The 143,790-nt window shown below is 44.4% G+C and overlaps 1 protein-coding gene and 1 long non-coding RNA gene across 4 annotated transcripts; one reads left to right on the top strand and one right to left on the bottom strand.

Moving 5' to 3' along the window:
• Positions 1-39,011: 39,011 nt before the first annotated feature.
• Positions 39,012-51,875, bottom strand: LOC137446425 (uncharacterized). Of its 2 annotated transcripts, XR_010988646.1 has the most exons (4): positions 51,789-51,875; positions 50,067-50,109; positions 41,544-41,646; positions 39,012-40,280 (listed from the first exon to the last, which is right to left on the bottom strand). It is a non-coding gene; the product is annotated as an uncharacterized lncRNA (long non-coding RNA). The 2 variants fall into 2 exon arrangements; XR_010988647.1 differs by lacking the exon at positions 41,544-41,646 and having other exon boundaries at positions 39,012-40,261.
• TMEM260 (transmembrane protein 260) lies at positions 51,576-92,085 on the top strand. Of its 2 annotated transcripts, XM_068149017.1 has the most exons (16): positions 51,576-51,701; positions 57,636-57,667; positions 58,472-58,626; positions 72,660-72,837; positions 75,424-75,537; positions 77,687-77,866; positions 80,439-80,479; positions 80,830-80,913; positions 81,781-81,898; positions 82,066-82,238; positions 84,049-84,220; positions 85,247-85,395; positions 86,282-86,458; positions 87,039-87,092; positions 87,511-87,601; positions 88,672-92,085. In XM_068149017.1, the coding sequence occupies exons 1-16, from the start codon at positions 51,584-51,586 to the stop codon at positions 88,933-88,935; spliced, it is 2,100 nt and encodes a 699-aa protein (XP_068005118.1). In that variant the 5' UTR covers positions 51,576-51,583; the 3' UTR covers positions 88,936-92,085. The 2 variants fall into 2 exon arrangements, with proteins under 2 accessions (XP_068005118.1, XP_068005119.1); XM_068149018.1 differs by lacking the exon at positions 88,672-92,085 and having other exon boundaries at positions 85,247-85,384; positions 86,305-86,458; positions 87,511-87,598.
• The last annotated feature ends 51,705 nt before the right edge of the window (positions 92,086-143,790 follow it).

The following is a 143,790-nucleotide window of genomic DNA, read 5'->3' as shown; positions in this document are numbered from 1 at the left end:
TCTTTTGGAGGGCTTTATGACCCAGCTCCCAGAGAGTTGCTGGAAGAGCCCCCTCCCCTACCCAAATAGCTGGTTTTTCAAACCATATTCTTCCTCATCACTCCAGAGATTAGATGTTTTAATCATTTAATAACTGAAGCAACCTCTGTGGCTCACGTAATTTGTGGATAAGTTGTCTGCTGAGAGAGGAACTTTCCTTTTTCCCACCATGTATGGGGTACCCCATTCTTTGGGGTGCATTTAGCCTGGAGAAGAGGAGGCTCAGGGGAGACCTTATTGCTGTCTACAACTACCTGAAGGGCTGGTCTCTTCTCTCAAGCAACCAGCACCAGAACAAGAGGACACAATCTCAAGCTGCACCAGGGGAAGTTTAGGCTTGAGATGAGGAGAAAGTTCTTCACTGAGAGAGTTGTTAGCCATTGGAATGTGCTGCCCAGGGAGGTGGTGGAGTCACCATCCCTGGAGGTGTTCAAGAGGGGATTGGATGTGGCACTTGGTGCCATGGTTTAGTCATGAGGTCTGTGGTGACAGGTTGGACTTAATGATCTTTGAGGTCTCTTCCAACCTTGGTGATTCTGTGATGAGGGCTCCATCCAGGAGCTCCATGGGGTGCAGAGGTGGGAATATTCAGGCTGAGAAACTTGACTGTCTCTCTTGCATCTCTATCCTCTCTGGGTTGGTCCAGCGTGGAATAATCCCATGAGCAGAATTTGTGCAAGAAATCCTTTTCCTCCCCATACTTTAAAAGCTGGTGAAGGGTTTGATTGAACAGTGGAGCCTTTATATGGGTTTTCTTGGACAAGCAAGTCCTTCCTACACTGTCCATTTGACCTGGGGCATGCTGGATCCATGGGAAATTATGTATTTTCAGCTTCCTGAGAGAGAGAGAGAAAATAAGTCTTTATCCCCACATAGCTCCTAACAATGAGCCCGGAGCAGGTTACTAGAGTCGTAGAATTATTTTGTCTAGAAGTCACCTGTAAGATCATCAACTGTTAGCACAGCCAAGTCACCACTAAACCATGTCCTTCAGCAAACCTATTGGTTTGCCTTGGCCACATAAGGGAATTTTTCTCCTGCCTCAGACCCACTGATGAATGTCCTCCAGACAAGGCCCCAAGCAGAGGGAGCTGTGGGGACCTGGTGAAAATCTGTGACCAGCCCTGTCCATGGTGTCCCCTGAAATATCTGTCTGTGGCCTCTGCCAGGCTCTTGGCACCCAGCACCTCTCAGACTTTCTTTTCATGAAACCCTTTTTCAGATGGCTTAGCCTTTGCTGAGCTGCCTGGAGCAAACCCCACGCTCAAAAATCCTTTCTCCCTGAAAAGTGTCTTTTTGCTGAGCAACTCTGACCTAATGCCTTTGGGGCTTTGCAGAAACCAAACTCTGCTAGTAAACACACATATAAATCTGGTGGATTTGGGGAAGGTTGCTCCAAGTTTATTTGCAGACCCCCTGTGTTTTTATTCAGCCAGTCCTAAAGCAGCATCCCTTGCCCCTGTAAACTGCTCCTTGCTCCCACGTTTCCTGTTGGGAACACCTGGGAAATATTACCTGTTTCCAGCTGCTCAGCTGAATCCCTGGGGAAACCCTCTTTTGCTTCTGGGGATATTTAAGAGATTTATGGTGGTGTTCAAGTAACTGATCCCTGATGTGCCAGCAATTTTGCTTCTCCATCCAATCTCTGCTTTGATTTCCAGCCTAGTTAAGGGCTTGGCTCTTTGAAGGATAGATGGGTGCTTATTCAGTATCTTGGCTTGGAAACATGGCTTAGCTTCCTCTTTTATTCCACACACACACACACACACACACCCTTCCCTGAAAAATAGACATTGTCCTTTTTTTCTTCCTTTTTTTTTTTTCTTTCTCCCTTTGTATGATGAATTTTAGATGCTGACAAGGGACCTGCAGGATCAGAGCCAGCCGGTCTGTGTCACATTATTGGCACTATAGACAAGTCCTTGCTGCTTTTATAAATGTAAGTACCTTTCCAAATCAATAAATCATCATTAACATTGCTTTTAAATTGGTACAGCATGTTGAGGGAATTTGCTGGGTAATTCTTTTTCTTCCTGATTAATTCACTTTGTCCATGTGAAATTCAGATGCTTCAGGAGCAGATCCTCATTTGGATGTCCTGGATTTCCACCAACACCACCGCTGAACCCTCGCTTGGATGGAGCCCAGCTTCAGCTGGGCACTGAGAGACTCACATGCACACAAAAGTGATCTTGTGGTTTTGTTTTCTTTCAGAAAGGAAAACACCCAGTGCCACAAACAGGGATAAAACTCTCCCCCAAACCCTGTGGGAGCAATAATTTGGGAGGTGCTATTCTCTTCCCCAGAGTCACACATGCTCACTTTCTAAGAGTGCCCAAATCTGCATTGAAATGGAAGAAAGGAGCTCAGTGTTTCAGCTGGGACTGGAAATAATACACATTTTGAATGGTCTGGGGAGCCTGATGCACCCCACCTGCTTCTTCCCCACAATGAGAACTGTTGAGCTAAAGCCACTTGCTTGAAAAAGCCCTAAAGCCCTGTTTGTTTGCACATTGACACAGTCCATTACCCTATCACCACTGATTTTATTGTTACTATTTATTAAAGTCTCTAGAGATGGGCCAAGCTGCCCCTTTCTGCATGGAAGGGGCCTGCTACAGGGTTGGGGAGACAAAAGGTCCAGGCATCTCATGAAAACTCCTCACTCTGAGGGCTAAAGTGTCCAAGATCTGTTTGTGTGGGCACCTGGACCTGATTTACGCCCTGGGTAGAAAACACCGAATCCTAGAATCACAGGATAGTTTGGGTTAGGAGGAATATTTAAAGGTCATCTAGCCCAACCATCTTGCAGTGATCAGGGACATCTTCAACTCGATCAGGTAGCTCAGAGCTCTGTCCAACCTGGTCTTGAACTGCTTCCAGAAATGGGGCTTGTACCCCCCAACTTTGTTTTGTTTCCAAAATGGTTAGTTAAAAAAAGAAGCTGGGGAAGGTGGATAGCACAAGAAAAGTGTGGACCTGTAGAAGAGGGGCCAGAGTAGGCCACAAAAAAAAATTATCTAAGGGCTGGAACTGCTCTGCTGTAAGGATAGGCTGAGAGAGTTGGGGGTCTTCAGTGTGGGGAAGAGAAGGCTCTGAGGAAATCTTGTGGCCTTTCAGTACTTAAAGGGGCTGATCAGAAAGCTGGGCACACACATTTTAGCAAGGCCAGTTGTAACAGGACAAGAGGTGATGGTTTGAAACTCAGAGGGGAGAATCAGACTAGAGAGAAGGAAGAAATGTTTTATGCTGATGGTGGTGAGACACTGTCCGAGGTTGCCCAGAGAGCTAGTAGATACCTCATCCCTGGAATCATTCCAGGTCAGGTTGTAGATGCTCTGATTGTAGATGTCCCTGCTGACTGCAGAGGAGTGGGACTAGATGATCTTTAGAGTTGCTTTCCTACCCAAAACATTCTGTGATTCTATGATTTGACTGGAAATGGGTTACATGTTGTGTCGGCTCCCCCCCTCCCTCCCCCCCGCTGCCTCCCTTTGTTTAGTTTTGGGTGTTGTTGTTTTGGTTTAATGCTTGCTCGCAACACTCTAACAGCTGCTTGTACAAATTTTTTTAGCTAGATGTTGATGTGGTGGCTTGGACTGCCCTCTCTCGGCACTGCTGCATGTTGCAGTGAGCAAAATACCCAGCTGAGAAAAAAATGCCACTGTTTTAAGACAGCTTCTTCCATGCTACTGCTGTCTCCTTCGCGATGGTTGATGAGAAGGGCTGGTTTAAAGCTCTTCCATCCTCCACTTTCATTACACGGTGGTCAGGTTTCTTGTTTTAAGGTCAGGGACCATATTGCAATGCTGTGATTGGGGCACATCTGTGCCAACTACCTTAATGAGCCTTTTCAATCTCGCTTTTGGCTCTATGGTAGCGCTGAAACAGCCCTTGGGAGAGTAATTAAGGAAAATTTTTTTCACAACATTTGTGAATGTGACCTCCTGCTTTCCCTGCTGATGGTGGAAATCACTGCAGTGCACATGTGATAAGGCACAAAATCCCCCTGAGCTGGGAGGGCACACTGCTCGATAGCATTTGGCAAGTCCTGCGACTCCTTCTTGGCAGGCAGGCTGCTGAATCTCATCAAGGAGACAGCCAAAGGTTACAGCTGAAGGTCGTGGGCAATTTTTCCTCTTTTTTTCCCCCTCTCTTTTTTTTTTTTTTTTTTTAAACTATAAATTTGGATAATATTGACCCATTAACTTGTTTATCTGTAGCTTGCTGGTTTTTTGCTCTGCAGTGTTGGGTGTGGGTGTGTGAAGGTAAACCTCAACCTGCTCTGAAACCTCCAGGCTGTTTGTTTCCCAGGTTTGGAAACCGTGGTCAACCTATCTGCGGCTTTCTCTGCAGTATTTCCAGTTTGTGGTGGTTTAGGTTGGGGTTTTTTTTTGCTTAGAGAGAGAGAAGAGATCTGGGAAGATGCTGCTCACAGGACACATCTGTGTTGCTCCACTGACTGAGGCCAATGGTATAAGGTCCAATAAGGCCAAGTGCCAGGTGCTGAACTTGGGTTACAAAAACCCATGAATGCTCCAGGCTTGTGCAGAGTGGCTGGAAAGCTTCCTGGCAGAGAAAGACCTGGGGGTATTGGTCAACAGCTGACTTAATATGAGCCAGTGTGTGTCCAAGAAGGCCAACAGCATCCTGGCCCGCATCAGCAATAGTGTGGCCAGCAGGACTAGGACAGTGATTGTCCCTCTGTTTTAGGCACTGGTGAGGCCATACCTCAAATAGTGGGACTCTAATCAGGATGGCAGATAAGACAAAGTGGGACTGAGCAAGTGGACGTGTCAGATAATGCAAACAAACACTGTGCCTTGCAAGTCCCCTTGTGCATCCATGGACCTGATGCAACAAGAGCCAGGGAACCTTTTCTCCTTCTCCTTTTTTAATTTTTTTAAATGATGTAATAATCTGCTCCTGATGGGAACAAACCCAGAAAACTGGGGCTAGAAACGTCACTTATGAAGGTATCCATTAAATAGCTGCTGAGTTCTTCCCAGCAGGGCTCAAGGTATCTGCTGAAGGACTGGCTGCATTGCAGTTGAAAGCCACCTCCCAGCAGCTGGGCCGTGCTCTTGTGCTTCAGATGGAGCAGCTGCTGCAGCACGTCACACTGGTGCCACCCCAAGCTGGTGGCCATGTCTGATGCAAGCTACACAGTCTCAGGCTGCGCCAGGGGAGGTTCAGGTTAGATATTAGGAAGAAGTTCTATACAGAAAGAGTGATTGCGCTATGGAATGGGCTGCCCGGGGAGGTGGTGGAGTCGCCGTCATTGAAGGTGTTCAGAAGGAGACTTGATGGGGTGCTTGGTGCCATGGGTTAGCTGTTTGGGTGGGTTGGATTGGTTGATGGGTTGGACACGATGATCTTGAAGGTCTCTTCCAACCTGGTTTGGTTTATTCTAATAAAGGTTTATTCTACACACCCAGTCCCTGGGAAGATGACCCCCAGTATCTCCTGAACACCATTCATGGAGCCAAAAATTGATGGGGGTTTCTTAACTGACCCCTGAGATTTGGCAGAACATCCCTCCTTGGCCAGCTGGTTTCAATTTCCAAATTGGCAGTTACCCAGTATGCTGCCATTGCATCTTGGGGAATGAGGGTGGGGTCTCAGTGCCCTAATGTGTGCTACAAAAAGCTACAAAACCCCAATGTTTTTCCCATGTGTTTTTTTTTTTCCCCAGCAGATGACTTCTCTGGGGATCTCTCATCTCTTTATAGAGTGCTAGAGCCCAAACCTGTGGGAACTGTGCCTAGATCTCTCTTCCCACCACCTGTGTACTTCAGCACCATCCAGTGCTCTTAGGTAGCTCTTTCTCTTCCATGCTCAGCCTGGGATGCAGTAGAGATGCTTTGGGAGTGATCACAAAGATGCTTTGGAGGCCGTGGTCAGCAATGCATCCAGGATAGTACTGACAACCTAAAGCTGCTTTCTGAAATAACACAATCATAGAATCATAGACTGGGTTGTGGTGGGAGAGACCTCTAAAAGTCAGCTCATTGGATAGCCCTGCAGCCAGCAGGGACATCTGCAACTAGAGCAGGTTGCTCAGAGCCCCAAACAACCTGAGCTGAAATGGTTCCAGGGATGGAACCTCTCTGGGCAATCTGGGACAGTGTATCACCACCCTCGGTGTGAAAAATTTCCTCCTATCTAATCTGACTCTCCCTCTTTTAGTTTCAAACCATCACCCTTTGCCCTGTCAACAGGCCCTGCTATAAAGTCCATCCCTGTCTTTCTTATGACTCCTTGAAGTACTGAAAGGGACCAGAAGGTCTCCCTAGAGCCTTGTCTTCTCCAGGCTGAACAACCCCAACTGTCTCAGCCTGTCCTCACAGCAGAGGGGTTCCAGCCCTTGGGTCATTTTTTGTGGTCTCCTCTGAATGTGCTCCAACAAGTGCATGAAACATCTTCATATTGTGTGTGCATGTCCGGTGTCTGCTGCCACTCTGGTCTATCCTATCCTATCCTGTCCTATCCTATCCTATCCTATCCTATCCTATCCTATCCTATCCTATCCTATCCTATCCTATCCTATCCTATCCTATCCTATCCTATCCTATCCTATCCCGCAGCATATAAGCAAACCCTCTGGTCTGCAGAAACGACCTGAAGCCGGTAGTGAAGTCCTTGGTTGATGCAGGTGAAGGCGGAGGGAAGGGGACGGGACGGGACTGCGGCTGCCTGGACACCTCCATCCCTGAGCGCTGCTGCCATCTAATGCCCAAGTCCGGATGGCGCAGGGAGGCTCGGGCACGGTGTGGCCAGTTCGAGAGACAGCATCACCCAGAGAGAAAAACAACATGAAACACCTTTTGGGTGCTAAGAGAGAAAAATAAAAAGCTTCTTTATTTTAGTGATGTTGTTTCTGCAATGAAATGATGCTCCTTTCCCAGGTGCCATCTCGAAGAACCTTGCATAGGTCATAGGATCACAGAACCTTGCATGGGTCATAGGATCACAGACTGGTGGGGGATGGAAGGGATCTCTGGAGATCATCTAGTCCAACCCCTCTGCTAAAGCAGGTGACCCACAGCAGGTTACCCACGATTGCAGTGTCCTGGCAGGTTTGGAATCTCTCCAGAGAAGAACTCCACAGCCTCTCTGGTCAGGCTGCTCCTGTGCTCTGGCACCCTCACAGGAAAGAAGTTATTCCCCATGATAACTGTGAGTAGTGGGAGCAGGGTACGCTGGGATGCATTTTACTCACAGGGTGTTGGTAGTTTTGGCTGAGTACACCCAAAACTTGCAGGAAACCACCCCCAGCTCACCATGGCCAGGCCTCTGATCCTTTTGTTTACCCTTGGCCTTTTTCTGCCATGGAGGTAAAGGAGTTGATTTCTTGAATAGCTGGGATGGCAAGTTGGTCAGGAGGTCTGCAGAAGAACAGGGAAGTTTCTTCAAGCTAAATCTTCAGGGTTCCTTAATCTCTGTATTTAAGTGGTGTTGGTATATGTAATTACTTTTTATTAATTTAGTAGCCTTCAAAGGACTCTGGGCTGTTTAGTCTGGAGAAGACCAAGAGGGGATCTTATTAGTGCTGATCAATATCTAAAGGGTGAAGGTCATGGCAATGGGGCCAGACTCTTTGCAGTGGTGTCCAGTGATAGGACAAGGGACAATGGGCACAAACACTGGAAGTTACATCTGAACATGAGGAGAAACTTCTTTTGTTCTTCCAATGGATTGTGATGATTTCACCAGTGGGTTGTGCATGGTTTTTAGAAAGGTGCTCTTCGGAGCCAGGTTGGGAATCCTGGAAGGTGAGGGGGGCAGGGATGAAGGGTACTGGTGCATCTGAGGTTGATGGCCCATGTGCTCATGGGACCCAACCAAAGGGTTTCATAATTACTATGCTAAAAATCAAGGTTTTGATTTACTTAGTTACCACAAAGAATTTTAACTCTGTGCGGGTCAATGACATTCCCAGTGGGAGCTCCTGGGCCTCCTGCCAGCCAGCATGACTCAAGTTTGACTGCAAAGCTCATGCAATTGGGCATGGAACCAATGTGTGGCCTCCAGGCTTTGTCAGGTAGAAAAAAAGCTTTTTTTCTTTTACCACTGTAAAGTCTTCATCTGCACACATGTGGTGGTGGCAAGACTACCACTGTCTGTGGCACATCTTCTGTAGCAGTTACCTCCTGCCAGGAAACTGTTTCTTGCTGGATTTTAGCCTTGCTCTCTGCTTTGCATCAGCCCAACGTTAGAGCTTTTCTCCAAGGTCTGAAGAGCAGATGCTTATGATTTGAGGATGAAGGAGCATTTCAAAGGGTTGGTCAAATGCAGACCATGTCCTTTGCAAAAACATGCCCATGCCATGGTCTTCAGCAAAGCAGACCTTTCAGAGTGGACAGCTGTGTTTGCAAAGAGCAGTAAGGATCAAACAGGGAAACTTTTTGCCCTGGTGCTCAACATGGTCTGGCCAAAGCTCCCTGGTACTTTGTCCTGTCCCGCCATGCTGGCAGGTGTCTGGCCAAAGCCATTGCTATGTGCAAAGAGATTAGGTAATCCTGGCTGTGTGTTTGGGTCTGAGTGCTTCTTTCAATTTGGCTTAACTCGCTGAGGAATTGACTTAAACTAGATTGATATAAGCCACTCTTAAAAGATTTAAGCCCCATCGTAAGAGGATGTGCTCATGGTTTTACACTGTATTAACCCAGGCATTTGAATAACAGCTCCGGGCTAGGTCTATACTGGGGGTTTAAACCAAATTATTGCAGTTCAGGCCTGCCTGGGCTTTTAATTAAATCAGTGAAAGATGTTACTGTGGAGTCACTTCACAGCAATGGGAAATGATCTTGCAGTGGGTTAATGTTGGGAGTCATCTAGCTTTCCCAGGAGTGAGGATGAGGAGGGCTGCATGCTCAAAGGGAAGAAGTTTGTAAACTCAGGTAGAGCTTAATGTGTTTTAATCAGTGGGCAGGAGAGAAAAACCAAAATTTCAATTAAAAAAAAAAAAACAAGAACCCCTTTCACTTCATCCTGTGGCCAGCAACCTCCAAAAACATTTGACATTCGACATTCAACATCAAACTTCATGGGGTCCTGAGCAACCTGATCTAGTTGGAGATGTCCCTGCTCACTGCACGGGGGCTGGACAGGATGCCCTTTAGAGGTCCTTTCCAGCCTGATCCATTCTGTGATTCTGTGAAAAGAAAGGAGGGAGGACAGAGATGAGCCAGGGCACTTGGCTGAGGCAGTAAATCCTGGGGTGGTGGTTTCCCACTCTAAACACAGTGATTTTGGCTAGCATGCTGTTTTTTATGATGTGCAAGGTGTTGTGCCAGCACCCTGCCTTACCCACAGCTCCAGCTGACAGAAGATGTCAGTCCCACACTGGGCAGGACACCCGTGACAGCAGCTCTCAGCTCCAAATCAGCAACTTTTGGCTAATCCTTCTCCTAGCACAGTATCTCCCTCACATGTATATGCTGCTGCTCTCTAATGGTATTAATAATTCTCCCTTTATTTCTCACTCAAACCCTCTTGGAAAGATCATCCAATTTAAATCACAGCTTCTCTAGTTAGTGTGTGTCACCACGAGAGGGCAATAAATCATCTAATTACAATGATGGAGCCGGTGTCCTTTCACAAAGCCACCCATGATGAACTTAAATGGATTTTAAACATTAATATAATAGGCATTTAGTAAAGAATGGGAAGGAAAAAGAACATTTTAAACAAGCCAGCAGGTTCCCCTGAATGTATTTGGGATGCAGGGCTTGGATTGGCCACCAAAACCATCCTGATGTGCAGCACGATGCTGGAATTAAAACCAGGGAAGGCAGTCCTGCCTCTTTGAGATGCTAATTCAGGTAAAAGCTCATTTTGAGGAGTGCAGATGTACTGACCCTAATGATTCAGAGCTATTTGGAGAGCTAATGGAGGGTTACTAATTTCAAAGCATATCAGTCTCGTAAAAAGTGAAAGAAGATGGCTCCTTACTCAAATGTCCTGAGGGATGCCTAGGGGCTAACTGACCCCTTCCCAAGCCAGCCAGGGAAGTTTACTGCTGCTATCACTGGGACTTAGCCCTACAAAAGCAAAAGCAAAGGAAAAGCCCTCAGGAATGAGGATGGAAAGTCTTCTGCTCTAACCCATGGCCACTCTTATCCAGGGGTTATTTTTGCTGTAAAATGGTTCCACTCTTTCCTCATTGTCTCTGGGTGATGCAGCAGGGTGTTGGTGGGCATTTTGTGGCTCATGTTGGCAATGATGGTGGTGCCTCTGCTCATGCAGATGGTTCCCACTTCTTGTGGGATGTGTGCTTGGGGTAACCTTGGATGGTTGCTGGTTGTGAGCTGCTGGAGAAATGAGAATGGAAGATGTCTCTGAGTTACTCAGCTTCAGCAAAAGTCTTATTTCTGCATTCATTGGTCTTGGATGGGAGTCACACATCCTCAACATCCTCATGTTCCCAGTCTTCTCAGCAGCTAAAAGGTGTCTGCTTGGTGACAGAGTCTGGTTACAACTCATTACTTAAATGGCACCCCAGCAGGTAGACAAGTCTCCCTTTTGCTCCCACTCAAGGGGAGGTCCCAAATCTGTCTTGGTATGGTCTCAGCCATGCCCTGAGGCAACAGGGCATCTACACATGGCGCAGGATTGTCTGTTCAAGAGGTTTGAGGGGTTTTAAGGGCTGCAACATAAGATTACCCTGGCATAGCTGAGTTATCTAATCTCTTCCATTTAATATTTGTATCAATGATATAGACAATGGGATCAAATACATCATCAGTAAGTTTGAGAGGACACCAAGCTGAGTGGTGCTGTCAATATGCTAGAGGGATGGGATTGTCATCCAGAAGGACTTGGACATGCTGGATGGGTGGGCCCAGGTGAACTTCATGAGGTTCAACAAGACCAAGTGCAGGGTCCTGCACCTGGGTCAGAACAATCCTCATTATTAATGCAGGCTGGGAGATGAGTTGATAAAAAGCAGCCCTGTGGAAAAGGACTTGGGAGTTCTGGTGGATGAGAAGCTTTACACGAGCAGATAGTGTGTGCTTGCAGCCCAGAAGGCCAACAGCATCCTAGGCTGCATGAAATGATGCCTGGCCAGCAGATGGTGGGAGGTGATTCTGCCACTTTACTCTGCTCTGGGAAGACCTGTCCTGGAGGAGGTCTGTGGTCACAGGACAAGGGGCAATGGCTTCAAACTAGAGAAGAGTACATTTAGATTAAATGTTAGGAGGAAGTTTTTTACCATGAGGGTGTTGGAATACTGGTACAGGTTGCTGAGTGAGGTAGTTGAGGCCCCGTCCTTGAAGATGTTCAAGGCTGGGCTTGACAAGGCTCTGGGCAACTTGATCTAGTGAAGGATGTCCCTACTCACTGCAGGGAAGTTGGACTAGATGACCTTTGGAGGTCCTTTCCAAACCAAACCATTCTATGACTTGCCTTCCCATGTTTGGTCAGATGAGACACTGAGCTGGTACACCTGCCCACTGTGAAGCTGGGAGACAGGGGAGACCAGAGCTCTTGTACAGGAATCAAGAAGTAAGGTCAGAAATGAACAGATACAAGTCCTCAAGGCCCAGGGCTTCTGGATACAGTTAGGAGCAAAAAATTAGACATAAAAGTGTAAGATGGAGAAGAAAGAGACGTGGAAGCAGTGGCATTTTGGCTGGGTTGTGAAATTAAACTGTAGCTCAAGGCCAATATGGCACTAAAGAAAAACTTAATTTGGGGTTTTATTACAAAGAGAGTCACCTGTGAGTCCTGGCAGGGAGTGGTCCTGCCTCTCTGCTCCTACCAGGCATGAGGAGAAGCACTGTGTCCAGAGTGGGGCTTCAAAACATTGTAAGCAACTTGGAGTGAGTCTAGAAGGGAGGAACAGACATGATTCTGGTCCATGGCTGAGGAGGGGAGATGGTCTACAAGCCTCCTGGTGCAGGAGTCAGCCCTTGTGTTCTTTGGAGAAAGGTCAAAAGCAGCAGGCACCTGATTTGAAGCAAAACTGGTTTCAGTTAGAAGAGCAATGACATGATGAGGGACCATGTGCAGCCTTTGTCTTTGAGCTTTCCAGAGCAGGGAGGTCTTGCAGAGTGGCTTGATCATTCAGACCTTCCCCAGCACTGACTTTCTGGCCACCAGGAGCAAAGTGGACTTGTCAGTGCTGGGGTAACAGTTGGACTTGATGATCTTAAAGGTCTTTTCCAACCTAAATGATTGTATGAAAGCAAGGCTGATGGGAGCATTCTTAGTTTCATCTTGGTTCTGGGGAGGATGGGAAATGCCGCTTCCTGTCAACCTCTGTAGGTCCCCTGCAGCCCTGCATGTGTCTGAGCTCTGTTGCTTTGTATCCCTTAAAGAACAAAGCTGGTGATTAGCCTTAAACCACAAGAAAAAGTGAGGAAGCCAATGTTAATCTGCCAGTGAGACCTACAGCACAGCTGATGCTTCAATGCTATCAAGAAGTGCTGCAGGCAGGAGAAGGCTTTGGCACAGGACAAATATGCTGTAAGTAGTTAAGAGAGAGCAGAGGAAGCCCGTGCTGCAGGTTCTTTTGCAAAATAAGAAGCTGCTAAGATCTGAGATCACATAATTTCATAGCAAGTCCTAGTGTAAAGTTTAATGAGATGGACATTATGGGTTCATGTACAGAATTATAGAAGAGTTTGGGCTGGAAAGGACCTTAAAGATCATTTAGATTTATCTTCCATGCAGCATTGTGCATGTCTGGATCATCAAGAGGGATGTTTCACTCCTCTTGGTAGCAGTTTTCATCACCTTCCACTTCTATGAGCAGTAAGATGACAGAATGGATCAAGTTGGAAAGGACATTAAGGATCATCTAGTTCCAACCCCCCTACCATAGGCAGGGACATTCCTACAAGATGAGGTTGCTCAAAGCCTCATCCAGACTGGTCTTAAACACTTCCAGGAAGGAGATGTCCACAACTTCTCTGGGCAACCCATTCCAGTGTCTCCCCAACCTCATAGTAAAGAACTTCCTAATGTTTCATCTAAATCTACACTGCTTCTGTCTCAAACCATGGATGGAGCAGGACAGTACAGTGGTGTGGGTGCTGGACACCTTGATAATTGAGTTGCAGTGATCCTGGACTAATATCTCCCAGGCTTTTCCCCAGGTTGGCACTGGGAAGGCTGTAAGGGTAAGCAAGTTCAGTCCCAAAGAGAACAGGAAACAAAGGAGGAGGACATGGAGCCACAGAGCCCAGCCAGGTTCTGCACTGGTTTTCATAACTAATAAAGATCTGCTATGAATATGAGATTGAAAGACCTCAAAGCTAATTAAATCTGTTTGATATCTAAGGGTTTCCTCCCCCTTCCTCCCCTTAGTTAAGAGACGGTCTCCTCTTTCAAAATGAGTGAGGGTCTAAAGTCGTAATGTTGATTATTGCTGAGATTCTCCCATCGATGTGGCGGGGAGAAAGGAGAAGAGTGAGGAGGGGGGAGAAATAAAAATCCCTGTAGGGTAGTTTAAAGTCGGCGTGAGTAGTGTGTAATCTACCCAACAGGATTGATCCAGGTCAGGCATTAAAGGCTAAAATGGATTAAACAAAAGACATTCCCCTTGTAACAAGAAGGAAAAACTTCAAAGGTGGGATTTGTTCTTGTTATGACAAAGGAAGTGGATTTACCAAGTGCCTGGGGGCACACCCCTCCGCGGCTTTCAATTTGCTCGAGTTGCTATGAAGAAGCAGGACAAAACGCGTGGGGGTTTTCGCCGCGCGCTTCGGCACTGCCGGAGCCCTCCCCGGGGTAAGAACGCTGGGTTAAGAGGATCGGCTTGGCACTGCTTTTTCTTGTTTGGTTTTGTTCACTCTTTAAGGGGAGAGAAAAAAAAAAAAGAAAAAGGAAAAAAGAAAAGCTGAGGGAAAAAGGCAACAAAAGGCGAGCAGAAAGGGAGGGTTGATGGCACGTCAGAGGGAAGTGTGATGGTTGAGGGAGGTACAAATGGGTGGGACAAGTGTTAGCAGAGATAAGATGGGATGAGGAATGGGCCTTTCAAAGCAAAGAACCATAGAATCATAGAATAGTAGGAGTTGGAAGAGACTTCCAGAGATCTTGAAGTCCAATCCCCCTGCCAAAGTAGGATTACTTAGGGCAGGCCACACAGGAATGAATCCAGGTGGATTTTGAAAGTCGCCAGAGAAGGAGAGTCTACAACCTCTCTGGGCAGCCTATTCCAGTGCTCTGATGCCCTCACAATAAAGAAGTTTTCCTTTGAGGTGGAACTTCTTGTGTTCCGGTTTGTGTCTGTTGCCCCTTGTCCTATCACAGGGCACCACTGAAAAGAAACTGGACCCTTCTTCTTGACACCCACCCTTCAGGTAAACATTAATAAGATCTCCTCTCAGTCTTCTCCAGACTAAACAGACCCAGCTCTCTCAGCCTTTCCTCATAAGAGAGATGTCCCAGCCCCTTACTTTTCCTTCCAGTCTTCTGTTGGACTCTCTCTAATATTTCCCTGTCTCTCTTGAACTGGGGATCCCAGAACCGGACACAGTAGTCCAGATGCGGTCTTACAAGGGCAGAGTAGAGGGGTGCCAGTAGAAAGACCAGATGATAATGGGATGGTTGAAAAGGAGGTCAGTTATGCCTTAAACACCAACAATTGTCCACATGCAGATAGCTATTTCCTTCTCCTCCTCACTGGTCACACTTCAGCCAACACTGGTTCAGCCAGTGGAAATGCAGCTGTGGGCTGCTACGTGCTCAGTTCTGGGCCTACAGGGTGGAAAGCGGACCTTCAGACAAATCTTGCCAGGTCTCAAGGTGAGCATTACAGTCACTCGTTTTCATAAGACTTGCACCCTGATGTGAGGGGATTATTGATTTCTTCATGTTCTTGAACCCGCTCCAGAGAAAAGCTTATTCTCCTCTCTGGCTGACAGAAAGCCATGGTGGCAACAGGTCACGGCAGCAGTGAGCCCTGCTGCCTACACCAACTCCTTCCATCTTCCCCAGGTCCTGCTACTACTGCAGAGGACCTCCTGTGACTCTGGCAGGAAACACCCACATGTCTCACCAAGGAAGCCCATAACACTTCAAGCTTTTCCCAGCACTGTGCTTCCACAAACCCCAAAATGCACCTTTGCGTCTGGTGTGTCCAGGTCTGGAGCATCTCAGACTGGACTGAGCTCCTGGGTGATCCTGTAAAGGTGTGGTATGGTGGGAGTGTGGTGGCTCCCATGGTCTCCAGTACCTCTAGTTGCTGGGATCCAAACTGCAGCACCAAGGAGGTTCTGTGGAACCAAACCTGGATAGTTTTAAACCATTTCTTTAAGGAGACAAATCCCTGGGTCTAATCTGTGTGATTACAGCCAGGTTCAGTTGTATGTCTCTGTGTGCCTGTGAGTGTGTACAAGTTTTCCACACTAAAGCCAGGCTAATTCTGTTAGGAGGTGGATCCTCACTATCATGCAGCACAGGGCTACTATATGTCTATCTAATTACCTACCCAGGTAATGCAATTAGGTGGTCAGGTCTAAGCTGACATCAAGAGGAGAGGTTCCCTGGTTTGCAGAGTGCCAGGCCTGTGGCAATCAAATGTGACATACTCAATTATTGGAATGTGAAAATGTCTTTGGGAAACTCTATCCCCATTCATACACATTCTCTATATGAACCCACAGATCTGAGCCACAACTCATTTATTTGTGCACAGAGAAGAAGGACTTCTTATCTTTGAATTACCAATGCCCATAATTAGGCTCATTATCATACTTAGGCCTTCAAAGTAAAGCTGTCTCTCAACATGAGCTGCTTTTCACTATGGGCTTGGAGTCAGCTAATTCATCTCTGCATGTCCTTCTGCTTGGGCTCAACATCCTCCTTATGAGACCTCCCTGGGCAAAGAGTGGGAGGAAGCATCTCACCTTTAGCTGGGAAGAACACTGTAGGATTGATTAGGACTAATATGTGGCAAATAATGTTGTTCACAGTTACCACAGAGCATCTTACCCTTTCTTTCTTTTCCTTCTTTATTTTTTTTCCTTTTTTTTTTCCCCTTCCCATTACATGAGCATGCTCCAGTTCCTGTAAACACAAGTGCAAGTGGCTCCTGTTGAGATTCTGGTCCAGCAAGAGCCCCATCAGAGAATCATCAGCAGAAGAGGGAGGTAGCAGAGCTCTGCAGAGCCTCAAGCAGTGAGCATGGCAGAGAATGGTACAGCATTTTGCTTTGTCTCATAGAGCCAAGATTGCCAGGCTACAGGAAGCCCTTCATCACAGAACACACAGTGGAAGTGTGGACCTCTTCACCATAGGAACACATGCAGACCCACAGGACCACTGCTGGCTTGAAGCAGTTGTGTGCCAGACCAGTAGAGGTGAGGAGAGCATATGAACGTACTATTCCATGCTTAACTTCTTCTGAGCCAGTCAGCAGTGACTGCCAGTACTGGAGAAGATACATGGGGTGAGGTGGGTTTTGAGGCTGGATGGGATGGCTGGTCCTGTCCTTCTCCAACACTGTTGCCTGGATGGTTTTGGCTTGTTGCACTTGTAGTTAATGCTGTCTGTTCAAAGCTTTAAAGATAGTCCTATTAAGGTATAAATAACTTATTTTTATTTGAATGAGTTTTTTCAGCAATTCCTGCTACAGTTCATCCAGCTCTGTCACTGTCATTCCTCTTTTATCACTTCCTGAGTGCATTTCGACATGTCCTTACATCCCTAAGCTTTGCCGGGGATGTCGGCTTGGGCAGGGGTGTCAAGCATTGGTACAGGCTGCCCAAGGGAGTAGTGCAGTCACCATCCAGGGAGGTATGTAAGGCACATGTAGACATGATGCTGAGGGACAGGGTTTAGTGGTGATTTGGCAGTGCTGGGTTAATAGTTGGACTCAATCTTAAAAGTCTCTTCCAATCAAATTGATTCTATGAGTCTATGACAGAGAGGCACATGGAGTGGGTGCCCTTGCTGAGGCCATGACCACAAGTTTCCTGATATAAAGACCCAGGCTGATATCCACAGATGGGCTGATATCCACAGATGGGCTGATCCAGGATGCTCTATGCTTCAGTTTCCCCTCTCTAAAGCAGGGATGCTGCTACACAGTCCTCCTCCCCATCTTCTCCAAGCAGACTGGCAAAGACTGACATCTTTCCATGCCTCTCCTTGGCAATACTTTATGTTCTGGAGTACTTTAAGGGATGTCAGTTTTATGCTAAGTTCCTGGAATTGTTTTGCATTTCATGGCAGGGCAGTGGGCATGTGGTCAACCACATCATCACCAAATATCTCAGGTGGTATCTCCTCATTCCCATCTCAATTGGTGCATCAAAAATCTTCTCCACCTAAACCACAGACAGCACAACTTCTTTCCTTGCTTTACCTCAGCACCTATTAACACACCTGGGCCACAGAACAGCACCCCAGTGGATGTCCCCAAGGGCAGGAAATTTCTCCACCTTCCATGTTTCTCTGAATTCTTGTTCCTTCTAAAGTGACTTCAAAATCCCACTATGTTTTGTTTAGGTTTTAGCAAACACAAGGGCAGGAAACTTCTCCACCCTCCATGTCTCTCCCAGTTCTTGTTCCTTCTTGGGTTCCTTGAAAATCCCACTAGATTTTGTTTAGGTTTTAGCTGGCACTCTCTTACCCTGATTTGTTTCTTGTTCTCCTTCCTATTTTCTGCTCCCTTGAAATGGGCTTACGCACCCAGCAAACTTGGCACGCTTTGAAAAAGCTAAGCATGAGTTTGCCAGCTCCACAGGTGAGCTTTCTGCCATGGGTTCAACAAGGAGCCCTTGCATGCAGAGAAATCATTTGCCTGATTATGTTCTACCACCACTGAAGCTCTTGTTTGCACCAGGTATTCAGTGCAGTCAGCTTTAAAAAGGGGGGGGGGGAAACCATAAATTGAGCAAAGTGAAGGAGACATGGAGTTCATATGGCATGGGCCGGTGGGGGAAGCACGGTGGTGGTGCTAAAAGAGCAATAGAACAGGGATGGTGGGCACCACGGGGCAGAAAGTGGGGAGATAATTCCTCATGGCAGGAATACACCATCTGTAGAAACCCATTTGGGCTGCTTTTATAGGAACCGAGGTGGTAAAACTCCATTTGCTAGCAAATAATTTAAATATTGCCAGTCACGTCACATTGTGGTTGTTTGGAAATAATTATATCCATATCACAGACAGTAAATAATAGATGTGCTTTCACTAACATTTTATTCATGTTCTGTTTTAATATGGCAAACTTAGAAGTAATTTAATCTCCCAGTAAATTGAACTGGTAGGGGGTTCTTCACACAGAAGATTGCAAGTTATTAATTCCAGGCAGTCTTCATCTTGTACAATTAGTCACTGTTTGCAGCTGGAAATGTTTTATTAATTTTCCATAGCAGTTGATTTTCCACAGTTTTCTCAGTTTAAATTAAGCAGTAAGAGCCGCTGTTTCTTCTTAAATAAATTTCCTTTCCACAAAAATACATGCCTCTGGCTATGTCAATTTTCCCGTTTGATTAAAGTGCCAGCAGGCAATTAATAACTTAATGCATTTTAAAGTACTTTTGGAAAAGTAATTTGAATAGCCAAACTTGTATATTTGAATTGATTGTTGCAGAAGATTTAACACACGTTCTTAAATCACAGAACCTTGTAAAGGACAAATGAAGAGTTGCAGATGAAGCAGGCACCTTCCGACACTCTCCCCTAAACACAGAGTCCTCTACTGGAGTTGTCACCGGGGTCCTGGGAGAGAGGTTCAGCCTCAGTTTATCCAGAGTCCAGGCACAGGGTTGAAAGAGGAGAGGGAACTTGCTGCATTGGCTGAACTATCTGAGATGAGGTCATAGAATCATAGAATGGCTTAGGTTGGAAGGGACCTTAGAGACCACCCAACCTCCCTGCCATGGGCAGGGACACCTCTCAGATAGACTTGGTTGCTCAAGGCCTCATCCAACCTGGTTTGAACACCTCCAGGGAGGGAGCATCCACAACCTCTCTGGGCAACCTCTTCGGTGTCTCACCACTCTCATACTGAAGAACTTCTTCCCAAGAGCTAGTCTAAGGTCTAGGTCCTTGAGAAGCCCTGTGGAAAAGGGCTATCTATGGTCAATGCAGCACAGAGGCAGGGCTCAGCAGGACCAGCTCAGCATGGCCACTTACTCCAAATCCTATCTTTCCCTTGCACAGAAACCAAAACTAAGTCTAGCAGAGTCCTCTAAAGGCCACTTAATGCATGCCTGGTCCTCAGGTGAGATCAGCAATCTCTAAACCAAGCAGATGTCTGTCTAACTGGCTTATAAAGATCCTAAAGGTTGCCTCCAACTGAAATGATTCTATCATCCCATGAGTCTTACAAGATCCCACCACCTCCCTCAGCCATCTCATCATGCTTTGCTTCCTTTATAATTCTCTGTCTCATGACCAGAACATCCTTTGGGTGCACCTCCTTGTGAAGAGCTCACACCAGAATGGTTGTGTGTGCTGAGGTCATTGCAGGTGGGTAAGCAGGGTGTTTCCCTTCTCACACTTGACTCCATGATCCAGCAAAGCACTTAAGCACCCTCATAAATACCATCAGATAATCAACCCCTTTGAGATGATGGCATTATTCCTCTGCTTGCCTTAAAGCATGTGCTTAAGGACTTTGTTGGATTGGATTTGAAATGCTTTAGCCCTCATCTTTATCTGCCTTAAAATCAGTGTTGGAATAGGGATGTCTTATATTAATTTGTTATTTCTTGTAAGACATAAACAGTTCTGTCACATTTCTTCCTTTTGCAGAAGTGAACAAATGTCCTTACGTTGCCCAGCTGTGAGGAGCTGTTGGCACCACAAAAGATAACCATGAATTTCATCTGATGCATCCATGATCTGGGAAGAGATTACTGTTCTCAGTGCTGACTTTTCTGACCATATCAGTGTTGACTTGGAGGCAAGCGTGGGGTCTCAGGAAGGAAAAGGAGGTGTGATTCATGTGGCTATCAGCATTTCACACATCTCAGAGTGTGGTGTGCCCCAGCTGAGATCTTCAATTCACTTAGTGTAAGATGAAATGGCAGCTGTGTTGGATTGATTAAAAAATAATAATCATGATGAAATAATAGGATTAATGCCAGCTATTGCTGGCTAACCAAAAGGTCATTTTGACAGATATAACTTTTATCAGGAAGCATCAAAACACCAGATTCAGCTTTGATTTTTTGAGGAAGGACACTAAGAAGACAAAATGGGGATGCTGAGTATGCCACGACATTTTTGGGCTCTGGCATTTGGCTGGAAGCTGCTCCTGTTCTGCAAACAATTATGGTTGGACTAGATGATCTGCAGTCTACAACTACCTGAAGGGTGATTGTAGACAGGAGAGGGTTGGTCTCTTCTCCCAGACAACCAGCACCAGAACAAGAGGACACAGTCTCAAGCTGCACCAGGGGAAGTTTAGGCTTGAGGTGAGGAGAAAGTTCTTCACTGAGAGAGTTGTTAGGCATTGGAATGGGCTGCACAGGGAGGTGGTGGAGTCACCATCCCTGGAGGTGGTCAAGAGGGGATTGGATGTGGCACTTGGTGCCATGGTGTAGTCATGAGGTCTGTGGTGACGGGTTGGACTTGATGATCTTTGAGGTCTCTTCCAACCTTGGTGATTTTCTGATTCTGTAAAAGTCTTTCCCAACCTTAACGATTGTATGATTCTGTGAAATGGCAGGTCATAGAATTGTTTTGTTTGGAAAAGACCTCAAGATCATCATGTGCAACTGTCAACCTAAGATGATCATGACCATTAAACCATGTCCCAAAGTGTCACATCCACATGTTTCTTGAACACCTCCAGGGATGGGGACTCCACCCCCTCCCTGGGCAGCCTGTTCCAATGCCTGACCACTCATTCAGTGAAGAAATTTTTCCTAATATCAGTTCTGAGGACACTGTGGCCACAGCTCCACTGTGACCAGAACCACGCTCAGAAACTATCAGGCCCAGCCAGCATGGATTTAGGAAGGGCAGGTCCTGCCTCACCAACCTGATCTCCTTCTATGATCAGGTGACTGCCTGATGAATGTGGGGAAGGCTGTGGATGTGGTCTACCTGGACTTCAGCAAGGCCTTTGACACTGTCTGCCCCAACAAACTCCTGGCAAAGCTGGCAGCTCGTGGCTTGGACAGATTCACTCAGAAATGGGTCAAGAACTGGCTGGATGGCTGTGCCCAGAGAGTTGTGGTGAATGGTGCCACATCCAGCTGGCAGCCAGTCACCAGTGGTGTCCTCCAGGGATCAGTGCTGGGCCCCATCCTGTTCAATATCTTTATTGATGATCTGGATGAGGGGATTGAGTCCAGTAAGTCTGCAGACGACACCAAGCGGGGGGCAGGTGTTGATCTGTTAGAGGGTAGGAAAGCTCTGCAGAGGGACCTTGACAGGACAGATGGACAGATGGGCAGAGTCCAACAGCATGAGATTTAACACATCTAAGTGCCAGGTTCTACACATCGGGCACAACAACCCCATGCAGTGCTACAGGCTGGGATCAGAGTGGCTGGAGAGCAGCCAGGCACAAAGGGACCTGGGGGTACTGATTGATAATAGGCTGAACATGAGCCAGCAGTGTGCCCAGGCAGCCAGGAAGGCCAACGGCATTCTGGCCTGTATCAGGAATAGTGTAGCCAGCAGGACAAGGGAGGTTATTCTGCCCCTGTACTCAGTACTCCTCAGTTTAGGAAAGATGTTGACTTGCTGGAACGTGTCCAGAGAAGGGCAACAAAGCTGGTGAGGGGTTTGGAACACAAGCCCTATGAGGAGAGGCTGAGGGAGCTGGGGTTGCTTAGCCTAGAGGAGAGGAGACTCAGAGGAGTCCTCATTGCTGTCTACAACTACCTGAAGTGAGGTTGTAGCCAAGTGGGGGTCAGTCTGTTCTCCCAGACAAGCAGCACCAGAACAAGAGGGCACAGTCTCAAGCTGTGCCAGGGGAGGTTCAGGCTGGATATTAGGAAGACGTTCTTCACAGAGAGAGTGATTGCCCATTGGAATGGGCTGCCCAGGGAGGCGGTGAAGTCACCATCCCTGGAGATCTTCAAGAAAAGGCTAGTTGAGGCACTTAGTGCCATGGTCTAGTTCATTAGGCAGGGTTGGGTGATAGGTTGGACTGGATGATCTTGGAGGTCTCTTCCAGCCTGTTGATTCTGTTCTGTTCTGTTCTGTTCTGTTCTATCCCACAAACCAATTCCCTTTGGCTGAGTTCTCTCATCTGCTCAATCTGTGGGCAGGTTTCTGATTCCTGTACCAGAAAACAGCTTCCTGCTTTGTCTTGAACACCCAATGCAACATTGCTTTGGTTCCCACCTGCCCTTGATGGCCTCTGGACCCTGTATGTAGTCTCAGCTCTCAAGGGACTGTACAAGATATGCCAACACTACTGACTTCTCTGCCTTTTCTCCCTGGAACAGCTCAGTGCCCATTCTAAGGATGATGAGGCTAAACTATATATACATGAGAAAATGCTTGTGCAGCTCTGCTCCTCACCTGGGGCTGTGTCAGAAGGAGAAAAGCTGATTGGGAAGACTGAGTCGTCTGTTGTGTCTCACTTCTGCCAATGGCCTTGCTGGATCTCTGTCTCTTTGCTTTCCCACCAGAGCCTGTCCTTGGCCTTCACTGCAAATCTGGATTCACCCAGCAGGTCCCATGTCCCTCTCAAAGGAGGGACTCTACTTTGTTCCACTGCTAGGGTACTCTGTCTGGGTTCTCCATCCTTCCTCACTGTCCTATGGGCTCAGCTTTTACCCTCCTCTGAGGGTCAGAGTGGAGTCCTTCAACCTGCTGTCCACATGTAACCTCATCACCATGGGTACCATGCCCAGGGATGTCACTGTTTGCATTCCCAACAACAGCTTGCACTCAGACACATTCTGTCATCCTTGGGCTCCATAGTTTGGGTGTGCCCAGGGTCCCTTGGCATCCTGTGGTCAGAACTGGGGGTCTCCCTTCTCCTGCCCACTCAGGCTGCAACTTCCCAGCTGCTCCATGTGGTTTCTAGTCTGATGGGTCTGAATCTGCAAGCAAAACCCAGTTAAACCCAGAGCACTGCAGATCAGCATTTCCAGAGCAATGGAATTGCTCTATTTGTTTGTTTGTTTGTTTGTTTTGCAATTGAAAGGCACTTTCCAGAAAAATCCTAAAGTGGGTCTTCTTTCAGCATTGGTGACTGAAATGTGGGACTGAGCTATTTGCAGCTGAGAAGCTGCCCTCCCACTGCTCCTGGATCAAACACAAACAGGAGCCATGGGAGGCCAGCCTGTCTCTAACTGCGTGAAGCAATCTAAAGGGAGGAGACAAAATCCCCAAATCTCAAAATAATGAAAACAGAGCTATCCAGGTAATAAAATCTGCAAGGAGCACAAAGACAACATAACTCAGATCTCAGCTGACTCAAAGACGGTGTCCACTAACAAGGGATTTGAAAGAAGGAAGTGTACACCCAGTCAATGGGAAGCGAACACACAGTCACCCAGTATCCCAGCCCATCACAGGGTTAGGATGAAGGGGTTGTTTTGGGTAAGTCAGGATAACAGCTTCTCCAAAAATCCATCAGATAAAAATCTCAGGCTCTGCAAAGCCTGCCTTTACTGTGGCACCTGATTTTAAAGGAACCTTGAAGACTTCACAGAATGGAATGGTGAGAAGGGAGCTCTGAAGACTATTAGGTCCAACCCCCCTGCCAGAGCAGGACCACCTAAAGCAGATCACATAGGAACACCTCCAGGTGGGTCTTGAAAGTCTCCAGACACAGAGACTTCACCACCTCTCTGCTCAACCTGCTCCAGTGCTCTGCCACCCTCAAAGTTAAGAAGTTCTTTGTCATGTTTAGATAGAATTTCCTATGTTCAAGTTTGTGCCCATTACCTGTCACTGGGGACTACTGAGAAGAGCCTAGCTCCATCTTCCTGATGCCCACCCATTAGATATTTGTAAGCACTGATAAGATCCCCCCTCAGCCTCCTCTTCTCCAAGCAAAACAGACGCAGCTTTCTCAGCCTTTTCTCCTATGACAGATGTTTCAATCATCTTAGTGGCTCTGCACTGGACTCACTCCAGTAGTTCTTTTTTCTTCTTGAGCTGGGCTACTCCTTGCTACACTTGATTGGTACATCTCAGAAACTGAGATTTATAGTTTTTTTTCTTCTCTTGGGGATTTTGTCTGTCCTTGCACAACCAGATCTGGTCTGGACTTTGACACTCTGGGCTGCTCTGATAACACCAATAGAAATAAAGAACAAATGAGATTTGTTATGTATTCCTCACTGCTTCTTTCCAGCTAGCCTGAACAGGTCCAAAACTCTCCTTTCCCTAAATTTCATTGAAATCAGTTGTTCTGTAACAGGCACTGATGGATTGTGGAGCAGTTCTGTAAAAGCAGGGCAGGAGAAAGCGCTGTGTAATTAACTATGCAGCCAGCGTAGCCCGTGTGGGTGATACATTCATTTGGAGTAATGCAGACGCTTGCGCTTCCATCGTTATTTAGAGATTAAACCGGCACAGCTCCTTAGTGCTCACGTCTGCCTGGAACCCCTGTGGACTTCAGCACACCTTGGGGTCCCTCCTGAAGCCACCAAGCATTAAACCACCACCCCTCCCCAAAGCCACGTGTGGCTCTATTCTTAAATGAGACTTCACAAGACAGGCCTTATTTTAGCAACTCAGTGTTTTAACTTGTCTGTGTTAGGAGGATGAGGGGGGTGGGGGGTTGGGGTGGGGAGAGGCTGGGTGGTACCCAACATCCGGCCATGCTGATTTACAGCCCCTTCAGTGGGGGGAAGGTTAGCCCAGATGCATTGGAAACAGGGCCAGGTTCTAAATAGAGGCTTAATCTGAGTTAAAATTAAATGAGCTTAATCTGGGCTTAATCTGAAATAATACCTCCGGTGTTTGGGATGTAGCATGGCTGTTTCAAAGGGTTGGCAGTACTGGCCACTGTCCTTCACAAGCCCTGGGTAGTGCTCCTGGGAAAGCCAGTGGTGCAGGCAGCATTCACAGACTCACAGATTGCATGGAGTTGGAAGGGACCCTCAAAATCCATCTTGTCCAACTGCCCTGCAGTCAGCAGGCATACCTCCAACTCAGGCTGCCCAGGGCCACATAAAGTCTGATCTTGAATGACTCCAGCCTGTCCTCGCAAGAGAGGTGCTCCAGCCCTCTGATCAGCTTTGTGGCCTTCCTCTGGACCCATTCCAGCAGGTCTATGTCACTCTTGTGTTGGAGATCCTGCTGCATCTCTGGGTCTCTATGACTAAAACATGTCCGTAAAGGCTGTGGTCTAGTTAGACCATCATGCTGGATACAGGTGAAACCCTCTGCCCAAACGTGAAAGAAAAATGTGATAGGTACAACAAGGAGAATAGAAAGGATGTCTGACAGACGTCCGTGTCAGGGTCTCATCAGTGACTCAAGCTAGAGGGCCCTCGTGATGCTCAGCCTGCACTTGAAATATGAGTGGTAAAAGCAGCAAAAGGATGTTTCAGGAGTAGATGAAGGGCTTTCCCATTACCAAAGCCCACATTAAGCCCTGGTCAGCACTTCCTTTGGCAAGCACAAAGGGAAATCTTCACCAAGGAGTAAGCAAAGGAGTGGGAAAGGGACAGGCAGGATATGGCAGCTTCCTGTGGATCACACTCCTTCTTCCATGTCTCTGGAGACCAGCTGAGGCAGATGACAAGACATGGAAAGTGAGCAGATAAGAGCTCAGACTGCTTTTTGCACCTATCCAGAGCACAGGAGCTGAACTCTCAGATATCCATTTACACTGAGAGAGAGGAGCTCCGCTTACTTTATCTAATAGATCACTGCCTGAGCCTATCCTCAGCATGTATCACTTCACAATTCACCGCCAGGCCAATGGCCCAAACCCCCTACAACCAAAAGGAAAGCTTTCAGCTGACCTACAGCTGCTTTTGGGTGCAGCCATGGGGAGAAAGCCATGTAGGATTGAGCCCTTTCTCACTGTAATACCATCTCAGCACCCATCAAAGGAACCAGTAGGTCCTGCTAGAGACATTTTCACAAGGGTGGTGAAACACTGGCCTGGGTTGCCCATCCCTGAAAACATCCAGGCTCAGGAGGGTTGGGGCTCTGAGCAACCTGGTCTAGTTGAAGGTGCCTGTGTTAACTGCTGCAGGGATGGACTAGATGACCTTCAAAGGTCCCTTTCAACCCACACCAGTCTACAATTCACTTCCAGCTCTTCAAACATCCACCAGCGAGGTTAGGTTGGTGCCCATTGTCAGAAGATCAGGGCATCACCAGCTCTCAGGGAAGTTGTTGTTTTGGTTGTTTTTCAATTCTAGCTAGGCTTGCATTTAAAACAGATGTGGTTTGCAGGATGTGTGCCCTAAATCCTGCTCTAGCCTGACAGATTTGAGTAAGTATGGGTCCAAGCAGCATCATACTTCTCTGACAACACCTCCTGGCTTGGGAGAGAAGTCAGACAGCTTTGCTTTCCTTTTTGCCTGGCAACTGGCACGGAAGCACCTACTCCCTGGAAAATAATGTATATTGTCTAGAGGATTTATGTATTGCCAGCTGCAATTTGTGAGATTCTGCAAGCTCTGCTGGTAGCTTTGTGTACCGGAGGTTTCATTTCAGTGTCATCAGCCACAGATTATGACTGCAAGGGGTGCCTGTCTTTAATCTCATTTTTGAAAGAATTAATGTTATTAGTTTTGATGAATTAATGGTATTTAGGTGTGCAAGGTTAGCATGAATTAATGTCCACCTATTTCTGTTGTGTGGCTGCCTATTGTAAAAGGACTCTGGTAAGCAATCTTTACACAGTCTCTTTTTTTCTTCCTCCTCATTCTTTTGTAATGCTCTTTTAGGAGCTTAAAAATAACGTTTGGGTCTTTTTTCCTCCTTTTTCTTTTTTTTTTTTTTTTTTTCTCTTTCTTTTTAAGTTAAGAAAGAAATATTGAAGGTTTTCCCCTGGGCAGAGCTGACATTAACTTAGCCACTGCTGAGTCACTGAAGGCTAACAAGCATTTGGGAGCCAAACCAAAAGGCTCTGCTTTATGGATGCTGCAGGTGTAGGAGTAATTCACAGCACAGCTCAGCTTTCTGAGGGGGTCTCACATTGCTGAGAATTGCACTAAATGGCTGGTGGAAAAGCACCAAGCAAGGGAGGCACTGCAGGACACCTGCCACCTCCAAGTGAGTTACAGGGACTTGTAGGACCTGCTGCCACATGGAGCCCGGGACCATAATCCCCTTTACTAGCTGTTCACCTTCTGCTTAGACCCCCTTGTTTCCTTCACTGCTCTGATCATAATCAGTCAACCCTGGCAATTACACAGCTTAATTTCTCCAGGATGATGCACAGTCAGCTGAATGTGGTGTGTTTGGGGTGATGTTGTCCATCAGATCAAGGACACCTGATGTTTACCTGGGCTTAGATGCAGTCATAGATCCTGATGGTTGGGTTTTGGTTGTTTTGGTTTTTTTTCTTTGTCTGTTTAGATGTAATTGTAGATTTCTGATGTATTTTCCCCACCCCTGGTCTGTGTAAGACAAGCTCCCTTCTCATGAGAAAGATCTCCAAACCTGATGCTGCTCCCTGTGTACTCTTGGAGTGAGTTATGCACACAGTTGAGGTCTTCTTCATGAGAAAGTGTGCTCCAGGAGGATGTGTGCAGTCTACAAGGGAAGAACACATATCTTACAGGGCCACTACCATCATTCACCTCAACACCCATCTCTGCACCCAGTGAAGAGCACCCATACGATGTGTGGATAAGAAAACCAAGGATGTTGTGTTTGCTGTAGGATGAGGCTGAGCATGGACAGATGGTCCTACTGAAGTGTGTGATGCATTCATCTTGGTCAGCTCAACATGGCCTGGCTTCTCCATGATGCTGGTGAGGAAAGATGAGCTCTTCAAGGAGATGCTCTCTATTACCTGAAAGCCACCTGACTGTGAGGCTTTTCTCCTTAATAACAAGTGCCAGGATGAGAGGAAATGGCCTCAGGTTGCACTTCGGGAGGTTTAGGTTGGATATTAGAACAGGCCTCCCAGGAAAGTGGTTGAATCCCCATCTTTGGTGGTGTTTAAAAGATGCAGAGATGTGGTGCTGAGGGACATGGTTTAGTTCCAGACTTGGTACAGTTATATAATGGTTGGACCTGATGATCTTTTGTTGCTCTTTCCCAACAAAAAATATGCTATCATTCTATGACATGTTCCAGCTACCTTAAGCTCTGCCTAGGACAGCAGGAGATGCCTTCCAGATGTGTTTCTCTCTTTCCAGCAGAGGAAATCTGTGCTTTAAACCAAAAAAAAAAAAAAAAAAAAAAGGGCCCTTACTCCTCATATAGCTCAAAGCAAGTGACATCTACCCTGTATGTCTGCCTGGGTGGAGACAGCAAAGAGCCTGGCAAAGGCAAAACTGCTTTGACACTTATGAACGGCTCCCTGCACAGCTAGTGTGCTTCCATTTGTCTGAGGTGGTTCTCTGGATTAACATCACTCTTTGAGGTGGGGAAAAAACATTCAGTAGAAATACTGCACACTTGATGTCTAAATGGTTGTGACAGGTCATGTTTTTCATTTCTGTGCATAGGCTTAACTTTGAAATGAGTGAACAATCTGTTGACGGTCTTCTTTGCCACTCCAGCCCCAGCAGCCAACAAAAGGAAGGACAGATGGATATGCCTGGCCATCCTGCAAGACAGCTTGGCATGGGCACTTTACAAGTTTGCTGGGGAAGATTAGACTGGTCTAATAAATCCAACCTCTTATAAAGTGGATCAGCACCAAGGTTCTGGTATCAGCTTTGTGCTTGTGAGTCAATACACTCTTCTCTGAGAACAGGCACCAATACTCACTTCCCATTCTTGAGGAACAATTCTACCAGCAAAATAGTTTTCTAGAATAAAATAAGCACAATAGAGTTCTGAGTAGATGTGCCATGAACTCTGAGTAGATGTGCCATGAACTCCAAGACTAGATACTTCACATTATTTTAAACATGACATTGATATATACAAAAATACTCCTGAGTGCTCTAGTCCTCTAGAGTGCTCTAGTGCATGTGTCCTAAGTTACACAAGATAAAGCAGGTATCTAGTGTAGTTCTCAATGAAAATATGTTGACTAACTGGTTTAGGTCTTGTGGCCATGAGCAATGTTCCTGTGACAGGACCAAGGACAGCTTGTGGAGCATGCCAAAAGTCTGTGCTTGTAGCTGCTGTTAAGTATTGATGTGCCAAGGGAGGCAAAGATGCTGCACCCAGTGAAGAGGGAAGCAGGTGGGCTGATAGATGGTAGCAGCAGTTGGTCAGGTCTCATGGGGATATTCTTGTTGAGCACTAAGCCCACCAGGTTTTAATTGCAGTGTCTCCAACCCTCCAAGTTTTTTTAAAAAAACATAGCTCTTGAACCAGATTCCACCACTCTTCAAACATCAGATTAGCTTCAGAGTTCCATTCTGGTTTTTCAAACCATCTTCACTTGTCTCAGGTTTTGGAGTACATTTATGTCAAGCTTGGAAGCTACTGTCAACAAACTGGGAATTAAGAACATTAATTGTTAAAACCCCTGAGACTCCTCTGCCTTCCCTTGGTCCTAGTGACCTGGGAATTGCTCTGTTGCAAGATACTTGGTAAGATCTAAGATCTGGCAGCTTTATCTGGGCGGAGGAAGCTTTTTATTGAGGATTTTGTTTCTTTCCTAATGAGGACTCTCCAGGAAAAGACAGAGATTGTCTGTACTGCTGGAGGATCCAGGGTTAATTGTGTTAGGAAATGGCATGTTTTCTGGTGACAGCCACAGAGCCTTATTCCAAATTTGGTTTGCTACTGTGTTCTGGCCTAAAATAAATAAATTTAAAAGACCCAAACCAACAAACAACCAAAACAAAAATACCAAACCCACAAAGTATCTGAATGCCTTTACATGGGAAGCACCGGTATTCCTTGACAAGCTCCTTTCACCCATATAGGTACATTTAGGAGTAACTAAAAGTCTGTGTAAAACTGCCTCGAGCTGTTCTTTAAGTTAATTATCACTTCTTTTGGAGCCATGAATGGCTGTTCAATGACACTGTCAGCAAGTGGAATGAACCAAATTACTTTAATTATGGAGTAATTGCACAGAGTGATGGTAATTAAATCTTGATCAGTTTAAGTGAGTGAATTAATTGCTCCAACTTGGAACGCATGCTGCAGCAAGTGGAGTTGTTTTGTAGTTTAATTAACACCAACTACTAAATTCTTTATCATATCTAAAATGCAGACAATTAATGAGTTTGATTCTGCTCTCACCTTAATAAGGAACTAGGACAGAATGCATGCTGAGAAAGGTAGCTGTGGTAGCAGAACCACAGAAAACTTAATATTCCTGTCAGTTGTGGAGATGTATTAGTTATACTCTCTGCTTTGCCTTCCAGTGAAATGTGCAAATAGAAATATTTCCATATAATTAGCTTCTGGCCCCATTTTGTTTCAATACTCACTGATCTGCTAAATGGGAGACACTGCCAAATTTGTTCATGTTTTAAACTGAAGCTCCCTGTGTTTTCAGGTGGGTTTTAGCTGCTGCTTCTCATCTTGTCCAGAGTGCTGCTTGGGATGCTTGATAAATGAGCTGCCTCTTTCCCTGTGCCATGTGCAAATGCCTTGCCATGACTTAGTTGTGCAGTAGCCACACAGATCACTCCTTAATGAAATGTCCACCTTCTGCCCCACCTGACAACCTTCCAAAATTGCCTCTACTCATGCAAAGTGTCTTTGCCTCTCTCCTTAATTCCTACCACGGTAGGGACAGATGGAAAAGACCTCCCAAGCAGGAAAGATAAGTTTGGGAGTTGGGTCATGAAAACTGGTAGGATCCAGGCACCTGCTGCAGGTCATGGAAGGATAACAACAAGGACCAACTTGAAGGACCACAAGCAAAAGGTGAATTGGCCCTGAGGACAATGAAGTAGTTGGGGTCACTGTCACACTCCTGGGAGGTACAATGCAGCCATAGGGCTGCCTGTGTGGTAGGTCCCAGTGGTGACACCTCAGAGACCTCCAGCTGGAGAATGTACTGGCCAGAAAGCTCAATGCAAGTCTCGCCTTCTGAATACTAGTCATAGGTGTGGTGGGATGGCAGACACATAGCCAGCCTCCCCGTTTACAGAACCTGGTCATGACATACCACGGGACAAGATGTTAACACATCTGTTTCTGCACAAGGACACATAGACTCTGCTGGGTCAGTGCAAGGCTTACACAATTCCTGACTCTCCTTTATATGGAGGTCAAAATAACAACATATTATCTTGCACCCACCTCATTGCACAGGGCATGAGGTCACTCTGTCCTCAGCAGAAGCACCTCTCTTCCTCCTCTTGGTTATTCATGGAGCAGTTTGTCCTGTGCCACCTCCTTGGCCTCCTATAGGTCCTGAAGGACATAGGTCTGTTTGAGACAGTCCAGAGGAGGGCCACAAAGAAGATTCAAGGAGGACAGGCTGAGCGAGTTGGGTGTGTTCAGCCTGCAGAAGAAAAGGCTCCAAGAAGACCTTACACCAGCCCTCCAGTACTTGAAGGGGCCTACAGGAAGGTTGGAGAGGAGTTTTTATAAAGGCAGGTGTTGATAGGACAAGGGGCAATGTTTTTAAACAAGAGCAGGGTAGATTTGGATGGGACCATTTAGATTGGTGAGACACTGGAGTGGGTTGCTCAGAGAAGTTGTGGATACCTCATCCCTGGAAGTGTTTAAGAACAGGATGAGGCTTTGAGCAACCTGATCTAGTGGAAGATGTCCCTGCCCATGGCAGGGGGCTTGGAGCCAGATGATCTTTAAGGTCCCTTCCAACTCAAGCCATTCTATGATTCTGTGATTCATTTATTATCATGGTTTCCATCAGGCTACTCTGAGCAATGCTTTACTCAAGCCTTTACAGGATTATACATACTTATCAATGCAACAGCCAGGGAGCCAAACCAAACCAAAGGCAAGCAAAAAAAAAAAAGGCTAAACACAAACGAAATGAGGAATTGAAGCACTGGTCCTTGAGTAAGAGGGTGATCTTTCAATGCACTTACCTACACTGCAATGAGAACACCAATTCCTCTCTATAGCATGTGAATTCAAGTGGTGTGGACTCAAGGGCTCAAAACCATGGCCAAGCTGTTTCTGGTCCTCCCAGAAGGGACAAGTGCTGAGTTCTCCCTTCTGCACACCCACTCTTGTGCCCTTGACTACCCAGAAGCCAAGCATGCTTTAATTTAACCCCTTACATTCCCTTCAAATATTCAATACATTCCCTCAGGGCATCTCCCTCCAGGGAGACCTTACTGCTTCAGTTTAGTACTTAAAGAGGTAGATAAGGCCTATAAGAATGATGGTGACAGCCTATTTAGCAGGGCCTGTTGTGGCAGGACAAGGGGGATGGTTTTAAAATAAAAGAGGAAAGAGTCAGAATAGATAGAAATAAGACTTTTTTTTACAACAGTGGTGGTGAAACACTGGCCCAGGTTGCCCAGAGATGTCCCTTAGAAACATTCCCAGTTTAGGTTGTTTGGAGCTCTGAGCAACCAGCTCTAGTTGAAGACAACCCTGCTCACTGCAGGGAATTTGAACTAAGTGACCTTTAAAATTCTCTGCCAACCCAAAACATCCTATAATTCTATGATCTCACCACCAGCCTAGCCCTACTCTGCCTGGGATGCTCTATTGTGAGGATGACAAGTCCTACCATGCCCCCACTTCATTTCTTTGCTGTGAAGCCCTTGCTGAAACAAATAAAAGACACAAAGCTGTTGTCTGTCTTTATCCTGTTTTCCTAAGGGAAATTTTACTTCATTTGGGCTGTGTGGGAACAGGGGAGATCTTACTGAAGGATTAGGGGGACTTAGGGGTTGTGATGTTGTATCTAGTGCTGGGAATCCCAGAAGACAGGCAAACTAAAAATAAAACCCACAGCTGCTTGCCACACTGGTGACACTTAAAGAGACACTTAAATGTAAAGAAGGGAGTTTCCAGCAGATGATGCAACTAAAGGTTCAGAGCAGCAAATTTTAGCTTATGTTATGCAGGAGATGAGGAGGAAGAGTCTCTGGAATGGTACCAAATGAGACACTTGGCTTAAAGATGCTTTTGAATATCTGTCATGTACACCTGCCTGAGCTGCATACACAGCTACATCTTTCCTTATCACAGTGAGGAACTGCTAATTGACTCTGCAGAGAAGCTGGTAGAGGTGTGACCCTGAGCTGGAGCTGCCATCTCTGAGTTCGTATCCATCAGCATCTCACCAGAGGACTGCTGATGGTTACCAACCAATTTCTTGAAGAGCAACAGCCACTGCAGGAATGCCCTTGCTTCAGCGGTGTTCAAGGTTCAAGAGGGTTTCAAGTATTTAATTGGAAATTGCACCCGTGAAGCTCCTGTGCAAATTCTCCACATCTCATTCTGACCTTGGTTGTGTTCCCCCATTCCTTCCACATTCCCATCTGGCTGCATGTCTTGGACACAGGCACAGCCAGAAGAGCTAATTCCCTGCTGAGTGATATCTCCTCTGATAGGAATTGCCATCAGCTCGCGGCACCATGCCATCTTTTGGAAATGAACAAAAGAACCTGCTGAATGAGAGGTATTTCTCCATCCATTTGTAAGATTTCATGGAGTTAATTAAAATTCATTGCTCCCATGGCTGCTATGACAAAATCACAGCCTTATAGATGGCCAAGGAATTCCCATTTGCAGGGATTTTTGATCCCTCAGGGTGTGCTTAGCTTCTGTTAAGGACACAAGCCACATAAAATGTTTAGATGGCAGCTCCCTCCTGCCTGGTGCCACCATCAGACTCACAGACCAATTTCCATTGGTTTCAAAGCACTGTATCACTGTTTTACCAAAGTAACATGGCCACACGATGGCTTGGACTCACCACCCAACATGCTAGCTTTTACTTTGTTTTTTTTCTCTGCTTCTTTAGTGACCTTGCTCATGAACTGGTGCATGATATTTAACCGGGTTAACAGTCATGTCCTGAGGGTATCCAAAGGTAACAGGTTTTTTCTGGACGCTGAACCTCTTGAGTGAAAGGTCCTGCTGCTTGGTCTTGATAGCACTAGACTAATTGGCCAATGGACTTGTAGCAGCCTAAGGCTACTGAGTTGAAAGCAACCCAGCAATTTATTTCCCTAGAGGCAAGTGTTGCCTGTAGAGAAGTAAGGTGGGAAATGCCCAATCACTTTCGTCCATCTTTCCCCAGAACTGAAGGAAAGCCAAACTTTTGACACTTATTCTTGTCTGTCTCTTCCTCCAATACTCTGCATTGCCACTTCTTCTCTAGGCTTTATGGAGTATATTTAAGGCCTGAATGAAGCAGGCTGTACTGTACTGGTGGACCTTCATCCACTTTGCTGCAGCCATGCAGCTTCTGGCACATCCATGTGCATGGAGAACCACCTTCCTGTGCTTCTCCATGATGATGTGTAAAGATGGGACTGTGGGATTCTTAGAAAGGCTGAGCCAGGGAGATGTTCCAAATCTCCTGAGAAGCAGCACATCTTGCAGGCACATGAGAAACCACTTTGCCTTTCCTCACAAGGCTGCACCTTCATTGTGGCCACACAACCACTCATGTAGCCACACACAGCCCCCATGCTGTCAGTGTCCCTGTGCTACCTCTGGTACCTGCATGAAAGACCAGTTACAACATGTGCCACTGCAATGACAGAGGAGGAGGATTGCTTGTCTCCATTATAGGGAGAGTCTGGATCCACTTGGACCTGAATTCCCACCAGGTCTCCATTTCTATTACTTTTCTATGGGTGGCCTCAATGTTGCAAAACCCTCCTTATGCCTTCTCCCTGGGTCTTGGAAGGTATCAGCCCCCTCCAATGCCACTGAGATAACTATGATCCCGAGTGACTTCATAGAATCATTTTGGTTGGAAAAGACCTCCAAGACCATCCAGTCCAACCATCAACCCAACACCTCCATGGCCATTAAACCATGTCCTCAATTGCCATGGCCGCACCTTTATTGAACACCTCCAGGGATGAGGACTCCACCACCTCCCCAGGCAGCCTCCCCCAATACCTGACCACTCCTGCAGAAAAGAACTCTTTCCTAATCTCCAACCCAAACCTCCCCTGGAACAACTCCAGGCCATTTCCTCTTATTTTATTATCTGATACTAGAGAGAAGAGACAAACCCCCACCTCACTCCAACCTCCCTTCAGGGAGCTGCAGGGAACAATGAGGTCTCCCCCCAACCTCCCTCTCCCCAGGCCTAACAACCCCAGTTCCCTCAGCTGCTCCTCATCAGCCCTGCCCTTCAGACCCTTCACCAGCTTTGCTGCCTTTCTCTGGACACACTCAAGCAACACAATATCCTTCCTGAATATTGAGGGGCCCCAAACCGAACCAAATATTCAAGGTGCAACCTTGAATTGTGCTTTATTTTAGGAAGTATTGATGGGTTGGTTCTTTTTGCATGAAGGCAAAGCAAACCATGAACTGCAGTTGTGCATGATGAAAGATTTATGGAAAATGAAGTTATTTTTAAATCTCCTCCTTTCACCACCACCTCCCCTTTCCCACCATATCTGCCCCTTTTCCACTCCACCTCATTTCCCCTCAAATCCCACAGCACCTGGGCTCTGTTGGAGTCTCCTCCCACCCCAGGTGTGGCCACTTTGCCCTCCCCACCCACTCCCCTTTTTAATCCCCCCCAGGGAAGGCAGAAGCCCCAAGCTGAGCCCACCTGGGCTGAGGATCTTCCTCTCATCACTGGTGAGTACCCATGGTGCACACTGGGTGATGGTGGTGGTGACAACAAAGGCCGGGGGGCCTGGTGGCCCCCCGGTTAGGTAGGGCTATGATTGATAACTACTCCAATATCATCCATGGGTACTGGCTGAGCCTCCTCACTGGGGCTGAGCTCATCTGTGTGGTATCTTGGCTGGTTGAGGGTCTTACTCCTGGTTCTGGGATGGGTGCAAAAATGGTGGTGCTTCTCTTTCTAGTTTTACAGGAAAAAAAATGATGCTAAGAAGCTGCAGCCACTCTTGAGTTTCTGAAGGCTGCATTTCACAGGAGAGGAAATGGCCATTGTTTTTCAAGGCATGTGAACATCATCTGTACCTTGGTACCCTCTTCTGAAACTGGGAGAAAGGCTGCCTCTGTGTGGCATAACTGGTATAGCAAAAATCAGCACTGAGAGCAGCCCACACTAGCTGGTGTTAGGATTTTGGGTATTGTCACAGCCATCTAGGAAGCCTTCACTCCAAATATGTCTTGGGCACTGGACAGAAAGATCACAAAATTACCTTCTTAACTTTAGCAGGACTTCTGAAGGGTCTGGAGGTAAGACTTTTATTTCTGGACAGAGATACAAACAAAGTATAGGACCTTGAGTCACTGATCAGTTCTGAAACCAACAAAAAACTTCTCTTGTTTGTGTAAGGGGATATCTAGTGTTTTAACACTGAGCTTCTGGATGTTGCAGTGAGCTTTTCAATCACAAAGCAGGTGAAACAAGTGGCCTGGATCATTCATTAAAGCACTGTCTGGGAAATAAAGAGTGAGTGGGATACACGTGTTGTCTGAACAAATAACTTCCAGTTCCTGATGGTGGGAATGCTTTACCTACCTTGCTCAGCTGTGGAAAAATAGAGACAAGATAACATTATTAAAGCATAGTCAATCTAAGAAAATGTTCTTTTCTCCTGAGCTTTGGAAAAGAAAAAAACACAGCACAATTTGAGTATGCTACAATGTCAGTCTTCCTCATGCCTCCTTCCCCTCAGAAGATCGTTGAAGTGACATTGGCATGAGTATGATCACAGAATTAACCAGGTTGGAAGAGACCTCTGAGATCATCCAGTCCAACCTATCACTCAATGCTATCTAATCAACTAAACCATGACACTAAATGCCTCATCCAGTCTCTCTTTTTAAACACTCCCAGGGATGGTGACTCCACCACCTCCCTGGGCAGCCCATTCCAATGGCAAATCTCTTTCTGTGACAACTTCCTCCTAACATCCAACCTAAACCTCCTCTGGTGCAGCTTGAGACTGTGTCCTCTTGCTCTGTCACAGATTGCCTAGGAGAAGAGACCAACCCCCACCTGGCTACAACCTCCCTTCAGGTAGTTGTAGACAGCAATGAGGTCTCCTCTGAGCCTCCTCTTCTCCAGGCTAAGCAACCCCTGTTCCCTCAGCTTCTCCCCATAGGGTTTGTGCTCCAAACCCCACACCCACTTTGTTGCCCTTCTCTGGACTCATTCCAGCAAGTCAACATCTTTCCTAAACTGAGGGGCCCAGAACTGGACACAGGACTCAAGGTGTGGCTGAACCAGTGCTGAGTCCAGGGGCAGAATGACCTACCTGCTCCTGCTGTCCACACTGTTCCTGATACAGGCCAGGATGCCATTGGCCTTCCTGGCTGCCTGGGCACACTGCTGGCTCATGTTCAGCCTATTATCAACCATTCCCCCCTGGTCCCTCTCTGCCTGGCCACTCTGCAGCCTCTCTTGGTGTCATATGCAAATTTAAAGATGATGGACTCAATCCCCTTGTACAGAGCATTAATAAAGATATTGAACAGGATGAGGCCCAACACTGATCCCTGGGGGACACCACTAGTGACCGGCTGCGAGCTGGATGTTGCACCATTCACCACCAATCTCTGGGCATGGCCCTCCAGCCAATTCCTAACCCAGCAGGGAGTGCTGCTGTCCAAGCCATGGGCTGTCAGCTTGGCCAGGAGTTTGCTATAGGGGATGGTGTCAAAGGCCTTGCTGAAGTCCAGGTAGACTACTTGTAGTGATGGTGCAAAGATTCAAGCAGATGCCCTTGCTGGCATGAGCAGCCCTCCTCTAGGACTCTTCCTATAAGGAACAGCACAACAATTCTGCTAATCGCATGCAGCCATGAGAGCTTTTCTTTCATTTGCTGAATGTATGAAATCCATATATCATCAATTTTTTTCTGGTGGCTGGAGCCTGTTCATGAAGCTTAAATCTCTGGTATGTGGCTGGGAGCATGGGGACTAAGTCCTGATGCCTGCCAGCACAAGCTTCCACCTCCTGCTTCTTCCATTGCCCTCTTGTCTCCCTCCCTTGGCAGCCAGCACCCATGCAGTCACTCTCAGTTCAATTGTAGGGAAACCAAATGATTCCTCTTTTAAACAGGATGGTGGTGGAGCAGCCCTGAAAATGAGCTGTTGGAGCAATGGTGAGGCAGACCTGGGCAGCTGGCTCCCTCAGGGAGGACCATCACCCTAGCTCTGTGCTCCAAAGCATGTTTTCTGGATATTCTGCCTGCCACATCAACCCCCCAGGTAAGCAATTAAAGGAGCTGCAGTAGGGTCAGCTGCCTGGTCTCTATCAATGTTGGAGAGCTGAAGCTGCTTTAAAATGACAATTTTGCCAAATTTGCAGGTCTTGTGCAAAAATCGGCCCTTTGTAGATATTGTCTTTGCTTCAGCACCCTGTTTGGGTTTTCCAAATTGTTCTGCAGAGTCTGGGCAAAGGAAATGAGTAAAGGGGGTTACCTTTGGAAACAACCCAGCCTGCCACAGTGGGAACGTGTGGCTGAGGAGGTCCTGCTGTTGGCAAGGAGGTGGTTGGCAGAGGCTGAGTGTGATGGAGAGGTGACAGACCTACTAGTGAGGACAAAGGTGCCAAGAACACTCCCTAACCACTGCCAAACCATCCTCGAGCCCTGGAGCTGACTGCTCATGAAGCAGATGTGTAGGGGAGCCCAGAGGGAGAGGAGGAATGCCACCATGGAGAGATGTACAAGAGGGAATGGGAATGAAGCCCAGGAACAGCATGTGGATGGGATGGGGGGAGAACTCACATCGGGTCAGAGCCCTTCTCCCTTTATCTTTGGGAGATTTGGGTAGCTTACTTTTATTTTAGTCCCTTACAACACATTTAGATAAAGCTGCTTTGGGCTGAGTGCTTCTTAGTGCTGGTCTCTGTTCTATTTAAACATAAATGTTTTAAAGTGCACAGATAGGTTTTTAACAGAGGAAAAATTGCATGTGAATTACATTTATTTCTTGTTGACCCACACAGCTCCAGCCGACACTTATCAACAGATTAACTTTCACTAAACTTTCCATGTAATATGTTTTAAAAACCCCCTTGAAGTACAGATTCTATTAGTTCCTGGCCTTATGTTTTAAGAGGAAGAAAGTGGCTTTACACTCCATGAAATGTGTTAATGCATGGATAGAAGCCCTCTTATCCTCCTGCTTACATTAGGTCCAATCAGGAGGACGGATTACATTTTTAATAATCTGACATTAGTATTAAAAGTAATATTTAAGGCATTAGTCTCCATAACTAGTGCAGTGTGTTCAGAGCTTTCTCTTTGTGTGTGTGTGTGTGTGTGGGCCTGGGTTAAAACATATGTTTATGAAACAATGCATTAGCCCAAACTGCCCAAATATATGGGGATAAATTGGGGCAGCAGATTACTGCTGACATCACTTTTTCAATTAGAGGCTAAGGGAAGATTTGATGGCCATTTTAAAACTGATTATGGAGGGCAGGGATTAGAGGCTGTTATAAACAGGTCTTACTCTCCTCCCAGCCTTGGCCTCCATGGAATTCAGGAGTGGATGTTGCTTTATGGGGGTGGAACAAGGCCAGTGTTGCTGGTGGCCACTGGCCATATATATGGATCACCTGTTACAGAATCATAGAATGGTTTGGGTTGGAAAGGTCATCTAGTTCCAACCCTTCTGCAATAGGCAGTGACACCTTCCACTTGAACCAGTTTGCTCAAGGTCCCGTCCACCCTGGCCTTGAACACCTCCAGTGATGGGGCATCCACAACCTTCCTGGGCAACCTGTTCCAGTGTCTCACCACCATCACTGTCAAGAATTTCTTCCTCATATCCAGTCTAAATTTACTCTCTCCCTACTTAAATCCATAGAATTAAAAATTAAATCATAGAATTGTTTAAGTTGGAAAATATCTCCACTATCATCAAGTCTAACTGTCAACACTATGGACACTAAGCTATGTTCCAAAGCACCACTCTCCCTGTCTTAGTCCTTCAGAAACATTGCATAGGAGAGCAGAAGAAACCTGAAGTCTTTGTCCCTAAAGTAAATGCTTTATTGGAAAGTCAAGTCTTCACAGCTGGTCTGGGAATTGGGTTATCTCTGTGAGTAAACACTGAATCTTGCTGATGTGGACCTTCTGTTGGGTTCTTCGTTATTGTCTCTGTCTCCATGTGTGATTCAAGGGATGTTTATGTCATCTCAAGCTCTACTGTCCCCTGCATCCCCTGGAAAAACAAAAAGAAGCTAGAAAAGAAACACGTAACATCAACAGGAGAAAATGGTATGTGTGGCCATCACCATGCCAAGAGTGAACTAGGATCTGCCACCCCAGGCAAATTCCTCCAGTGCTTAATTCCCTTCACTCAGGACTACTCACCTTACTTCTAGGTGTAGTTTATCTAATTACAGCTTTTAGCACTTCAGGCTCACTTCATCTTTGTCCGCTCAATTAATCGGCCTTCCACTGTCAGAAATCTTCTCCTCATGGGGTACTTACAGACCACGGTCAAGTTACCGCCTACCCTCTTCTCTGCTAAGCTGTAGATTGCTAAATGGAACTGCAAAGGGATATTTTTTGCACCCCTACTGGTGCTTACAGCAATTTTTAGACCTCTCCTATGTTTTAACATGTCTCCTTGGGAAGCCTAACTTGAGCCTAACTCTCCAGAACTGCTCCAATCAGTGCTGGACACAGATGTAACTCCACACCTGCTGTCTCTGGGGCAGATGCAATCCCTGTTTGCAAGAAGCCAAGGCCAAAATACTCCAGCTTTTCTTCCCTGGCTGCTGAGAGAGCATCCTCCCTTATTTTCACACACACCTTTCGCTCTCTTGAACAGCAAGACTCCCAGATTGCAGCAAGCCCCTGGCTTTTCCTCTGCCGATAGCAAACAATGCTTATCTTTGCAACATATGTGCAGTAACTGTCATTCTGTGGCAGAAGGGAACTCCACAAGCTATCCAGCCACTGCACCTGCCTGCTTGGACCGAATTCCCCTACTCATGTTTAGTTACTGGAGTTAAGCAGGTCCCGGGCTGGGAAACCAGCTGGGAAACCCAGTTATTACAGGCACAAACAAATGAGCGAGGGGCGGAGATGGGAGCCGCTCCTATGTGACCACAACTGAGGGAATTTGGCAGCGCGTGGTCCGGGCTCTTTATTTTCATTCCAGCCAGCCCATGATGGGAGAAATTCAAGTGAGCCAAAGGAGGTGGGATGCAGGATATCACCCACCCTCCAATCTGGACTTCTGACACATCTTGTCTGGAGTGCAGGATGAAGGCGGCGGTTCAAGGCAGCCATCCTGGACTCTGCAGATTGTCCTGCCTGTCTCCACCTCTGTTATGGTTTTTTTAACACCAAGGAGCCGTCTGAACAGTCTCTTTGTCTCCAGCCCCTAGGCAGAACGGCTGTTTCACAGGACCCTACTAACAGCCTCTCAGAGGTGTGATTTTGGCCAGGGCAGAGGAAGGGTCAGGTAAAGGGATGGGTAATGCAATGCTTACAGCATTTAATAGGCAGCTTCCTTTCCCAGAAGTGTTGTGGGTCCTCTCTGGGAAGAAGAAAGATGAGACCCCACAGATGCCTCCATCTTGCCCTTTGTATTGCCTAGAAAATAACAGGAACAACTGCCTGAACTCAGAACCTGAAGGGTTTTATCCACATGTAGAAAAATTAAATGGATTTAAAATGTTTTTACTTCTGGTGTTCTTTCCAGTTGGCTAGCTGCAGTGGACAAAAAAACCAGCCTAGATAAGCCAATAGCTATATGCATGAACAACCCATGGATATTACACTGCTTTCTGCAAAAGCTTTGTTTGGGAAGGTCAAGTCATATGGCATTATCTCCTATTTATGAGTGAAAAAATCCACCTAAAAATCAGTGGAAATAAGGGTGTAATTATCTGCTATATTGCAGAAGAATTATCTGTGCTGATTAAGCTGTCACTCGTTAGCTCATCATGCTTATCAAGTCACCAAACAGCAATGCCTCTGACCCCAGCAGTAATGATAGTGTGGAACATTTGGACCACCTTGGGTCAGGATTGCACCCATTTTGTCTTTTTTCCTGCTAATATCATGTGTAAATATATGCACAGCTGACCCTGCTAGAGAGTCCCCTTGTCCCCTGCCAGCAGCTTCAGTTCCTCCATGTTTCCTTTTGCAGTGTAAGTTCAGACAGATTTGTGGAAAGAGGGAGATTTTGTTTGCACCTAAATCTTTTTGTAGGATTTTCTTTAATGGCTTTAATGCCATCAGAAAACAGCAAAAGGCAAATTCTGCTTTTGGTTACACCAAACGGGGAGTAAATCGGCTGGAGGCAGTGAGGGATTCTGGATTTATCCCAAGTAAGGCAGATGCAGAGCTCAGTCCCCAGCACTTAGCTATTTTCTGCACCAGCAGTTCTGGCCTTTAAAAAATGAGATGCTTTTTTCTCATCTTGACTGTGAGGAGTCTGAGAATACCAGGTCACAGAAAGCAGAGGAGAAGTCTGAAGCTTCTAGAAAAGCCAACCATATCCTGGGTTGTATCAAGAGAAGTGTGGCCAGAAGGTTGAGACAGGTGATTCTCCCCCCCTACACCACTCTCATGAGACCCCACCTGGAGTACTGTGTCCAGTCCTGGAGCCCCTATGGCGAGAAAGATATGCTTGTGCTGGAGCGTGTCTGGAGAAAGGCCATGAGGACGATCAGAGGGCTGGAGCACATCTCCTATGAGGACAGGCTGAGAAAGTTGGGGTTGTTCAGTCTGGAGAACAGAAGGCTCCAAGGAGATCTTATTGTGGCCTTCTAGTACCTGAAGGGGACCTACAAGAAAGCTGGTGAGGGACTTTTTAGGGTGTTGGATAGTGATAGGACTAGGGGGAATGGATCAAAGCTAGAGAAGGGTAGCTTTTAATTAGACATTAGGAAGAAGTTCTTCACCATAAGGGTGGTGAGATGCTCACCAGCACAAGATGACTCTACCTCAAATCCAGGATAAGGCAGTGCCAAACTGAAAGTTTGCTGTTTCAATAGGGCCAGTCCGATGGACCCAATTCCCTCCCTGGAAGGCCTTATGATGATGCACTGGGACTCTGCCTTTGGTCCTCCTTTCATTTGTACAGCCTGCAGCTACTTATCACAGCTACCTTAGAGCCCCCAGCATCTTCATCAGCAAGTTTTTATTATAAAAATGTTCTGTAATTTATTTCCAGATCACCATCCACTCTAGGCATCAAGTGATACCTACAAAACCCAGCCATATGCATTTGGGTGAAGGCTCCTTTAATGCTCATGCCCTAGAGGGACATTTTGAAGTTCTGTGCTGGTGTTTTCTAGCTCTTGAGAGTCTGACATACAGAAACTGGTGCATACATCTGCTGCAGCCTCAGCAGAAAAAGCTCTGACAGCACCTGTGGCCTAGGTTTTATTTGAACCTGGACCCATACCTCAGGTTAGGTCATCCATCCTACAAGGTTACCAGATGATTTTCAGATACAAGCTTGAATCAAGGTTTGGGGCATACCAGGAGAGACCTGGGCTGTGTTTTAACATTTGCTCAGTTGTGCTTGAACAGAGTGTGCTTCCCTCATCTGTTTTTCTTTCACTCTTGGGCCCTGGATTCTTGTGGTGACATGCTACAGCTGTGGTCCAGCAGATAAATTGAATTTGAGGAATTTCCTACATCATCTTCCACATGGCAAGTAGCTTGAACATGGATTGCTTGTGCAGTACTCTGGCCACATGGGCACTGAGCAACTGGCAATGTGAATGGGCAAGTCATGTCTGGGTATACGCCAGCATTTAATCTGGATTTAATGTAATCCATTTAATCTGTTTCCTAGCCTGGCCTTCTACAGGAAATAGAGAGGAAGCCAAAATATCTTGCTTCTGTTTTTGTGCTTCCTGACCTCCAAGGAGACCAACTGCAGGACCTGTATAGACCTTGAAGCAAGTGGATGGAGTGTGTTCAGGAGCTTTTCTTGGAAGAGCATGTACAGAGGGCAGAGGCCTGCCTGAGCTCTGGGGATGCTGCTGTCACCCACAGATAGGAGTATGTTGGAGTTCAGCAGGTACCTCCCAGCCACCAGCATGCTGAAGGGAACACGGGTGAGGATTGGCAAAAGCTTGTTTTTTGATGCTATGGAGAATCTCACTCTCCCAGACTGAACTTTCTAGGACACTTATACTTAAGTGGTTCAGCCATTACTAAGAATATAAGATAAAAATGACTGTTTAGTTGCTTTGTAATAAAAACACTATCTCTAGGACTGCCACGCACTGGAGCATGAAGTACTAGGGCTAAGCCAGAGACCTGCCCCTTGTCAGCCAGGAAAAGCAAACCAGTGCACTCAACCAAACTAACTCAAAATTGTGCCGTTAGTCCCCTCCAAAACTTGGATTTATTTAATTAGAGCTCTCCAGGTTACATGAACTACCCCAGAAATGGCATGTTCTGCACACTGACACACCTCTAACAGACCTCACATCAGCAGGGCTATTTGTGTATGGGGAAAATGGGAGCTCCTTCCAAGTCTCCTGAAGGTTTAGTGGTATTGTCTCCCCAGAGTTCAAAGCTGCAGCATCTGTAAACTGCAATGCTAGGAGCAGGCAGCACTGCACAAACCAGCTGTAAGCACCTAGAAGGTACATGCCTGGTGATGGGGCATGAACCTCTTCTTTGTGGAGCAGTCTATGAAAGAAGAAAGTCCTTGGCTGAAGTATATCTTATACCAACTTCTGTCCTGCTGTTGTTAAGCATCCTCACGAGTTAATTCTGGTCACATATCAACACATCACAGTCATGGCCACTAACCTCATCTCTGCAGAATATCTTGGAAGAGGGAAAGTTCTTACTATAATCTTACCACAACAGGAGTAACACAATGACCTTATGGGAGAACACAAATTTTTGAACTGTGTCACTCCAGCAGTTTCCGACTAGGTTGAAAGACAACTTGTGGTAGCTGAACCGTTAGTAGCAGCACTCAGGGATTCATTCAATGCAAGACCACAAGGAAGATATGGAAGGGCCAGGTAAGAAGGCACTGGTAAAGCCAGGAAAGGAGACTGATTTTGGAGGGTGTAGTTCCTGTCCTGCTTGACACTCATTCTTTGCTCAAATTCCCCGAGTATGACCCTCACCTGATGTAATCTGACCACAGATTAATAAATGGGAATGAAACAAAGAGAGATGGATGTAATGTGAAAATTTTTCACCTAAATGAGTCATTGGATAAGCTTTACCAGAACTAAGAACACAGGTGAAGAAAGAAGAGTTTAAACCATTGGAGATCCCTGCAATACCATCTGCTGTTGCATGTCTTCAGCTACATACTGTGTTTGGATAATTCTTGGGCCAGGCCGTGAGTTTGGTCACCAAGGTTCAAGACAGCAATTGATTCATAGAATGGTTTAGGTTGGAAGAGAACTTAAAGATCATCTAGTTCCAACCCCCCTGCCATGGACAGGAACAGTTCCATTGGACTGCATTGCTCAGAGCCTAATATCCTACATCTGTAATTAAGAGAAAGATGAAAATCTTTGAAATGTGCTCTGTGGTCGTAAGATGTGTTCCCTTCTCGCAAATACTAATCACAGAGTAATTAAGCAGTTGGGGGATGAGGGCAATGGAGCCCTCATGTGGTGTATCAGCTGTATTCACGAGAAGATGGTCTCCAACAAAACTGTGGAGTCACTGTGCAGATCAGACACCAGACCTGACTCTGACAGCAAAGCATGTGGATAAATAAATAATATTAGTTTAAGGAAATCAGGTGTGAAAACACAGAGCTGACTGTCAGATTTCTGGGAACACCAGCTGAGACAAATGGGATCTGTGACTGCTCGGTGTGTCAGAAAATCAGCTGGAAGGCTAAGACTGCTGGAGGCAGGGACTGGAGGTCTTCTGCAAGACAAGAAAGCCTGTCTCGCAAAGTTGCAAAATCATGGGAAACAAGATCTACACAGGGACATCAGTTCAGCCTGTTTTCTTATTTGGGGGAGAAAAAGAAAGTGGTTTTTAAAACACTGAACAAGCTGTCCTGTGAGTGGTGGAACTGAGGCTGGTTTTCCAAGGATCTGAATCGACAAATTCTCCTAGCCCTCTGACCACAACCACCCTCAGTGTTCCCTTCCCCACACCAGATGACAGCCAACATAGTGCTAGCAGCTAGGCTGAGTAGACAGCCTGACCATCAGTCCTGGTGACAGCCACATTTCTCCTTTCTCCTCTCAGCTTTGCATAAAAGAGTTGTGACTGTAACAGCCATCTGTGACAGCCTCACCTTTCTTTTGAGTTTTGATGGGTTCACAAGGTACTAGGGATATCACAGCTGATGTACATGAAGCTGAGTCCCTTAAGTGGCCAGTGAGCATACACAGAGCCACCTTTGCGACATATGCAGGTCCCCATGTGTTTTCAGTGACCAGCCACATCCCAGCATGGCCTTGGTGGCCCATGCTGGGCCAAGCCCACAGCCTGGCTGGGTACAGCTGGAGGCAGCTCACTCCAGCAATACTGAGTTCAATCACAGACTGGGGCAGTAAGAGTCTGTGGTTTGGATCTTTCACTATTAAAAGGGGTCTGTAAGAAAGATGGGGACAGACTTTTTACCAGGGCCTGTTGTGGCAGGACAAATTTGGGATGGTTTAAACTAAAAGAGGGGAGGGTCAGCCTAGATGACAGGAAGATATATTTTACAGTGAGGGTGGTGAGATAATGGCCCAAGTTGCCCAGAGAGGTGGTAGATGCCCCCATCCCATGAAACATTCCAGGTCTGTTCGGATGGGGCTCTGAGCCACCTGATCTACCTGAAGGTGTCCCTGCTCACTGCAAGGGGGGGTTAGACCTTTAAAGGTCCCTTTAAAGCATTCTATGATCCTCACTGGACCAAATGTGTTTTTATTCTGCCTTATTCCACTAGTAATTCCCTCTGCACCATGTGAAATGGCCTCAAGTTGCCAGGGGAGGTTTAGGTGGGATATTAGGAAAAAATTCTTCACATAAAGGGTTGTCAAGACCTGTAATAGGCTGCCTAGGGAAGGGGTTGAATCATCATCCCTGGAGGTCATTAAAAGATGTGTAGATGTGTTGCTGAGGGACATGGTTTAGGAGTGGACTTGGTGGTGTTATGTTAATGGTTGGATTTGACAATCTGGAAGGTATACTCCAACCAAAGCCATTCTATGCCTAGCTACCTCAGCCATGTTACTGTAAATGTGGGATATGAGTCTAATCTTCCCTGCCCTGCAAAAAAACAAAACCCAAGAAGTCATAAAATGCAGCTTATTCAAGCCACTTAAGAAGAAATAAAAGTAGCATAATCTTCCTTTCTGTGCTTTGCAGGCAGGCATGTATCGCCAGTGGAAATACTGCCAAACTTCTTGTTTAAATATAGAAGCAGTGCTTATTTGTATTGTTAATGGTCCCCATGAGGACCTGCTTCCTTTACTCGAGGATGTTGTTTATGCAGAAGACCAGGCTGGCTACTTTGCCATTAAAATTCTGCACCAGCCCAGTGCTGACAATACTGAGGCTTTGCTAAATGTGTATACACGTAAGTTCATTAAATGGCTTCTGACTGTTGTTACACAAGTACAGCAGTTGAGTGCTTTCTGTATTAACCTTATCACCTGATGGGCAAAAGAAAAGGTTTAACTAAAGCTTAGGACTAATTGAACAGTATTTCAGTATTTTCTTATGTAAAACTGGTTCTGGTCTATTGTTTTTATTTATTTGCAATAACTGTGCTCATTCAAGTTTGTAATGACACTGCCATGGGTGAACAGAATTTGCTTTAAGTATTATTCTCCCTTTTCCTATCTCCTGCCTCCTCTAAACTGTGTCTCTCAGGAGAAAATCTGCAACAGAGCCTGGCAAAAGACAACTCTCTAAGTACACAGCCATTCTGGGGAGATATGTTCCCAATCTGTGTTTTTAAAATTACTTTAGAGGTTCCTGTTTATTTTCTCTGCATGCCTTGGGTATTTCCTGTCAGGCTGAGCACTGAGCATAGAGCCCACGGAGATAGGGGAGAATAAGCCTCTAGCTGAAAGGTGGGAGCATCTCACCATCAAGACACTGCACAAACCACGAGCAGTTTCTTTGCTTGGTTGCCACTAGAGTATGCTCTCGTGCTACAAGTTCCAGGGATATTTTTTTTTTTCATAAATCAATACATGCAGCACAAGACCATTTTCCAAATGCTTTCCACTTCCCCTAATGTGTGTGGTTTTTCCTAGGAAATATTTTTTGTTGTTGTTGCTCCTCAGCCCATCCTCAAGACGTTGAGAAAGCCCAGGGGATTGCTGTGTTTTGTTCTGCAACAAGGTGAATCGAGCTAGGGTTTAGACAACTCTTAACTTCCAGAGCATGAATGAAAACAGTCAAAAACTATCTGCTTGGCTCTGATAAAACCAAAAGAAGAAGGTCCACACATCCTTTTTGTCTTGGTCAGCCCCCTGGGTCATGCCTGGTGAAGGAGGGGGACTCAAATCTCATGAATTAAATAGATTTAAATAGATTTCTGCTCCCAAAAGAAAAATGTAAATCCACTCTCCAAAGCGTTTGCGCTGACATAAAGTGTGTCTGTAATCCTGGCCTTTGAAACGGTGGTAGTTATTCACTAAGATAAAGGCTGTTGTGAGCCTGCCCTAGCATATTACAGCAAAGCACTTTGTCACTGGCACCCTAAAAGTTCCCTGCATGACAAAGATATAAAACAACTTGCAGGACAATTAAAGAATAGTTTGTCCTTACCATATTATTACCAGCCATTCTTCTGCATTTTGATTAGTTGCCTTTAAATTGCTACCTCCCCCATCAATATAATTGTAATCAGTCACGGTTTAACATTTGTCTTTGGATGCCTTTTCCAAGTTACATACAAAGAAAGAAAAATACTGCAAAGAAAAAAGCCACACTTCGGATAAAAAGCCTCGCCACCAGCCCACTTTCACACACAGACTGCGCACTTTGCTGCTAAAATTACGTTTCAGCAGCCCCGACGGGTAGGGGAACAATGACCCCTCTCATTACCATAGTGACAATGGCTGGCGGAGGATTGCAACATATCTTTTTCTTCTCCCCGATGAACCTCAGCCAATAACAGCAGAAACCTGCCAACAAGTTGAGTATATTGAAGCTCACTTGGTCACCGCAGAGCCAAGCCGTTGCCTTCTGGATGGAAGGCAGCCACGTGGGCCCAGCTGTTATTCAGCCACCGTTTATACCCTCAAATACCAGTTCCTTCAAGCAACCCCATTAACTTCTGAGCTGGTTGCAACTTCAGCTTCTCTTGCCATGTCTCTGCTGGAGAGAACACACTCTTTTTACACATTCTCTGGCTGGAGAGTTCCCTTAATACCTTTCCCTGAATTCCTTCAATACCTTTCCCATTTTTGTCTTGTGCCCTTCAGAGGTTTTGTGCTGGCTCTTTCATAAGGGTCCTTCAGCACCATCTTCTCCAGTCCCCAGAACATGATGCGTGGTTTTTCAGTCATGTGAACCCTCAATCCTGCTCTATTTTTCTTTTTTTTTTCTTTTTTTTTTTTTTTTAATATATATGCAAACCTAATTTTTTAACATCTCCACTTAGATCTAATCCATGAGGCTGTTTATTATCCTAGTTACCCTCTTTTATATCTTTTTCATTTGTATTCAAAAGCCTCTCTTTAATCTGTCTCAATTCTCCAGGTATGGCCTCGCCGCTCTTTTGTACAATCCCATAATGATTTCCATGGATGTGTTTTAGTCTTCTATCGATAGGTCTCAGGATGCTATTTGCCTTCCTTAACTACTCCCACAGCGGGAATCACTGCTTTTAATATTCTGTATGCTGACACCTTCAATCCTTTTCTCCACCAGCATCTTGTGTAACCCCCATTCAGGGCATAGATCTTTATTACCTCTGTACTGATACACTTGTTCGTGGAGCTGAGAGGCAGTTAAAGTGCGGTGAGGAGGGCTGGGCTGGTGCCCTAGGGCTGAGCCTTGCACCCCACCCACCTCCCATCCTGCTGGCACCAGCTCTGGGAGCCACTCACCTGGTTCTGTAGTAGCTGAGTGGGCAGAAGGTGCTGAACCAGGCTGTCAAAGGAAGAAAGAAATGAATGATCATCAAAAGATCCTAGGTCTAATGAAAAAAAAAATAAATAATTGCTGAAAGACCACAGGTCTAGCAAAACATGGGGATAAGAAAAGCCTTGAAAGAAGATGAGTATGTCTTGCTAAACAGACCATATAAATGTGGCAAAATAAGCAGGTTTAGTGGTTATAGACCACTAAATATAAATGAATATGTATTAAATGGGAATTAGCCTGAGATGTGTAAATGGTGACAAATTTATATGATGCTCACTGAGGTAAACCTAGCATGCCCATAGTATGGAAATAATTGTCCTCCTGGGCTCGGCACTGGTGAGGCTGGGTGAAGCTGCACCTTATTTGGTTCAGTTTTGGACCCCTCACTACAAGAAAGACATTGAGGTGCTGGAGGATGCTCAGAAAAGAGCAATAAAGCTCGTGAAAGGTCTGGAGACCATGTCTTGCAAGGAGTGGCTGAGGGAACTGGAGTTGTTTAGCCTGGAGGAGGCTGAGGGTCTCCATCGTTGCTCTCTACAACTACCTGAAAGGAGGTTGTAAAGTGGGGAAGGTGCTCTTTTGTTCCATGTAACAATACAATGATTGAAAGTAGCCGCAAGTTGCACCAGGGGAGGTTTAGGCTGGGTATCAGGAACATTTTCTGTACTGAAAGAGTGATCAGGCATTGGAGCAGGCGGCTCAGGGAGGTGCTGAAGTCACCATCTCCGGTGACGTTCAAGAAACGTGTAGACATGGCACTTCGGCACATGGTTTAGGGTGCATGTGGTGCTGGGTTGAGGGTGGACTTGATAATCATAGAAGCCTGTTCCAACTTTAAAGATTCTGTATTTTCCATTTGCTTAAAAAATCGGAATACGGCAGCTGTGTATACCGGTGCACACCGGCCCAGCGACCCCATCTGAGGAAGCAGGCAGGGGTAGCCAGAACGCATTTTAAAACGGTGTTTCAGGACGCCTCGGGCTTGGCCCAAGCCAAGCCCACGGGCACAGAGACATCGTCGCCTCCCTTCGTGACAAACTCCCGTGTTCCTTCTCTGCCCACCCGGCCTGGGAGCCACGAACCTCCCATGACACCCAGAAACGTCAGGCCAAAACCTCCTGCACCTGCAGCACTGAAAAAATCCCGAAATCAACTCTCCCCACTCTTGCCGAGGGCCTCGCTTCGCTCCCCTCCCTCTCCGTCTGTACCACTTCCTCCCGGCAGGGGGTTATAGGTGCGAGTGAACAGGAGGCCACATTGGCTTTCCTCACCGGGGCCACAGCCCTCTCTGTTCCATGTCTGAGAACCTTTAATAACGGGCGGTCCCGGGAGCTAGCCCCGAGGGCAGCAGGGAAGGCGAGTGGGTTGGGGGTGGGCCAGGACTGTTTCCCCCTGCGGGGGCAGCGGAGTGGTACGACCCACCCGCCCCTCGCCGCCCAACCCGGAAGTGGTGGCGGCGGCGGCGGCGGTGGCGGCGCACATGGGCGCTGGATCTGGGAGTAGGGTGGGTGGTGCTGCCGCCGCCGGGGCGCTTGGCGCTGCCGTGGCGGCTCTCTACACGGCCACGCTGCCACCCGCTCTGCCCGGCGGGGATGCCGGTAACGTACCCAGCGCCGCCAGCCCGCCCGCGAACAGGGGAGGGGCGGCGGGGCGTCCTATGGGGCCGGGATATGGGGTCAACTCACCGGCGAGGTGGCACCAGAGGGAGCCCCTCCTCGTTGAGACTGGTGCATCGCGGACACCTTTCGGGAAAGAGGGGTGGGCACTTAGGCGCTGGCGCATCAGAGTCACCGTATAGGGATGCTCCTCCTATAGGGCTGATGCGTCGTTGTCACCCCATAGGACTTCTTGTCAATAGAGGCTGGTGCGTTGTTGTCATTGCTGGCATCCTATAGGGTTTCTTCACCACAGAGGCTCATGCATTGCTGTCTTCCCACAGGGCTGCTGTAAATCCTGCAAGGTTTCTTCTCCATAGGGGTGTGTTCATTACTGTCACCCCATTGGGTTTCTACTGCTGCTTAGGGGCTGGTGTATTGCTGTTATGCCATGGGGTTGCTGTCATGCCATTGGGTTTCTTCCCCATAGGGGCTGGTGCATTGCTGTCTTCCCATGGGGTTGCTGACTCCATGGGGGGTGGTGTGTTGTCACCCCATATCACTGGTAATTCCAAAGGGGCTAATGTGTTGTCACCCAGTGGGGGTTTTGTCATCCTGTGGGGTTGCAAACTATAGAACTTGGTGCATTGCTGTCATCTCATAGGGTTGCTCATCTGGTAAGGTTGCACCCCACCATAGGCACTGGTGCATGACAGTCGTTCTATGGGGTGCTCACCCCGTTAGGGTTGGTGCATTTGAACCTCACCATAGTTTCAGTGTGCCCTATAGGATCTGGTGCATCATGGACATCCTTTATTGGAACACATATCCCTTGGGGCTGGGGCATTGCTGTCCCTCCATGGGATCTTGCACCTCTGGAGCTTATCCCCTTGGGGTCAGGGCCATCTGACCTGATCCTCTCCCTATGTCTGTTGGTTTTGCAGTGGATAGTTTGCCTCTATCTGAACCTTTCAGCAAAGGATTTAGTCAGGGGCCCTGGGGACAGCTGGTGGCATCAGAAGGCAGATGTGCCATCCTTCCAGATGTGGGATCATCGTAAGGTCTTTTACAACCTAAATGGTTCTATGATTGAGGTTTGGGCCTTTGCTTTCTCTGGCCTGGGCAGCTGCAGCAACGGGATCTCTGGATCCGCCTGTCTGAAGGTGCAACTTGCCAACAGTGACAGACTGTTTGATGTTTTGTGTTTTGTGCTGCTGATCCCACCAAGCAGGACAAAATTCTCCCTTTTGGTCCTTCTGCAGTTTTCTTGGTTTAATCTGTTCTTGCTTTAGAAATACCTTCTGCAGTAATCTTGGATTCAGGAATAGGAGGGCTTGGATTCTCTAGTGGGTGTTTTGATTGTTTTATTATTTTTTAATGAAGTAAATGCTCATCATGCTTTCTTCTTTTTGTATCCCAGAAGAGCATTGAGTGAGTCTTTTAAACTCTGTCTCTTAGGCATCACTGGTTTTCAATATGAGCAGTGCATAAAATTCCTTATAAATAAATGGGTTTTTAATGGATCCATGTATTTTAAAGCTTCAGTACACATGGAGGCAGACACACACATGTTTTAATTACAACTCTTTAAAATCTGCCGTTAGTTTTTGTTTGGGTTAAGTGAAAGACAGTGCTGCTTGTTAAAAGAAGGATGGATTTTGTCTAGCTAGGTTTAAAGCAGTGTGTGTTTGGCACAGCTCTTCACTCGAGTGAAAAGTTGAGCATCAACTCAAGTAAGGGTTGTTTGAGTTAAAGATAACAGTAGAGAGCTGAGTTTTCGTTTCACCAAGCTCACCCTGGTTAGCTGCTTCTCAAACATGCAACCTGTGGTGCCCCTTTTCATCATTCCTACATTTGGATCAGAGCTGTGTTAAAATAATTTGGTTTTAAATCCCTTCTCCACAGAGCTCTCATGCTGTGCTCCAGACAAGGTGTGTGAACACATCCTTGCTGGGCTGGCGCATGTATACCCAAATGCCTTTGGCTTCTGCTCCCAAGTTTGTAAGGCAGCTGGCTTTGCTACTGCTTGTATCAGCTAATAAGTGGTAATCAATATATCTACAGGTATTACTATTTAGTCTTTTAAGTACTCCCCGATGGGAAACGTGTGTCTATTAATGCACAGGGTGCCTGCGCTCCGAGCTGTTCATGCTGTATGAAACCCTGAGTCAGGTTTTTCTGATGAGATATAATCATAGAGTGGTTTTGGTTGGAAGGGAGCTTTAAAGATCATCTATTCTAATCCTTTTGCAGTAAGCAGGGACATCTTCAACTAGATCAGGTTGCTTAGATTTCCCATCCATCCTGACCTGGAAGATTTTCAGGGATGATGAATTGATGATAGGGATTTCTTCCTTGCTTGATGTGAATTATCCTGGTAGATACAGTGAACAGCACAGGCATGAATTCACCACACTTCCCCTGGGTTATTGTGGTTATTTTATGCCATTTTAGAATCATACAATCATTTTTGTTGGAAAAGACCTTTAATATCATTGAGTCCTACCATTATCTAACTCGGCCAAGTCTGGAGCTAAACCATGTACCTCATCACCACATCTCTGTGTCCTTTTATTTTGGAGACAGAAAGCTGATTGCTCATTCCTTATTTCCTGGTTCCTTCAGGTATAGAAATGAATGTACGTATGTGCAGCATGCATCACTCCTCTGCTAATAAACTTTATCAGAGGTGTAAAGGACACTAACTAGGTGAGTGATGGAAACAGGAGTGCAACAGAGAGATGCCCCAGGACTGGACAGACTGGGGAAATGGAAGCTTTAACCGGCTTTCAGCAACCCATGTTAGAGGGAGTTTTGTTAGAGAAGATCTCTCGGTATAGTGTCCTCAGTTAAGCCTGTGACCTCACTCCCCATTTCTCCTTATTTATTTACTTTATGATGTTGTCTTCTAAATCTACTGCCAGAGTTGAGTGTGTTTGCTGGAGCTGGAGACAGACTCATCCACACTGACTTCTGATACCTGTCACAGCCAACAGCGACCTCATTGCATCATGTTAACATTTTTGGGGTTATTGGCCTGGTTTCTTATGGGCCCAGCAGCTGCTGGAATGCTTCAGCCTGCATTGGTTGGAAGGTCCCTGCAGAGCCCTGCTTGAGGTGATTAACTTGCCCATGCCTGAAGCACAGAGCTCAAACTTTTGCCATCAAAAGCACTGAAGCTACTTGTGTGAGTAAAGAACTGCTTAAGGATTTGCTGTATCTGCTTTCAGAGAGGGAGCCTATTATTTTATTTTATTTTTAAGCTATCTGTGTATTTTTAATTGTTCCTGAAGTTTGCAGTAATCCAAAAATGTAAGAGGCAATAGGTATTTCCATTGTCAGCCTTCTCATGTTATTTAATGTTATAATATAAGAAATGAGAGAATGAATTCTAATTCAGAAGCATCCACAGATGTTAAAACAGCTTATAAAGGGATCAAATAAACTGAGTGAAAAGGAAAAAAAAATACCCCAAACCTTCCCTCTGAGACACCAGTTTGCAGGCAATGCTGGGTCTGTTGCCTGAATGCCTTTATTGGAGAACGAAGCTGGATGGTGAGAAATGTATTTACACCAAGATTATGGAGCAATGAACTCTTCAGTTTGAGCTGACACCTGAAGGCACTGCAGGTTGTTTTCTTTCAGGAGAAATAGATTGAAATCGAGTTCATGTATGCTGTAGTCATCCTCTCTGTCTTTTGCTTTTCAGTAATAGTGCTCCATGCTTCTGTAGCTCCTGTCTCCATTTACATAGCCCATAGAAGCTCTAAATGATGCACAGGTACATGGGTGGGACAGGCAGAGAATCAGTTTCATCTGAAGTGTTGGGTGTCATGCTCTCCATTTGGTTTTGCCAGTGGAATTCAACAGGCCTGCAGCCTGGGAACTTATTTTTGCATCTTCTCTTAAGTGTTTTTCCTTATTTATTACAAGGCAAAATTGTGCTGTTGGCTTTCAAAGCCTGCCAGTGACATCCACAAGTATATTGAACCTGACCTGGCAGTGCTGGGTTGCTGGTTGTACTTGATGATCGTAAAGGTCTCTTCCAAACAAAACGATTCTGTGATTCTATTTATTGTTTGTTTGTGTCTGTGTTGTTTTGGGGTTATTCTGTCCCATGATCAGAGCCAGTATCTCAGCAATGTGCTTAATCTTTAGCCATTTTAGGTGCAGATATTGCTGTATCCCAGAAGGATTTCATGACTGGCTCAGGAACAGCATCCTTGTGATGTGAGGGGCATCCACCATTAGCCACTGCACAGAACAGTGTGTGCTGACATGCTGGGGAACACCTGTAATACCAAATTGAGGGTTTCATCTATTAGCATCATCATCTTCTATGTGCAGGGTGATCGATTGCTTCACAGCCTTGCCATGCCCTGAAAGCTGCAGAATGATAAAGGTCTCAGCTTGGGATGGATGGTTTTCTCATCCACTTTTTTGGGGCTGTCTTGCAATGGGTTGAAACTTTCCTAAAATAGAATGGCAATGAAAGTAGCTGTTTTCAAGCACAGTAAAATCCACATTTGAGAGGCTTTTGTGCAGAAAGCTGCAGGGCAGTCCCCAGGCATCTTGTGTGGCAATGGCTGTAATTTTAAAGTGATAGTGGGTTGACTTGCCTCTTGCTTTGAAAATATATTGTTTACTGTAATGTCAAGATTTAAAAGTGGCACTTAAAGTTGTCCCTGCTCACTGCAGGGTGATTGGACTAGGTGACCTTTAAGGGTCCCTGCCATTCTAAGCCATTCTGTTATTTGTGCCATCCTCCTCCATTCTGTTGGATGGTAAAGGGATCCTGCTTTGGCAGGGGATTGGACTAGGTGATCTCCAGAGGTCCCTTCTTCCAACCCCTACCATTCTATGATTCTATGATAATGTGCAGAAATTTAAAATACTGTTAATTTAGCTCTTCATTCTGTGTCTTGGATGAGACCTTGAGCAATCTGTCTATTGGAGGGTGTCCCTGCCCATGGCAGAGGGGTTGGAACTAGGTGATCAATAATGTCCCTTCCAACCCAAACCATTCTATCACTCTATGAATAGAGACGAGACAAAGCAACGGCGACCTTGACACTCGCAAAATTTGCAGAGCGGATTAGACCATACTCTGCAAAATAAGAGCGCAAAATTGGAGGGGAAGAAGGAATATCAGCCATAATTTTTAATTTTGTCATCTCTTGTGTCCTTCATCCCTCAATGTGATTGTTCCTGTTGAATATACACCCTTCAGGAGCATTGCAAAATGCTTCAGTGTCAAGCACTCTGAAAATGCCAAGTATTATTAAGTGATCTGCTAATGTGGATGTTCTTGTGGCAATTATTTGTTCCGGCGTAAAATACAAATGAAATGCAGAATCTAAATGGTGTTTCTGATGGGAGCAGCTGCTGGATGCAGTGTCCCCTGACAGGTAATAGAGTCACTTGTGAAGCAGATGCTGCAAGAACTGCTTTAGCTTCTGGTGTTCCCACATGCATGTGTGCAGATTTGCACAATCAGCGATTGTATTTTCTCTCTTTAAAACTATAAAGCTGGGAGGATGTTTTTAAATGAGAAGCGATTGGGTTGTTGAGAAGACAGTGCAGCTTGAGCGTTGCAGGCTGTGGTGCTTGAAAGTTCTGGAGTCAACTGGGTTTAAATTAAAAGCACACAAGCACAAATGTCTACATTTGGAATATCTTGGGCCATTCTTTACTCGAGCCTACCTATACTTATCTGTTCATAAAAGTCTCGCGAAAACATACAAAAGATATTTTGTGCAGTGACATCAGAGGGAGAAAATATTCTTAGAAAATTTCATGCTGTTAAATCTCTACAGATTTACAGTTTTATCCAGTCAAATTAATGCAAAACCCCAATGCAAGCATTTGGATTTTGAAAACTTTGGAGGAGTGTCATTTCCTAATAGTAATTATTGGTTTTACATTATTTTTTCACAGGGGAGCTGATCACAGCCGCATATGAGCTTGGAGTAAGTATTAGTTTTATTGTTTAATCAATGCTCTCATTAACAGTTTTAGGAATTAAGGAAGTTTAATTAAGCATGGAGTAAAGTAGATTAATTTATTTTCAAACCACAGTTTTTACTAACTTATAAGTACAGCACGCGACAATTTACTTCAAGTTTTAAATCCAATTAAACTAAATTATAAAGCAAAGGCTTTACTGTATATACAGTAGCTGGCTTATTATCAACCCAAATTTTGTATAAGCTGGGGAGAATAAAATAAATCGGGTTAACAATTTTAATAAGTTTTATTATTTAATAAACTTTATTATGGTGCATGATCCCTTTAGGCAAGACCTTAGGACTGTCAGCGCGGTGGTAATCCGATAGCAGTGTGGTCTTTCAACTTGCTAACCAATAAAATAGTTGAGAAGCTCCTGCTTCTTCTTTTTTTTTTTTTTTTCTTTAAAAAAAAAAACACAACAAAAAACCCAACCAACAAACCAAACAAACAACCCCAAACAACAGCCTTTTGAATGACCCTAATATACTGTGAACCCAAACAAGGAGCCCTTTAAGGCACGCTAATGAAACGTGGCACCTCCTTTTCTCACCACCTCATTATTATGGGCGAGGCGTGGAGCCAGATCCACTCAGGAAGAAGAAAAATGTGTGCGGAGTTGAAATTGGTAGGGACGGATGGGACAGGGAGAGGAGCCACTCGCAGTCCCCCTGGCTCCTGTCGCTAGACCCTGGCTTGGTTTTATCCTTTTGGTTCTATAGAATTTGACTCCCTATTTTTATAACCCCTTCACTATTTGTCTGTAGGTCGCCCACCCTCCTGGCTACCCCCTGTTCACACTGCTGGCCAAACTGGTGATGGCTGGGCTGCTGCCCGTCGGCTCCCCCGCCTACCGAGTCAATCTCCTCTGTGGCTTGTTGGGAGCAACCGCCGCTTCTTTGCTTTTTTACACAGTTTTCAGGTAAAGTCATCAGGGGTGTTCTCTCCTTAGTGTGATGCTTCCCTGTCAGCTTGGGACGTTGCTGAAAGGCTCGCTCTCTTCCCCTCTTCTCCACTGCCTTCCCAGCTCTAATTAGTTCCTCTGATTAACCTAACAACACTTTAATCTGAATTTGACCTTCTTTCTTGCACAAAAGGTCCCTCTTATTTATTTTTTTTCTTTCTGTTAAATAATAATAATAGTAATAATAAAAAGTGTGCCCTTTCCCATACACAGCCGTGACAGGTTGTTCAGGCTCATTATCACAAATCACCGCTCGGTTTAACTAACCAGAACTAATGAAGTTTGTCGTTCTCGAAAGATGCAGATGGTCTGTTTAAATTAACAGGATGAGCTTCACCTTTTGGGGAAACTGTGAATTTGGTTTAATTGCAGCTCCCGCTGGAGGTGGATAGGCAGTTGCCTGCCCGTGGTACCCGAGGACCAGGGTGAGCGTTGGTGCTGACTGCCTTCCCTCAGTGTAGGTGCTGCTGTGGAGGAAGACCGGCCATGGAGACCATCCATTTTCTCCAGACCTTTACCCTTTGGAGAAAAGGGAATAATCGGGATGCGCACGTGGTTGGGGGTTTTGTTAACCCTGCTTGTCTTTGATGTACAAGTTCTGGCTGCTCGTAACCTCAGCCTGACCCATATTTGAGAGGATTATTGCAACCCATACAAACAATTTCTGATGTTCTTTTGCAGGGAAAATAGGGCACATTTTGAGGTTGCAAGCAGTGAAATCCCAAATGATAGCGGGATGTTTCAGGATGAGACGGGACGCTTCCTTACTGAGATTATTTGGACAAAAGCCCTTTTCTCCCACCCGTTTTCAGAGCTGCGTCGCCTCTCAGGGAAACCTTCCCAGAGAGTGAGAGCAGCTTAAAAATAAATTCAGAAATAAATAGGGGGGAGGACAGATCCTGCACAGCCCAAGCACCCTGAGCTCACTTAAAGTACAGTCCACGGTATCCATCTGTATAGGTGCATCTTCCTCTGCTAAAGTGGAGTTGCTCTTTGCAGATCACCTTTTGCATAGCAGTGCATTGCACTTACTGGAATGGCTGAAGTCATTCCTAAGTATTTCTGTAGGCATTTAAAGTGCTGGCTTTTTCTGTTGGGTAATATGTGTAATTAAGTCAGCGTTACTTCATTTAATATCCTGTATTTCACTGCGGATTTGGGGAACTGGAAGGGGCTCTGCCCTTCCGTGCATGGTGTCAGCGCACAGCTCCTTTTGATTATATTAAAAACTCCTGCAAGGAGTTGCTAAAGGTTTTGAATGTTGGCTTCTGATTTTGTTTTAATGATGGTTGTTCCTGTTATTACAGTGACTGTGAAGATCCACTCTGCTTTTTAGCCTTTAACTGCAGCGTGACAATTTGTTATACTCCTATTTTGTGCCTACGAAATGATGCAGTCGTTGCTTTGTAGAAATAAGAATACAGAAGCTACAGGCTGAATTTGGGAATTATTTTTACATTTCCAGAGGTTTAGTATTTTTTTTGTGGTTGTTGTTTAATTGGATTTGGATGAGGTTGCTTCAGTCAAATCTAAAACTTGCTGAAAAGAACAGAAAACCTGGAACTGAGAGATGATAGGAACTCCTAGGACTTAGAGAAAATGATTTCATAGATACAGGGCACTGCCAGGATCAGTTATTCAGCCTGACAGTGATAGATTTTTTTTTCTTAAAATTAATTGTAAGGTTGGTTTTAATTAATTTAATTGTGGGTCAGTTTTATTTCCAAATTACAATGTTGTATTTTCCCTTTTAAGTACCTTAGAATTGATTTTTTATTCCGTTCATTTAGCAAAAAAAGTTTTTTCTTTCTCTTAAAAAAAAATTCTTTTCAGCAAGTATTTACTGGCACTGTCTGCATGCAGGCTGTAACTATCTGAGGGCATCGTGTTTTGGTTTTCACCGGGCTTGTCTGTACTCACAAAGGCTCTCAAGCAATCTATCAAATCCACAACCCCCCGACATTTTTGTGTTTTAATTACAGTTTAGCTGATGGGGTGACCCCTGCGAGGTACTGGAGGAAGAATAAGCACCTGCTCCTCATGCCACACGAAATGTGGATGTTAATATGAAAATATGTAGATGTTAGGAATACAAATAATTGATGAAGTACACATCCTTCGGGAGCAACGCAGTTCAAGTGGCAAATCTCTCTCCTCAAACAATAGCCACCCTTCAGCAGGGAGGAAGCCATCTCTATGGTAATGGGGCTGATGCTGCCCTATTGATCGAGTGGAAGAAGACATTATACAATGTCAGTTGGGTTGTTACAATTTCATTTGTCGTCTGACCTGAACTTAACCTCTAAAACCTTTCTTTTCTCCCCACCAGCCGGGCAGTGTTGCTGTTTACCCTCATGGGGTTTTTCTGTGCCTCCTAGCATCCCCATACAGTAAATCTCTCAGTTGTTTGGTTTTGTTTTTTCCCCTCATTGACTCTTTCTTTTTAAGAGCCATTTCCCAAGTTTATTCCTTGACAGGTCAGGACAATTTCTTTTACTGCCTGAGAAAGGAGTTGCAGCTCCCTCCATGGCTGGGCAGTGGTTGGGATGTTACGGCGTGTGCGGGATTATTCCTTAATTCTCTTCTGCCAGGCAATGGTTGGTTAGATACTCTGTGCAGACACTGCCAGGATTGATAGGAAGCAACCCCAACATCTTATTTGTATATTATAGTATGTTATATTGTAATATTCATTTAATTATATCACTTTTTTAAGCTAGGATTGTGCTTCTTAAAATCACATTGAACCGCATTGATGCAAAAAGCCCTTTTGTCAATAATCCAGACTATCACCCAAAGAGCAGTTTACTCCTTTGAGTTAGGTTTTTTTTCCCCCCCCTCTGCACAGTTGTAATAAATTGCTTGTAATTATCGTAAAATGGCATTTACAAAGAGTTTTCTCAGACTGCTTATAACTGAGGCAAATAATTCATCTTTGCTTTGAAAGTGGGGGGGGAGCTGCTTTACGATTTTTGGGATGCAGCAAGTGCGGCTATAGGATTGTTTCTTTAAACAACTATTTGTTTTACTGTGGGAGGCAAAGCATAGCAAGTTTACAAAGTAAACCAATTATCTTCTTATAATATGATTGTCAGAGTGTCATTTTCTTCACAGATGATGTGTTCTTTGCATTCTTTGTTGCAAAGAGAAATGGGATGCTTTCCCCTGCTTTAAGTGCTGTTTTTTTCCGGTGTATACCTTTCATAGCTTGGTTGTTTTGCTATATTTAAATATGCAAACCTAATTTATTGCAGGGCCAGTAACAGTGTAGAAGGTTTCATTGCCCTAGTAAGTTTTTTGCCAGCTTTTTTTTCTGGCTGAGTTGCACATGGATTTTTGAAAAGAGGAAGAATGTTGCATTAAATTAAGCCACTCACGTCTCTTCGGTTTCCTGTTCTGGGTATCCTGTTCATTTTTGGACTAATATGTATTTATTTTATATATTAATTTCTGTATTTTATATATCAATTTTCAGCCCCCCAAACCCTCCTAGCAACACACTGTGGATGTGTATGAAAACTAGAGCAAACTCTTCTCCCCCTTCCAACAGAAAGGAGCTTTAGACGTGATTTATAAGGAAATTATTTGATCATTTTGAAAGCATTGGAATGGTTTGAAAATGGACTTGACTATCCTGATAGCTCTGAGTTTTTTTGCTGTAGTAGCGTGTGTCCTGGAACTCTTCTGAGAAGGTCTTTAAGAGGGAACAGGCATATTGGGGAACTAGAAGGATGGATCTCCTTCATGGTCATCCCAGAGGGACCTCATGGCTGATGCTCCTATAAAACTGAGTGATGAGTGGGGAAATAGTCTCTGTCCCTGAGGTATGTGGCTTTTCTGGAGCAGAATTTGTCCCCAAATAGTTTTACTGCTTTTCTTGGAGCATGGTGTAGGGTAGATAGAGTGATGAGAGAGGAATTCTTCCACCTGGCATGCTGGTTCCCGCTTGATCGTCATGGGAAATTTAAAATACTGGGCTTTGGGAAGGCAGAATCTCATTACAGGGTGTATTTGGATTGTTCCAGATTACAGATTATCGTAGATTATCACTGTTGTATCACACCACGAAGATCTTGGCTGTTTCAAAAGCAGCTGTGCTTAGTAACAAGTACTTAGGAAGGTGGGGGAGAAGAAAGGTAGGTACTCAAGTATTAATTTGCTTCTAGAAGAGTATGTACTGTGGCATCTGGCTAATTGATCATAGATGAATATATATTATTTTTTCCCCCTTGTGCCCAAAATAAACCAGCAGTGAGTTCAGTCTGTTTGAAGACACTACCAAATCTGTTCATTTGCATTTTGCTCTCAAGTAGGCACATTAGGCTGCAATAACTTGCTTCGTTTTGAAGGGGGGGGGGGCGGGGAGGAAAGGAGGGCAAAAAACTCTTCTTCTCTCTCTTTTTTTTTTTTTAAAGACTGAAGAGTCTTTTCTGACAGCTAGTCAGAGTTAGAATTAGTTCAAGGAAATGTTAATAATGCACTGCCTGGCTTAATCCCTTTGATATCACCAGGTATCCTCCTGTTCATGGGTTAATTGCTTTAAAAGCGGAGGCAATATTCTGAGCGGTGGGCCGCTTCACCTTTTCACAGCTGTTACCATTGAGTGACAACTAAATCCCATGTGTAAGATGAGGAAGAGCTCAATCTCCAATTGGGAGAAAATTTATGTAAACCGCAATCCCTTCAGAATGTGCGGAAGTCACAGACTTTCTTGATTTACTCTGCTTTTCCCAGAAAGCTCCATTGTTCCCTTCCCTAAGTCCCATCAACCCTTTGTAGCAGAATATCACAGCGGCGGCAGATAGCTTGAAATATATAAATGCTATCATAGCTCTGATTAATAGCGGCGCTTATGAGTCAAGTCTGATAACGGAGCAGCTCTCCACTCAATTTCAGATACCGCTAATGGAATCTGTCTCCTGCAATTGTAATGTGAGAAGGGCTAATTTGCCATGGAGCTTGGAGCTGTCACCAGCCGGGGATTGGGGGGTCAGATGGGAGCTGCCAGGTTTTTGCCCTGCAGCTTGTATCTCTCGCTTTGAATAGCGCAGCCCCCTGCCTGCCAGGGAGCTGATAGGCCGCCCGGGGGTTTATGCCACTCCGTACAATAGCGAAGGGCTGCATGGGCTGACTTGGTAATTGTGAAGCCAGCTCATTTTTATTTGATTTTATATTTTATTTTATTCTTTTTATTTTTTTTTCCCCACTTTTATTTTTTCCTCTATTTTTTTGCCCTTATTTTTGCCCTTTTTTTTTTTATTAGCTTTTTTTGCCGCTGAGTAATTTCTAAGAAGAGGTTTTAACAAATGTCAGATTAGGAAAAGTTTCTTCAATTACCAAGAAAAAAAAGAAAATTTAGTTATTTAAATGTTTTATAAAAGTTTTTTTTTGTTTTTTTAAAAAAAGTCAGTTCTTACCAAGGATTGGGAGGTGGTTTTGTTGGGGGTTTTTTTGGCTGTTGGAAGTAGGCACTGCTTATTATGGGTGCCCAGGATAAAAGCATACCTATTTTTTAAGGATTATGATTCAAATAATGGATCTGAGCAATGCACCCTGTCTGCTTGCAGTGGCACTGGGAGGGAAGGCCTGGAGGACAAGAAGTAATGGGCATAAACTTAAACATAGGAAGTTCCATCTAAACATGAGAGGAGCATTTGAGGTTGGCAGAGCATTGGAACAGACTGCCCAGAGAGATGTTAGAGTCTCATCTCTGGAGACTTTCAAGGCCTGCCTGGATGTATTCAAGTGTGAGCTGCTTTGGTTGGACTCGATCTTCAGTGCTCCCCTCCAACTCTTACCATTCTGTGATTCTGTGAATGGCTGGAAACACAGTTTGTACAACTTGCTGTTTAGAAGGGTATGAGTATGGAGTGGTATTTATTAAACTAGTGCAGGCATGCCTTATAGAATCACAGTGGTTTAGGTTGGAGGTGACCTTTATAGGTCATTTAGTCCAATCCCCCTGCGTCAGCAGGCACGTTTGCAACTAGAGCAGGTTGCTTAGAGCCCCAACCAACCTCACCTGGAATGGTTCCAGGGAAGAGGCATCTACCACGTATCTGGGAAACCTGAGCCCCTGTCTCACCACTCTGATTGTAAAACATTTCTTCCTCTTCTTTCTGTCTAGTCTGAATCTCCTTTCTTTCAATTTAAACCCATCACCTTTTATCCTGTCGCAGTGGGCCTAGCTAAAAAGTCTGTCCCCATCTTTCTTGTAGGCCCCTTTAAGTACTGACAGACCTCCATGGAGCCTTCTGTCCTCCAGACTCAACAACCCCGACTCTTTCAGCCTGGCCTCACAAGAGAGGGGTTCCAGCCCTCTGTATCTGCTCCAACAATTCTGTGTTTTTCTTGTGCTGAGGACTCCAGAGGTGGCCCAGCACTCCAGGTGGGGTCTCACCAGAGTGGAGCAGAAAGGCTGAATCCTTTTCCTCTCAATCTGCTGGTCACACTGCTTTTGGTACATGCTTCATTAATTTGTCATGATTTGTTTCATCCACTAAACTTCCCTGAAATAGCTTGGCATGGAAGTGTTGAAGTAGAGAGATGGGGTGCTTGGTGCCATGGTTTAGTTGATTAGATAGTGTTGGATGGTAGATTGGACTCGATGATCTCAAAGCTCTCTTCCAACCTGGTCTGGTCTGGTCTGGTCTGGTCTGGTCTGGTCTATTCTATTCTATTCTATTCTATTCTATTCTATTCTATTCTATTCTATTCTATTCTATTCTCTACTAAACTTTCCTGGGAAAAGGCTGCTGCAGACACGTTCTGCTCCAGCATGATGGTGGGCGTCTGGTAGCATGTGAGGTTTGAGATCGGGACGTTCTATTCCCAACTGCCCTGCTGAGTCCTTGTGGGGAGCTATTCCCATCTCCAGTATCCAGACCCATCATGGACACACTGAGGCCTCCACTATCATCATGGGGCACCTAAACCAGGATGTATGCAAGGACCAGCTCTGCTTAGCCAAAATCCTCACTAGCTCAGTACTCCTTAACTAGGCTGGAGCACCGCCTCTTCAACCTGTGCTGTTTCAATACAAGAATTGTTTTAAAGGGTAAATAAGTGGTGATAGTTCGTAGCTTGGTTTCTATTCTTTCCTTCTGGTCATGAAGATTCATCCTGAATAGTCAAGCCAAGTTGTGCTCTGCTACCTCCTTCTCCAGAGCTGGAAGCAAAGGCTGCAGGCAGGGCTTAAGTGGTTTTTCAGCTCCAGGTCCTTGAGGAAGAATAAAATCTGGTTTGCTATTCCCTGTAGTACCTGTGCTGGCTCTTCAGTGCTGAGAGCAAGAGAAACCTCTTTTGTCCATGGAGTGTTTGTGACTGAGAGGCAGGCAAACCCAGAGGCACTGGGGTTTAGGGAGATAATTATTCTTACGTAGGTTCTAAACTCGTGTTTGGATTTTCACTTTATTTTTAAATAGTTTTTCAGCATCAGTGTACACTTAAAATTTATCTGTGGCAGCAGGTAGAGGAGGAGGGGATTCTGCCCTTCTGCTCTACTATGGTGAGATCCCCACCTGTATTGCTGGGAATTCTCAGCACAGGAGAGACATGGATCTGTTGGAGTAGGGCCAGAGGAGGTCACAACAATGATCCAGGAGCTGGAACCCCTCTGCTGTGAGGCCAGGCTGAGAGAGTTTGGGTTATTGAGCCTGGAGAAGAGAAAGCTCCAGGGAGACATTCATGGTGCTTTTGGTGCTTAAAGGGGCTTATAAGAAAGATGGGGACAGACAGCAGGGCCTGTTGTGACGGGATAAAGGATGATGGGTTTAAAGTAGAAAAGGGGGACATTTGGACTGGATATAGGGAAGAAATGTTTTACACTGAGGGTGGTGAGACACTGGCCCAGGTTGCCTAGAGAGGTGGTAGAAGCCCCAACCCTGAAAAAGGCAAATTAGCCTTTTTTAACCTCCTCCAGTTGCAGATATTCTGCTGACTGAGGGGCAGGTTGGACTAAATGACCTTGAAAGGTCCCTTCCAACACAGACCATTCAATGTTTCTATGTCTAAAGCTTAGTTGTTGAGTCTTCTAAGTCCCATTCTCATTAGCCTACAAAAAAAAGTTTTTATTTTTATAAATCAAACAAGTGAAATCTCTGAAATTAAATTCAAAATGTTAAATTTTTAGTACACTGGTACAAATGTTTTTCTGGACTCCACATGTACAGAATAGAATAGAATTAACCAGGTTGGAAAAGACCTTTGAGATCATCAAGTCCAACATATCATCCAACACTATCAACTAAACCATGGCACCAAGCACCCCATCCAGCCTCTTCCTAAACACCACGAGTGATGGTGACTCCACCACCTCCCTGGGCAGCCCATTCTATGAAGAACTTCTTCCTAACATTCAGCCTAAACCTCCCCTGGTGCAGCTTGAGACTGTATCCTCTTGTTCTGGTGCTAGCTGCCCCGGGGAAGAGACCAACACCCTCCTGGCTACAACCTCGAAATAAAAACTCATGGACCAGATGCACCTTTGCTACTGCAAAGCGAAGTCACAGCATTGGAGAGGTAGAAGTTGGTGGTGATGCACCTGGAGCTTGTGCACGTGTCCAGGGAACCACGAACACCAAGGTCATCGACTGCACGTGCAGGGAGAGACTGAAACTTTACAAAACCCATTAATTCGCTTATTAATGGAGATTTTAAGAAATGCAGGGATTTTTTTCTTATTCCAGTGACTATACAAAAAGACAAGGCTGAGATGTGCTACCTGTAAAGTTTTGGAGGGAATAGTAGGCAGAAATAATCAGCTTATTTCACTAGGTACTGATAGGAGTTCCCAGTGTTTAATACGTCAGCTTCAAACAGAAAACGTCCTGATTATCTTACTTCCTTAGGAATCCAGTGCACCAAAGGTTGCATTTAACAAAAACACTTTAATTGAATTCCAGTTCCCGTCCATATAGAGCTTTGTACCAATAATTTAGTAAGTTGTTGCAAATTATTAAATACAACATGTCTGCCATCGTAACTAAGCTTTGCAGAGAGACCTCGACAGGCTGGACAGAATCCGACAGCACAAGATTTAACACATCCAAGTGCTGGGTTCTGCACACTGGCCACAGCAACCCCATGCAGTGCTACAGGCTGGGGTCAGAGTGGCTGGAGAGCAGCCAGGCAGAGAGGGACTTGGGTGTACTGGTTGATGGTAGGCTGAACATGAGCCTGCAGTGTGCCCAGGTGGCCAAGAAGGCCAATGGCATCCTGGCCTGCATCAGGAACAGTGTGGCCAGCAGGAGCAGGGAGGTCATTCTGCCCCTGTACATTGCACTGGTTAGGCCACACTTTGAGTACTGTGTCCAGTTCTGGGCCCCTCAGTTTAGGAAGGATGTTGACTTGCTGGAACGTGTCCAGAGAAGGGCAACAAAGTTGGTGAGGGGTTTGGAACACAAGCCCTGTGAGGAGAGGCTGAGGGAGCTGGGGTTGCTTAGCCTGGAGAAGAGGAGACTCAGGGGTGACGTTATTGCTCTCTACAACTACCTTAAGGGAGGTTGTAGCCAGGTGGGGGTTGGTCTCTTCTCCCAGGCAGCCAGCACCAGAACAAGAGGACACAGTCTCAGGCTGCGCCAGGGGAGGTTTAGGCTGGGTGTTAGGAAGAAATTCTTCATAGAGAGAGTGATTGTCCATTGGAATGGGCTGCCCGGGGAAGTGGTGGAGTCACCATCATTGGAGGTGTTCAGGAGGAGACTTGACAGGGTGCTTGGTTGCATGGGTTAGTTGATTAGGTGGTGTTGGATGATAGGTTGGACGCGATAATCTTGAAGGTCTCTTCCAACCTGGTCTGGTCTATTCTATTCTATTCAATGAAAACTCTGATTGAATTCTTTATTAAATGCATATAGATGCGACCTGGGCTTATGGCTAACAAAGTTTTGCCAAACTTACAAGAGAGGCTAAATTTTCAATCAAAACCTGTCATTTTTTAAAATGATTGCCCCCAAATGAGAAGCCAAAAAATCTGTAATTGCAAAACAATATTAAAACAATTTCTCTTTCCTGAGGTGTTCCTGCAAGCTCCTAATAAAAACCTGCAGCTAAAATATTACTGGTTAAAGGATGTTTATACTGCCTGCATCCTCAGAGCATTCTTTCACTTGGGTTACACTAACAAGTCTAGAAGGTAGCTTTTATTCAAGCTCAGTGGTTCAGTCCTTCTTGAAATGGGCCTGGTGGTGGCAGTTCTCATAGCCCTGGAAGAAGTTCTGAAGGCTTTTCCATTGTTGTGTTGGCTTCAAATGTTTTCTTCATGAACTGATTTCTGTGTACTGAGGGTGTTGCAGAAGCAGGGTATTACTACTCTGAATGCTTTCTGCTAGGTGACCTAGCCTTATTCTCCAAGAGATAATCCCACCTAGCCCAAGCCCATCATTCCCATTGCTGGTAACAGAATCAGCGAAAAAACTCCCCATCTCCAGCTGTCCTTTCCCAAAGCTACGGTCTTGATGTTCTTCAAGAATACAACACATTTCTGTTTGTTCTTTAGCATCTTGTATACTTGTAGGAGCTTACTGTTCCGTGCATGCAAAGTGCTTTCCCCAGGCAAGCTTAGCAGCCTGGCTTTTCCCACCACTTTTCATGGGAAGCTACAGGCAATGCCAACTTTACCGACTAACAGCTGGACCATGCTTGGTGCTGAATCCTGACCCTGCGCTGCTTGATGAGCAGAGGTGTCCTCTGTCCCACATAGCTGTCTTTAAGCATTGGATTGAAAGCTTTTGCTTAAGCCTTATTTCATAAAACTTAAATCATATGTTTGAGACTTTTTATCAAGAGGACAGGATTGCTTTCATCTTGCTTGAACTCTAATGATACACTCAAGTCTTTCCTGGGAAAGACACGGAGAATTGGTGAATGATTGAAATGTTTGCCTAAAATGCTGCTTTTTCTCCAAAAGATTTACAGGAAGATTGTTTTACCTTTTTTCACCTTATTTCCCTGCAAGAAATTCAAAGAGACTGGTAAAGTTGTTTATAACTAAAAGTTCGTGGTGTTCAAAGGCTTTAGTCAAAACTTGGGGATGTTGTATAGTAGGGTTTGTGTACTGGGGATCTCACATAGAATACATAGAATAAACCAGGTTGGAAGAGACCTTCAAGATCATCGCGTCCAACCCATCAACCAATCCAACCCACCTAAACAACTAACCCATGGCACCAAGCACCCCATCAAGTCTCCTCCTGAATACCTCCAATGATGGTGACTCCACCACCTCCCTGGGCAGCCCATTCCAATGGGCAATCACTCTCTCTGTATAGAACTTCTTCCTAACATCCAGCCTAAACCTCCCCTGGTGCAGCCTGAGACTGTGTCCTCTTGTTCTGGTGCTACCTGCCTGGGAGAAGAGACCAACATCCACCTGTCTGGCTTGTCCTGAGCAGAAATCATCCCTGCAAACTCCATCATATCTTTCATTTCCCTATTTGTGCACCACATCTTAGTGATAGGACAAGAAGAAACAGCCTCAAATTGTCCCAGGGGATGTTTAGGCTAGACATTAAGAAAAATTTCTTCACCAAGAAAGCCCTGGAACAGGCTGCCAGGGCAGTGGTGGTGTCACCATCCCTGGGGGGATTTGCAAGATATGTAAATATGGTGCATAGGGATATGTTTTACTGGTGTCCTGCCAATGCCAGGTTAACATTTGGGCTTGATGATCTTGAAGGTCTCTTCCAGCCAAAATGATTCTATGGTCTTTCCAGTAACAAGAAAGAAGAGAGCATAACCAGAGCCCTTGAGGCTGAGAAATGCCAGACAGGTTGTGTGTGTCCCACCTTCCCCTTGGGGGACATGAACTAGTGGTTGAGCTGGCATGGTAGCAAAACCAATGGAGCAGTATTTATGCCTGTGAAAGCCTTTTCAGCGGACATAGTATGATTTTGGAACATTGTATTAATGAATTGAGTGACAGATCTTGCCTTGCAGTATTTCACACCAAATATGAAATTTTTGACCTGTTGAACTGAGGTTTAGACATTGGAAGCATCCACCATGGTGGCATGCATTAGTGAGCCCAGCAATAGATACTGGTAGTTTGCCTCATTTGCTACAGAAGAGGCTCCACATCACCTTTCCACCTCACCTTTCTTTAAAAGCTTATAGGATACTTTGCAGACACAGATTTGGGTTGAAACAGTCTCACCTGCTTTCAGTTGGGAATCTTCAGACTTTTCTTCATTCCATTGATTTTTCATGACCCCTTCCTACAATCTTCATGATGAAGCTCTGTGTCACCCTGAGCTTGTCTTGCTCTGTCTTCAGACACCTGAGAGATGGTTTCTTTTTCCTTAATGTTAACTGAACTGCTTTGCTTCTTGCCCTCCAGCTACCTCCTGCAGGCGTAGATCTCAAAATGCTTTACAAAGGAGATAAAAACCATTAGTCCTGTTGTGCAGATACCTGGAGCAATACCAGTGGAGTGGCCTGTCCCAGACCATCCAGTATGTCCAATATCGGTGGCAGGAGGAGGAATAGAGACCTTGTGTTCCCAAGTCTGTATCCCAGTCTTTACCTCCCCATGTACACTGCTTCCCATTTTTAATAGATTAAAAATTCCTCTTCTGACTGCACAACTCTCAATTTGGACTTCAGATATCTACACAAATAGGCTGACTGAGCTGAGGTTGTTTTGGAAAGGTGAAAAGGAAGCATAACCAAGGAGAGGAGTCCTTGCTAGAGAGTGCTCTGCCAACAGCTCCTTCATCTCTTTCTCTAGGAACTGTATATTTTGTTTCCTTGGTCTTCATTTATCTCAGAGTTATATGAAGAACCTGATAAACAAGTTCCATGTGGATGTCTGCTCTCCGGTCCCTGATGGGCAAAACAAGCCACCTGAAGAGTTTGGCTGTGCTAGAGGGTATGGCCAGTGCTGAGGAGCAAATCACATGGGTAGCTTGATGAAATAGTTGGATAGCTTGTCATCTTTTTTGGTTTAAACCTGGAAACTTTAGGACTAAATGGAAGTGTGTGTACCTGCGGTGGGATTAGAAAATAGCCACTCTGTGATGGTTTAGTCTCACAGCAGGATGGTGGATTCTTGGAGAGGAGCTTTGATCATAGCCACAGCTGTTGCTGTCTTTGGATAAGGTGTAACTGAGCTGGTTGTGTGCTTTACGTGGCATCTTTTCAGGATGACTTCCTGAAGGGGACATCTTCCGAACAGGCAGAATCAGAGCTGCACCCAGTGCACCTGGGTGGGAAGAGCCACAGTTGCAGAATAGGTGTTTCCTGGGCAAAATCCCACCTCGGCTGCAGCATCTGCCTGAGTTGAGCAGGTGGCTCCATGAGGACTGTGTGCCTCTGGGAATCATAGAGGTGTCCAGCTTTTTGGCTTGCAGCCATCCCAGCAGTGGGTGCTTCACCTGTATCCTCCACTCCTTCCTGCTTGCAAGCACCCATTTTCCCTGCTCTGGACCCTGGTGGGCAGCTCTCCCTGCCAGGACCATGGGTGCTGCAATACTCACCCACTCCTGAGACACTAAACACCTCCCCCCAGGAAAGCTCTGCTAATGCTGTCCATCATGAATATCTCTAATCCACTCTTTATTCAATGCCTTGATGAATTTAAGGCTGCACCCTTGCTGGCATCTCCTCCAGCAGAAAGTATCCCATTAGAGGCGTGACTCCCTGGCTCGGCATACCATGACCCACTGGACCGTTGCTCATCAGGGCTTCTGGACCAAATTCAATACTGGAAGTTTTCATGGTGCTTGTAAGAAGAAGCTGACTCTTTGGTGTTGGGTGGCTGGCAAGGAGACAGGCTGGCTAATGCCTGCACTTCCTCATTGCAATTCAATGCAAAGAAATTATTAGGAAGGTATTAACCATATAATGTTTTGGCAGGGTGCTGGGTGACAGTCATCATTGCTGCTGCTACAGTATGTTTAAAAAGAGGGAAAAAAAATTAAGGAGAAAAAAAAAAGGACAATAAAGTAGGCTCTTTTTTGTTGGAAAAGAAGATTTCATGTTATCTGTGTTTGCAGGCTTTCTGGCTCATATGCTGGAGGAATCCTTGCTGCGGGGGTGTTTTCATTTTCTCGTCTAACATGGCAGTGGTCCATCGTGGCGGAGGTTTTTAGCTTAAACAATCTGTTTGTGGGGCTGCTGATGGCTCTCACCGTGCATTTTGAGGAGGCACCCACTGCAAAAGAGAGATCAAAGGTAAAACATCTGAAGCAAAGTGAATAGTTATTTTATTTTTTCAGTTAGTTATCATGCACCTGTTTAATTTTCTTTTCATTTAGTGCTGACTTCGTTTTGTTTAAATAAAAGTGAAATTTGGGGACTGGGCTCAGCACCTGTGGTGGATGGTGTCCATCCCTGCCCTATCTGGATGTTCAAAAGTGCCAAACATTGATAAACCTGTCCACTTGGCCTATGGGTTGAGTTGGGACTTGTTGGATGGGTTTGGGGTTGGTTTGTTTAGTCCTCACAGGGTGGAAACAGGAAAAACAAAATAATTTTCATATGAATGTTTTAGTACTAAGTTTGGTTTCCTGCATAAAAGGCTCAAACTAGGGTGTGGATGTGCAAATTTGTATTCTCAGAATTGATCTTTTTCCTTGGGGTGAATAGATCTATTTTACAGAAAACTTCAACTAATCATAACTCCAAGTTTCTTTGGGGGAAACAACAAAAAAAAAAACCCAACAACAAATGAAAAACAAAACAGAAGCAACCAAATTTTCAGTTAGTTCTTCTTTTGAAATTAAATGTGCCCCTGAAATAATGGCATTGTTGAATGCAAAGACTTTACATTTCATGCTATATTCTCTACTTTATAAGCAGAATAGGCAGCCAAATGATGTTGTTCCTCAGCAGCCTTGTTCTTTCTACGTCTGTTTGCCTGAACATCTGATCTCTTCTCCTCTCACAGACTTGCCTGCTGTGACTCCTGTAAATTGTGTGAATAAAGGGATTTTTGTCAGGCTAGGCTAGAATTTCAGGAATCTGCAGTGGTAGTTTACTCAGCTTCATGAGTTCTCAAATAACATGTTTTATCAGTGGTTAGCGAGACCTTCTTTCACCATTGGATTTTTTTTTCTGATGAGTGCTGTCCCAAGACCCCTACAATTTGAACTCCATGAAGATGGAGTTGGGCATTTTCCAACCTTGTTTCCTGTGCCCAATTTCCAATGGGATTTTCAGAAGCCTTGAAGGAGCCTGTTTCAATGTTTTTGAGGTGTCTGGCATCCCATGCATTGAAGCCAGGATGCTAACAACAAGCTCACAGCACTTGTCATAAATCAGATGGCCATGCAGATGTCTTCAGGGATTTGCTTGGAGTTCATCAGTATACTTGAAAAGTTACTGAGGTTGTTTCAAAAGTTATGGAAGGTGTTTCCATGGCAAGCCAGCATCCAACTTTGAATGTTGGCTAGTCAGTTAAAAACTAGCAGGTGATCCTATCACCTTATCAAGCCAAGTGTTTGCAACTCACAACCAGTCTCACTAGTGCCCGAAATATGCAGAGGCAATGCTCTGATGATAGCTGAAATTGCTGTCCTCCTTGGGGATGCCTGGAGAGGTGAGGATGGGTTATGTGCCCCTGCCCAACAATGTCTGTGAGACCCTGATGGCTTTTTTTCTACTGAGGGCCTGCTCTAGGGCTTGGTTTCAGGTTCTAACATGGACCAAGAGGCCAGTGGTGATGGAGGAGGAGGCAAATTCAGAGGTGTATGTAGCAATGACCCAAGGTTTCTATATAGAATTGCTCTTATAGCCTTGTCCTGGGCCGATGGTGTTGGCTCAGAGAAAGTATGGGGCAGAAAGAAGTTTATATTAGCATCAACCAGAGTTGGTGACAATAAGGAACCCGTGAATAATCCTCAAGGAGTACCAGAAATGCCTTGCACCAGGCTGCATAGTCTGGGTATGTTACCTGTTTTATCAGAAAACTCTTTCAAAGGTGCTTGAAAATGAGCTTTTAGACTAATGAGGAATATCACATTTAATTCCCTTTGCTTAGGACCTTCACATAGCCCTGAGTTTATCCCTTTCTGCCTGAAGAAGAGTTAAAAATCATTCCTGGTATGTAAATTGAGGTCTCTGTGCAAAATGGCATTATTATGAAGGGGGCCTATGAGAAAGCTAGGGAGGGACTTTTTTCAAGAGCTTGTAGTGATAGGATGAGAGGAATGGATTGAAGCTGGAAGAGGGGAGATCTAGACTGGATATTGGAAAGAAATTCTTTACAGTGAGGGTGGTGAGACACTGGAACAGGTTACCCAGGGAAGTTGTGGATATCCCCTTCCAGGAGGTGTTCAAGGTCAGGTTGGATGGGGCCTTGAGCACCACGGTCTAGTGGGAGGTGTCCCCACCCATGGCAGGGAGGTTGGAAATAGATGATCTTAAAGGTCCTTTCAAACTCAAATAATTCTGTGAATCTGATTTTAAGGTCTGGCTTCTGCAAACTTTGCATCATTTAGAGCTGACTACTGGGCAGTCTCCTGCGTAGCAGAGGTTCAAGAACTGGATCGCATCCCACCATTATCTCTGTGTGTGATTATGACATATATGGAGATGTGCCAGTTGTGCTGGACACTTTTAAAATAGGATTTTCTGTTAAACAAATGAAATCTCCCTGAAAATAATCAAAAGTAGCCTGTGTTTTCTGTGTTACAATGACCAGTGCTGACCCATCTATTTGCCTTTCTCCGGTAAGTGTGGGGCTGCACTGGAGCTCTTTTGCAAACTGTAGAGTAATTGTGAATGTATTGTTTGTTTGTTTGTTTTTTCTCCTTTCAGATCTCTAAACTTGGTGCCTTTTGCTGTGGGCTCAGCTTCTGCAACCAGCACACGATAGTGCTTTATGTTGCTTGTATTGTGCCTTGGGTTCTCTCCAGGCTCTTCAGGAAGAGGGTATGTATTTTCCTGACCTGTATCTCTTGGTTTGGTAAGACAGTGAGTAATTCTTCTTTCAGAGTACTTGAGCCACTTCTCTGTGGATGTACAGCCAGTGGTCTGTCTAAAATAGTTGGTCATGACCCACTGCAGTCCACTGATAATTAAAGCTAAAAACTGCTCAGCGTGTAGGAAATCAGAGCACATTCAATGACCCACCAAATAGGAAATCAGATTAGTGTCTGTTGGTGAGAAGTCACAGGTGTGTGCTCCTTCTGGCTGATGGCACTGGCTTTCTCATGCCATCAACTTAGCTTGGGGGTGAGTTTCTGTATGTTTGTTCCCTGATGTTGGTAGTTGAAGTTGCAGCCTGAATGGGCAGTACAGCAAGAACCATGGAGAGGCTTGTCTTTATGAGGAAGTCCTCTTCAGCATCACCTTGAGATGTACTAAGCTTGGTGGCCTCCAGCTCTGATGCACCCACGATTTTTTAGTCCTATAAGCTCTCGGGTGAAGAACATTCTGCATGTGCCAGCTGGAAAAGACCAAAGGAATGCTGGCCTTTGGTGAAGCAGCGAGCCCCTCATCATGCAGTCAAATATGTCCTTTTCAGCTCCTACCAGAGATCTTACTCTCAAGTTGTCTTTCTTTCCACACCTCTTCATTAAATTCACTCATTTGGTAAGAGGTGAAAACACCTTTTTGCATTCCTGGCATATAAAGATGATGTGCATCCATCTGGATGAGGCTCTTGTATGGCATTCAGGGGCCCTGCAATGCTCTTGTCTTCCACAGGCGGTCATTGCATGAAGCTGGATATACACATGTTGTAGAAATTCCTCTGCATCCCCAAAACAACTGCACATCTCAGTGCTGCAGATGGTCTGGTCACTTTGTAAGTGGCTCTGAGAAGCCTCTATCTACTCCTCCTTTCTCTCTTTTGCCCATCTGGAGGTGACAGTTGGGCAGTTTTTTGCTGAACCAGTCCTGTCTGTATTTGACCACCCTTAACCTAATAAATCTGATGTGATTCTGGGTAATGGCACATGGTATAACTAAGCCTGGAATGAAGCACGTGAGGTGCAGGAGATGAGATGCAGCTTGGACAAGATTGGTCCAAAATCTGTTCAGCATCTCCCACAAACCATTTTCTGACTGTATCTTTCCTTTAACACAATGAAGACTTACTTCTGAAATATATTTGTGTTCCTTAAATAAAGATTTTTTCTTTTTTAAACAAGGAGGTCCAGAGAGACCTTGTGTCATTTCCAGCAAGGACAACCCTGTGCCAGCATAACATTCTTAGTCAGCCTAGTGGTGCTTGCTGCAGAAGACCACTGAATAAGAAGGATATTTGATGGAAAACAGTGCCTTTTTAAGTAAAAAAGAGTCATCTTTCTTCTGAAGGGACTGTGGCCGCCACCATTCCCAAGCTACTGTTTCTGCTCTGCAGATCATCACTCTGAATGGTGCCTCTTCCCTGTAACCCCAAGTGCTTTGATTGACAGGGCAGGGGCTAACGATAAAGCAAGCGTGCAATATTCTAGGGTGGGATTTTCCAAAGCACTTAAAGGAGTTAGGCACAGAAGGCCCTTTGAAAGTCTTGTCTTCCTGACCCCTTAGGCAGTCTTGAAAATCCCACCCCAAAAGTTGGCCTATCCAATTGAGCCAGCACAATCATGATGAAGTACATGGCAAAACTGACTCCTGATGATGGTGATGATGTGTCTAGTTGCACTGGAGCAGCATTTTATTATTTATTTATTTTATTTTGCCAGATGGAATACCAGCCAACTCTTAATCGCTGCAAAGTGGGTTATCTCAGCCTTGCAGTGCTTCAGCCATCTATGCATGTCATGCCATGATTTAAATGTGAAAGATGCAATGAGTATGATACTCATGAGTCCTAGCTAATATTATTTGCTTCACTTAAATTTCACCCTGCCATGCAAAGGAGATCAGTTTGATGCAGTTTCCTAGTAATCCACAAAATCGTGAGGTTTAACATAGCATTTTGTAGGGACTTACTATAAATTGAGAGATCAGCTCTGTGTAAATATATTTGATGTTTGGGGTTTTTTTTTTTTCTCCTTTATCTGTTCTTGAAGTTCCAGCGTGATTAAACTAAAATAAACGTTGTTATGCAATATGACACATTTTGGTGCAGGAATTGTCCCCAGGCCATTTGCTGAAGTTGGGTTTATGCTTCTTGGCTGGTTTGCTGCCTTATCTCTATCTTCCGGCTTCGTCCTACCTCAATCGAGCCCGATGGACATGGGGAGACCAGACGACTTTTCAAGGATTTTTGACCCACTTTCTCAGGGAAGAATATGGGACATTCAATCTGGTAAATAAGGGTCATTTTCTAAATTACTTTCTTTTAACTTATGCAACAGCAGAACCTTTCTATATGTGAGGATTAATGGCTTAGAAATTGGAAAATGTTTTCTTTAAAAAATGATTTCTGATTTTTGACCTTCTGATCTGTCAGGTTATCTGGGAATGAATCACATGGCTGGGAAAGCACAGAAATAATTCTCTTTGCCTTTATAGGGTGAGCACTATCATTTACTGCGAGCTGTACAAGTCTCTCATATTTGTAAGATCCCAAGGAGGATGATGGTGACATTGATTTTGTGGTGTTCCCGTTATAAGACAAATTATTATTTTTTTCCAAGTAATCTGCTTTAAAAGGTCACAAGCAGTTTTCATTGCTAGACCTTTAAAAAAGAGTCTTCTTAACTTACTTCTTACTAATACTGAATTTATATCAATGGTAGATTTGAGGGGTCTCAGAGACCTCTGATTTGAGTTATTGAGAGATCTGTGCTCCTGCTAAGGGAGGGAAGTATTGCATAGAATACTTTTGATTGGAAGAGACCTTTGACATCATCAAGTCAAACTGTTATTCCAGCACTGCCATGTCCCTCAGCACCACATCAACATGTCTTCTAAATTTGTCCAAGGATTGTGACTCCACCACTTCCCTGGGCACCCTGTTGCAGGACTCGATAACTCGTTCAGCAAAGAAATTTCTGCAGCGTTCAACCCAAACCTCTGCCTTGGGTTGCTTGCACAGCATAGGGTTTGCATCTGCTCTGGTCAACCAAGGGAGGCCAGCACTAAGCACTCCTTCAATCCTTCCCGCTTCAGAGTTTTCAGATGGCTGGGAAGTGGCACCACTGGGGGGAAAAAGAGAAAGAGGTGTGGTCTACACATTGTGTCACTCCTTAGAGTCCTGAAGCCCTACATCCTCAGAAATTAAACTCCTACATCCAGCCACAGAACATAGTGACCACTGTTTCTGTTCTGTTACAGCCTTCTTGAAGTGCCTTGGCTGTAGGATGTGCGGCAAAAGACTTGATAATTCCTGTTACTGCCATATACACTTTCCAAAATCCTACAGAGATAAGGTTGAGCCTCAGATAGACTTCTGAGATTTCCCCTGTTGTCCTGTTCCCAGCCATCTCCTGAGAATGTGACTCCATTGGGCAGAGCAATACCAAAGCATGCAAATCCCTTAACTCCTTTCTCCATCAAATGTGATGAATTCAAGTTGATGTTCAGGAGGCTTAGGGATGGACTGCATGTAATCCTACACCACAAATCACATTTAGGATGAACTTGTCTGAAGCAGGAGCAATAAATGCAGCAAAATCCAAGCGTTTGGTCCTGATGCCAGTTGGATTAATGCCAGAGCCCTGTCTGGATGGGACAGGCAGCCCTTGCATCCTATGGCTCTGTTTTAAGAATAGGCAGAGTAAAAAAAACAAAACAAAACAAAACAAAAAAACCCACAACCTAGAGAATTCCACCTATAAGGCAGGCATCAGAAATAGCACCTCCTGTGAGGGATATGTTTTGGGTCAGAAGGATTCAGCTGCCAGCAAGGTGAGGCTTTGGAAGAAGCAGAGAGGTAGCAGTGGTGCTTCAGGAGCTGTGGGCTGGCTCGCCATCCTCTAATGCTTTCATTGGTTAGTTAAATCTTGAATGCAATTAACTGTTCCATTTTTATTGAGATTCAGTATTCCTTTCAGACCTCCTGGGTCTGTTTAGCTTATCTCTTATCTGGTAGCCACCACTTTTCCAACAAAAACCTATGAAGGTAATTTCTTACCTGTACTGAGCCTGTCTTCTTTCCCAGACTTTCCCATGGATTACAAGTCCCTGCAATAAAAATTCTTATGTATCTCATATAAATCTCATACCGCTTTGCCTCGGCCAGGGCAGAGGGGAAAAGGGTGAGCCTGGTAAGCAAGCAGGAATTGAGGCCCATGTGCTCGTCCCAGGCTGTGGGGAGATTTCCTGGAAAATATTTGTGCATATATAGAATGAGAGGAAACATCCTCATGTTGTGCCAGTGGACATTTAGGTTGGATATTAGGAAAAATTTCTTCACCATAAGAGTTGTCAAGCCCTTGAACAGGTTGACCAGGGAAGTGGTGAAGTCACCATCCCTGGACCTATTTAAAGCTGTGTAGATGTGGTGCTGAGACATGTGGTTTAGAGGTGGACTTCACAGTTCTGGGTTAACAGTTGAATTCAATGATCTTTTCCAACCTGAATGATTCAATGACATGGCAGAAATCGTAGCTAAACCTTATGACATGCTTGAGTCACAGGGCAATAGGTTAGTAGCACCTTGAAAAAATACTTACCCAGCTGGTAAACCCTGCACAGAGGCATAATGTAAACCAAGAACAAGGGAGGACAACTTGCAGTGAAAGCTTTAGTAGAAATTGCTGTCTTTTTGTTGTTTAAGCAATTTCTTTATGACCAACTTGGAGTAACACCTGAATGGGGTTTGAGGAGCCCTGTGTTCTTAGGGCTCTGCAGGCAGTAAATGAAAAGACATACTTGTCCCAGTGTTATGACCATTAGAGTGGGTTTCTTATGAATTTTCTTTCTTTTTAATCTAGGCCAAGTCTGAGACAGGATCCAGTATGAAAGAGGTGCTGGTGTGAGTAAAATCTTCACTGTGCCATTTAGTGGGGAGAATCATGTTGCTGCTGCTGTCTTTTTGACCAAAGGTGCTTCTGTCCTGCCTTTACTCAGCTTGGTCTAGAGCTGACACAGGGACAGCAGACCTGTCCATGTTTCTTCCCCATCAAAAGGAAAAATGCTGGACCCCCTACCCAGTGATTTTTCTGTCAAAATCTTGACATATAAACCAAGCTCATTCCCATTTCTGGTAGACTTGATCAGAGCAGAATGGGAATATACGTTGTGTTTATTCCCTGCTTCTCTTGACACTTTGAGTGCAAGGCTGTGATTTGGGAATAACACATCCATGCATACATTTCTCCACAGTTTCCAGCTGGCACAGATGAAGTCGGAGCTCTCCCTTCCTGTCCTTGCCCTGGCACTCACGGCCTGCGTGAGCACAGTGCTGCCGTAAGTTGGAGATTTGTTCCTATGTGCACTTTTTATTGACTGCAGCTTTCTCTGCCTTCTGCTTGCTGGTGCAAAAAATTCATCAATTGGCTGTGGCTACCTGTTAATTAAGAGCAAAATATTCTTGCTCCTGATAACCCTCTGGGTTTGTAGATGGCAGGCTTAAAAATCTTGAAATCCTGATGGTTCTGTGCTTTGAAAACAGAAGTTTCATGTCATGGATTGAGTTGAATCTGCTGCTGTTACTCATACCCTGCTGCAGTCATGGCAGCTTCAGAAATGAAAATGCTAACTGGAGCAAAATACTGTGAGGCTTGAAGTTCAGATTGCAACATGGGAGGCTTCCTGTTCTGATTGCTGCTTCTGGGTTCTGGCTTCTTGAGTGTTGTATCTTTTCTGCAGGAGTGGCAGCAGAATGAGTGGGAGTCAGGTAGCTGCTGGTTTGGGTTTTCTGTTTTATGCTGGGTTTTTCACTGTATTTCCCTGTGCTGCTTCTGCAGATAGGCTAAGCTAAGGTAATCATGCATTGTATTATTAGATTAATTCAATTATTAGCTATGGGAATTATGCATCGTGATTATGATATATTAAACTCTTTTCTCTTTATCTCAACCCTGAGTTTTGCGTGGTTTCCCCTCACTTTTGTCTTGGGAAAATAGGAATAGACAGGTTAACCAGCTGGTTTGGTTTGACCCATTTTGTTCTGGTTTAAACCATTACAATTGCAAAGGCATAGAAAGGCTCAGCAGCTCCTTGTATTTAATACCTTTAGGTTTACAGAGTGGTGGTCATTTGCAAGCACATAGAACCTTAGTCGCCTATTTTATCATGCCACTCAAGAGCTACTTTCTTTGTTTGTTTTAATAGGACAAAGCAGGAGAAATCATCTGTGATCTGGCTCTTTGCTGGAATGCTCTGTCTTTATTCCCTTTTCTTTGCATGGAGAGCAAATTTGGATATTACAAAACCTCTGTTTCTGGGTGTGGTAAGTTGCACTCCAAAAATTGCTCTGGCCTGTGCAATTTTGCAAGAAGCCTTAAAACCACCTAATTGGGAGCAGGAGGCTATCTTGAAGCTGTGTAAGGTGCAGAAATGCAGCTGTATCTCTAGCTGGGGAAACAGAAATAGAGTCTATGGGATTTTGTCTCCTAGGTGGAGCGATTCTGGCTGCAGAGCAGTGCTGTGGTGGCTGTGCTGGCAGGGCTGGGGCTGGCCACACTTATCTCGGTTGGAAGTGCCATGCTGGAGGGCAGTCGAGTTCTGCCATGGCTGGAGTGGCTTTCTGCTCTCACTCTTGTCTCTTCCCAAGTGTGGACAAATTACAGGTAACAATTCCCATGGAAATGTATCTTGATGCAGCCTCTTGGGACTGTGGCACTGCTGTCCAGTCAAGGTGATTCTAGAACCCCGCCACACACACGTCTGCTGGGAGGTTTCTCTTGTTGACTGGAAGTGGAAAAAGCGTTTTTACACATCCCACCTTGGATGGTCACAGCCAGACATACTCCCTTGTTTCATCTCCCTCACTGAGCACCAACTTCAGGCTGTAAATGGAGGTCTCACGTAGGCTGAAGGAAGAAAGCTTTGTAGATACATAAACTTCTAATGAAAGAAACTTGTAAATCTGTGCTTTATTTCCTAAGGCGGTTTGCAGAATTAATTTGACTTGAACAGTCATTTTCTCGTTCCATTGCTTTACATCATCTTTCATTGGGACCTGGTGTTTCTCTTATTTCTTTTTCTTTTTTTTTTGAGTGATATCTGCAGTGTAAGGCTTCCTTATCCCTTAACCAGACCAAAGACTCTGCAGTGGCTTGGAGTAGTAGGAATGCTTAGGTAAAGGTTGACCCACTGGTGAAGTGTAGAACACGCAGAACTTCATAAATCCTTTTTGCACACATCTTTTCTCAAGGCTCATGTCTTGTGCCATGTTATGAAGTGTCCCTTTCTTAAGTCTATACTTGGAGTGTGTGCAACATGTGACTGTGTAACAAAAAGGATTTAATCTCAGGTAATGTAAATCTACATCTACCTGATGCTACAAAAACTTGGCTTTTTAGTGCTTAATCAAAAGATGGGGAGGATTTCAAATGTTTTGCAGACCCATCATTGCACTGGCACTTTAGGCCTTTAGTCTTTAGGTTTAGCCCAAGAAAAAATCAGAGTTACAGTGAAGATGTTCAGTAAGTGTGTATTTTGGCAAAACTGTAGTGACTCGTGTCTCTGGTGCTGGTTTCTGGGGGGACTGAGTCTAAATGCTTCATTGGAATGGGCTGCCTGGGGAGGTGGTGGAGTCACCGTCATTGGAGGTGTTCAGGAGGAGACTTGATGGGGTGCTTGGTGCCATGGTTTAGTTGTTTAGGTGGGTTGGATTGGTTGATGGGTTGGACACGATGATCTTGAAGGTCTCTTCCAACCTGGTTTATTATTCTATTATTATTATTCTATTATTTAGAATAGAATAGAATGGAATAGACCAGACCAGGTTGGAAGAGACTGTCAAGAACATCACGTCCAACCCATTATCCAACACCACCTAATCAACTAAACCATGGCACCAAGCACCCCATCAAGTCTCCTAAACACCCTCAATGATGGTGATTCCACCACCTCCCCGGGCAGCCCATTCCAATGGACAATCACTCTCTCTATGAAGAATTTCTTCCCAACATCCTATCTAACTCTCCCCTGGTGCGGCCTGAGACTGTGTCCTCTTGTTCTGGTGTTACTTGTCTGGGAGAAGAGACCAGCCCCTGCCTGTCTACAGCCTCCCTTCAGGTAGTTGTAGAGAGCAATAAGGTCACCCCTGAGTCTCCTCTTCTCTAGGCTAAGCAACCCCAGCTCCCTCAGCCTCTCCTCACAGGGCTGTGTTCCAGAGCACTCACCAACTTTGTTGCCCTTCTCTGGACATGTTCCAGCAAGTCAACATCTTTCCTAAACTGAGGAGCCCAGAACTGGACACAGTACTCAAGGTTTTCTGTACCTTGGTTTCTCTCTAAGTGGAGATAATGGTTTTCAGAGAGCTCTTGCCAGGGTGGGCTTCCCCTATGGATGCCTGTTGCACAAAATTGTTCTGAGGATAGTCAAAGCATTCAAACGTCAAATTTTAAAATACTGTTTATCTGTTCTCTTAAGCACTTGTGATCAGAGCAACAACTACATTGTTGATAAGTTTGCAAGGAATCTGCTGTCCTCTATGCCAATGGATGCAGTCATCTTGCTAAGAGGAGACTTACCTGGGAATGCTCTTCGTTACCTTCATTATTGTGAGGGGATGAGGCCAGATATCACCTTAGTAGACCAGGAGGTAGGTTCAGAAAGGAATATGAAAAGAGGCAAACAGCAGATTTAAAATTAGGAAGTAAAAGTTGAGTTGTTGCTCTCTGTCCTCAGTGGGGGTCTCTGTCCAAGTAAAACTCATGATTAATTTTTTTTTTAAGGGTTCTGGGTCGTTCTGGGATGAAGCATGGTGTGCAAATCTTATTCAAGCCCAAAAAACCAACAGGGAATCTGTAGCAGGTAGAGAAAAGTGGAAGCCCAAGTTCTTCTGACATAGCAGATATCCAGATGTGCATAGAGATAAAGTTTGCCTTGCTAAGAAAGCTTTGTCCTTGCTGTTTTCTGTGGTAGCCCTGAAATACAGGTGTTGGGGCACCAGCAGGTGTCTGGGAGCTGCCTGGAGGGCAGCAGGGCGGGAGCTGCCTGGAGGGCAGCAGGGCAGTAGCTGCCCCATGGACAATGTGATTGTGACTCCCATAGACTTTATGATCCTCATTCATAAACTCATAAAGGTTGGAAAAGACCTCTAAGACCATCAGAGTCCAACAGTGTATCATTTCAGGGATTCTCTGCATCACCTCTTTTATCTTAGCTCCCTAAAGGTGGTTTTGCAGATTTCTGCCTGTAGCTTTTTACATCAAAATAGAGGTGCTGTGTGTGCCCAGGTGGTGTTTGCACTCTTTCCTTTTTTTCTCCTGAGAAAGAGGAGTAGAAAAGCTCCTCTTACAGAAGGGAGTGCTAATGCTTCCACCACCACAGCAGACTTTGCATCAAAATCCAACACCTGATATTTAACCAAATCAGAGCCCTCTTGGGTCTCTTACCAGCAGTAGGTATTTTGTGTTTCCTTAGATTTTTACCCTCTCATCAGGAAAGGACCCTGTGTCTCTGATCAGAAACTGCTGGTGACCTGCTCTGGTTGTATTGTTCCAGTCTATTGCTGAAAAGAGAGGTGACCTTACTGAGCAAACAGAATCATTCTTCTTGCAGAACCCATTTTCCACAGCTTCTGGATGTGAAATTCTTTTAATTTTGCTCATATTTTTGGTGGTAGATGATGACTTACGAATGGTATTTACCCAAGCTGGCAAAGCATTTACCTGACGTTTATTTTCCTGGGGACCGGTGGAATCCTGTGGAAGGAGTATTACCTGATGGGACACTCACTTTCAATCTTCATCGTTTCCTCAAAGTAAATAAACAGTAAGCACTTCTTTCATATGTAACAGCTTTTATAAAATCTTCAACCTTTGGTTTTTTTTCCCCCTTTCTTGAAATTGTTTATGGAACAGCTTGGTGCTGCATCCAAAAGATCAATTTTCTCTACTGAGTTCCTCCCTGGTGGTGAGATTATTTTTGCAATTAAAGCAAATATCTGTGCAGAAGTAACTCCATCCGGATATAATGTTGCCTGTTGTTGTGAGGGTGATTTGTTTTTTAGGAAGGAAAAATAAGAAGGTGATGGCAGAGAGTATTTACTGATGATTTGTTGTTGATACAATTCATCACCTCAAAAAAAAAAAGGAACATTTCCTGTGTACTCAAAATGATGATGGTTGGAAAGCAGATTGCTGCTGCTTCTCCTTTGTTGTGGCCAACTGATTAGCATAGAATGAATGTATTCCAGGAATAATCATCATACAAAAATAGCTTAGTAAGAGTGGAGAAAGGATTAGATACTCAGATGAATAAGAATAGCATCTGCTTTTAGACTAGGCAGGGTGACCTGGGCGAGTGTGGGTAGGCAGAAGAGCATTGCCAAGTGCTGTCAGGAGGAAACGGGCTTCTCCTACGGCTTCTGGCATGCTTGTGAGGTCCACTGTAGGGGAGAGGATGTGTCTCCTGTGCTGGCTGCACAAGATTGGTGATGCTAGATGGGGCATTCACTTGCTGTTTTGCAGATTGACCCAAAGACATGCCCCCTTTCTGATGTGAAATGGTCTGGACAGGCATCTGTGCCACAGGATATGTGCTGCTTAAGACCTGTTGTCTGCACTGGTGTGGGGGGTGTGGTTTGTTCAGGCAGGTGGGGTAGCCCACGGTCTCTGGCATGGCTTCATGATTGCTCTCTCTGGCTTTTTTTTGGCAGTAAGGAAGTGTTTGTCTGCATAGGTCTTCATGAAGGTGACTCAACCTGGAGAAGGAGCTATTCACTCTGGCCATGGGGTACATGTGAGAAGTTGGTTCCTTCTGATGTTGTGTTTGACCCAGGAGAGTGGACTCATCTCACAAAAAATCTCTATAACTGGACTGAAGACTACAGCAGGTATGAGACAGAGGCCAATCTACTCCTTCCTGCTCATTGTTCTTCTGCCAGCAGCATACCCACATCCATTGCAGTGTTAGAGAAATGAAATGTGAAAAAACGTAGAGAAATGAAACTTGAGCCATAATAATGGTTTGTGTTCTGGGACATACAATAAATCTACATGGGGTATTTTTATTAGCATTAAAAATAGAGATGGTGTTTCTAGTCAAATATTGGGCCCAATTCCTAAAACTTTACCAGGAGTCAAAAAACATTAAGGACTTGGAGTATCTGAAGCTTTAAATCTCATAGACTGAACTGTAATGAATGGTAAAAAGCATCTGTCATGCTGAGGGTAGCTAGGATGCTGTAAAACACCTGATATACCAGAGGGTCCTTCTATGGAGAGAGAGGAATGAAGTTTTATGAAGGAGTGAGGATCAGCTGAATTCCCTCTTCTCAGAGCCACAGGCTTCCTGACAGGTTTTCTTCTGCCTGGGAGGGCTGTAGTTGGCTGGGTTAGAAGAGTTGATTGCGTGGTGAATGAAACACAGCAACATGGGTCTACTCTCTGAATTTTATTCTCATTTTCATTTAGTTTCAAGCCCTCTTCCTGGGAAGCGGTTGCCAATGAGGAGATGTGGCAAGCCAGGTGATGTTCCTTTGCTCCCTCCCAACAGCCAGTGGGTGATGCCAGCTCAGTGGCATGGAAACACACAGCAGAACGAGCAGCTTGATGGTGCATGGCCTTATTGGATCTAAGTGTGCCAAGCTTTAGAAGGAAAAGGTTGGCAGGATGAGATGAAGGGTGCATAGCCACCAACAGATCCTTTGGGAACGTGGTGGTTTTGTTCACCAAAAGGTTCTGTTCAAAGTATCTTGAAGGAGCAGAGGGTAGTTGGAAGTCAGGGTGAAAAAATATGCCATTGAGAGAATTTTGTATTGCTGACAACCAAAATGGAGATGCTGGTGTATGGACCCGTCCATGGACATATTGAAGGTGTGTATCACTATGTGATGTGAGCTGGTCATGTTAAGAAGTTATATGGAAGCTTTTCTTGTTTTCCTAGGATGAAAACAGCTTTCTTTATATTCGACCTTGCAGAAACTGCCAGTGTGACTGCAGAAATGAAATCACAACTTTATACTTTTGCATACACTGTAAGTCAGATATTTAGTTATGAATTATCCCTGCAGTCTCCATCCTTCTTTTTTCCTTTTGAATTTCTGGACTCCATGGAAATATGGTGTCTCCATATAGGTCCTCTAATCTGCATTCACCCTTGTTGATCCAAACTGGGAGCATAGCAGATTGAAAGAGGTTTATTCAGGGATTTTATCTATTCCTACTTGCCCCCTCAGTCACAGAGGATGCCAAAGCTAACCAGTTGACACCCTGCTTTTGCTATAATTATCTTGTCTATGCTGGTCTCCAAACTCCTGCCAGGAGATCACTTGTCCTGAAGTCCCCTTTCTGCATTTGTCCCCTCTACCATTACACAGTCACGCATCCAAGCCAGCAAGTGTAAAAACTGACAGTCTTCTCACTGCAAATGAATTCTGCTGCATCTCACACCCAGAATAGCACCCATAAGCTGATGTAGGTATCTCTGGAAATACTGGAGTGCCTGAGATGCCAGCAGATGTCCAAAATTTAAGTCTGAGAGTAGAGAAGAGTGTTTCATACTTCATCAAAGAGGCAGCAAATAGTTTGCTTTCAACACTTGCCCATTTTGCTCTTATCTTTGTTGTTCTGCAAAGTTCTCAGGTGCATGCCTGCTGTTGTGCTTGTGAATATTCCTACTCCTGTCAATGGACTGCTGAAGTGCTGTGGAGGATATCCTGATCTCCTGAAATACCGAGCAAAAAATCTTAGGAGGCGCAGCAGCTGAATCTCTTTCTTTTCCCCAGGCTGGTGTAACACCTCACTAGGGGCAATGCATGATACGCAGTGGGGTTATCACCATCATCTGTAACGTTCCTAAACAAACAGCTGCTGCAGGAAGGGAAACATTTCACCCCCCCCTTGGATTTCTGATTCACTCTATTCACATTGCACAGCAAACATGGAGTTACAGAAATGCTCCAGCTCTGGGCTTAGACATCTAAATAGCATCTGTTCCTTTATGGGCAGTTTTGAAGCACTGTTACAAGCTGTTGGTCCCCTTCATTCAATTAATTTGCCCCTTTCTTCCCCTCTGTTTTGTTTTTTTTTTTTGTGCTTTTAACAGTCATACAAAGAAATTGTCAACTCTCATCCAAATCACCCAGTCAACTGGCACAAAAACTATGCCATTGCCTGTGAGAGGATGTTGCGTCTCCATCGGGTGGATATGGATCCTGAAGTCTTGCTCTCTGAAACTGTGAAACATTTCCTTCTATATATTGAGAAAGCAGAGGATGATCCCCAGCGGCAGGACATTCTGCAGGCTGTGAAGCACCTGAAGAAAGAGCTGCAGGGGCTGAGGAAAATGAAAAAAGATCTGAGGGAGTGAGCTGGGTAGTGCCTCAGTCCTGCACCTGTCTGCTGAAGTGCTGTAGTTTGGAAGTCTGGACTTGAAATCTGGTATGAGAACAGTTTTAAAAAGCAACAGAAGTGACAGCAGAGAGGAAATCAAGTGTGATTGCCTCCCTAGGAACATCTTGGTGTTTGGATTTTGATTGCTGTTGCCAAATCAACTGTTTGTGTTGGGTTTCTTGCGGGAAACAAGGCTCATCATTAAATAAAACACTGGGTTTTCAAAAAGCAGATTTCTTTTAATAGAGACCTGTGAATCTTTTGTTAGTGAATGCAGCATCCTTTACAGATGCAGAAAATTTATTTAGCCTCTAGATGTTTCTTCTGTTCCTGAGCCAAGAGGTTTTCAACATCCATTTTTCTTTAGCTGTGCAGTGTCTGTGTGTTTTTATGGTGACGGGATGGCATGGCTGGGGAGGTTTCCATCAAGACAAACTCATGGATCGGTGCCGTTCATGGGAGCCTGATCCTTCACTGTTCCTGGGCTGTGCCTGTGCCCAGGAGTGTCCTCCTGATGTGGATAGTAGGTAAAAACTGACCCAGCTCTCTCTGCCTTCCTTGCTTTTCAGGGATGGGATTTTATTCAACCTGAAAAAGAGAGAGCTCCAAGGAGATCTTTCTGGGGCCTTTCAGTACTTAAAGTGGGCCTATGAGAAAAGCAGGGACAGACTTCTTAGCAGGGCCTGTTGTGATGGAACAAGGGGTGGTGGTTTAAAACTAAAGGAGGGGAGATTCAGACTAGATGCAAAGAAGAAAGTTTTCATGTTGAGGGTGGTGAAACACTGTCCCAGGTTGCCCAGAAAGGTGGTAGATGCCCCATTCCTGGAAATACTGCGCGTCTCAGGTTGGACTGGGCTCTGAGCAACCTGCTGTAGTTGAAAATGTCCTTTCTTGCTATAGAAGGGGTTGGATTATATGACCTTTAGAGATCCCTTCCAACTCCAAACCATTCTGTGTATGATTCTATGACTCTGTAGGCAGCAGTGTGGCATTTACTGCACTGCCTCCACCTGGGTAAGAAGGAGCATGGTGCTGAGAACCTGGATGGAGACACAAAAGCCAGCCCCCTGGCACAGTACTCTCCCCATTGTTCATGGCATGTGTGTTGTGGCCTCTCTCTGTGCAAGCCCATGAAGATTTTCTCTGCTGCATCCTTGCAGAGGGGATGCTAGAACTGCAATTTTAGAGCTATCAGGAAGTTTAAGCAAAAGAATGGGGTGTGAATCCATCCTGCTTCTAAGTCTACTCCAAAATCCAAGCAACTTGGTTAACAAGAGCTGAGCTGTTTAGGTTATTGTTTGTTTGTCTGTGGGGGGGTTTGTGGCTTTGGTGTGGGGTTTTTTGTGGTATGTTTGTTTTTGTTGTTTATTTTCTTGATTTGGTTGTTTGGGGTTTTTTTTTACTGCATAGAATAGCATGTTTTTCAAAACTTCTGTCAGTTAACATGTACTTCAAAGGCTTAAAACAAACACAAAACTCTGGTATTGTTTCTGGGAAGCTGGGTTCATCTAAATTTTCATACTTTGTTCTGTGAGATCTCAGCCCAGCATTTTGTAGGACACAAATCGGTGCCAAGCCAGGACTCCATTTGAACTAGCAAAATTTTCAGATAAGAAAGAAAGAACTTCTCTAAAGATCAGGTTATCAAGTGGAACCTCTGGAGGCTTCCCAGAGGTGGGATGTGTGCGGGAACAAGTGGTGTTGCACATGGATGCTCTGTGGGTCTGTAGTTGCAGGTGCATGTAGGTGCAGATCGAGACCCATGTGGCTACTAATCCCAATAGATCCTTTTAAGAGTGGACTACTTCTGTTGTTGTCTCCAAGTGCTGATTTACCAGATTGAATCATTGAATGTATAAAAATCAAGCTGCCATCTAGGAATCTCTAACTCCAGTTGCAAAATAACATCCTTTATATTTCCCCCATCTCAATCTGATTTATTTTCATAGCAGGATTTCCATAGCAATTCCCCCTGTTACTTCTATAGAAAATCCCTGTACAAACAGCAGATGAGAAATGAGCAGTAAAAAGAAAAAAAACTACAGCCTCTGGGTTGCAAAGCCACAAAGAAGAGAGGAGAGGAGGAAGAGGAGCAGTTCAGGGGTGTAATTTTAACTCTTTGTGTTGTAATTGACTACATTTCAGGTTAACTATGCCTCACTTAAATCTCTTCCTTTCCCTCTGTCCCTGCAGAAGTGTTTGTCCAGAGCAGGGGAATATCATACATTCCTCTGTGCAGCTTTCTCAGGGCTGGCTTTCTTCTCCCTTCTCAAAATCAGTCCTTCAGCCTAGCAGAAAAGCAAGAGGAATCCAATTTTTGAATGCTTTTGTTACCTGCATTATTGAAAATCCATTCAAGCAAATATAGTGAGCCAAGGGTTTTCTTTATCTTGATTAGATGCCCTTTCTTAGCTGCATAGTCTTGAAATAATTGGAAGCTTTTGTGGATTCACTATCTACTCAGGAGAAAAGAGGGGCCGGACAAAGGTACCCCAGCCTGCAGCCCGCGTCAAGTCACATATTGTCATATGTTGTAATAAGCAGCAATGCAAACTGCAAGGAGAACTTTCCCAGAGGCAAAAACCTTCCCAAGTGTGAAGAGCAGTGGAAATTGATGCTTTTTTAGCAAGCAAAGCAGAACTGGTTTGTCATTCACGTGCTCCATGTCCTTAAGAGTTGCGTGCATGTGTGATATGGGTGTCCATGCTGGGTGTTCAGCTCCAAGATATCCCTGATGGCCAAGCAGGAAGGGGAAAATATTTCACAGTGAGGGAAGTTACCAAATTCCTCCCCTCTGAATCTGTTCAAATGAGATTTGCTGGTGCCTGTAGACGAAGCCGTTGCGCGGATGTTTCTGAGCCTGTTGGCTAAAAGGCGGTGCTGAGGGATGCTGGCAGAAGTTTAATTTTTATCAGCTCCTCTTAGGTGGCACCCTTAAGTTTATCAAACAAGCAAAGCTGATTTGCTCTTCGTTAGTCTCAGTTGCATGAATCGGTTGCCAAGTAAACAGGATTTTGCATTTTCCTAATTACTTTCATATTTGTGTTTTACCTCTATTTGTTCTCTTGCTAAACTGGTCCTAATAATTAGTCAGGCTCCTGCTGCTTAGACCTTAAAAAAAAACCCAACAGGGCGGGGGGGGAGAGGGAGGGCGAATGGGCAGAGGGGAAAAAAAAAAGACTTCTGAGGGGTTTTTTCTCCCTTATAGATTCATTTTTGTTACAAGCATCTTTTATATATATTACTAAAGGGAGCACACTAAGAAATGCAAATAATAGTTCTTTATTTTATTATGACAGTTAATTAATAGCAACCTGTTTTAATGAATAAAGTCACTCAGAGTCCTTCAGCACTTCCTAAGTAGAGGCCAGAATCTGTAGGGATTCTTTTTTCCCCCCCCATTGTATAGCTCCGAGGCTCTGCGCACTATATAGGGCCTGTATAGAAATGCTCACTAATGAAGAGGGAGGGCGAGGAACTTGTCTGCATTCAAAGATCACTGGTGAGTCATTCAGCGAGAAAAGGCCCCTTGCTAGGAATAGTCACAGTTCCGCGGCATTGTGCTAGCAAAAGGGTTTGATCAAAGGTCTCCTGCCGAGCTTGCATGGTTTCCTTTCATACGACGACCATAATTAAAACCACTAATTCTCTTTTAAAATGCTGCAGGATGCCATGTAGGCATCTGTCTGGAGTGTCCTTTGTGCTGTCGGGAGCTGTTAAGGACCAGCGCCGAGGGCTTTTCAGCGACATGCCAGTCAGGAAGGTGATTCGACATAAGGGTGCCTCTGAAGGCTTGACAGGGCCTTGACTACACAATTCCAGCTGAATTTGCCCCTTGTCAGCTGCCAGTAAATAAATCTCAAAGAAGGAGGGAGGGGGGAAAAGCTGAAGTTTCATTACCTGATCCCCAGGACTTTGTTGGTTTTGGCATCGCCCAGGGGGAAACCCTCGCCCCTCGGGGCCAGGGAGCTGGAGATGGCCATTGGAGACCCCGGCGCCCGGGCCGTTTGAAGACCGTCAATACTTGTAACAGTTCAGCTGTTAGGAAGACAAATAAATGGAAGAGCCCATTAATCCCCTTTGGGCACTCGGTGCCTTTTGCCCTTTTATCACAGCCTTATTAGGTTCCTACTCATCTTGAACCGGGAGGGATGAATTAAAGTTGTTGAGCGCTAATTGGCAAAGACTTTTCATAGCAGGCCAAGAACTTTCACTGACTTGAAAGTAACTTCACCACGGGGAGGATCAGCAAATTCTTGCCTTGCCATTAAAACAAAACTCTGGAATCCTGTTGGGGTTCAATGTGGTGTTTAAAAAAAAAAAATAATAAAAAATAGCAAAAAAGGCAACTGCTAAATTGTTGGGCTTGAGGATGTTGGCAACTTACACTTGCTCTTTAAAGGAGTCACAGAGCCAAACGTGGCACAAGGGGAATCCACCCTGAAATGCAATTTGAAATCCACATGACTTACATGTGTACATGTGCATTACCAAAACCTGCTTGTGGGACAGGCTTCCCCAGAGACGATCTGTGAGGTGGCACCATTGTTCTTGGCAGCTTGCAACTGCTCAAGGATTGAGCAGGGTGGTGGTGAGCTTTCCGTATGCCTGGGGAAAATTCTGGCTGCCCTCAGGTCATCCCTGGGTTTGTTGGGTTGTTTTCAACACAGGCTTGGTTTTGGTTTCAACGTAGTCAGTTGGATGTTCTCACGTCAGTTGGATGTTCTCACGTCAGTTGGATGTTCTCACATCAGTTGTTTTTTAATGTTGATTTTGGTAAATGCTTCATTAATTTGAAAGTCCTTATTGCCCTCTATCCCAGAGTCTCCTGCTGCATATTTTAAATAAAAAAAAAAAGTTTGCCAAGTCGTGAAAGCAATTATGTGCATCATAAGTGACAGCATTTGCATTTGAGGGCCTCATGAATATTGGTGCCCACATTAAGGATGGCATCTTCCACTGGAATACCAATGTGTGTAACCTGGTGAAGCCCACCCATGACAGAGGCCTCACCATCTTTCCAGGGAGTTCCAGAACCAAGAGCTTGTCGTGGTGCTATGTGGACAAACAGAAGGCTAAAGCTCCCGCACTGCTTCCAGTAGGGAATGGAAACATTGTTGTCAGTACCCTCCAAAAGATGGTTTGGATCTACCCAACAAAGTAAAGGCTTGAAGCATTGCCCCTACCAGGTGGCTGTCTGGCTCCATGGCTGTGAAGAACCACAAAGAGAGGCTGGAGGATAATGGTGACACCATGTCCTCTACGTGTTGTCTCTTCTACAGGACCATTTGAATGCTCTGGGTATTTCAGAGCTGTAACACATTGCTGCCCATCAGATGCAGCAGCATCTTGCTGAACTTGAGGGAGAAAACACTTAAGAGAAGCATGGCTTTGGATAGTTTGGGGGGCATTTCTTGTCAAGTCATTTGATTTAGCAGTAAAGCCTTTTAAAAAATGGTATCTGAAAAACTCCACTCTTCATAAGCTTCCCCAGGGAGGATCTGCAATCTATTTCAAGCCAGAAGAAAGACTTGTGTGCCCAAATTGTTGCCATTCTTTTTTTCCTTAAAATTTGTTATTTCTCCCTTGCTGTCTCTGAACACTCCTGTTGTATTCGAGCCTGACATTTCAATAAAAGCTTTTTGAAACAGAGTGAAAACAAGGAATGAGTATAAATTGGAATAACTTTATTCATATTAGTGGAGCTGGGGGAATTTGTGTTGTCAGAGGGCTGTTTGGAGATGATGCACTGTGACTGACAGCCTCCATCCATCCAGTGATGGTTCTCAGCCTGCTTCTAACAAATCTGAGATTTTGCCTTTTGCCAGGTTGAACAAACCCAGCGTGAGCATACCCATTGCAACCAGTAAGTTTTATCACTAAATCCTTCTGAGAAAAACTACAGCCAAAGTGGATCTTGCTGGTGGGTAAGGAAGAGGCAGAATGGCCTTGAGAAAGATAAAGGTCAGCCTGGACACTTGATGCACATGGGCATTGTCATTTCTGGTTATAAAGCCAAAGGGGATAAAATATTTCTCAAGAGAAGTTCTCTGTAAGTGATTATTTCTGCCAGCATTTGGGAATAAAAAAGGAAGAATTTGCTACTTGATTGCAAACTTGGGTTTGGCTTCAAGAAAACTGGGTATCTTTAAAATTCCACAATTACAATTTTGATCCTTAATTGAACAAATTAAATTAGACCATGCTGGTCTTGTCTGGGATCAAAGACTGAATTTGGTTTTCCTGCAAGGTAAGAGTGAACCATGAACAATTTCCTGTGTGGGGGCTTTGGCATGGTATTTCACACCACCCCAAACTGCTAAGGTATTTTTTGCACCGCTTACACTGGTATTTGGTTAATGCACCCAGCTCATCCACTCACCTCCAACCCTACCGAGTCCTACTTTCCATGTAAATATTAGAGTTGATGAAATGACGTGAAGGGGATCTGGCATCTTCATTTGCTCTTTTATTTAGGACTGTTTGGGTAACTGTCACCTTTTTAATGACAGAAAACGTGAGAAACGTGCGCAGTGGGGGTCAGGTGTTTTGTCCTCTGTTTCTGAAGACCTATCAAGGTCCCAGCATGTGGGTGACCTCAAATATCATTGACAATTTTGGGGTTTATTGTGGTCTTAAATTCAGTGACATCATTTGTAACATTTTAATTCTTCTTGTTCTCCCTGGTGTTAAAAGTGACTGGTTTTACCAAACCCTGGGGACCCCTAAATACCCTTTTTCCTCCCGACCAGGATCTAGCTTTTTACCATTTCCTTAATGTTTGCAGCTAGAAATACAGCTTAAGTGGCATTATGCTAAGTAATTATTCTTACAGGATGTGAAATGAAACAAATTTTGCACAGCATGAAATTATTCCTGCCACGTATGGCATTCGGTGGCAGATTTTTTCGTTTGGACCGTAAACAAGGCTTGGTGGCAACGAAACAACACGGAGCGGAGGAGGAGGAGGGGGGAAAACACTACCAAAGGTAAGTCCTTGTAGCAAAAATATTTTTGGCTGGATCAAATATTAAACCTGCTACTACAAATTTCACGCTTTGCATTCCTGAGGCAGATGCCAAGTGATGATGCCAAAAATTAATTGGAAATAATCTTGCTTGCCTTGTGTGCTCTATCCAGCAGAGGGCACAACGGATAAATGATGTGCGTGGGGCTCAATTCGCCGCCGCTGATAAGGCTGGTTTGTAATTATTGCTGCAAAAATATGTAGCAACATGCTTCTGTGCGTATTTACATTTGGGGATGTGGTCTGGAATGGAGGGTTTAGATTTATAACTATTCCTTTCCCTCCCCTCAACAATACATAGGAGATATTCGTGTTTTGCCCGCTTTACGTTTTGCAATACTGCTGGGTTTGCTCGTTCAAGTACAGTGAGATGGTTCAGTGTTTGGGTGATATCTTGAATTAAAAATTCAAAGCTTGGCAGCTAAAAGGGGGGCAGTGCATCTTGTGGTATCATGTTCTTCCAGCAGTATTTTTAGACAGATTTGTGTGGGTAAATAAAAATGTTGTTGCGGGGGGTGTGTGTGTGTTTGTGTGTGTAAATAAATAAGGTTGAATTATTTGATATAATTAAAAGGTGGAGAATATAATTCCTTTTATTTATTAAAAAACAAACAAACAAACAAACAAACAAAACCCCCAAAAGTGAGCTTCTTGTTTATATATAGCAAAATAGTAATTGGGAAGAGGAAGTTTCACATTAGTTTCACACACCAGGGCATAAAGAATCTGTGTTTGAAGTTGGCAGGAAGAGGCGTAATAGAAATCTAAAATGCCCCCCAAAAATTTATGGTCCACTATTATTGCTGTTATGGGTGGTCAAGGACTTAATGTAATTAGCAAAATGGACTAAGATGTTGGGGCACAGCAGTGCTTTTGCTAGTGCAAAATAAGTCTATACTCCTCCTAAGTACAGCTCTTTGTATTCAGCAACCACATCAGCTAGGAATAAATATAACCTCTAAATCATCCCTCTGATTAGGGAAGAATTTTCTTCATAAATGATACAAATCAGACCAAAACAAAGCCAAACAAATGGTTAACATGTGCTTCCCACCCAAACCGCGTTTGGAAAAACCCAGTGCTTCAAATCATTCCCACTGCTTCCACCCTGCTTTGCACAAATACAGCTGAAGTGGGCAGGAAGGGAAGGAGAAGAAAACTCATGCTAGAACAAATGCATCATCTCAGTCTCTCTCAAATGACTGAAAAATTTATTTCCTGCTTCTTCCTTCCAGTTTCACAAAATGTAAGTAGATGCTGCCTCAGAACAAGTCAACATTTGATACAAACCACCTCCAAGCTCAATCTGTGCAAGGGAAAAAAAAAGTCTGTTTTCATGTTCTAGTCTCTCCCTATCTTGTTTCAGGGTTATTGTTTAAATCAACACTTTCCAACTGTGTAGATTTTAGCTGGAGGTTTTTCTGCTTGCTTGTTTGTTTTGGAGAGGAGGGGGTTGTAATTTCCCAATGTATGGGAGATAAATGAGATGTTTAAAGCGCCTCAGTGGAGTGGCATAAAAGCTGGGAAATCAGAGAGATTGTAAATCTATGTTTGTTTTAGAAATAAAATAAAATAAATCGAGCAAGAGCAGGTTAGAGCTGCTAATACTGAGCTGATTAAGAGCAGCAGTTACATAAAAAGCAGCTAGAGTCCATATTGTAAGTAAGTATTATTGGAGCCATGAGAAATACAGCTCCAAAGCTTTTAAGGGCTGGTGCAGTTCTCTCTCTATATTTTTTTTTTTATGAATTAAGTGCTGATGAAAGGTACAGGATTGACTGCTTTGCAAACTCAGTGCTGCTGTTTAATCACATAACCCATGGTAGTGCCTATAAGATCTGCAGAAGCAAGTTGCCCCAGAACTCTGCTGACTGTTTTGTGGGACAGATATCACTACATCTTCCAGTCAAGGCTGGTAGAATATGAGACCTACTTAGGGCTGTCCCCCCTCTAGTCTGCCCTAGTGAGGCCACATATAGTGTATTGTGTCCAGTTCTGGCCTCCCCAATTCAAGAGAGACAAGACACTACTAGAGGGAATCCAAAGGAGGGCTACAAAGATGCTGAGGGGACTGGAGCATCTCTCTGACAAGGAAATGCGGAGACCTGGGGTTGTTTAGCCTGGAGAAGAGCAGCCTGAGAAGAGGTCTTATCTATGCTGATCAATATCTAAAGGGTAAGGGTCAAGAGGATGGAGCCAGACTCTTCTCGGTGGTGCCCAGTGAGGACAAAGAGGTAGTGGGCACAAACTAGAACAATGGACTTTTGGCCTAAATATAAGGAACATTTATTTGCTGTGAGGGTACTGGAGCAGGCTGCCTAGAGAGGCTGTGGAGCCTCCTTCTCTGGAGAGATTCCAAACCCACCTGGACATTGTGATCCTGGGTAACCTGCTGTGGGTGACTCTGCTTTGGTGGGGGCAGTTACACTGGACGATTCCCAGAGATTCCTTCCAACCCCAGCTGTTCTGTGATTCTATGACAGTAGCCAAGAACTCTTGCAATCCTAAGTCATTTTGTAATCATTGCTGGGTGTGCAAGGTTTTCCCTCACATCTCAAATACTTCCAGTTCCTTCTACCATGCTTGAAACTGCTAAAAAGTGAAAACAGAGTTCTAATGAGGCAGGAAAGCAGTAGAAGCTGCTATTCTGTTGTGACCAACCCAAGACTCCCAAAATTTGAGGTGCAGGGTCTGAGGAGGAAGGAAAACTGCTCTTTCCCTTCCCTTTAGTGGAGTTTCACCCAATATGTTGGAAATTTGTAGCTGTGCCTTCCCAGTAAACTTTCTGTTAGGTGCCTCCTTTTCCCTTTAGAGGGAGTAAAAGCTGTGGGTATTGACTGAACTCATTGCAAGGTCGTGTGTCTGCTTCCTTTGGTAAGAAAAAGCTGATTGCCTTCCACAAGCTTGTGGCACCAGAGGCCTTGCTTTGGCAAAGCATTCTCATTGAGCTGTCTACACACTTCATCAGAGACCTTTCCCCTTCAGCATTAGGCAAGGCGCATGTCCCAGAGTTTGGGGCTGTCAGTCTTCCACCACAATATCCAGGTCAGGTTGATGGTAGTGGGTGTTTCTACCACTCACGTGACAATGGCAAGGAGGAATTCCCATTGGGTATTTTGGAAATGAGTGGATTTGGAGGCCAGTCAAATTAGATTAGACTAGGCAAAAAATATTCTGTTGTTGAAACATTTCCTTGTGATGCTCAATTCAGCTGGAAATGAAATGGTTTGCCTCATTCGGAGGATTATTTGAGATTGTAGTGAGGTGAGGGTTAGTCTGTTGAACCCAGTATCAGGTGGCAGAATGAGAGTAAATGGCCTGAAATTGTGCCAGGGGAGGTTTAGACTGGATATTAAGAAAAATTTCTTTACTGAAGGAATGGTCAGGCATTGGAAGAGGCTGCCCAGGGAGGTGGTGGAGTCACCATCCCTGGAGGTGTTCAAAAAGCATCTGGACATAGTGCTTAGGGACATGGTTTAATGGACATGGTAGTCTTAGGTTGAAAGTTGGACTTGATAGTCTTAGAGGTCTTTTCCAACCAAAGCAATGATACGATTCTATGACTTCTGGATTCACATTATGGAGAGGATGGTGCTGGTCTCTTTTCACACGTAATTAGTGATAAACTAAGAAGGAACAGCCTCAAGCTATAACAAGGTAGGTTTTGACCAGATATTGGGGGGGGGGGGGGGGGGGGGCGGAAATCACAGAAAGAGTGGTCAGGCATTGGAATGTGCTGCCCAGGGAGGTGGTTGAGTCACCAACCCTGAATGTGTTTAAAGGTTGTTTAGATGTGGTACTTGGGGATATGGTTTAGGGGTGAACTTGTAGAGTAGGGTTATTGGTTGGACTTAATGTTCCCAAGGGTCTTTTTCAACCTGAATGTTTATGTAATTCTGTGATCCCATCCCAAGGCAGCAATTCCAGAGAGATCAAGGTGTTTATATGGTTGGGGGTCCCCTTCTCTCTGTCAGTGCTGGTGGGAGCCCAGGTTGCCACCTCAGGCATGGACATCTGCAGTGTAGGAAATCCCACACAAGGTGGCAAACCCTTATGCAGCTATAATATGTATTTTCTGACCATAAGCAAATAACACTCTTTGTGTCTTGGTGCACAAGGTTGTGAAAACCCAGGCCTTATGCAGACAGAGCTATAAGTTAATACTGAAATATGACTGAAACAATATCTTAGAATTCAAGCCTGCTGGTGTATTCCACCTGAAGCGAAAGTGCAACATCAACTCTCAGCTGCCTAGAAGAAAAGATTTCAATAAAGAGAGCAGGAATAAGTTGCAATGGACCAGCCAAGCTGTTTTTAAGAGAAGAAAATAAATGCAACTGCTGATTTGGCCTTATTCTCAGCTGCTCTGTGCCATGGCAAAGCCTTGGAATAACTTTGCATGGGGATAGCTGCTATGCAAGAGAAAGAAGAATCTTCCTCTCTGTTAGTCTGTTTTAGTGGCACCAGGAAACTAACTTCTTCTGTGCAAGAGTAGAATCAAGAGGATAGTGCCTACTCTGAGCACTGTGACAAGCAGACAGAGCAGAGATTGAGCAGGAGGGTGCAATGCATAGAGTCCAGGGAGGGAAAGCCTCAGTTTATGCATAAGTAAAGTAAATGATCTGTGGTCAAGGGTGAGGCAAAGGCAATATTTGTGATTCTCACCTGCCTCACACACCTCCCTTCTGATACCTCTGAGGAAGGCTTGGTGTGCTGAGAGCTGCCCAGGGTTACAGCAAAGGTGTGCATTGAGCTGTACAACTCAGTTCAGAATACCTGGGGAAAGTGAGTGCTTTGTCCTGCTTCATCCTGGTGGCTGAGAAGCAGAGGAGAAACTCAGCCATCAATGTTCCTTTGGAGCTTCAGTTTTGACCAGGTGACAGAAAACATTTTCCAAAACCACACTGCTTTCTGCTGAGGTATGTTGCTGTAGCATTAGCCTGGAAAAAAATCATCAGCTAACCCTGTGGATGTGAAGGGATGTTCAAGAATCCAGGGATGGAACAGAGATTTGTGCCTGTGAGTAGTCCCCAGCAGCACAGGTGTAATGGCTGGCACCCAAGGGTGACAAAGGCATGCAAGGCTAAGCTGCATCGAGAGCCATGCTGAAAGGTCTGTCTTTGGCTTTGTGCAGGTGGGATTCCATACAGCACATTTCTTTGGCTGACCTAACTCATTTCAGGCAGTGCTCATAGTGAGAATCATTTTGGCCCTTTTGGTGTTTGTACATCTCTGAGCTGACATCCTCACAGATGTCAGAAAGAACATGGAAATAAAACAGAGGGGATGGTCTTAAGGGCATCTCTAAAGTGCTAATTACTGGAAGCTGAGGAATGTGACAGGGGAAGATTGCTCCCTGCTTCTTCCCTCACCTCATTTCAGAAGTGTAGCTGATGTTGGAGGTGGGACAACACACCAGCTGGACCCAAGACCTGACCCAGTACAAACTGAGCTCTGTTCTTACAGCCAGTGTTACCTTTCTTTTCGGTGTAGGCTTCAGAGTCAGCAATTGCCTGGGGGTCTGCTTGACCCTTGTATTTAAACCTGTGGCAGGGAAGAAATTCCCACCTTTCCCCCCAGCAGATGAGGGAACAGTGAGGTTGTACATTCCAAGAGGGCCAGCTACCACATGCCTTTTCTCTTCAATTTCAAATGAGACTGGACCAGACTGGAAGAGCTTGTTGTCTCTTGTCTCTTGAACCTTTTTGGCTAAGTCCAAGCCAACTTGGCCACATACACTGAAAACCCTGGAGTAAGGGGTTGCCCATTCTTCTTACTTTGACATGACCAGCCCTCTGAAAGGATGAGAAGAAGGGCTGGAAACAGGCAGAAGGCATGTACCAGCACTGCACACTGTCCTTCCTCTCCTGCCTTTAAGTCCCTGTCATATAATCTTGGTCCTAATTTGGTCTCCACCTCATCTGGCTTGTGTAAGCTGCTTCCCGTGACCTTTCTTAGGCAAAGGGAAGAAGGGGGAGGGATAAGGGGCATGTTAATAGAGCCAGACCCTCCTGCCAGCGGGCAGAGGGTGCTCTTGCCTAGCATATCCCGTTCCCTCCGGATAGCCGAGGCCGTTCCCCTACAAAGCAGCCCTTCCCAAACCATCCCAGGGATGCCCGAGCATCCCCGCTGGCATAGCGCGCTGCTGACGGATCTGCTTCATTGATATTCCTGCTCGGGTGGGTGGGTGGAGGGAGCGCCGCGTCTAACCTACTTTATTCAAATAGAAAATGTGTGTGGTGGAGTGAGAGGGAGATACAGGCTCTGCCATAATTCCAGATTTAATTGGAAATTTAGTAAATCTGCTAAAATATTTAGTGGTTTCAATTTTTTCCCTTCTTCTGTAAGAAACAAAGGATCCTGGTTTATCATGTGTCTTTCAACAACTTTAATTTCATTTGTAGATTAAGGATGGAAGTAGCATTTCCACTCGATTGCATACTGGGCATTAAGAAGACAAAAACGTTCATTGTTTGCCCAAAGTCAGAGGGGTTTTTTTGCAGACATTAAGCTGTAGGTGGCATTCTTTATACCTGACATCAGGACGCTTTTGTCAGCCTTTCAGCTGACAGGATTTTCTGCTGACCTGTTGGAGGTGTGTGAAGCAATGAAAACAACCAAAGCATTTCTGCCAGGTGATGGGGACTCAAGAAGAAGTGGGACAATCTCATCCCAAACCATCAGGCAGTGGCTGCTTGCAAAACTGGTAATTCTCAGGGTTTTTTTGGATCACAGAATTATTTGTGTTGGAAGGGACTTTTAAAGGTCATCTGGTTCAACACTCATCTGAGACAGCATCTGAGAGAATTAAAGAGCAAAAACTGGTGTTCTTCCCCATGTCATGTTCAAAACCAGCCCTTGCTCAAGAAGTGGTCAATGAGACAGTTTTTCCCCAAACCCCTGAATATCTCATGAGTTTGGAGATGCCAAAGGGTTTCATTGTGACTTCTGTCTCCTTTGTCAGTGGTTTTGGGGCCAGAAGGGAGGTTGGAAGATGAAATACAGAACCTACAAGGGGCAGCCTCAGAGAACCACTGGGTTGTGGTTAAAACCAGCATTGCAGCCCATTTCATTATGATGTTTGTACCCACGTGGGACAAGTAGTGACTGTGAAGATAACAGGAATTCCACTTCCATGTACAATTATACAAAAACCTCCTAGTCTGGCTTTAACAGTCCACCTTAGCTTTAAACTCCACCATGCATGGAAGTAGTCTCCCACCCAGCCCAGGTTTTTTGGCTGATTTTTTTCCTCAACACCAGCCAAATTGCTCCTGTGAAAGCTAGTAAGAGTTTGGTCCTTGGCTCAGATCAAAACAGAGCTGGAGAGGAGGCAAGTCCCATCTCCTCGGGTTTATTATTATTTAAAAAAAATAATCCTTTGTTTATATTTTCTCTCAAAAGCTCAGCCCAGCCTCTTCTGAAGCCATCCCTCTGTAGTTCTCTTAACTACTGTAATGCAAACTCACCAGAAAAGCTCCACAAGGCTTTTGTGAGCACCAGGCAAAAGGAAGAAAATTGTTGCCTAACCTTTCAGCCATCCTCATTTTCAGGGGAGCAAAGGACAGCCTCTGGAGACAGAAGGTTTTTTTATCTGTGGCAGTCAAATCAGATTTATTAACATGCCACGTTATGAAGGTGGGAAGTAACATTTGTTTTCCTGGGTCTTTAGGGAATTTATCCTGCCATCATTAAACTGGATTTTAAACCACCATTTAATGTTTTGTTATTTTTCTAGGGTGGTTTTTTCAGAGTCCAGTGTTAATCCTGCAATTGGAAACCAGAGTGGATAAAAGTACTGTGTAACTTGCTTCCAGAACAAATAAGGTACAGCAGCTAATTTTAGTTTTAGGTTTCAAGGAGAGGGGGAGAAGAAGGGGGTAAGGCAGCACCTTGCCTTTATACTGTGAGACAGCCTTCAAGTGTGAGAGCAAAAATTCCCAAGCTGAGATCTAGTGAATGTAGAAAAGGTTCATTTTCAAAATTGCAACAGCCTGTACTTAGGTGATATTAGAAGACACCATGACAGTAAAGTAGTTTTATGCATAGCGGCTTAGCTAACATTTTGAGAACTAGTTTAGTGAAGCTATCAGGTTTAAAAATACCAAGCCACAAAGTTTTAATGAAACTATGCTTGGATCAAAGTACCATAAAGAGCATCCAAGAACTGCTTAAAAGATCCTTGAGTGGAAATTAGAATGGATCTTTGGGATTTATTCTGTAAAGCCTGTCTATTTTGACCTTTTTTTCAGTCTCATATTAAGGCTGCTGAAAGTGTGTTTTGTTTGGCTAATGCTTGGGACCCGCTGTAGCTATTAGGTCTGTTAAACTGGGGCTGCCACTAAAGTTTTAGTATGCATTAATTGACTGATAAGGACTTGGGAATCAAATGGCTGAAGGAAAGGGCTATCACAGATTATTTTTTTTCTCCCCCCTTTTGCTTTATTTCTTTTTGCACTTCATTTACATCCTGAGCCCTATTGGTGATCCAGATTTGAATAAAGCCACAGCTTAAGCAGCGATTAGATCTCAATAGCTTGGATTTTCAATGAAATTGTGGCATCATTTTTTTAGCATGCCTATTTAGTGAGAGGTGTGAAAATTGACACCTGGTGCAACTTTATCTTTTCAAACACTGCTTATTTTATGCATATACATACACGCATGCACAAAACATTTGCAGGCGCGCATAGATATATGTATATATAAAATCCTCCTGAAATTAGGGTATTAGTTGATAGGCCTTTGACTCCGTCAATGTCAGGGGTTAGTGGGAGACAAAGACAAGGCTAAGCAAAGCTTTGCAAGAATGGGAAGAGATAAGAAGACCTCCCCCTTCTTCAGGTTAATTTTTTAAGCATGCCATCCAAACGTTGAAAGCAATGATCCTGTAGATGCTATTAGAAGAAAGCCATCGAGAATATACAATGCAGTAAGGAGAGCGTTGTTTCTTTTTTTCATTCTGATGTTATTATCATTACTGTTGTTATTATTATTATTATTATTTGGAAGCAATATGTTTAAAGTTCACCTCCTAATCCTTAAGCTGTTGATATGACAATGTCAAAAATGATGGGATTTGGTGATTCTCATTATTGTTATGTATTGTTTTTCGCTAGCGTTCCGTATTAATATTTATAAATGCCAGGAAAAGTAGTCTTTTTATAGACATGAGCACTCCCAAACTCCATTTTTATTTTCTTTTTCAACAAATAAACAGTGTACCCAATATAGATGATTACATTTTGGAATGAAAATTATTTCCCAAGCAATCCACTTGATGGTGGTTTTTTCATACTTGGTTTGGGTTTTTGCCTTCATGAGCAAGATGACAACCTGTAGATGTGATCTGTCCTTGCCACCACTCACAACAATCCTTTGTCAAAGCCAAGCAAATACCGATTGCAATGAGCATGATCAAACTGGCATGAATACCAAAATGGGTTTGAAATTTCACCAGAAGTTACTTCAAGGAGCAGTGAAATGAAGCCAGCGGCTAGGAAGGGATTTGGCGATTCTTGCTCACCTTTTAATTTGAAGCCCTGCATTCCTAAAGGTATTTAAAAGATGTATAGATGCAGCACCTAGGGACATGGTGTAGTGATGGACTTGGCAGTGTTAGTTTTATGCTTGGACCCAAGGATCTGGGTGGTCTTTTCCAACCTTTATGATTCTGTTGTTTTCAGGGATTCTGTTTTTCTTGTGTGTGAGGATGAAGCCCTGAGGATCAGCTCCTTCCTGCTGGGTAGTTTGGCTGATTGACCATTGGCATATCTGTCACAAGGGAGAAAGGTGCTCAGGGTAGAACTCTAGGTCTTGGAAGGCCCATGTTGATTTCTATGCTTTATCTTAAGCTCCTCTCCAACCTCAGGACCTCATCTGGGAGGCTCAGGGTCTTTGCCAGGTTTAGCATCTAAGTAAGGAGACTAGTTATCCTATGACTATTGTTAATCAAAGGAATGAGATTGTTGGGTGGGAGAAACATGAGTCCTCATGGCAGATTCCCACTTTGAGTCCCCTACTCCCATGGGTGCCTTACTTCTAAGCCACCAAGGGATGGACAGTATTGCCCTGCCTGCCTGTGTGCTGCCCTAGCTACGTCCAGGGCTGAATGGTCCCAAGAGTGTTGTCCAGTCCAGCAGGCTGGCCTAAAAATGCTTGCAGCCTTGGAGAACTGCTTTGGATAGAGCACACTAGAGACTTGCCTGGAAGTGCTGAGTGAGGGACATTCACTTCCTGCAGTGGGTTTACATGGTTATTTTTAACCAGTGACTCCAATACTACAACAAAAGAAGAGGGGGAGAAAAAGAGAAAGAAAAAAACACAAATTCCTGCTGACCTGCTCAGCTGGCTTTTCTGGGGCTTTGTACCAAGCAGGAAGAAAAATGTGTGTCCCAGTTACCAGGTGAGCAACCCAGATCCAGGTTGCTTGTGAAACTCATTCCCAAGAACTTTTGCAAGGAGAGCAGCAATCACCTGGTCGAGCTTTAAGGAGTTTTCAAAAATTACCAGCACTGTGTGGAGCAGAAGCCTTCTGCAAAGGATGACCTTCTTCAAGGTTGCATTCAGCTGGTATAACCATTCTGATGTCTGGAGGCTTTGAAGGCATCTGTCCACCCCAACTTCAGCTCTACAGTGAAAGACACCATATCCTTTTTGCATCTCTCTACTCTTTGAGGTAGATCTTTGCAAGAGCTCTTTTGGTGCAGTGACTACATGTGAGACTGGGGATATCAGACAGCAACAGAAATAGAGGACAGTTTTGAACTCATGGCAGGAATGAAGAGAGGAGATGAGCAGAGCCAGGGTGATTTATCTTGGCTTGATGAGTGGTGAAAGAGAGGTTGCTGCTGGTTGTGGATAGACTGATTATGAGAGGGGTAAGGCTGCCTAGCTTTAATGGATCATGCTGCTGCAAATACAGAGCGACATGAACTGATGAAGAATATATTCAGGCTGGATATCAGAAGAGAGTTTGAGACTCTCAGACAACAGAGATTTGGGAATGGCCTTGGGGAAAATGCTCCAGCTCATTTGAAGCTGATGCTTGTTCAGCCTGTGAAATGGGATTGTATGACTTGGTTGCCGCAGAATGTGACAGGAAGGACTTGATGATAAAAGGGGACCCTTCTTGTCCTCAAATGGGGTTTAGGATGTTTTAGTTTCCTGTTTGGTGCTGGAGGTGCTTCCCAGAAAGTCCTGGAGCTGCTGTCATGTTTTGATGACCATGGCAATTTACACTGCTTTTCAGGCTTTTGACATATTCTGGCAAACACAAATGAAGTGTATGTGCCCTGGTTGAAGTGCATGCCTTGAAAGTGTTGTCACACTCTGCCTGTGACATGAAGGGCTGTAGCTTGTTCTGTCTTGACCTCTTGGTGATCTGCACCGACATCCTCTCCTTGACAGATACAAAACTGGCAACCATTCACTTGACCCTCTTCCTTGACCTGTGGTCTCTAATGCAACATCACATATATTGCAGAAGAGCATTTCTGGCACTTTCAGCATTTCAGATTTTGAACTTGCAGTAGCCAGTCCCATGGCTGCCTCTTCTACTTTTTGTAGTAGAAACTGGCATCTTGACACTTGTTTTGAGTAAGGGACCATAGGACATGACTGCAAACAGGAGTTTGGATTTGGTAACTCAAAAGATCCCCCCCTTACATGATGCTCATTTTCCGATGCAGGCTTGTAGGGAGATACTTGTTTCTTTTTCCTGTGCTTATCTGCTTCTCAGCTCCTCCCAAGCCACTCACGTGTGGGATCTTGCAGATCTTTTGCTTCCTAAAGAGTCTGGATTTTCCCAGCAGTTTATATCCTACAGTATGCTATATAGCCTAAAACTACCAAACACACTTCCCAGAGAGAGGACAGCAAAGTAATTCATTGCAGGGGATCCATTTTGCCACCTCATTTCCAGGAAATGAAGCCTTCCATTCTCTCCAACCTGCAATGGGAACATCTTCTCCAGCACAGCCTGTAGCTTTATGGCAACTACTGCTCAAACACTCTTATTCTTCCCTGCTCTTCTCTTTGGAAAGGATGGTTTCTACCAAACAAAAGACATCAAAGAATATTAGCATTTCTCAGAAAAGAATCTGAAGATCTCCTGAGGGTGTTTTTTTTTCCAAGGGACACTTCTGGCACTGCTCTGCCAACAGAGCAGTCTTAGAAGCCAGCCCAACCATCTTGTCATTGCTCATGGCCTGACATAGCTTTTGTGTGCTGCAGTGCTGCAAGGGAGGACATATGTGTAATGGAAGGGAGAAAGAGAGCTGAGATGAGCAGAGAGGTGGAGGGATCTGATGTCCAGGTTGCTCAGCAGAAGGGTCTCTTCCATCCAAGCAGGTCAAAGGGGAAGGGGAGGGCTTGGAAATCCTTTCCCTGAGGGAACCTGATGCCCCATTTGGACAACTTTTCTTCTTCCTTTCTGTGCTTATCATTTGTTCTGCCTATTCACAGGAGAGACTCAAGCAAAACAGAGGGCTTTGTGTTCCTCCCAGCCTACCTTAATGAGAGGGGAGTTTCAGGGCTGGCAGTGGGAAATGTGTGCTCACACACCATGGAGAGGAGATGTGCACCACCAGGTTTCAGCATCAGGGGCCAGCTACCCACCCAGATAGGGAAGAGAACAGCTGGGAAACTGATGGCAAAAACCAAGAAGGAAGTTGTGGCCAACCTGCATCCTCTACAATGTGAGTCTCTTAACAATTAGATTAGGAAACACTTTCTACTTGTGAAGGTGTTGAAACCCAGAGCCAGCCCCAAAGTCTCAAGGATTCCCCTTTCATCAGATGTTCATCGCAGCATCTTCTAGGTATGGTCTAGACATATTTGTGCCTCATAGAGGGTCAGTCTTCCTCAGTCCTTCCTGTTTATGGCCAGTATGGCCATAAATCCTAAAGGCACAGATTGCCAGAGATTAGAGGGCTGTTCTGAGAAAGCACGATGACATATTTATTCTCTTCTTGCTCTATGTAGTGACCAGAGTTACTGATCTGACTCTCAGTTGTCTGACTAACAATGGGTTTTATTAAATCATCATTGTCATTTATTAAGATCATCAACTCTAGCAGATAAAATTGTGCTTGAAGTCTGAATCAATCAGGGTGTAGGTAGACCTGACAGCTCAGTCTACAGCAGAACATCTTTAATGTGTCCTGCTAGAAGACCAATGGGTTTTTTTCTGCCAGTGATTTAGACTTGTGTAGGTTGGATGGTTGCCTCACACTCATTTTGCTCCTGCTGCTGACAGCGGACATTTCAAAGCAAATAATGACTATTTCTTGGAATAAAATTTGCTTGTAAGAAGGAAAAAAATCTCAGAGCCATTTGCTGAGCTTTTATTATCACACTTGGGAATAGAAAGGAAATTGGCCGTATGCTGCCTGTGAACAAAGTGCTTTTAACGCCCTTCTTGAAATCCACCCGTGTTTGGCCAAGTTATCAGTAGTGTGCATGCTCTTTAGAGGTCTGTTGAAATTTGACTGCTTCATTTCTCTGAGGGCACGGTCTGCACAGTGCCTGCTGTTGCCCAAGGCTGTGGAATGGGAGGGAGACTTGTTTTTTCCCCCAGAATGTGCCCTGCTTAACTCCCTCACGTTGACTGAGCACATCTAAGGTTAGTCAGTGAGTGAAGCACCAAAGGGCCCAACCATTTTAGCCCATATGAATAAACTGCTCTTTAGTTTTCCCTCCCAAGTTTCCAATATACAGAAAGCATCTTGGACAAAATCTGGCTGATTACAAATCTAGGTTACAAACTTAAAATGAGTGTTAAAGTTGAGCATTCAGTAGCTGAGGAGTTCTCAAACCTCATGCTGCCTTTGCAGGCTTAATTTGCCTTCCTACTGCCTATGGCTTATGATAATTTTTAATTACCTGATCACACAATATCTTTTCCCACAGGATGTTTGCTCCTTTGCCACACAGGATGGGCAAAGATCTCTTAACAGGTACCAGGTTAGGTGTTCTTTCCATGCTTATGCACCACATTATCCAAAGGCAGAAGTAAATATGGCTCTACTAATTAAAAGATAGATTTGAAGTGGTGAAAAAAAAAAATTAACTTCTGATTTATACCCTGTTGTAAGGATGGACTGCTCTGGGAGCAGGGAAGAGAGAAGGCAAATACAAAATCTCACTTTGGCCCAAGTCTTAAACCCCATTTGCGCTGTAGATGACTTCAGCGCTGTTTGCCTTTAATCATTTAACTTTTCATAAAACTGGAATGACAATGTACCATTACCAGACTGGAAAAAGTCAACCTCTTTATTGCTTGAGAAGTGTTGCAATACAGCGGTGATGGGGTCCTGTATAAACCGAGATAGGCAGCAAAACTCTGCATTTAAAATATGCCCGGCACACAAATAAAACATGAAAAATGTTTCATTTTGGTCTGTAAGTAACAGAGGCAGTGGAGGAGGAGGAGGCAGCAGAAAGCTTAGAATTGGAAAGTGATAGCTTTGGCAAGGCAGAGAAATGATTGAAAATGACATCTTTCATACACCCAATTAAAATTCATACCTTTTAACCTTTGCAGCCATCTGAGATCTGTATCATTAAGACTGATTCAACAAGATGCCTTGATATTCTAAATTATTTGTATGCCTGGTATTCCAAATAAACATTTGTGAAATTCATTTCAAAAGATGTTAACACTCGTGAAACCCATGTGCCCCAGAGGGATTATATAAATTTCCATGTCAAATATTTGAAGCAAAGCACTTGTACAGAAACAGTGTTTTTTGTGTTTTGATGCCTTTCATTTCCATAAACTAGATTACTTTCTGAAATTACTTTCACACAGAGAACAGTTTCTATTGAATTCCAGTCAGTGAGCTCCTTGGAGTGTGATGTGAATAAAATATTACTGGGTTATGTAGCTTCCAGGATGCATATGCATCTGTGCTGTATAAGCAGGGCAAACCAAGTTCGGATTTTATCTTGAAGTGGGTTCACACGCAAAGATTTACTGTCTTAGAGTAATTGCTAAACAGCTATTTCATTTACAGCCTAACAAGGAAGCTCTCTAGATTCCTGTCTTCAGCCCCTCTACCTGGATAACAATGACATGATCTCCCTCAGTAAGTAGAGATTTGCTGGCAGGCAGCAATTCCTGGCTGTCAGTGGTTCTTGAACAGAAAAGTTTTATCTGCTTCTTGCAAACACTGATTCTGCCAAAAATTCACACGCACACGCACACACACAAAAATAGATCTGAGCAAACATTGACTCCATTGTGCTTGTTTTGCCAACCCTGTGAAATGATCAAATACCAGGTATTTAAACGTGAAATGGAAGGAAAATTTTGCCAAGGGTGCATGGGAGGGAAGCAGCTGTGAGATTAAGTGTTTTTACATAAACTACACACACAATCTCCATTGTTATATAATATCCCATGTGCAGGTGTCTTAGGTCAGCTTCTGGACATGCTTCTAGAAAAGGTGGTGAAATGCTGACTTTGGTGGAAAACTCAGGGTTCAGCTCTGAATCTCATAGCTCTGAACCTCTCTTGGCAGGAGCATAGATAAAGCTGGGTGGGCTCTCTGAGTGTCCATGGGAAACCCCTTTACTGCTTGGATTTGTGTCGTGGTTTGCAGTTGTGTAGTAAATGGAGCTCCCCCATTTACAGCAGTAGAAAATTCACATGTGGACATTCAGGAGCTAGGTTGTTGCAGCCAAGACTGAATGCTGGGGCTGAACTGTTCTTTCCCGCTGTGGCAGCTGTCCCTCTGCCCAAAAAGCAGATGCACTCCCTGGTTTGAGGTATGTGAAGATTCATTTGCAGCCAGTTAGCATTTGTTTTGCTTGCCTCATGGTAATCCTGGGGTCGTATCCTCTAACCAGCAGTGACAGATTCCCTTACCTTGTCTTGGAAGCACAAAATTGTTGTGAGAGGCTATTATGGGTACAGGAGCAGAGTTACCTTGTCCATGCAGGGCTGGGTTTTGCAGATGCCATGGCTTAAATAATCCTGCTGCTTTGAGCTTGAATGGATGTGTGCTTGTGAGAAAGGAAATTTGCTTTCAGCTGGTGAGAGAGGTGTGAGATTCTGTGAATCTCAAACCAGTAGAGTTTAAAGTGGGTTTAAAGGAGTGAGTTACAGCACAGGCAGAGACATGATGATACCGACTGAACCAATCTCAGCATTGACAAAGCTATGATACTTTTAGAATCATAGAACCACAGAATGGAAGGAGTTGGAAGGGACCTCCACAGATCAACAAGTCCACTCCCCCCTGCCAAAGCAGGATCACTTAGGGCAGGTCACACAGGAACACATCCAGGCATGTCTTGAAATTTCCTAGAGAAGACTCCACAACCTCTCTGGGCAGACTTTTCTAGGGCTCTGTCACCCTTACAGTGAAGAAGTTTTTCTTCATGTTGAGGTAGAACTTCCCGTGTTCTAGTTTGTATCCATTGACCCTTGTTCTATCACAGGACACCATTGAAAAAAGACTGACCCCTTCTTCTTGATACCCACCCCTCAGATATTTGTGAACATTGGTAAGATCTCCTCTCGGTCTCTTCTTCTCCAGGCTGAACAGCCCCAGGTCTCTCAATATTTCCTCATCAGAAAGATGTCCCAGTCCCTTAGTCACCCTCATAACTCTCCATCAGACACTCACTGGTATATATCCCTGTCCCTCTTGTATGAAAAGACTGAATCTTGGGGGTTTTCCTCATCAGTTTATAATAGAAACCTCATGGTTGACAAAGTCAAAACTATGGGGAGAAGGTCTTTTTCTGTCCTGTAATGACTCCTTTCTGTTGCCTCGCTCTTCTGTGCCTCAGCACTGGCTCAGGACAGCAGCATTTTATTTCCCCACTTGTCACCTATCTTTTGTTTCCCTGTTGGCTGTGTTCAGACAGTTCCTTGACAAGAAAAATAAAGGTGAGTGAATGCTAGTACATCTCACAGGTGAGACCACTGGAACATAACATTCCTGACTTTAGGATATTTTATGTATTTTGTTAAATATGGCTTCTGTGTAGTAAAAACCCAGTAAATGATAAAGGAAAGATAAAGGCTGAAACCAGCAATGCCAAAAAGCAGAGTCTCATAGAAGTGTCCCAAAAGCCTTCTTCAGGTTTGATTCCCCTCTGAAGCAGCTGTATATATGTCAAAGCAGTGCTGAGAATATTCAAGGACTGCTCTAGGCACAAGCCAAGTGGGTGGTTGCACCCACAGAGGGGAACAAGATGTCCATGGCTCTGCTGTCTGTTTCACTTGGGCAAGGGCTGTTGAGGGAGGGAGAGAACAGAAAACACCAGAAAATCCAGCTCTCAGGTGTCTCCTGGCACTGCTCCTCCTCCTGCTCCTCCCCATGACTGCAGTCCTTTGGCTCTGGTAGCAAAACCTGTTTTGCATGAGCACATGAAGCCCATACTGCTTGAAAGAAACATCTGCCAGAAGGTGTCTGCCAGCTCCCATGCACATAACTCCACGAGATCAGGTAGAACGATACAACACTGCAACACATTTCATAGTATTAAGGACATCAGGAGAAAGACACAGGGCATTCTGCAGTCACCTAGGTCCCATCCTTTTCAGGCTGCCAAACTTTCTTACCTCCTCATCCTCTTCCAGCAAGGGCATGATCAGGACAGAATGCAGTGCTGCTCTCACTCAGACATCAGTCCACAATGTCCCACTAATCATTCCTCATTACACGTGGGTGACAACACAGGGACCAGAGAGTAGGAAGTAGGGGAACAGAGTTTTGATGTAGGAATACATTAAATATAGTTTTCCTGCATTTGCAGAGATTTACCAGTTCCCACTGACACAGTGCACCTGAAGGAGCTGCAGAGAGAGGATTTTTTCCACTGGTTAATGAAAGATAAAAAGCTGATTCCCAGCAATTGCCAAAGAACATCAAGCTAAGAACTAAATAGGGTAAAAAGAAATGGGCTGCAATGTATGCTCAGTCTTTGGTGCCTTTCTTTAGTGCCAGTCTTTAGGGGCAGACTTTGCAAAAATCCCCAATTATTTTAGCTGGTTAATCTGGTCCAAAGTAGGCTGTTGGCCAGGCTGTATGCTCTACGTATGATCTGGCTTAGTTAATCTGATAAATTCCAGTTTATTCTCTGGGTAGGTCCTGCAAATCCAGGACTATTTTAATTAGAGAAGCTGTGCAACGACAGTTTACTGGGCGGTGGAGGTAAATTCACAAGTCCTTGGGTCAGCGCTCACCAGAGATGCAGGTCATTTGGGTTAACGAGTTGCCACTGCCCTAAATGATGGGTTTTCCTTCATCTCACTGCTGTTAGGCTGGTTTTAGCCTGTTTTCACAGAGGATCAGGCCTGAGAATATTTCTTGGTCTGTGCTTCTAGCACAAAGCACTGTTTACTCAGGCCTTCCTATTTTCCAGCCTTGTTTCTGCTGGCTTCTCCCACCTCTTTGAGCCTAAATACAAAATGAGCATTGATTTCTAAGAGAGAGAGGATTTGGATCTTTAATTTTCCTCATGTTATTTCTTTTGCAGTAGAGCCTGCTGAGATAAAGCTTCCAGCCTGTAGGTACTGTATCCCTCTTGCAGAGGAGAACTTGGGCTATGAAGATCTGTGGTCAGGGGAGACAGGACAAAGAGAACAAAAATACAGGCCATGGTTGCTTGAGGAGAAAGGCAGCTGCAGAGTGACCGAGTGCCTGGTTCGAGGCAATAGATCTGGGATGCTCTCTCTTCAGCCACCCTCTCTTCCTCATCACAGGGCAGGTAGCCTCAGTTGCACACAATATCGCTCCATTTTTGTTGGCAAGGGCCAACCACATAAAATAAGGTCTCTTGTCTCTCATTTGTCATTCTTTCTATCTGATTAACTTCATTGCCATTATAATTGAGGACAAGGTGTACCGAACTTGCCAATTTTTAATGCAGATCATTTGTCAGAAAGTATAAGCTTCTTGTTGTTTTTCTTCAGAAGGCTATATGAAATGTGCCTATGTTGGGACAAGAGACTATAAACAAAGCTGAAATAATGGAAGATCACTCAACCATTCTCCACACTTTGGAAATATTTCCACTTGCATTTGTAATGCTGAATAAAGTAGAGTTTTATGTAAGAAACAGGCTGCAGAATAAGGACATTTATGTTCTAGTCCTAGCTCTGCCCTAAACTTCCTGGGGAAAAAGCTTCCTGTCTGGTCTCTGTTTCCTCTCCTGTGCTATGAAATTCCTCAACATCCTTTTCAGCAGAGCCATTTGTGAAAGGTTTTGATCTCTGTGTGCAAGGTGCTGCTGCACATGTTAAAGAGCAGGCAAGGAAATGCTGGAGCAGGTTTCCTTAAGAAAAAAAAACAGAATACAGCTCAGAGCTCTTGGAGTTGTGATTCCCTGGGTACAGAAAAGATATCCTTGCTTGAAGGATGTAGGGGTGCGTCTTAGGCTCATTGCCACCCCTGGGGTGTGAGCACAGAGCCACGCCTGCTCCACAGTAGATATCTCAAACTACATTTTAAGAACAGTCCAGAAGGAGCCTTGATGAGGTTTGTTTCTCTGTCCTGACTTTATCCCAATGCTGGGGTATTTTGCTGATGTGGTGGAGGACGCTAACACCTTGATGGGCCCCATCTGTTCCAGTGAGGAAAATACAGCTGAATGCTTCAAGGGTGCCCGGGTGCAGCTTGGGAACGCTCCTTGCTTTATCCATGGTGAAGCAGTTGGCATCAGCCTAGTTCCCTGGCACCCGGAGGGGGGAAATCCTGAGGTAAATTCGAGTAGACGTGATGTTAGAAAAGAACTAACCGTTAGGGCAAGTCGGGGTCGCCAGGTCTCCCAGCAGGGACAGGTGCCTGCCACTCTGTGCTTGGCCGTCAGCCAAGGACTTAGCGGTGGGACTCATGCCAGTCACGCATGAAGAGCAGACACAAGACTGGATCTGCTGTGACTCTACTCCATCGCAGACAATAAGTAGTTTGCTTTGCTCACCCTATCTCTCTCATCCATGCATGTTTGTGTGCAAACTTGGGGTGGCTCGTGTCTGGGTTGCTATGTGGCATCTCCAGGGTGAGCAATGCCAGCACTGAGGATGCTGGAAGATGCTGTGAAGTCATCAGTGACCCTTCATGAGGCTGCTGCAGCCTGGAGAATATTCTGCATGCCCCCGTCTGATGAAGGGGGTGGGGGCAACAGGAGGAGTGCATAAAATGGGCCTCCAAAGTCAGAACTGATTTCTGGGCTGCATGCAGCTATCCGTGTGTACAAACTGGTATTTGCATATGCAAGTATCCAGCTGTGCATTCAGTCACTTGCTATGCCAAAGCAAAGGCAGGCGTGTGCATGTTTAATAGATTCTGCTCAGAGCTTGCCTCATGAAATCATGGTAGCTGCTTCTACCTAACTCTGAGTCCAATCGTCATGGGAAGTATGTGAAAACCTAGCTGGCACATTGTACGATCACTGGAAGCTTTTTCTCTGGCTCTGTATTTCTGAGGGTGTTTGTTTTCCATTCCCAGATCTGTAAAATATACTTTCTGGTGTGTTCTGAGGGGAAAAAGGAAAAAAAAAAAACAAAACCCAACCCCTAAATAATTTCCATGTAACACAGAGCATTTCTGTGAGCTCTCTGAAAGTTGTGCCCTATGTATTTCAGAATGGTACAGGTGAAAAAGAGGCAAGTCTGTTCGAGTCACTAAGAAAACAACTGTTGTTTTTTTTTTTTCTCTTCATAATACCTCTTTTCCCCCTTCTCTGTCTTCTTTTCTCTCATCTGCTAAATGAGATGTTTCCACAGTTTCATTCAACACAGGATGGCAGTGGTAGAGCTTGGCAGCTACAGGAGAAAGTGACTTATAACCAAAGGATAACTTGAAAGGCAAACATGTGATCCAGCGAATGTCTGTCAGCCCAAAGTCTGTCAGTGGCCCTCTCCAACTTGCAGCCTAAGAAGCATTGGGCAGTTCCTTAAATAAAATGTGTTTAGCTTTAGCATAGCAGCTGACCATGCTGACTTCTGTCATCTCTTACATCTTCTCCCATTTTCTTTGCATTTTCCATGTGTGTTGTTCTGCTGATCCCAGTTCTGAGGGGAAGCGTAGCAATACAGCTGCTGTGCATTTCTTTATTATTTCCTTTCCTGCCTTGGCACCTGTAGCCACTGTAACTAAGCACTTTACAGTAATCTTAAAAGCCTTCCAAAAATACTGTGACTCATTAAAACTGACTCAATAATAAAATCGATGGCAGCCTTCTATCCCTTCTGGAAACCATATCTGCCCTGCAGTTCCAGACAAAAATAAACTGGATAGTTTTCAGGGGCTTTTTTTTTTTCTCAAGGCTTGACTGAAGAAATAAATTAAGTCTCACGTGATGCCAGGACCATCAGATGCTGAATTTTTAGGTGTTATCCCTGTACATACTGTCTCTGTGCTAAATCTCTGTTGTCAGTCCTCAATCCAAGATTGTGGATTTTGAGAAAAACACTGAGCCAGTGTTGTAGCAAATGTTTAATAAAAGGAAGTGATAGGGAACAGCTTTGTCACAGCAGCATTTACTAGACAAAGACCTACAGTCTCTGCAGGTAGAATGTGCACAACATGTGTTGTCCATAACTGTGCTTGCTCCAGGCAAAGACACACCTGGAAAGCGTCAGGACAACTGGATGGTGCCTTTATCTCTACTTCTGTTCCACCCTATGACCTATGGAGTGAACACAAGCCAGTTGCTAGTAATATGCCTACACAGCATGGTGAGGAAGAGGAATGAGAGTAATCCCTCTATTTTGTGACCCACACACGCCTCTTGTCCATGTTGCCAAGCAGTCAGTGAGGCACAAAGCATCTGCACTGTGCTAAGAAAGAGCTGGTCTTATGGTGTCTGCTGATGGACTTAGACATGGCAAGCTTAGCTCTGCTGGGGCCCAGCTGGTGTGCCTACACAGATGCACAAGATAGAGGTGCTGTGTTCTCCATCTGCGGGAAGGAGTGAGCACATCTGCCTCCAAGAGATAAAGCAACTCCCACCTCTGCTTACCTGGTAGTGTGGACACAACTCAGATCTGCACACCTGTGTGCATCAGCAAAATAGGATCACACTGCTGACCTCCTTAGCAAAGATCTTCAAGATCAACAGAGAAAATGTTCTGTCTAAGAGCTGAAGATTATCTGGTTTAGAGTGTCTCTTTCTGTGGTCCAGAGGGGATGGAGTTATTTTAAATCTTTTTTGTGCAAAGAAGAAACCAGAAGATTATTTTCTTTCTTCAATGTCCTAAAACTCCTCAGGGCTGCTTATCTCCAATTGTGCTTGTCAAATACGCCCTTCTGCTATGCACTCTTCAGGGGAATGCATTTAAGAGCTTAGAAGATCCAGCCAGGAGAGAGGAAACTGGTGCCCATATGACTTCAGTGACAAATGCACTCACAGTGAGACCATACTTACAAATGGTGGGCTGAGAAAGACCCGTGCTACTCATAAAACCAAAGAGTATGAAAGGCTCAAAAGACTTTAGGAAGCTATTTAGTCCATCTCCCAGTCCTAGTACCCAAGAAAATCAAAATCACTCATGATATCTATTTCCCTAACCTGTTCTTAAAAATCTCTTTAGAAGAAACTGTACCAAACCCACCACTTCACAATTCTCACTCTGCAGTGATTTTTCCTGCTGCCCACTTCATATTTTCCTTTGTATCTTAATGCTGTTGCTTCTTGTTCTATCCACCTTGGAAATACACTGCAGATTGGTCCCTTCTACAGACTGCACAAAAATGCCTTGCATGGGACTGAGGTAACATCAGTCACAGAGTTGAATTCCAAAAGATTTGTAAATGATCACTTTAATACTGACATATTTGTACGCAGAAAAAATAAAAGAGAGCTAAATTCCTGCTCTAATTTTTTAGCAACTGTTAGGTTTGGGCTCTAACTTCTTATCCACCTCCCAAATTACTAGTTGGTTTGACATGTCAGCCAGCAGGAAGCTGTAAACCCCCTGTCCTTGACTTCATTGCAGTTGATCGAGGCAAAGTGCTGGCCGAGACTTCTAGACCTGCAAAATCCTCCTGAAAAGTGGAACAGGGAGTAATGCTTTGATCCAACAGAAAACTAAGGTGCTGTGCCTGGCAATGGTTTCTATTACTGCTGTAGGCTGTAAGCAATTAAAAAACGCCTACCATCAAAATGAGCATTTTTAGTAGTAAACTTTGTGACATGAGGGCAAACGTGGAAATCACAAGACCTAATTACATCTAATTGCCAATCCATGGGAAACACTCCAGTGAACTGGCACTTTGCAAATGGAGGAGACAAGCAGTATTGTTTTAAAACACAGATTTACTAAACCTATAATTAGCTAAATACCCACACACTCTACTAGCCACTTGTTTTATTCTGAATCAAAGCTCCTCTGAGTGCTGATTGTGGGGAAGGCATCCTCCAATGGCAACTAATTCCTTGTTAAATGGGTTGTAAAGGACCGTGTTAGTAGGTAAAGATCAAATCTAAATATACCTTATGGTTTCCTCAAAGGTTGTCTTGAGTCACTGGTTTGTTGCAGATGTTCCTGGAGTCAACTGATGTGTTGTCATTATCAGGAAAGCTCAGCAAAAGCCATCCTGGCAACTTTCATAAAGCAGCTTGTTTCCAAGCGATCGAGCATCTCCTTCCTCTTGGTGGAGCATTAAGGGATACATGAGTATGTTGCTTAGATTGACTCCCAGTCACTAGTGGTGTCCTCCAGGGTTCAGTACTGGGGCTGTCCTCTTTAATGTCTTTATTAATGATCTGGATGAGGGTATTGCATGTACTCTTAGTAAATTTGCAAATGACACTAATCTGGGTGGCTGCATCAATCTGCTAGAGGGTAAGGGAAGCTTTACAATGGGATCTGGACAGGTTAGACTGATGGGCCAAGTCTAATCGTATGAAGTTCAACAAAGCCAAGTGCCAGGTCCTGCACTTGGGTCACAACAACCCCAAGTTACAGACTTGTGGATGTGCAGTTGGAAAATTGCAACTTGGGGAGTGACCTGGGGGCACTGGTTGAAAGTCAACTGAACATGAGTCAGCATTGTGTGCAGGTGGCCAAGAAAGCTGATGGAATCCTGTCTTGTATTAGAAACACTGTGGTCAGCAGGAACAGGGAGGTGATCAGGGAGGTGCTGTACTCAGCACTGGTGAGACCATACCTCAACTATTGTGTTCAGTTCTGGGCCTCTCACTATAGGAAGGATATTGAGGTTCTGGAGTGTGTCCAGAGAAGGGCAACAAGGGTCGTGAAGGGCCTGGAGCACCTGGGCTATGAGGAGCATCTGAGGGAGCTGGGGTTGTTCAGTCTGGAAAAGAAAAGAGGAGGAAAAGAGGAGACTGAGGAGAGACCTCATCGCTCTCTACAAATACCTGAAGGGAGATTTGAGCGAGGAGGGAGCAGCCTCTTCTCCTTGGTGTCAAGCAACAGGACTAGAGGAAATAGTTATGAGCTGCACCAGGGGAGGCTTAGACTAGATATTAGGAAATACTTCTTCACTGAAAAGGTGTGACTGTTTGAGGCTGCGCCTTTATGAAAAGGACAATACTGGGGCACCGTGGCTGAATGTTTTGTAAACAAAAGACAGGTCTAAACGAATTTCATTGGTAGATTGGTAGAACGCAACTTTAAGTTTTGAGTGCGACTGAGACTTTCCTCAGTTCATTCTTCCCTTCCTCTCCAGCTTGTCTGCTTCTAGGCTCTCTGCCAGACTAACCTTGGACAGATATAGCGTGAGGCCTACTAACACTTAGCTTTAATTTATAAATGTTTTAATTAACTACTGCTCTTTTTCTCTCTTTCTAACCCTCTTTGGGGAAAAAGGGGAGAGAAGGGGGCACAGGGCGGGGAACCCTCCTCCGAAAGTGGGGGGGGGGGGAAAATTTCATTCCTGTATAATTGTTTCTTTTTGTTTCTTTTTACTTTGCTGTATATTTCTGTGTATATATTGTAAATACTGTAAATTGTGTATATACCCTGCATTCCCTAAAAAATTGCTTGTAAATATAGCATTTCCCTTTGCTCCTCCGGTGGGCTAGCTGTGGTTATTTTCCCTCTCTCTTTGTGGGGGGAGAAGGCTGGGCCTTTCTCTCAACCCTCGACAAAAGGTTATCAAACACTGCAGTTGTCTGCCTAGGTCAGTGGTGGAGTCACCGTCCATGGGGGACCTGGCACTTAAGGACATGGTTCAGTGTTGACCCTTCAGTGCTGGGTCAAAGGTTGGACTGGATGATCTCTGAGGTTTCTTCTAACCAGGTATATTTTGAGATATATACCTTTCAAATACCATTTCCCAAAGTGGAAGTTACCTGCACAGTGCTGACAGATTGCTCTGGCTATGGGACAGTTCAGAAACACTGGTGCTATAGCTACAAAGATGGTTAGTAGACTAGAACATCTGTGTTATGAAGAAATGAGGGACTTGGGGTTTTTAGCCTGGAGAAGAGTGAAGAGGGATCTTACTGATGCTTATATATAAAGGGCTTGTGTCAGAAGAATGGGGCCAGTCTTTTTTCAGTGGTGCCCAGAAACAGGACAAGAGGTAACAGGTGCAAACTTGAACATAGGAAGTTCCATCTAAACATGAGGCATAACTTCTTTACTTTTGAGGGTGGTAGAGCCCTGGAACAGGCTGCCTAGAGAGGAGGTGGAGACTCCATCTCTGGAGTCATTAAAAATCTGCCAGGACAATGTTCTATGCAACCTGCTCTGGGTGAACCTACTTTGGCAGAGGGATTGAACTAGAGGGTCTCCAGAGGTCACTTAAAACTCTTATCAGTCTGTGATTTTGTGGGCAATGCTGGCCAGCTAACCCAACTGGTCATACATGGGGTGAAAGCACTACAAGTCAGACCCACATTTCTGCAAATGTGTCATCCTCCCAGCAGTCTCCAGGAAGCTCGAGCAAATATAGGTCCTTTTTCAGTCTCCAATCCCCTTTCTCAGATGATATGTCTGGACCAAAAGATATATCAAGTCTTTTTCCTACAAAGACCATGGGAAGGCGAATCTGGGTTGAGCCATTCCTCTAAAGTGTTTGCCAGCTATGGTCTGTACTCCAACAGCACCTCTCTGTGCTGAGCTGAAGCTGACATATAATCTCCCTGCAGCATATGTGCTAGCTGAAACATGTTAGAGGTACAATGGTGTAGGCTATTATGCTATATGATGTGTATTATTCCTATGTAATAATATTGCTGCCCTCCAGGTCCTGTCCTTCAGGGCCTGCCACAACAGGAAGGCACAGCAGTGAGGAACACATACAAAATGTCCTGTCCCTTAAGGAGGCCTCACCATAACTCCATGGTGGACAGGTCATTGACTGGGGTCTTTCCTCCCCAGGGACAGACCTGGCTATACAAGAAGCCATGATGACCATGGCGGAGACAGAGAGGTGAGGACTGGGTTGTAGATGGAAGGACAATTGCAGAGAAAGGGGCTCAAGTTCCGTAGTCCCACATGGTCCTATTTCCAGTATTCTCTCTATTGAAAAGAGCTGTGGTGCCTCAGTTTCCTCATCCATGAGGGAAATTATGCTATTTGCCACATGTTTAGAGGTTTGCTGGTGTCAAATGTAGCCACAAAAACTCCACAGCAAGCATGGGTTTTCTCCCCATTGCCATCTTCACATCTTCTGTTTTCATCGAGCGAGTCATTCGTCATTGGAACAGGCTGCCCAGGGAGGTGGTTGAGTCATCGACCCTGGAGGCGTTCAAGGGGAGATTGGACGTGGCACTTGGTGCCATGGTCTAGTCATGGGATCTGTGTTGATAGGTTGGACTCGACGATCCTCGAGGTCCTTTCCAACCTGAGTGATACTGTGATACTGTGATACTGTGACACAAGAAACCCATGGTGACACTCCCCTGGACAAGCTACCGCCAAGTGCAGGTCAGGGGATTGAAATTTGGGCTGAAATCCCTGTTCTTGTTTTTATAAGTCTTAGCAGCCCTGTCCTCTGAATGGCACAGTTACGTCTGGCTGGTTTTGCTCATTTTCAGTTTAATGTAAATACCAGCCCTGAAAGTCATTTGGGAAGCTTGCATATGCTAATAATTTGTAGCTGAATATTTTATTATATATTTTTTTAACATTAAACAATAATATTGATATTTTCAAACTTTGCATGCCAAACACTGAAATTAAATTAAGTATTGTTTAAAATAACAATAATACAAATTTGTTTTAAATGAATTTAGTGTCATTTCATTGTTTGACATGTAATGTGGGAAAATATTACTGCTGGGGCAAGAGTAAATATCTAAGTCTATTAATTTTATTGAAGTAGTGGATAGATCCACATGAACTATTTCTCTTTGTGTTTGGTTAATATTTTATTGAAAATTGGTGTTAGCTCTAACTGATGAAAATCCAAACTCACTTCACGTATGAAGGTGTAAAATACATCCAACAACTTAATAACCCATTAACTTCAATGGAACTTTTTTATGCTAAAATTAAAAAAGAAAAAGGAAAAAAAAAAAAAAAAAGTGTTTCTAAGAGATGTATAAAAAGTGGGAATTGACTGATACAGTCAGCCCTTACTCTGAATTAACAGGGAAGGATGACGAGGATGCGTGGCCAAGATCCTTCATTGTCCAGCAGCTGCCAGCACCATTTGTTTGAAAGGATGATGCAAGAAAGTCCCCAAGGTTAATGATATGATTGTGTACTTCTGAAATACAATGCTTGTCATGCATCAACATTGGAGCATTTTGCAAAGGGCAGTGCAGTTAGCTCCATTTTATATGTAGTGAGACCAAAGCACAAAGCAGGGATATTATTTGCCTGGGCTCACCCTGTCAGCGACCAGGGGTATCGCCAGGAACAAATCCCTGTCTCTTGACAGCTAATCTAGTGCCTAAGCCAAGATGGTCTCCTGCTTCAGGAAAATGCTTCCTTTGTAGGTAGCACTTGAGCACATGTTGAAGTCAAGGGGACTTAAACGTCTGCTCGAAGTTAAGCCTATACTTAAGTACTTTCCAAACAGAGGGTAAACTTAAACCCATGTTAAAGCGCTTTCCTGAATCCAGGCAAAATCTGTCCAAAGCGCTTGATTCTTCTAACTGCCATAATTAATGGTGTGGAGAAGTTGAATCTGGAGATTTCTCTTTCCATCTCTTGCTTTGTTGTTATTTCCCCAGGTTTTTCAGAAAGAAGGAGAGGTAAGGAGGCTGGTTTGATTTTTTTTTTAAGCAGTCCTTCTAATTCTAGCTCTGCATGTCCTTCTTATCTTGATGAAATTTCAGTGCTTATTATTACCATTTTATTGTGGAAGCTGCTACGCTTGAGTCTTGCATGCTTTTATGTAATTATCAAACCTCAGATCTGTGTAAGGTGAATAAAAGTGTTTATTAGGAAAGGGCAAAACAGCCTAAACAACACAGTGAAAAATAACAGGAAGCTTTAACCAGTATCATGTTGTGTTTGTTGACTTGAGCAAAAATGGGTCCTCGCTGCTCTGTAGCTGTATGCTTCTGAAGTTATGAAATTGCAGTCATGGCAGATCAGAGCATGTATCTTGTCTGACAGAAGTGAGGGTGAATATCAAAGTAGTATTCTTCCTTCCAGCAAATTAAAACTGCAGGGTTTACGCAGTGCTCCACTCAAGAATCCCATCAGAAGGCAACTTATTTCTGTGTAACACCGATAACAGTTCAGTTGTGCCAGTGCAGGCTTGAAGAGAAGCATATGTAGCCTCAATCATACAGGCAGACAGTTTGATCTGTGGGATGATGATGGTACAGAAGAGTTCCTACCTGTTAACCTGGGTTCAGAGTAGCAGCTGGTACTTGAGGTGTTCTCTAGGCTTCAGCAAGGACTATAAAAAGCAGCAAGCTGTATATCAGGGCCGAGACAGACAGAGCTTCACACATTCCCTCATTCTGCAAAACTGCCCAGAGCTGAGAAGACATCTTGAGTGGACAACCATTCAGGATTCATCTTTCCTGAACTGAGTAGTTAGCTGACAAAAGTTAACACTATATATTTTCAGCCCTCATCTAAGTAAGGCAAAGGGATTGTCTCTGAACTGTACATTTTCATTACCAGCAGTAACTCATGCTGGTGTTTAAAGCAGATGAAATTAGTAGGACAGGACAACTCAAGGGTTTGCACACAGGAAATGCTGGGGACTTTATTAAAAGAAGGCGTAGAAGTTATTTGGACTTTCCATTGCTCGTTGAGAAAAACCTGTCAGGATAAGATTTAGAGATGAGTAGGTAAATAGCCTTGCAAAGGGTATATGGAGTGAAATGCAATACATTAGCAGTGGAAGAAAGGGTAAATTGGGTAGGGAAGCCATGTCTTGAAGGTTAGGAGATGAAAGTTTAATGTTAGAGTATGAGAGTGAAAGGATCTTGTACAGTAAGGAAAAGAAACAACAAAAAGCTCAGTAGCCATATAAAAGAAAAAGAATGACTGGGTCTACCCTGCAGTAAACATGAGTTTGGTATTGGTGTGCCTCATCCAGACATTGAAGGGGCACTGCCTTAGTTTTCCCTAGGGGTGAAGATGGCTAATGGGCATGAGTGAGTAGAACTGGAGAGAATCATGTGCAACACACCTAACTCCAAGCGCTTCACGTGTTCAAGTCTGTAAGGATCAGATCAGCCCCAGGAGAGAGAAGAAACTGACACATGAAATCACCATCCCTATAGCAAAGATTCTCAATAAACTGTTCAAAGTCTGAGTACTCTGCCCTGAGCATTTGACTGGAGAGTAGCAAACACGGTACCTGTAATAAAGGATGGAGCAGCTGTTCAAAAATGATTAGGGAAACTCCTGGCTGTACCTCAATACAATGCAATGCTTTAGAGCAGCTTTTTAAATAGCTGAACATATGAAGGCACATGGAAAATGGGATAAATTTAAGATGGGTTTGTGAGAGAGAGATTGTGCCAGGCTCCTTGGAGAGCTTTCACTGAGCAGAAGTCAAGAACAGTGTAATGCCCCTGCCCAGCTGGGTTCCTCTGAAGAACTGAATATATTGTGCTGTACAGGGAATTTATGATGATGATGGAGGGAGTGAGGATTAAAACCAGTGTTCTGTCAAGGGGCAAAGAATGGTCAAAGGGGCAAGAATGGAAGGTGACTTGGGAAGGAGATATGAAGAACTAGGAAGTGGTTATGGAGTTTCTTGAGTTTCTAATGAAACACACTGCTAATAGAAAATTTGGGAGCCTTGTTGATTCGGATCAGCTTGCAGAATTTGGGTATTGTGAAGTACAGAGGAAATGCACGCTGGGACCAATAACAGAAGTTGTGCCTTAAACCATGGACTCCTTGGCTTGAAAGACAGGCATAGTGAAAGACTGTGTTAAATGCTTAGGGAATAAAGACAGGCCACTCTGCAGACTAGCTGTGCACAGAACAGCCACAGTCCTAGAATATATCCATTTTATTGCAGAGCTGCAGTAGTGCTAATGTTGTTGTAGAAGACACAAAGGAAAACCTGAGTGGGACAGTTGTGATTACCTGTGTTTAAGATTCAGACTGGCAGGGTTACTGGGGTGACTGGGGAAATGGAGAACATATTTTATGAAAGAAGACTGAAAGAGCAGTGCTTGTTCAGCCTAATAACATGAAGGCTGGGAAGAGATAGGCCTGCTCTCCAGAAATGCATCAGGGGGGTAAACACTAGGGAGGGATAAGAGCTATATAAGCTGAAATGCTGGCACAAGAACAAATAGGCAGGAACTGGCTCTGAATAAACCAAGGCTGGAAGTTAGAGGGAAGCTTTAAACTGGCAGAGGAAAGGGGCTCTGCAACAGACCCCATCAGCATGAGCGGGACAAAACCAAATTCCATAGTTTTAAGATAATGTTTGATAAACTGATGAAACTTACGCAGTTTTGTTCCCTGTGGAGCACAGAGCATGACTTAGAACAACCCTTCAAATTCTACAGGGAATTTAATGTCCTGAGATGTGTATTACCAATAATGCACATTGGAGTAATTGTTTTAGGCTCTCTGCAGCCTCTGGCAAGCACTAATTACCTGGCAGTGGCAGCACAGTAGGAAGGTAGAGCAGGGCAAGAATCAGTTCCTGTTCACTGCTACAAGGAATGTAATTACATACATAGTCACTGAGAGCAAAGGTGCTTGTGCTGTGCTGGAGACCAGCATTATTTATGTTCACCAGGACAGACTTCCTGCATCATCCAAGGTGCCTGGCCTCAAAATTATGACTCTGCCCATCACTAGATAGTAGGAACTTAGTCCCAGCAAAACATCTGGAAATTGTCACTTGAAATATTCTGCTCTGCAACACTTTCTTGTCTTTAGTAAGCTCAGCAAATGATTGGGACCAGTCAGAAATGGATGTTATCAGGAAAAACTGCAGCCAAACTGTGATAAATCTAACTCCAAGTTTCTCCATACCCTACAAATGTTCCCAAGTGACCTATGGATATTTTTACACACACACCCCCACCCCAGAGAGTTTTTCTCAAAGAAAACCCTCCTGAGACTGCAGAAGTTCTGCAATCTGCTGTGTTCTAAAATGACCATTTGAAACACTGCGTTTGCATAAGGTAAAGATAATCTGCTGCAAACCACCTGAAGGTCACAGAGTCTGAATATAAGGTCACCAAGGGATCTCCAGGTTCATGTCATCAGGTGGAAGAATAACGATGGGTGTGTTTTGACAATGTTTATGTTTAATTTAGCAATTAACACTGGCCTCACCTATTGATCTTTAAGCAAACATTTGTTATGGTGCACAATGACATTGTAGTTAGCAACTTCAGATTGTATTAGCTGCCGTTTCAGCTGAGCTGCATTAAGAAATGCTAATTGCAACAGTCTGGAGGAAGGAAAACTGAAACAAAAGGATAGCCACTTCTTTGATGAATGTCCCTGCTCTGGGCAGAGATGCCATTGACAGGGGCCTTAGAGGGGAAACAGCTCTTTTCTTTTTCCCACTTGGACGATATGTAGTTAAGTCTTATCTCATTGCCAGCTCTGAGTGAGATTGATCATTTTTTAATTTGCCAAATACAATTTAAGCCTCTTTCACACGGATGTGAATATTACCAGCCATCAGCTTTGATTATTACAGTGTGGGAGGATGAAAGTTTTCTGGCAGAGAGCACTGAGGACCCTGAACAGGCAAGCACTAGAAAGACTCAAAGTACAGTGTCAGGGAAGCCCATGGATGGAGCAGTACCAAAGGCCCTGCTCTCTTGTTGTCACTAATATCCATGCTCTAGGAGAGCTCAGAGGTGGAGTCTAAAGGCAATTGCTACCTCCATCTCAAAAGAAACCCATGTCTACCTTCTCCCTTGTGCCCACTGCAGAGTTCTTGTACCTCTGCAGTGAACTGTACCTTAATCCTGGAAATAATTACAATTTGAGCATATCAACTGATATGAAGGAAGAAGAGGAAAAATGCAGCCCTCTCTTCCTTACTGGCAGACATGTTGTTGTACATTGGCTTATACTAGATCTTAAACCATACCTGAGAGGCTGTGGTGCATGTGCTCCACATTACCAAGGCACGATGAGCTCCTTGGTAAAATTTCAGGTGAAGTAGTTAGGAGACTTGTCAAATGGCAGAAAGAATTAACCTGCAGAACTGAGGGGATGAATCTGGTCCCATAAGAAGTCAGAGGTGCAGGCACGAATGACCCAGAGCCCACTCTTTAGCAGTCTCAGTGACTATCCTCAAAGTCTTAACCATTTTAAACAGTGATGTTCATTGGTTGTATCTGCTCTGGATCCATGGTGGCTAGTGATTGAATTAACATTCCTTAGCAAGTTGTCTTCATCAGCTGAGCAATCATGATGGCATCTATGAAAGAAATGGAGCTTGCTAGGATTGCATGGAGGGCTGGGAGGTAACGTAGTGGTTGGACAGCAAGGTGAAGTGTGCTAAATCAAGGAATGGAGTCGGTATTTTGGACAGGATGGAGGAGAAGGAGGGGAACCAGAAAAAAGGAAGTCAGAGGTGACAGAAGAGTTGATCATAACAGAAATAGACATTTTAGCAAGGGAGCAATTGAGAGAAGGGCTGGTTTAAAAGCCTTTTCTGGAAGCTTCCTAATCTACTATTTTTATAACCTTCCCCTGACCTTTTTTTCCTTTTGGCCTCAATTATTTGGGGTAAGCATTGTCCCTATCTTTGTTAGCTCATCTATATGTGCATGCAACCTAATGACATGGGTGAGCTACTTAATCCTAGTCTGTCAGTGTCATCCTGGATTAATTTACTCCCTCTTCAGCACTGACTGTCACTTGGATAAGTGTCTCCTGCACCTTTTTTCTCCTTCTGCTCTTTTCTTCCCCTTTGGTCATGTCTTTGGCAAAGGGCCCCATAGCTGCAATGTCCCCTGTGACATTCCACCAGATTCCCTCATCCACACTAAATACTGCAGACGTGCCTGCTTTGTCTGCTACCTCCATCTTAATTCTTTATCTGCTTACATGGTTAGTGTCTCCCCCCTCCTTCTCTCCCCCCACTTCCCCCCCCCCCCCCCCCCCCATTACTGACCTTGTGGATTAATGTATAGTACGGGACTGTAAGCTTTCTTGAAGGCTGGGTGAATTGTGTCCTCAGCTCCCCATCTGTCGACATCGCCTCTTATTGCCTTCTGCACAGTGACACAGACACAGCTGAGACTTCGTAGGAAGCAGATGAAAGAACTGGTTGTTGTGTTTTTTCCTTTTTCTTTTATAATTTTTGACAGGGAGCTTCCAGTTTGACAACTGGTCTCTACTAGTGTCTTCCTTGTGGGTGTCTTGTTTAATCAAGGGATTGCAAAGTCTGAATATTAATCAGGTCTATTTAAAGAAGTTGGAGACAGAAGGTGTGTAATTGCTCTGATAGTGTGGAAGCCCAGGTTTAGCCAACACTGTCTATCATATGTGGGTGAAACATAAAGGTTAAACATTTTGGATCAGGTGAGAGAGTAGAAGATGAGACTACAGGATGAGTAACTGGGAAAGAACTCTGAGTTCTGGGGCTTTTAGGGTTTCTTCCACAGCTGGACTGGGAAAAAACCTTTCTACAGTTATCTGGGGAGCAAAGCTCTCCTTTGGACAAGTGTAATCCCTGGTAACAAGGCAGAGAAAACTAAGGACTACGAAAGATCCTTGGGAGCACATCCTCTCACAAGAAAGTTGGAACCTTTTTGCGGCTTGTGGTCTGAGATTGTCTTTCCTTTTGTCACTGTTTCTCCAGAGAGCACTGGCTGGAGACCTGCAGAGAGCTAGGTTCCCTCTTTTGTTCCCAACTCTTACTTTGCATTACAAGATGATGAAAAGCTCTCAAAAATAAATGTAGCACTTTCCTTGCAGCCAGCTCTGTAGCATGGCTAGCATGTGCTTTGGTGCTAAGAATTACATATTGCTCTTCCTGAGTGTTTGTTTTTCCATTTCTCTCTGCTCATATGCTGGGATCTGCCACTCTTCCCACCAAACACACCCAGTCTACAGCTCCACATGCTATTGTCCATTTCTGAATTCCTTAACTGGGTTGCTCTCCTCAAGAACATATATTGTGGCATTGGGTATTTTGCTGGCTGGTAGATGATTTGCAGTCATGACTTCATCTGTTTGAATGAGGATGGTAATGAAGTTGTCCAGGAGTCAGTCAGACTCATCCAGACCAGGTGTGCGTTGAACCTAGCTCCATTTTGAAGGCCAAAGAATTAATCTGGTTTACAGTATCCAGGAGTGTTGTCATTCCCTGCGAAGAGTTAGGAAATGCCATTGAAACCATCAGGCAGATTGTGCTGCTGAAGAAAGGAAGTCCAAGGAAAAAAAATGCAAAATTCAGACTCCCTGTCACCTGTGCACTCATTCTTTAGCTATAAAAAGCTCTGTAGAGTCTGGGGCTCCTTGATAGAAGACAGCAACAGCAGAGGCCACCAAAATGATCAGAAGCTTCAGAGAAGATGTATACAGGGGAACCAAGAGTCCTAAGTTTGCTCAGACAGAGAAAGGGGTAGATGAGAGGGGATCTGCATGCTGGCTTCAGTGAATTAATGGTCATAGAGGAGCCACATTCTAGAAGAGCAAGAGGCAACAACCACAAATAGCATCACAGAAAATTAGAGTTGGGTATTAAGAAAAAATTCTTTATGTGAGGGTACACTGGAACAGGGAATCAGGAAGTTGTGGGACATCCATGTCCCCTGGGGAAACCAGATGGCCATCCAGCTTTGGGATAAGTGATTTGTCCCTGACTTCTTTCATTTAAGTTTAGACATAGCTGTAGAAAACAATGGCTTTGTAATAGAGAAATTATTTTCAGCAGAGATAACTCCTACTGCTTGTTGAAAAAACACAATTTCTGTCCCATGGGAAATTCTGGTATTTTCATATTTGTTTTCATCTCAAATTGGAACACAAAGTTCCTAAAAAGAATTGATTTGCAAATGTCAGAGTGTTTCATGTTGACATTTTGAGATAAAATGTAATATTTTTGCTTGAACCGGGTCATCATTTGCTTCTGTCTGAACAGCCTTTTACTTACAGGACGAGTAGCTGTACATTTCCTGTGATCCCAGGAAAGCCCACCACTGGCTAAACTGTTTCTACCACAGTGTGCCTTCCCTTATTCCAGCAGCTGAGTTACCTGTGGGAATCATGAGTCTTCCAGCATACAGTGTGCTGGCTCATGCAGATGTAGAACAAAAAAAGAATAATCAGTTTCCTGGCTGGAACATTTTTTGGTAAGCATTTTTCCCCCCTCATGGAAACCCTTGGTTTGTGCAAAATCTCATTTTCTGAGGGGAAGGCAGTTTGTTTCCCCTTTTTTTCTGAGAGAAAATTTTCCTTAGATCCAATATGCAGCAACTACATTCACACAATATGTGTGTGTGCAAGGTTCTTCTTTTCTACGTTAACAAATGCTGCAGCCACATTCTGTTCTCGTTTCCCACACCTGAGCTCACACTTTCCCCCTTTAGTTTCAGTGGAGCTAATCCAGTCCCGGTGACATGGCCAGGATGAAATTTGGCCCAAAGAAGAGATTTCTCATCTTTAATAATAACACAGACATGGAGCCACAGCTGGTATGAACCAAGGAAATCAGTGGAATTTAGATGACTTGTATGTGCCAAGGATCAGCCCCAGAAATACGAGTAGCTAACTACCTGTAGTGCTTACAAATGTATTTACAGTCCATTTCCAGTGCTGCTTTAGGCCGAAGACAGCACATTTGCAGGCTTGCTTTCTTGGTCTGGCAGGAAGGGGTTTTCACACTTTCTGCTGTTAGCAGCATCCACGGTACATCTCCTCTCCTGTTCCTCTTCTCCCAGACAAGGCTGTTTATCTCTAAAGTCCCTGCAATATCTACCTGTGGATTTTTCATTGTTTCTGTGCTTTAAACCATGTGTTTTTCAAAGTGAGTGTAAGTTGAATGGAGGCATCCGAGGACATAATTTGGGCTTACAATTTGTAGCACATTAGGAGCGTGCTAATTGCCTGGGTTGATGTCCAGCTGACAGCTGATTTGATGGTGACCGTGTTCTCATTCCTGCTTAAAATTTTATCTCCTAAATAAATGAGTGATGGGATCAATAGCCTGGCTCTGTTAGCAGGAGGGCTGTGGTGCACCACTGTGATTTTGCCTTCACCTTTTTCTTTGCCAACTAATTATGACCAAAATGACATACCAGGTGATATTTGCTTGTTCCTGAGATACTTTTAACACAATCTCTTAGGCACTTTACCCAGAACCAGTGGTTTTTGTCATTTGCCTTTCTGGTTGCCTGTTCATTATATTTGTTGACAAGTGTTCAGATTAATTCATCTAAGTTGCATCCTTGCTGTTGCCTTGTCTGGCTAGGGAGTTTCCTTCTGCATGCCAGGGTGGGCATTTAAAAATATAACTCACTTGATTGCTTGCACAAATGTTTGCTGATGAAGGTATCTACACAGTGAGAAAATGTCAATCAACTTAATTGCATGGGCAAATTCCACTCTGCATGTGTAAATACCGTATCTGTGTGTGGTTTTAGTATCTGTACTGGGGAATTGGGCTTTGCTACCTTTTAAATACTTTTGTTAAGAATTCCCTTTAGGTCCCATGAGCTGTCTGAAATAGATGTTTTGCCTTGTGATGTTCAGACCTTACAGAGATCTGAAACCCATTGAAGGGGAAGTGGTGGACCCTGCTGCAGCCTGAGGGGCTTGAATACACACTCCCTCTAATGGAGATGGGAGAAGGAAATGTGCTGTCACATTGAGTGGCTTTGACTCTCAATCCAGCATCTTAAATATATAAATTCAGCAGTACTTTAAAACCAAAGCTCATCCAGCTTTGCCCTGCCAAATAGTGCATATTTCTTTCTATTGGCACCACAGTAGATGGAGTAACTGCCAGCAAAAATGTTAAGATGACTTAAGGCAGCAATGATGTCTTCCATCCATGCAGCCAGGACAGGCAGGGCTGGGTGTCAGAGCCCTTACACAGCCTTGGGCTGGACAGTTAGAAAGGGTTAATGGCACATTTACATGACTGAGAAGAAACAACTACGGGAAATGCCCAGTTTACTCCGTAAAAAGTAAAAAGATGTGGATTGGGTGGCTCAGGGTGACCAGAGATTCACAGACATCTTGAAGCTGTACAACCAGAAGAGAGAGCATCTATTTTAGTGGCCTGCTAGACATCAGAGGCCTTATATCTGTATGGTCAGATCTCTGCATAGTTGGTTTAACTAGTCATTATAAAAGAAGGTCAGTGAATTTCTCTCTCCACGATCTTTGGAGGAGATTTTCCTACTTTACCCAAGCATTTTGCATGGGAACCTCTCTATGAAATCAAAGCAGACATCCCTCTAACCCTCTGCCTGATAGAAGCCAGCATCACTTGCTTCAGACTAAGGTGAAGCAAATCCTGCAAAAGGAAGCTAAGGAAGAATTTGCTTTAGATAAATTTACTTTGTTAATGCTGGGGGGGAAATTTCAACCCACCACAGTTGGAGGCTATCTTCAACCACAAAGCAGAAGACTTGTTATCTGATCCCAAGCAGCATGAATCTTTACTTCCCAGTCTTCAGGAGAATAACATCTCCTAGGTGTTCCTGGCCGTGGTTTCCAAAACCCATCTCTTTTGCAGGATGGATGTGCCGTGTCCCTAGATGGAGCTGTATTTCACCGGTGTGCCAGGTACAGGACCATCGGTGCCAGACCCTGTGTTTCACAGCTTATTGTCAGGAATGTTGCCTTTTTTGCTGCCTGTTGTTCTCCCTTGTGTTCAGTCCTGCCTCTGCTTTTGCCTCTTCTAAAGATGTTTCTGCTAAAAAAAAAAAAAAAAAAAAAAAAAGGAAAGAAAGAAAAAGAAAATTATTGTGTAACCCTCCAGTACAGGAATCTGATTAGGGACAGGCACAACATTTCAAAGAGCCCTGGGAGAGGTAGGGAAATGTTGTCTGTACTAGCTACTTTGAAAATGGTCATGCATTGTATTGCCATAAAATAACAATCAGAAGCTAGAAGAACAAGGATTATTCCCACAAAAAAAAAAAAAGGCATTTCTCCCAAACAGCAGCACTGCATTAAACCAGTTGTGTACATAATATTTCATTAGAAATAATATTGTTACCAACAGATGTCCATTTTCAGCAGAGCAAATGTAGATGGGATTTTATTGTTTCTCACTCCCACATAAATGGATCTTGAATGGTCATAGCCCTGATTATGAAAAGCTGCAATTAAATGGTAAAATAATAAAGCTCAGGTTAGTCACCTTCCCCAGCAACTTGTCTTCCTTCCAAAGGGTAGGCAAACAGAAAAGTCAGGTTTTAAAGCGCTAACCTGCTGCAGTTTGGGGAGTTATTTTCGAGGCTGTGTTTACCTCCTTTCCAGATCCATGCAAACAAACCTGCAGATTAGCGTGTGTGTGTGTGTGTGTGTGCGTGCGCAAGTAACCCAATTTCTGCCTTTCCTACTTGGCCCAGATTAGAGGCCAAGCCCTGCAATGTGGTGGTGAAACATCCAAGCTGGAGCAGGGGCTTAGATTCTTCTGTATTTGATGTAACAGGTAGATAAAAATGTTCCCTCATGGGAAGAGGTTTATTTGGTGCAGCTCTATCATTTTGTTTACTTACTGATAGTCACAGTCTTATTTTGATGCAAAACTCTGTCTGCCTCCCCCATCCCCCTTCCCCTCCCGCCTTCCCTAGAAGTGACATGATCAAAAGCTATTTCTTCTTCAGAGTGATTTCCAGTAACCTCCGGAGCAGTTTTTTTTAATTAAATAAACCTCATCTTGTCTAGCTTTCTGGTCAGCATTTTGAACCCCCTGCAGATGGGTCTGAAGGATTAACAGCAAATCCTCCTCGACCCAGCTCAAGCAGATGGGCGGCATGTGTCTGATAAATACTAGGACAAGGTCTGCTTCCTCGTGTTTCCAACAGATAGACGGTATACCCTGTAAATTAAATTTAAAATGGTGGCCCTTTCAACCCTTAGAATAGCAGAGGAAAAGGAATACAAATGATATGAATTTCCTATTTCGAGCACATTGTCACCTCATGACCACTGAGTCAAACATCACCTGTTGGGCGAGTGGTACCTCCAGGGAAGGCTGGGTCAATAAAATGCTGAACTTACCGAGAGCACAATGTGTGTGAGCCCTTACGGGTGTCTGCTGCATCTCCTTGCTGATGGCTTTTATTTGCATATCACTTTGCAGAGTATCCTCTTTCCAAATGAATGTCTCTTTGACACTGGTGCTCCTAGAGCTGTTTCAAGAGGAGGCAGACGCCAGGTTCCTGGATGTGCGGAGAAGTAAAGCATTCTGCCGTGTACAATGGAGTTGTGCTCAGTTAATCAAGGAGAGAAGGGGCCTTTTTCCCCAGCTATTCACTTGCAAGGGTCAGGAATGGTGAATCTTGCTTCTTGGGGGACAGGAGCAAGCCATGCAAACGGAGGGAGGTCTCCCTCCTAGTCTCACTTGCTCTGATAGAGGTCCTCCAGGCCCATGGATTTGCCAGTTCCTTAGCAGAGATAATTTCATAGAAGTGACAGCCCTTTTTCCTTCCTTTGCGCTGGTGGTTTTTGTTAGCTTGTTTTTCGGGTTTTTTGTTGTGTTTTTGTTTTAACGCGAGGAGGGGAAATACAGGCATTTTTAAATGTTGTGCTTTGTCTGTCATGCTTGCCATTTCTTGCCCCTAGGATTGGTGATTGCTCAGGAACTGCTCACAGACAGAAAGATTTGTCTACAATCGTACTGTGCGTGGCCACTGCCTGACAGCATTAGTGGAAACTGCCTTTCCCCAGTGACCTTGCTGCTAAGCTGGAGACTGCCGGTGACTGTCACCTCCAATGACACTGCTCAGAGGGTCCTTGTCAGAACAATTACCACTGGTATGTCACTAGATCGTCTTGCAGAGCCTTTTGCTCCTGAGTGGGGATACCTGTGATACTTGGGGTAAAAAGTGTTGTGCTAATGGGGGGATGTGACATGCTTGTGAAGTCTGTGACTCTACATCTCTGCAAACCAGGGGAGGAGGTGGTGGGAGCAATGCAGAAGCAGCAAATAAGGATATAATTTGAAGACTCACTTGAAATGGAAGATGGAGGAAGGATGATGTCTGAGGATATCTCCTCTTAGAGACATCAAAACACAGTGGAGAGCAGACTTTCCTTTTTTAAAACATTGGTTTTAATTTGCAAATAATTTAGGCTATGATTTAAGAAACAAAACAAAACCCAAACAGACAAACAAAAACCCACCCCAAAACTAAACCAGTTTGACAGTAGCAGGCCAATCACCCAGCCTTTCCTTTCAGGACATTCAAGTAGCTGCAGGGTCATATCTTCTGCGAAGCCCTTTTCAGATAAGGTGTTGTGGGATGGATGATATCTTGGAAGGATGATAGCAGTGGAAAAAGGGGAGAATTCAAAGGAGGAGTTGAAAATGCTGTAAAGCTGATGGACTAAATGTTCAGCTGTTGCAAACCAGCTTACTCTTGACTGTGGTCGGACTTGCACCATGTTACACAGCTAAAAATCTGGTCCACAAAATCAGAAACAGTATAACAGAAAAGAGACAACCATCCTATCTTATCGCTCCTGGGCAAGTTTTGATTGTCTCTGGATGCTATTCCTGCTAGTTCTCATTTTTAATTATCTAAATGACACATTCCACATTGTTTCTTTCAGCAAGATCATTGTGGGCATAAAAACCACATTTCCTTATGCAAGACTTACCCCTCAGGACTGTAAGGTGCTACAGTGGAGGAAGCAATTTCTTTCATGATATATGTCCATGTCAGCTCACCTTTAATCTTTGTGAGGAGAAACATTTTAACTTCTTGATAATGGCTTGGAAGTTTGAGTGAGTGAGTAGACAAGAAAGAAAATAACTCGCTGACTTGTTTTTTTTCCAAATAATCACATTACTTTAGAAAATTAGTCAGCAATTTTCTTGGCTTTCCCCAAATATTTTATCTTTCATCACTTCAGCTGTCCTTTTTAGATAACTCCCTGCTCATGAAAGGGCAAGGAAGATAAGTGGAAGTTAACAGTTGTATTGTGTCCCTGACAGCACATACCTGTCTACTCACTGAATGTTTCTTCACTTGCCAGTAGGACATAAAAATTTATTTTGAGCTGGAGGTGGCACAGTCACAGGGCAAAGGAAGGCTCAGTAGTCGATTTCTAAAAGCAGATCTGGCCTGCTGGAGAGCTGCTAAAAGGAAGTTTCTTCTTTTTTTGTGATAAGAGGGGGAAAAAAATATGTTTAGAGTGTCCATACAAAGGAGGTTTCTTTGTGGCTGAGAATGTAGCAGTGAAACCATTTCACTGAAGCTGTGTATTTCTGGTCTTTTTTATTTTTTCTTCAGGATTGCAGTTTTGAATATTTTGAAGATGGATTTTTCCATGTTTCAGTAACAACACTGACTAACAAAAATGTAGAGTTTTTCAGCTTTCATGATTAAAAACTTACTTTCCTTGTCATGTGAAACACTTCTGTCAACATATTTCCACAGACTTTCAAGAAGATTTAAAATCACCAGTGAAGAATAAAGTAGAGAAAATTTTACCTAGATAATTTGTTTTTCTTTCACAGTAGAAAACCCCAGATTATGTCTCTTGACATCTTTTCAACCAAGTTTCCGTGAGAGAGATTCAGAACTGCTTCTCTTTACTTTTCATGCAGCACTTCTCCAGTGCCAGCTCGCATTTATTGACTGAGGGTGAAAACACGACAGGACCTACTCCTCATCCAGCCAAACCACACTGAGAGAGAAAGAAGCATCCCTTGTCTCTCCTCTCTGCTGTGTTCTGTGGTCCAAGGGCAGGGAAACACCTTAGGACAGAGCTGGAAGCAGGTGAGCAGCTGGCCTGGGAGATGCAGGAGGCTGCATCTCCAGCCTGGCACCACATCTCTTCCCACTGAAGGACCTTCCAGGATGAGTAAGCCTTAGGAACATTTGTGAGGAGGGGTGATTTATTCTCCACTTTCAAGTGATACTGTGAACCTTTTGAAGCAAAGTAAGGTGGTTATTTTTTTTGTTGTTTCCTTTTTTTCCCAGGGATTCCCCAAGTGGATGGCTGTCAAAGATTTTAATATACTGCAGGCACAGCAGCTAATTCTCAAATCTCTTGCAGAAGGATCTTACAGAGGGAAGCTAGGATGCAAATCCTTTTGAAGGCTTTTTCCATTTTGAAACCTATAAATAGGAAAGTAGGGCAAAATGACTTTGACAAGTTTAGACCTCACCTTCCTTAATTACTCTCTTTGGATCAACAACCTGACTGCAAACGCTTATCTCCTCCAACATTGTGCACAGGTTTGGAGTTTATTTTTTAAGAGCAGTGCATGACAATTCTGCATAATATTTTTAATACCTCTGGCCTCCAGAGATTTCCATATTCTGGTTGATCTTTAAATTTATAATTGATATAAATAGTGAAAAGGCCTGAATTGTCCTCTCGGTATAAAAAGTCTGCCCATTTATTATTCTTTAAGAATGGTAAATTTTCTTCCAAATTCTGTTTTTACATTTCTTCTCTCTCCTTTTTTTTCCTTATTTTTTAAATAAATAAGAAAATCTAAACTGGTTGTGCCCTGCTACTGATTGGTAACAATAATAAACCAGTAGTACAATAGCTAAGAGTAGCTAATATAAACCAATAGTGTAATAAATTGTTAATAAATCAGTTACAAGAATGTTGTTAGAAGGAAAGCATGCCTGGTTGCTCTTCTAGATCATATAATGCTGTTTGCATAAATAAAACAAATACCACATGTGCAGAGGGTAAAGAAGAGGGCAGTTGGCATCACACTGCATGGAGCACAGGTGAAAAATAACACAAATATGTTAAGTATTGTACTTGCTGATGAAATAAGCATGTGTCAAAAGACCTGAGTCTTGGACATTGGTAAGGTGTCCTACACTTCTCTGCAGTTGTAAAACTAATTTAATATGATATCACTTTATGCCTCATTTATCGTACCAATATCCAGCCTTGACACGTAGAAGAAACACTCAGTACAGGGTGGGAAGGTTCTGAGATGAATAGAGGTTAGTCTGTGTGGCCAGGCTGAAAGCATGAGCCACCACACAAGCTTGCTGTGAATATTTCTCTCTGCAGAGTCCCAGCTTGGTTCTCCAGCCATGGACTCCTTCCCTGTTACCTACCTGGCATGCAGTACCTGGGGACAGTGATCTCTGAGAGCTGCTGCAGGGAAGACTGTGTAGTTGACAGGCAAGCAAAACAGGATCTAGACACAGCCATTTGACAGCTCAGCCCAGAAACAAATGAATCATCTAAGCTTAGGTGACTAAGATAGAGACATCAGAGAATTAGATACTAAAAAGGCCTATCTCATTATTAACAGCAGCTGCAGATGAATGGCTTAGAGAGAGAAATCTCTATGGTAGGCATCTGTGTTTGCTCATGAATCCTACTGTGCTATGCTGTAAGTTGCTCCCATCCATCCATCCATCCATCCACCCATCCATCCATCCATCCATCCATCCACCCATCCAAAACACTTTTTAGGAACTGCAGGGCTTTAGGAATGTTTTCTCTTTCTTATACTGGCAGGAACAAGTGTTGCAGTAGGTGCCTGTGATAGTGGTTTACTCTGGTTTCCAGTTACCTTTCAGCAGGTTGTGTTGCCATCTCTCATGATGCTTTGGTAGATAATTATTTTTCAGAGTTTACCCATTACACTTGCTACTACATCTCTTCATGTTCCCATTAGAATAAAAGATTATTGTGGGCTAGAAGCTGCTAGAAACAGCTTTATCTGAGTCAACAAGTTTCCAGTTCACCCATTTACCCTGTTCCTCAGCAAGTTATGTCTAAACCTTGCTAAGTACTGGGGAAGGACAATGAGGTAAATGATAAACAAGCTTGAACCACAAGCTATGAATCAAACTATATTCCTTTAATGAATGATCCTTGGCCACAGACATTTTACTGTGAGCACACAGAGACTTTACACCTTGATAGCAGAGGTGAGAGGAGAGAACTTGCATGTCTAAGAGGAGCAGGTGCTGTTAATTGTAGTTCTGCATTGTCCCATGCCATTATTGCACCGAGAGTTTGACCACCAACATGAAATCATTCTGAATTCTCTGAGTATTGCTTACACTGGGACTGGTCACTGTGAATTTGTTTACAGTTATGTGAATGATATTACAATTTCCCTTAATTCTTTAGCGGATTCCAGTGCCAGGTACCACAGTCAAAGTCCTACCGTTCATGTGGTCTGCTACATGTTGGCTGCCAAAATGGTCTTTGAGCTTCTGATACTACATCCAGTCACAAAGCTTTAAGGCAGCTAGCTGGTTTTTAATCAAAATATTTAAAATTACATGCATAAATACAATTACTGCCAAATATGTTCATTGTTCTGCTTTTATTTCTTCAAACGTGCTGATTTTTAAAGCAAATAGTTTAATTGCCACAGGGCTCTGTACAACAGGAACATGTTGTGGGGATCCATTATACACTGACTGAAGATCTGGCTCAACTGCAGTAGCATGATATCACTGGTGCTTCCAGCCTTCTGGGACCAAACCCAATTGGACCTGGCCAATTAGATTGGTTTTGAACTAGGCTACAGTGTTCTCTTATTCTTCACCACTGCTTGTTTTATGTCAGAATCTAATATGTTGAGTGTGTGGAAGCTAGGAATTCCCCTTTGCTTTGGGGACCTTGAGTTTTCTCATCCTGGGACTTAATCCAGTGTATTTGGTGGTGCCCAGAGACAAGACAAGAAGTACTGGGCACACACTTGAATACAGGAAGTTCTACCTAAACATGAGGAGGACCTTCTCTACTCTGGGAGTGGTATAGCACTGGAAAACACTGCCCAGAGAGATGGTGGAGACTCTATTTCTGGAGTAATTCAAAACCTGCCTGGATGCTGTCCTGTGCAACCTGCTCTAGGTGAAATTCCTCTGGCAGTTGGGTTGGACTAGATGATCTCCAAAGGTCCCTTCCAACCCCTATCCGTTCTGTGATTCTGTGATTACTCTGTATGTATGTCCTTGGTGAATATGGTGAATATTGCAACCTTACTGCACAAAACAAAAAGCCAACAGAGCAATATCTGACCTGATCCCATCAAGACATCAAGACATTTTCTGGGACTCAGTTGATTATTTAGCCAAGAAACCTCAGAAAGATGCATGTGGAAAGAAGAGATTTATGGTAGTTAATCTCTCTGGAAATAATTAGCTAAGTTTTGGTGTGTGGATATAGGAAAATCTATCTGTATGTGATGTCCATAAAGTAAAAATTGAGATCAGGGTTCCCAGAACACCCAGTAACTTTATATGGCACCCTGTAGCTTTATACATGTCCCCACTGTACATGAAGAAACAGCTTCAGAAACTCTGCCTACAGCAAGCTATCAGATCTCACCAAGAGTCCCAGGAGGTGTGTCAATCTATGTACCAAAATCACCAGTAAACTTAGTAAGTCTGCCTTACTTCCTCTTTCTCCTGCTTAGTGGCCATCAAGATGTTTTATATGTTGTGTAACAAAGAATCTGGGTAGAGAGTTGGAGAGCAGTTTCGTCATATACAAGTTACTGTTGTTTTACTGAAGCAACGATGGGAACCCTTACCTGGACTCCAGGGAGCAATGTGGCAGAGCCTTGGTAAAGTCAGAAGGATGCCATTCCTGCCTTGAAGAATCTGGAGTCAGACCAAGACTCTTACAATGGACCAATGATCACAGCAAAGCAGGACAATATAAAGCTAAGATCTAAAACATTTGTACCATAAAGCAGGACCTCTGATCCAAATTATCTCTGTTGATCTGTACCTACTTGTACCTTAGCAAGACACAGTATTTTTGGGAGGTCTGAAACCTCATAAAAAGGTCTTAGTTCACAGATGAACCATGTATCCAGGATGTATCTCAACATCAGAAAAAAACTTTTTTACTGTCAGAGTGATGGAGCACTGGAACAGGCTGCCCAGAGAGGCTGTGGAGTCTCCTTCTCTAGAGATCCTCAAAACCTACCTGGACCATTCCTGTGTGACCTACCCTAAGTGGTCCTGCTTTGCAGAGGTGTTGGATTTGATGACCTCTGGAGGACCCTTCCAACACCTAGCATTCTATGATTCTATGACTCTATGATTGTATAACATGGTTCATTCTTCTCTCAGAAATATGCAAGGGCTCCTGAGAAGACTGTAAGTTGTCTTCTGCTCTTCTGAGTTGCATTTGATGCAGATACTGGAAATACAAAATTACGGTTCCTGCCTGCTTGAATCAAGGCAGACTATCTAGATTTTTTTGAGGTAGATGTATGGCTGTACTACATTAACTCCCTTTTATTTTAAACAGCCAGAATTTGTAGGTGCAGTTTTGTTTTCCTAATTGTGCATCCTGCTTTCTCTGATTTTGGTAGCTCTTGATTATGGTGCCCCTGAGTAATCATTCAAGGTAGATTGTTAGTGTAAGCTGCATTGCAAGGTCTGTCTATTCAATGTGTTGCTGGCTATAACAGAGGCCCCAGACTAAGGTCAAAATTATTATGTGGAGATTAAACTGTAGAATTTAATTATGTATTCTGTTGCTCCTAGTGCATTTATTAATTTAGCAGTACAAACTGACTGGAGCTAAACAAGCAGGGCTGATTAATTTGCAAAGACATCTAGGTAACAGATTGTGATCAAAGTGGAGACCTGATCCTGTTAGATTGAAATGTGTTGTTTTGTGCTACATGAAGGACATAGAGCAGCATGGTTTATCTTTATCAATGCTTTCCTCTGAAGGAAAGGAACAAGCTTGCAGATATAATCAGCGCTGAGGCAATGCCACTCAATAATTACCCACTGTCTCATCATAATCCCGGAACTAAGCCCCTGCCCAATCCATCTGGGACACTTTTCCATCTATTGCACAGCTCAAGAATACGTGTGTAAGCTATTACCTCTAGTCGTGCTATCTGTCCCCTGAGTAAAGATTCATAGCAGTGACCAATTATGTTGCAGGGGGCTTCTCTTTCTTTCTGCCTTTTTTTCCTCTTTGCTACTGAATCATCCTGTATTTCTTAATTATAGTAATGGCACATTAGTGCACTGCTACTTTGGAGTGCAAAAACCTGCCCATCTGCAAAAGTGACTTTCCTTGTCACTTGTAAAGCACATGTTAAAGTAATAGGGGTGTAAGAAAAGCTTGTGTTTATGTGATCAGACATCCGAATGCAAATTCAGTGCTAAAGGTAGAAGTTACTGTTCTTGGGAGGAGGAGAAGTTTTCATGGCAGCTAAGGTGGTGGAAGGTCACAACCTGAAACCTTTATTTGTAAAGGATGATGGCAGGGGAACCAGTGGCCAAACCATGAGGCTGAGATGGCATTGCCTCAGAAAGGATGAAGAAAGGGCCATATTCCCATTCTCCAAA

Source organism: Melanerpes formicivorus, unplaced genomic scaffold (assembly GCF_026170545.1).
Source record: "Melanerpes formicivorus ecotype bairdi unplaced genomic scaffold, bMelFor1.0.p_v2 SCAF_17, whole genome shotgun sequence".
NCBI classification, from domain to species: Eukaryota; Metazoa; Chordata; class Aves; order Piciformes; family Picidae; genus Melanerpes; species Melanerpes formicivorus.
This window is presented reverse-complemented; position numbering and strand designations above follow the sequence as displayed.

Coding starts and splice junctions, on each gene's coding strand:
- TMEM260 (XM_068149017.1), top strand. CDS start 51,584: ATGGGCGCTGGATCTGGGAGTAGGGTGGGTGGTGCTGCCGCCGCCGGG. Junction 86,459..87,038: donor TGGACTGAAGACTACAGCAG/GTATGAGACAGA, acceptor ATTTTCATTTAG/TTTCAAGCCCTCTTCCTGGG. Junction 87,093..87,510: donor GAGGAGATGTGGCAAGCCAG/GTGATGTTCCTT, acceptor TTGTTTTCCTAG/GATGAAAACAGCTTTCTTTA.